The sequence below is a fragment of the Pan troglodytes genome, chromosome 4 (assembly GCF_028858775.2).
Source record: "Pan troglodytes isolate AG18354 chromosome 4, NHGRI_mPanTro3-v2.0_pri, whole genome shotgun sequence".
Taxonomy (NCBI): domain Eukaryota; kingdom Metazoa; phylum Chordata; class Mammalia; order Primates; family Hominidae; genus Pan; species Pan troglodytes.
The window spans coordinates 45465340-45609518 of NC_072402.2; the positions used below are offsets into that span (position 1 = coordinate 45465340).

Consider the following 144179-nt stretch of genomic DNA (forward strand, 5'->3'; position numbering starts at 1 on the left):
CTTGGCACTTTTCCGTCCGCTGCTTTGAAGATGGGTGTGCCCGGCAGGCTGTGAAAGATAAACATTAGAGGGTTGTTTAGAAGACTTTTTTGACCTGAGCCCATGAGGTGCATACCCTTTGTTTGGCGGAGAAACCAGTGGCTTCTGAAGATCAGGGACGGGCCACAAGTGCGAGGCATTGCAGACATTTCGAACCCAGACTTCCAGCCTGGAGACATCCACATGCTTCCAGTTTCTTGCACTGGTACTTCATTCTGTCATTATGATTGCCACCACTCGTAACTGAGAGTTGCGTGCCCTCAAGTTTTGAGTGTCTGCAGGGTACCTTTGAGCTTTCTTAGCTGTGTAGTGAGTGGGGGGAATGGAGAAAATGAAGGACAGATGACTGATTTGTAGTTTTTCATTTGGACACTGTCCTTGCCGCACAAGCACAGCAGCTTGAACCTCTTTGAACAAGAGTCGAGAGTTCTTTTACAGCTAATTACCCACTAGTTAAACTTGATCATACTGTGCTGTTTTCTTCCTCTCCATTGTCAATGTAATACGGCTCCTGATAAAAGTTAAATTCGCCGGGCGTGGTGGCTCACCCCTGTACTCCCAGCACTTTGGGGGCTGAGGCGGGTGGATCACCTGAAGTCAGGAGTTCGAGACCAGCCTGGCCAACATGGTGAAACCCCGTCTCTACTAAAAATACAAAAGTTAGCTGCGTGTGGTGGCGGGCGCCTGTAATCCCAGCTACTCAGGAGGCTGAGGCAGGAGAATCGCTTGAACCCGGGGGGGCGGAGGTTGCAGTGAGCTGAGATCGCGCCACTGCACTCCAGCCTGGGTGACAGAGTGAAACTCTGTCTCAAAAAAAAAAAAAAAAAAAAAGCCGGGCGCTGTGGCTCACACCTATAATCCCAGCACTTTGGGAAGCCGAGGGGGGAGGATCTCGAGGTCGGGAGTTGGAGACCAGCCTGACCAACATGGAGAAACCTCGTCTCTACTAAAAATACAAAATTAGCCAGGCGTGGTGGTGGGCACCTGTAATCCCAGCTACTGGGGAGGCCGAGGCAGGAGAATCCTTTGATCCCAGGAAGCAGAGGTTGCAGTGAGCCGAGATCACACCAGAGATGCACTCCAGCCTGGGCAACAGAGCAAGATTCCTTCTCGAAAAACAAACAAACAAACAAAAAAACAGTTCAAAAGACACAGAATGGACTGGTGGCGATGGCCCACGCCTGTAATCCCAGCACTTTGGGAAGCCAAAGTGGAAGGATCGCATGAAGTCAGGAGAACAGCCTGGGCAGCATAGTGAGACCTCGTTTCTACTTAAAACAAAAACAAACAAACAAACAAAAAAACAACAGGTGTGGTGACTTAGACCTGTGGTCCCAGCTACTCAGGAGGCTGAGATGGGAGGATCACTTGGGCCCCAGCCGCTGAGGACTGCAGTGACCTATGATCGCACCACTGCTCTCCATCCTGGGTGACAGAGTGAGACCCTGTCTCAAAAAAAAAAAAAAAAAGCACAGGATGTAAAATCAGGCATTAGGTTTGCTATTCCTACATGTAAACTTATGGAACATTTTCTTGTTTCCTTTCATTTTGTTTTACAAAAAGGATGATCCCATTGTTAACTTTTTCTCTTTACCACTTAGTGGATGCCTTCCACTGTCTCACCACAATCTTATCCTTTTAAGCAGTTGCCTATCAGGTGTCTCCACTGCTCACATTTGGGACAAAAATAATGCAATGTGCAGTCGCTCACGCCTGTAATCCCACCACTTTGGGAGGCCAAAGTGAGCAGATCACCTGAGGTCAGTAGTTTGAGACCAGCCTGGCCAACATGGTAAAACCCCATCTCTACTAAAAATACAAAAAAGACTGTCTCAAAAATTTTTTTTATAAAAATAATAATGCAATGGTTATCCAACGTGAGAATTCGGAGGAGACCTTGTTAAAACACATTTCTGGGTGTCTCTAGGATTGTTTTGCATTTGTAACAAGTTCCCAGGTAAAGTTGCTCTTGCTTATTGAGGAGGACACTTTGAGAACCACCACCATAAAGGGTCATAAAACGCAATTAAAAAAAAAATTCACAGTAAAACAAAAAAGGGTGGGTGTAAGGCCCTGCATGGTGGCTCATGCCTATAATCCTAGCACTTTGGGAAGGCGAGGCAGGCAGATCACTTGAGGCCAGGAGTTTGAGGCCAGCATGGCCAACATCGCGAAACCCCATCTCTACTAAAAATACAAAAATTAATCGGGCACAGGGGCACACGCTTGTAATCCCAGCTACTCGGGAGGCTGAGACAGGAAAATCGCTTGAACCAGGGAGGCTGAGGTTGCAGTGAGCCAAGATAGCACCACTGCATTCCAGCCTGGGTGACAGAGTGAGACCCTGTCTCGGGGTGGGGGGAAAGGGTGGGTGTGGGTAGGGAGCTATCCATTAAAAAGTCAATAATAAAGATAGAAGAGATGATAGAATTAGAAAACTACCATCATACCACTCCCAGGGAGATAAATGTCAGGAAAGTATAATTAATGAGTGCTAAAACTAGAGACCAGCACTTCATAGGAATGTTATAGCTAGTGGTTACCACCTTAACCAGATGGTCAAAATTGGTATCAAAAATGGTATAACAATCTGATGTCTGATTCTAATATAATGCATGAGTTGTACACATCACCTATATTGCCAAATGTGTAACCTGAACTTAACTGTGCTGAAAACATGAGACAAGAAATCCAGACTGAGGAACATTCTACAAGACAATTCATGTCTATGTCCTGAAACACAGAAAACAGGGCAGTTGTTCTATATAGAAAAACAAACCATGATTGAATCTTGGATTGGAAAAGGAAAAAAAATAAAAGCCCTAATACATTTTTGGAACAACTGAGGAAATTTGAATATGTTCTGCATATTAGATATTAAGTTACCAATTTTCTTAGTGTGATAGGATTGTGGCAGGGTTTTTTTTTTTAATTATTTTTAGAGTCATGGTCTCACTCAGGTTGAACCACAGGCCACCATGCCTGGCTAATTTTTGTAGAGACAGTGTCTTGCTCTGTTGCCCAGGCTGGTCTTAAACTCCTGGCCTCAATTGATCCTCCTACCTGGCCTCCCAAAACACTGGGATTACACCGCTGGTGTGGTGGCTCATGCCAGTAATCCCAGCACTTTGGGAGGCTGAGGCAAGAGGATCTGTGGAGCCCAGGAGTTCGAGACCAGCCTGGCCAAGATTTAAAACAAAAACAATCATGGGATTACAGATGTGAGCCACTGTGCTAACAGAAAGATGCCTTTTTAACATGCCACATCTTCTGTAACATTAAAAATCACCAGGCACACTTGGTTTATCAACCCAGGAAAGCACATACCTTTCCTTCTTTTCTTTACTTTCCTTCCTTTCCTTACTGTTCTGAGGCTTTTTAATAAAATTTCACTCCTGCTCTGAAACTTGCCTGGGTTTCTTCTTCTGCCTTATGCCCCTCAGTCAAATCCTTTCTTCTGAGGAGGCAAGAATTGAAAATTCTTAAAAAAACACCCAACATCAAGCTGACAAAAAATAAATAAATAAAATCTCAAAAGATATTGACTGGCCAGGTGCGGTGACTCACGCCTTTAATCCCAGCACTTTAGGAGGCCGCGGTGGGCAGATCACGAGGTCAGGAGTTCGAGACCAGCCTGACCAACATGGTGAAACCGCATCTCTACTAAAAATACAAAAATTAGCCAGGCGTAGTGGCACGCGCCTGTAATCTCAGCTACTCAGGAGGCTGAGGTGGGAGAATCGCTTGAATCTGGGAGGTGGAGGTTGCAGTGAGCCAAGATTGCGCCACTGCACTCCAGCCTGGGTGACAGAGACACCATCTCAAAAAAAAAAAAAAGAAAAGAAAAGAAAGAAAAAGAAAAAGATATTGACTGGCCAGGTGCAGTGGCTTATGCCTGTAATCCCAACAGTTTGGGAGGCCGAGGCTGGCAGATCACTTGAGGTCAGGAGTTCGAGACCAGCCTGGCCAACATGGTGAAACCCCCTCTCTACTAAAAATATGAAAATCAGCTGGGCATGGTGGTGAACACCTGTAATCCCAGCTACTCGGGAGGCTGAGGCAGGAGAATTGCTTGAACCAGGGAGGCAGAGGTTGCAATGAGTCGAAATTGTGCCAGTGCACTACAGCCTGGGCAACAGAGGGAGACTGTCTCAAACAAACAAACAAAAAAAAGTACACTCCATCGGGTGGTAGCAGGCCAAGCATAGGGTCCCAAGAGCCAGGTTACAGAATTTTCTGGGGTTTAAATACCCTCTAGAGGTTTCACATTGGCCACTTGGTATACACCCCATGCAAATAAAGTAGTGTCCCACAATTAGTATGATTGGTTGTAGAAAGCAGCCAATCAGAAGTACTTTCCACTTTCCATCTGCCACACAGAAAAAGGGGGGTGGGGGTTTGCAAAGGGAGTACCCTCAGGTCCATTTGTTACTTAAGTGTGGAAAGTTGGGGTTTTCCTTTTGATTTAGTTCTAGGAAGTCAGCGTGAATCTGCCTTAGGTTCCCTGCCTCCAGACCCTATTCTATTGCCTCACTTTCATGACTAAAATATAGAAAATATTTAAACTAGAAAATAAAGGAGATGGTGGGAATAATGTAAAAGCTACAACCACAAAATAAAAATGGTAGAAATGGTAACACCAAAAACTAGTTCTTTCAAAAGGCCAATGAAATAATCCCATGGGCAAGTCTGATTAGAAAACAAAAGTACTCAACATCAGGACTGAGAAAGAAGATATAACTGTACATTCAGAAGAGATTAATTTTGTCATGGTCCTCTACAACTATAACTTTAAAAATCTAGAATGGATGATTTTTTTTTTCTTTTTCTTTTTTGTAAGAGGCAGGGTCTTGCTGTGTCACCCAGCTCGGAGTGCAGTAGCATGAGCATAGCTCACTATAGCCTCAAACTCCTGGGCTCTAGTGATCCTCCTGCCTCAGCATTCTAAGTAGCTAGGTCTACAGGCACATACCACCATGACTGCCGGGCTAATTTTTTAAATTTTATATATATTTTTTCTAATAGAGACAGGGTCTCACCATGTTGCCCAGGCTGGTCTCAAATTCCTGGGCTCAAGCAATCCTCCTGACTAGGCCTCCTAAAGTGCTAAGATTCGATTTTTTATATTTTTTTAGAGACAGGGTCTCACTATGTTGCCCAGGTCAGTCTTGAACTCCTGGCCTCAAGCAATCCTCCTGCCTCAGCATCCCAAAGTGCTGGTATTATAGGCATGAGCCACCAAACATGGAGATGATTTTCTATTGTTGCAGGGTGGGGGCGGGGGCCGGGGGAACATCTCTAAAAGAGCGATTATATCATACAGAGAGAAAAATTTTTAGAGACCAAAAAAGCATGGAATATCTACCATTTTATTTTTTGAGACAGGGTCTCACTCCCACACCCAGGCTGGAGTGCAGTTGCGCGATCTTGGCTCACTGTAGTCTTGACTTCCCTGGCTCAGGGATTCTCCCACCTCAGCCTCCTGGGTAGCTGGAATCACAGGTGCACTCCAGTACGCCTGGCTAATTTTTGTATAGATGAGATTTCGCTATGTTGCCCAGGCTGGTCTTGAGCTCCTGGTCTCAAGCAGTACACCCGCCTCAGGCTTGAAAAGTGCTGGGATTACAGGTGTGAGCTACTGTGACTGGCCTATTATATTTAATAGCTCCAGGACAAAGGACTTTACTGTTTAATTTAGCTAGTTTCCAACGAATGAATGGGAACTTCAAATGATTTAAGGCTTTAAAAAGATGAAACTGGCCGGGTGTGGTGGCTCACGCCTGAAGTCCTAACACTTTGGGAGGCCCGATCACCTGAGGTCGGGAGTTCAAGACCAGCCTGATCAACATGAAGACACCCTGTCTCTAATAAAAATACAAAATTAACGGGCATGGTGGTGCATGCCTGTAATCCCAGCTACTCGGGAGGCTGAGGCAGGAGAATCCCTTGAACCCAGGAGGCAGGGGTTGCAGTGAGCTGAGATTGTGCCATTGCACTCCAGCCTGGGCAACAAGAGTGAAACTCCATCTCAAAAAAAAAAAAAAAAAAAAAAGGAAGAAACCAGCCAGGCGCGGTGGCTCACACCTGTAATCCCTGCACTTTGGGAGGCCAAGGCAGGCAGAACATGAGGTCAGGAGATAGAGACCATCCTGGCCGACATGGTGAAACCCTGTCTCTACTAAAATAAAAATTTAAAAAATTAGCCGGGCGTGGTGGCATGCGCCTGTAGTCCCAGCTACTCGGGAGGCTGAGGCACGAGGATCACTTGAACCCAGGAGGCAGTGAGCCAAGATCGTGCCACTGCATTCCCGCCTGGCGACAGAGCAAGATTCTGTCTCAAAAAAAAAAAAAAAAAAAAAAAAAAAAAAAAAAAAGATGAAACCCTCTCTAATCTACCTTAAGGCTAGTAAAATAAAACACGAGACAACAGTAGCAACAAAAATCAAGCAAATTTTCCATGAGCTGCAAAAAAAAAAAAATTTTTTTTTTTGAGATGGAGACTCCCTCTGTCGCCCAGGCTGGAGTGCAGTGGCACAATCTCAGCTCACTACAAGCTCCGCCTCCTGGGTTCATACCATTCTCCTGCCTCAGCCTCCCGAGTAGCTGGGACCACAGGTGCCCACCACCATGCCCGGCTAATTTTTTTGTATTTTTAGTAGAGATGGGGTTTCACAGTGTTAGCCAGGATGGTCTCTATCTCCTGACCTCGTGATCTGCCCCTCTCAGCCTCCTAAAGTGCTGGGATTACAGGCGTGAGCCACCACGCCTGGCCCGAGCTGCAACAATTTGTAAGTGAAGTATTAGCAAATTAAATGTATATACCATAAGCAAGAATTCATTCCACCATAGTGAGATATGAAGCCGACTGGGCTTCTCTGTCTAGCTAATCAGGTAACGGACTTGGAGAACTTTTCTGTCTAGCTAAAGGATTGTAAACACACCAATGAGCACTCTGTGTCTAACTAAAGATTTGTAAATGCACCAATCAGCACTCTGTAAAAACGCACCAATCAGTGCTCTGTGTCTAGCTAAAGGTTTGTAAACGCACCAATCAGCACTCTGTAAAAACGGACCAATAAGCACTGTGTAAAATGGACCAATCAGCAGGATGTGGGCAGGGCGAAATAAGGGAATAAAAGCTGGCCACCTGCGCCAGCAGGGGCATGGGTTCTATTCTATGCTGTGGAATGTTTGTTGTTTTGCTCTTTGCAGTAAATCCTGCTGCTGCTCACTCTTTGGGTCTGCACTGCCTTTATGAGCTGTAACACTCGCCGGAAGGTCTGCAGCTTCACTCCTGAAGCCAGCGAGACCATGAACCCACCGGGAGGAGAGAACAGTGCTGTCTTTATGAGCTGTAACACTCTGTAACACTCACTGCAAAGGTCGAAGATCTGCAGCTTCACTCCTGAAGTCAGCGAGAACACAAACCCACCAGAAGGAAGAAACTCCGGATACACCTGAACATCAGAAGGAATAAACTCCGGACACACCATCTTTAAAAACTGTAACACTCACCGCGAGGGTCCGTGGCTTCATTCTTGAAGTCAACGAGACCAAGAACCCACCGGAAGGAACAAATTTCGGACACAATAGGAAATCTCTAAGGTGGAATACTATATCAAAAGAGAGAAGCCAAAATGATATCATACGCTGAAAATGTTAATGGAATTCCACAACCTTGCCTATTAAAAACTCCACAGTTTGAGCACAGCATGGAATCAAAATTTAAAAAGTAAACATGACATAGTATTTTTATCATTTGATATTTTTTGCTATTTAATTGGTCTTTATAGTTTCTCTTACTGTGTGACATCAATTCAGTGACAGGAAACCATTTATTATCACTGATTATTTCAGAGATTCTAATATTATAAAGTAGGTGAAACTTTTGGATTTAAGGACTAGAAAATTCTCCAATAAAAAACACTCAAGAAGGGCTGGGCGCAGTGGCTCACACCTGTAATCTCAGCATTTTGGGGGGCCACTGCCGGGTGGATCATGAGGTCAGGAGATCGAGATCATCGTGGCTGGCACAGTGAAACCCTGTCTCTACTAAAAATACAAAAAATTAGCTGGGCGTGGTGGCGGGCACCCCTAGTCCCAGCTACTCGGGAGGCTGAGGCACGTGAATGGTGTGAACCCGGGGGGGCAGAGTTTGCAGTGAGCCGAGATCGCGCCACTGCACTCCAGCTTGGGCAACAGAGCTAGACTCTGTCTCAACAACAACAAAAATATTGAAGAAGGAAAACTGATGTCAACTGGATAAGATATTAAAAATAGAAGTGGGCGTCAGGCGCGTTGGCTCACGTCTATAATCCCGGTGCTTTAAGAGGCTGAAGTGGGAGAGTCACTTGAGGCCAGGAGTTTGAGACCAGCTTGGACAACATAGTGAGACCCCATCTCTACACAGAAAAGGAAAAAATAAAATATTAGCCAAATGTGGTTGGCCCACCTGTAGTGATAGCTACCTAGAAAGCTGAGGTGGTAGGATAGCTGGAGTTCAGGGCAGCAGTGCACTATGATTGCACCACTGTACTCCATCCTGGGCGACAGAGTGAGACATTGTCTCTATTTAAAACTAAACAGGAGTGGGATACACTACTAGGGAGATGAAGAAAAAAATTTAAAGAAACAGAAGTGGGAAATATATCCCATTCACAATAACAACAAAAGGCAAAAGGCATAAATCCAACCATAAATTTAAGAAAGTTGCAGAATTATACAATTAAATTCCAACGTTATTGAAAGGCATGCAACAAGGATTGATAGTTTCTAGATGGTAAGATAATATGTCAGTCTATCCCAAGCTAGTACATAATGTATAGTCAAAATCTCAAAGGAGGGTCGGGCGCGGTGGGTCACGCCTGTAATCCCAGCACTTTGGGAGGCTGAGGCGGGCGGATCACCTGAGGTCAAAAGTTCGAGACCAAACTGCCAACGTGGTGAAACCCTGTCTCTACTAAAAATACAAAAAAATTAGCCAGGCATGGTGGCCCGTGCCTGTAGTCCCAGCTACTCCGGAGGCTGAGGCAGGAGAATCACTTGAACCAGGGAGGCAGAGGTTGCAGTGAGCTGAGATCGCGCCACTGCACTCCAGCCTGGGCAACAGAACGAGACTCCCTCTCAAAAAACAAAACAACAACAACCAAACTCAAAGGAACTTTTTGGTAACTGTACACAATTTTAAAGTTTTTATAGAAAAGTGTTCAGTAGTACTCCCATATATTTGGTAAGCCTCATCTTAACTGATTAACTGGTAAAAACTATTGTATTATCACAGGAAAAAACAAGATCAAGGAAGAATAGATGGGCATTGAAGATATTTCAAGTTGGACAAGCAGGGTTTCAGTCATGGCACTGGCATAAACGGGTATCCATCTGTAAGAATTCTACTTTATACCACATACAAAAATCGCCTACTGAGGGCCGGGCGCGGTGGCTCACACCTGTAATCCCAGCACTTTGGGAGGCCGAGGTGGGCGATCACGAAGTCTGGAGATTGAGACCATCCTGGCTAACACGGTGAAATCCCGTTTCTACTAAAAATACAAAAAATAAGCCGGGTGTGGTGGCATGCGCCTGTAATCCCAGCTCCTTGGGAGGCTGAGGCAGGAGAATCACTTGAACCTGGGAGGCGGAGGTTGCAAGTGAGCCGAGATCATGCCACTGCACTTCAGCCTGGGTGACAGTGTGAGCCTCCGTCTCAAAAAAAAAAAAAAAAAGTTAACGTGGCAAATATCTTTTGCCAGTTGGAGTCATAGAAATAAAAGACTGATTACCTTCAGTTTTAATAATGCAGAGAAAACTGGCACTTTTTGACTCCGTCTCAAAAAAAAAAAGTTAAAATGGCAAATATTTTTTGCCAGTTGGGAGTCATAGAAATAAAAGACTGATTACCTTCAGTTTTAATAATGCAGAGAAAACAGGCACTTTTGTATGTCATCTGGTTCTATCAAAATTTAAAATGCATGTTTGCTTTAGGGAACCTAGAATACACACAAAAAAGCATGGTATAAAACAGTAAATTGGCCAGGTGTGGTGGCTCACGCCTTTAATCCCAGCACTTTGGGAAGCTGAGGCGGGTGGATCACCTGAGGTCGGGAGTTCAAGACCAGCCTGACCAACATGGTGAAACCGCGTCTCTACTAAAAATACAAAATTAGCCGGGCGTGGTGGCACATGCCTGTAATCTCAGCTACTCAGGAGGCTGAGGCAGGAGAATCGCTTGAACCTGGGAGGCAGAGGTTGCAGTGAGCTGAGATCGCGCCATTGCACTCCAGCCTGGTGACAGAGTGAGACTCTTGTCTCAAAAAAAAAAAAAACAAAACCAAAAGCCCCAAAAAACAGTATTATCAACAAAATTGTAGGGGCAAAAAGAAAAAGCAATCTGAACGAACAGGGGAAATGGTTGAATCCATTAGTCATGTGTTGCTTAAGGATTGGGATATGGTTTGAGAAACCTATCATTAGGTGATTTTATTGTTCAAACATCAGAGTGTACTCACACAAATCTAGATGGCATACCCTCCTGCACTCCTAGGCTATATAGTATAGGTTATAGCTCCTAGGCTACAAACCTATACACCATATTATTGAATACTGCAGGCAATTATAACACAAGTCAGTATTTGTCTATCTAGGCACAAGAAGAGGTACAGTAAAAATATGGCATCATAATCTTATGGGACCACCATTGTATCTGTAATCTATCTTTGACCAAAATGTTCATGGGGCACATGACTATTTATCTGTACCATGTAATATAATGCACAAATACAGGTAGGCTTATGTATGTTGAAAGTAATTGTTATGTATATAGAATGAACCACATTTTTAAAAAACCCATAAAATTCATATGCACATCTGTATTTATATAAGGCATGAAGGATAAACCCATAATTGATGTCCTTCAGGTGGGTGGGATTTAGAAAGAGCCTAAGGAAGCAGTAAACTAACTTTTTAAAAGATACCTTTTGTATTTGAGTATTGTTTTATTAACCAAAACACAAAACCAAAATGAAAACTGGCTTAGAATATAAAGTTCTCATTTTTCAAAGTGAAAGTTTGAAGATACTAGCTAAAGTTGATAACTTAAATAGTGGTAAAAGTAAATAACTTAGAATTATGGCAGCAATCACAAGAAGAAACAGAAAACAGGGGGACTTGGGATTCGGTGGTAGACTTTTACTTTAAAATAGAGCTATGCAGCAGATTCTCCATGACTTGGCTTACATGCAGTATGTCCTATGGAAGTAAAATTTTCAAATACCTCCATCACCTTCAGTAACTCATATTAATAAAGTAAAAGCCAGGTATATAAAACAAGAACCCAGTATATAAACATATACATCAATTGGATCCCCAGGTAAACCAAAAGGAGTTTTTAAAAATATCCCCACCATACCTTTTAAGACAACTTTCCTGCTACCCTACAGTAGGAAGTAACCACATTCAAATTAGTTAAGCTATAAAAAAGTAAAAGGGGCCACAAGCTTTATTAAAAGTAAATGCAACAGTAATATGTACAGATGGCACATGGTGCCAATTTTATTTGTAAATATAGTACTCCAACTCAAGTTTACAAGTTACACCTTTGCCACAGCCTTGGCTAAATCTTGAACTAGTGCAGAATTCAGCTGTGGTAGAGTGCTGATCTTAGCATGCTTCGATGTGGCATACTTGTTCTTGACAGTCTGGAAGACAAAAAGATAGCAATTAAAGAGGCAAAAGAAAAAAAATCACAAGATGCAATGATACAGGTATTCATTTAAAACATTAACTCATTAAAAATAAACCAGGCATTTGCAGGCATTAAGTTTGAATTATTACACTTTTCAACATCTTACAATGCCACTATATTGACTCACCATGTGCTTTGTAAGTCCTTGATTTACCATGACTACATTCTTAGCCAGGTGCTGCATAACTGGAAGAAGAGATTCTTCAGTATATGACAGGTAATGTTGTAGAGTTGGTGTCTAAGGCAACAAGTTAATGTTAAAAATGCTCAATCAATAATGATTTTCATAAAGTTTCTAGATGTTAGATGTTATTCAGGAGTGGAAAAGAGATGGGTACTGTATAATTAATATAATTGAAATTTGAGACAAAGCTAAAGACTCCTTTCCTAGGTGCTCTCATGCTTCCTCTGCTCAAACCTAATTGCACTTTTGTAATTGCTGACTTGCCCACCCTAAAACTAGACTCCACTTCCTTGAGGCCAACTTTGTAATTTTTTTTTTTTTGAGATGGAGTCTCGCTCCAGGCTGGAGTGCATGGTATGATCTCGGCTCACTGCAACCTCCGCCCCCAGGTTCAAGTGATTCTCCTGCCTCAGCCTCCTGAGTAGCTGGGATTACAGGCGCGCACTGCCACACCTGGCTAATTTTTGTATTTTTAGTAGAGATAGGGTTTCACCATGTTGGTCAGGCTGGTCTTGAACTTTTGAGCTCGTGATCTGCCCACCTCTGCCTCCCAAAGTGCTGGGATTACAGATGTAAGCCACTGCACCCAGCTACATAGTTCTATTCTTAAGACCTAGGGTAGGCCGGGCACAATGGCTCACGCCTGTAATCCCAGCACTTTGGGAGGCCAAGGTGGGCGGATCACGAGGTCAGGAGATCAAGACCATCCTGGCTAACACGGTGAAACCCCGTCTCTACTAAAAAAAATATATATATATATAAAAAATTAGCCGGGCGTGGTGGCAGGCACCTGTAGTCCCAGCTACTCGGGAGGCTGAGGCAGGAGAATGGCATGAACCCAGGAGGCGGAGGTTGCAGTGAGCCGAGATCACGCCACTGCTCTCCAGCCTGGGCAACAGAGCGAGACTCTGTCTCAAAAAAACAAAAAAAGACCTAGGGTAGTGCCTGTCACATAGGAGAAGCATTTGTTGAATCAATGAATATGAGTGAACTACTAGTATGTCATTTGACCTTCAAGTTTCTTCATCTGTAAGGAGTAAAAGTTGCTCTACCTTTCTCAAAGGGAATAAAGTTGAAATCAGGCAAAGAAATGGAAACACTCGACTGGTTGCAATGGCTCACGCCTGTAATTCCAACACTTTGGTAAGTGGAGGTGGGTGGATCGCTTGAGCCCAGAGTTTCAAGACCAGCCTGGGTAATATAGAGAGACCCCATGTCTACAAAAAATACAAAGCTCAGCCTCCAGAGTAGCTGTGACTACAGGCGTGTGCCTATATATATATATATATATATATATATAAAATTTTATATATTTTTTGTAAAGATGAGGATTTGCTATGTTGCCCAGGCTGGTGGGCGACTCTTTTGTAGTTCATAAGTGTGATGATTTGGTGTTCATGTGAACGTGTGAAACGTGCCACCCTCAAACCTTGTTACAATGTGGGCATATTACCCGTCTGACATGAAAAATATTTAAAAACTAGACAGACACCTGTAATCCCAGCTACTCTGGAGGCTGATGTTGCAGTGGGCCAAGACTGCACCACTGCACTCCAGCCTGGGCGACAGAGCGAGACCTTGTCTCAAAAACAAAAAGATGTGGAAACATTCTAAGACATCTTTTTAAACTATTCCTTCAGTAGATCCCATATTTATGAACCACTTGAATTGCCTTTTAATAACAAAAGTTCTGTATTTAGTCAAACACTCTTTAAAATTTAAAAGCTTAGGAGTTCTGTGGGACACAGCTTACCCATTCACCATTATCCAGAATTTTCAGTGCTAAGCAAAAAGCTCCTGCTGCAATTTGAGAAGGAGGAAAGTGCACCATGTCATAGTCCAACATAGTTAGTTCCATCAGGTATTTGGCCAAAGTATGTTGCTCGACATCAACCTGAAACAAAACCCATGTTACTTTCTTTCAGAAAATTTTCCTTTGGTACTAACCTGCATGCCCATATGTATCTTTAACTACAAATGTTTGTCTACAAACTCTCAAATGCCCATGCAAAGTCCTAATATTAACATGCAGCCTGACTAGAAATAAAGAACAACTTTATCCCTTCCCCATGTAGTTAGGTATAATACAGGTCAGTTGAATTCAACGTGCTTGGTCAGCAGCAGTGTTCCCCCTAATGTACCCATACGGAGAGGTTTCTCAAGAAACCTGTACCTCTCCAATCTTAGATGCTCTCCGAAGGAAGTGCAAAGGTAGAGGCCGACCCAGACCAAAGTTTAAAGCTCTTAGAATCTTCATTTCCATCTGTCTGATTTGGTGCTTAGTATAAGTGTTGTCAGTCACAAAAGCAAAGTCACCAATTTCTGGAGGGTACATTTCTTCATATTTGCTTGCAATAAACATGGCAGTGACACCAACCAGCTGCAGCATCTTCTTGGGCACACAATTATTCTGCAATGGGAATTTCAATAGGGTGAATAAAATGTTTGAAAAGGAGACACAGAGCTATGATGAAGGAGAGGTAGAAAGACATTCTCCCATAGCAAAATCTTAATTAATGACACCATATCCCCCAAGAAAGATTTTAGTTGAAAAAGTCGGTTTCTTTCTTTCTTTTTTTTTTGAGTCTCGCTCTGTCACCCAGGCTGGAGTGCAATGGCGCGATCTCAGCTCACTGCAACCTCCGCCTCCAGTAGCTGGGACTACAGGTGCCCGCCACCACGCCCGGCCAATTTTTTGTATTTTTAGTAGAGACAGGGTTTTACTGCGTTGGCCAGGATGGTCTCCATCTCCTAACCTTGTGATCCACCCGCCCGCTGGGATTACAGGCATGAGCCACTGCACCCAGACTGGCCTGAAAACGTCAGTTTCTTATGACTCGGCTAGAATCCTGGAAGGGAAAACTCTTGCTGAAATGCTCACCTGCATGAACCGATCAATAATGGAGACAGTCATGTACATGGTCTCCTGCAACAACCTGAATTTCATTTGAACCTGTACTAGCCAGTCAATTAGGATGGCTCTCATGTTTCCAGTGACTTCCCGACCCAGTAGGTATTTTGGTCTGACTGCTTGCTCTTCCTGCAAAAGAAAATGCTGATTATTCTTAGAAACATGACTCCATGTGACACATTTATGTCCAGAAAGATCAGTTAGTTCCTACAGTAGCACTGGGGCATTTATAATCTATATCAGTCCTTAATTCAATTATTCATATGGTCAACCACAAACGACACCATCACCAAGAAATAAAGCAAACATGAAGGCTGGCGTGGTGGGTCACACCTGTAATCCCAGCACTTTGGGAGGCTGAAGTTGGCAGATTGCTTGAAGCCAGGAGTTCGAGACCAGCCTGGCCAACATGGCAAAACCTGTCTTTACTAAAAATACAAAAATTAGCTGGGCATGGTTGCGCACACCTGTAGTTCCAGCTACTTGGGAGGCTGAGGCAGGAGAATTGCTTGAACCTTGGAGGTGGAGGTTGCAGGGAGCCGAGATTGCACTACTGCACTCCAGCCTGGGTGACAGAGTGAGACTGTCTCCCCACCCAAAAAAAAAAGAAAAAAAAAAGAAAAAAAAGGCAAACATTAGATAGGACAGTATGACAGCTTTTTTATATTGTCAGGTCTTATGATATTCTTCACCACAACTGCTGCTGGTCCACTCCCTTCCAAATAAAGATACTATATTATCATCTCAGATCTTTTCACTTAAGCCTCTAAACTTAGAACCTGAGCTTTATGTAGAGAAAATATCAGTAACTCCCAGGGCAGCTGGAACCCATGTACTACAACACTCCTGCCTGCTCCTGGGTTAAACCCCAACAGCAACATAGCTAAGAACTGTGGGGACAACAGTGACTTTATTTTAAATACTAATTCAATGTGACTTCTGCCTATTCACTTTAAGTTTGGCCTTTCCTCCAAAACAGCCCTTGATATTATTGTATACATTATAGGCTGTGATGTCTGCAGCATTCTGTCAGCCACCCACACGTTGATTCTAGAGCATGTATACTTTGCCCAAGAAAATGTATACATACCCAAGCCGTGGGTACGAGGGGTTACAGTGCAGAGATCTACATCTTACGGCCATCAAAGACCATACTTATGTCTGTAAATTCCCCCTCATCAGTCACCCAATACCAGCAAACTCCATTTATCTGCCTAATTCCTTGGTTTCTCAGCTCCTCTGCCACTTGAGGGGTTGCTTTGCATAAATGGCCTTGCACAGAACAAGAACGAAGCATCAAGAAACAGCACATTTACAGGCTGGGCGTGGTGGCTCACACCTGTAATCCCAGCACTTTGGGAGGCCAAGGCGGGTGGATCATGAGGTCAGGAGATTGAGACCATCCTGGCTAACACGGTGAAACCCCGTCTCTACTAAAAATATAAAAAATTAGCCGGGCGTGGTGGCGGATGCCTGTAGTCCCAGCTACTCAGGAGGCTGAGGCAGGAGAATGGCGTGAACCCGGGAGGCAGAGCTTGCAGTAAGCCGAGATTGTGCCACTGCACACCAGCCTGGGTGACACAGCGAGACTCTGTCCCAAAAAAAAAAAAAAAAAAAAAAAGAAACAGCACATTTACTAAATTGAACCCTCCAAAGTTAGAACACAACTTTAAAAAGCACTAGAAAGATGGAAGAAGAAACTAAAAGCAGAAGGCTGCTCCTGGCAAAGAAGTCTTGCAGAAGAATCCTATAGAAAAAGGAGAGGCCAAAAAGGAGCAGGCAAGAGATGAACATGTCAGTGATGACATAAGACAACACATTAGAAACAACTGGGGGCTGGGTGCGGTTGCTCAGGCCTGTAATCCCAGCACTTTGGGAGGCCGGGATGGGTAGATCATCTAAGGTCAGGAGTTCGAGACCAGCCTGGCCAATATGGTGATACCTCATCTCTACTAAAAGTACAAAAATTAGCTGGGTGTTGTGGTGGGCACCTGTAATCCCAGCTGCTCGGGATGCTGAGGCATGAGAATCACTTGACCCGAGGCGGAGGCTGGATTAAGCCGAGATTGCACCACTGCACTCCAGCCCGGGCAACAGAGCAAGACCCTGTCTCAAGAAAACCAAAACCAAATAAAAATACAAAAAATTAGCCAGGCATGGTGGTGTGTGCCTGCAACCCCAACTACTTGGGAGGCTGAGGCAGGAGAATTGCTTGAACCCAGGAGACAGAGACTGCAGTGAGCTGAGACCACACCACTGCCCTCTAGCCTGGGCGACAGTGTGAGACTCCATCTCAAAAAAACAAAACAACAACAACAAAAAAACTACGTAAATGTGGTAACAGTATAATTTATGTTACTATGTTTATGCTGCCATAAAGAGTGCTTGTATTTGTAGGGAAAGGGCAAATGCCATTAATAGAAAGTTTCAAAAGTGGGATCAAATTGAAGTGAACCAAAAAGTAGCTTTTGAGTGTACTCCTTTTGGGCACAAATAATTTCACCAACAACTGGATGCACATCAGCCACACTAACACAAAATGCCTTGTGTTAGGGGTGGCGGTAGTCTTTGAGTATATTCTACATCCTCATCCACTTCCTGACCCGTTATCACCTAAAATGCAGAGTTTGGGACTTAACCATTCCAAACGTGGTGGAGATCGCATATATACATATTAAATTCAATCTGTGGATTTTCCTTTAGAAAGCGATAGTAGTATCCACCCTAACTTCGAACTTTCCTGCAGAAAGTGACAAATAGACTCCATTGGTTTATTTAGTGACTTTTTATTATAGGTATTCCATGAAGGAGAATTTGAAAGTGTGATCTCTTAAGAAATGCTGCCCACGTCCTGCTTGTATTATTATAAACTATTGATGGAAAATACTTTCATAAAGTTAGATGCAGTTTAGAAAAAAAACGAATGATAATACTTACCTCAAGTTGTCTCAGATAAGCATAAATATCTTTCACATATTCACTACAAAGGTTTGGATCAGCTCCATCTTCTGCATCCACATCATTTACTGCAAGAATTACATCAGAGAAAGCCTGACACAGGTCTTCTTCTGCAGGGGCACATCCAGATGTTTCCATTGGGCTTGGAGAGGGAGTATCAACCTTGAAACAAAGAGATATCTTGAAATAGCAAATAGAAGTAAGCACTATAGTTTGGGCATGAAGTTCAGGTTATTGGTACCAACTCAAGCTAGTATTCTGCTGAATCGGCATACAATTCATTTCCTTAAAGGAAAAGTATCTTTTCAGATTTATTCCATTTCTTTTTAGGAAGTGATTAACATCAAAAGTGATCATTTGGGTTGGGCGCGGTGGCTCACACCTTTAATCTCAGCACTTTGAGAGGCTGAGGTTGAGGCTAGGAGTTCAAGACCAGCCTGGGCAACATAGCAAAACCCTGTCTCTGTTAAAAAAGAAAAAAGTGATCATTTAATTCCTCAATTAAGAAGAATGAGGTTGGGCATAACAGCTCAAGCCGGTAATCCCAGTACTTTGGGTGGCTGAGGTGGGAGGATCCTTTGAGACCATGAGTTCCAGACCAGCCTGGGCAATATAGCAATAACTCATCTCTACAAAAAATTAGCTGGGCATGAAGGCAGCTGCCTACAGTCCTAACTACTCAGGAGGCCAAGGCAGGAGGATCACTTGAGCCCAGGAGTTTGAGGATACAGTGAGCTATGATTGCGCCATTCTACTCCAGCCTGGGCAAAAAAAAAAAAAACAGTGAAATGCCAACTTAGAGTGAGTCAGTTTAAAGTTGGAAGCAAATAAATTCACATTCTAGACTTTGCTGCAAAGGAAACTGAGAAGTAATTAATTTTTATCAGCAACACGTGAAGTTAGTCCAAATAAATGACAATTCAGTCTTTAGTCTTTATTTCATAATATAAACTGCTTCTCACTACTCAACACAAATTCTATCCTGACTACTAAGGATTAACTAACTTCATCACCATTAACCATTTCCTTCAAGCTCCCTTTATCCCATTGTTCAAACATTTATTGAGCACCTTCTTGAAGTCAAACTCTACAAGGCATTGACTTCATGGCATCCTCAAGGGACTCTGAATTTAGTAGACAAAGTAAAGAAATAAGGTCGGGCATGGTGGCTCACGCTTGTAATCCCAGCACTTTGGAAGGCCGAGGCAGGCAGATCACGAGGTCAGGAGTTCGAAACCAGCCTGGCCAACATCGTGAAACTCCATCTCTACTAAAAATAAAAAAATAAAAAATAAAAAAATTAGCTGGGTGTGGTGGCTGGCGCCTGTAATCCCAGCTACTCAGGAGGCTGAGGCAAGAGAATTGCTTGAACCCAGGAGGTAGAGGTTGCAGTGAGCAAAGATCGCGCCACTGCGCTCCAGCCTGGGTGACAGAGCAAGACTCCGTCTCGGGAAAAAAAAAATAAACAAAAATAAGACTAAGGCTGGGCATGGTGGCTCACACCTGTAATCCCAGCACTTTGGGAGGCTGAGGCGGGTGGATCACGAGATCAAGAGTTCGAGACCAGCCTGGCCAACATAGTGAAACCCCGTCTCTACTAAAAATACAAAAATTAGCCAGGCATGGTGGCACGTGCCTGTAGCCCCCGCTACTTGGGAGACTGAAGCAGGAGAATCACTGAACTCGGGAGGCAGAGGTTGTGGTGAGCCAAGATGGCACCACTGCACTCCAGTCTGGGCAACAGAGTGAGACTCTGTCTCAAAGGAAAAAAAAAAGACTGATTCTAGGAACAGGGGTGGAGATGGGGGAAGTTTGGGAAAGCTTCAGGAGTTGATGCTTGAGCTGTTTTCAAGGATGAAAAGGTTATTAGCTAAATGAAAGACAGGGTGGGGAAGGCATTCTTACTAAGTGGGAAAGCAAAGGTAAGAATCAGTATGGGCCTTCCAAGAAAGCCTCACGTAGTTTGATATGCCCAAAGACTGTGCTGGCTACATATTTCATGTGCTATACCCTGAAATTCAACACTAAAGCAATAGCTTTCAATCTCTTATCCTTAGATATAAGAAGCTGAACTGGCTGGGTGCCGTGGCTAACGCCTGTAATCCCAGCACTTTCGGAGGCCGAGGCGGGCGGATCATGAGGTCAGGAGTTCACTAACATGGTGAAACCCCATCTATACTAAAAATATGAAAATTAGCTGGGCGTGGTGGCGTGCGTCTGTAATCCCAGCTGCTAGGGAGGCTGAGGCAGGAAAATTGCTTGAATCTGGGAGGCAGAGGTTGCAGTGAGCCGAGATCACGCCACTGCACTCCAGCCTGGGCAACAGAGCCAGACTCTGTCTCAAAAAAATTTTTTCAGATAATTTTCCCAACTGGTTTTAACTAAGTTTAAAAAAACAGAGCTTCAGAATACAGTTCATTGCAATTTCATCAAAGCAGCCTCCTCTACATGACCTACCTTTCCTTCACAGGTAGGTCTATCATAGAATACATTTACATACCTTATATTTAATAAAAAGTTACTGTTTTTGAGGCTAAGTGTTAATTCATCTTCTTAACCACTCCCTGAAAAGTTGCCTTCTTCCTGTTTTACTCCTTTGCATATTCCAATGTTACAGGCTTATTATTTAGTAGCCATATGCAGCAGTAAAGAAATTCAAGAGAACATTCTATGTTTACGCCAATAAATTCTGCAGAGATGGCTTGTACTTGGACAACAAAGCCTTTGGCTCAGACAGCTACTACTTAATATCATTAACGAAGGAATATAAGACAGTTAACAATTAAAAGCATAGATTTTGAAGCCAGACAGCCTAAGCTTGAATCCCATATGGGCCACTTACGTGTGTGACCCTGACATAACTTCTCTAAAGCCATGATTTAAATAGTAGAGGTGACAATACCTCAGAGAGTACGTGTAAAAGATTATGTGAGTTAATGCATGCAAAATGTTAGGCAGAGCCTGCCTCATGCTAAGCACTCAATAAATAGTATTACTATTACTATTCATTTGAATGCTCTTGCATGTATCAGTGAAATAAGGGACAAGAAATAATCAACAGACTCTACAATGGTAAGAATAAGTTTACCAAAATAGGCTCAGGCGAAAGTTTTTCTTCTTTAACAGGCTCAGGTTCTGGCTCAGGTTCTGGCTCTGGCACTGGCTCAGACACTGGCACTGGCACCAGCATAGGTACCTTTTCAAGAGGTTTTGGTAGTTTTTTATCAATGACTTTTCCAGTAGCTGAAGGTTTTGCTTCCTGTAGATGAAACAGAGAGAATGAAATGTTTCTGCATCAAAGGCCACAGTTGGAAGGCGGGCTCTTACAGAAGTTAGGTCAGGAAGAGAGTTACCTTCTTCATAGGCATTTTGGCCTGCAGTTGTTCACTGACTTTGTTACCAATGTCCCCAAGAGCTGTTCTTGGCCTCAGTCCGGGCTTGGAGGTTGCAGCAGGGGCCGTAGGAACGCGCTTTGCGCCTGCCATGTTGATCTTCGCCTTATTTTCAGCATTAATTTTCGAGTTCTGAAAGAAGCAAGACCACTTTAAGAGCTGATCCACGAAGGCTCGATTAAGTCAAGGGTTAATTAAGGTGGGGCACAAGGAGAAGTTCCCAGAAAGAAAGCCGACTAAAAATGGGTTCCGAGGGAAAACATGGGTCCCAGAGTCTACTCTGCGGCCGTGACAAGTCAGTTTCCGCCGACCTCTACATTTACCAATTGAGGGATTCCCTGATTAGTCCTGGCCAGCCCTAAAATACCGGGAATTTACATTTGAAAGGAAACCGAAAAAGCCTCCAATTGCAGACACCTTCTCTCTGGGAAGGGGGTTACAGAGTTGCTGGCGGGCCCACTCAGGGACCCTCTATCACTTTTTCAAAAGGTTCCCAGTCGACTCTCCACCTCCCCAAAACATTTATCCAATATCCGTCCAGTTCTCTTTCTCACCTTCCTCCCTCCATCCATCGTCCCCCACACTCCCTCACCAGGCCTGGGCCCACCTCGGCGCTCTCTTGGTGAGTCCCCTCCCACCTTCCTCCCCAAATCGCTCCTGCGGCCCTCTCCCGCTCGGGAGGCTCCCGCAGGCGAGGCAGGGCGAGCAGGCAGCAGCGAAGAAGGCCGCGTTAGTTCGCAGTCCGAAGCGGCTCACCCTGGTGACTCGGAGCGCCATGGCTTCCTCTTCACCAGGCAGCAGCTCAGCGGGGAGAAGCAGAACACCGGAGACCCGACCAGCCAAGGACCTAGACCCAGCAGAGACCAACAGCCGTTCCGCCGCAGCACGCCGGGAAGAGCCAGCCTAGCCTCAGATTTAAACCCCGCACTGCTCCCTCCTTATTGGCCTGTTCGTGGCACTCACTCCCTTCCCATTGGCGGCTGCCGGTCCCAGAGAGTGCGTTTCCAGGGCGATCGCGCGAAGGCGTTCGAGAGGGGCGGGGCCACAGTGAGGCTAGGCCGGAAGGCCTGGCCAGGCTCTCACGTGGTCTGCCTCTGCGCCTGCGCTCTTGGGCAGCTGCAGCGGCCACCTGGAGAGCAGAGCAGCCAGTGCGCCGCCCACCTGGAAAGGTTAGCCGGGCAAGAGTGTGCGCTGCCAATGCCAGCTCAGGAAAGGCCTAGTGGCCTTTGGAAGGTGACAGAGGCGCGGCCACAGTCTCAGAAGTGTCAAAAGTAGTTTTGGATCTAGTGTTGTACACTTTCCATTTCTACGGTAGCAGCAATAATATAGTTCATGAAAGGCTTTAATAGACATTCTTTCATTTGATCGTTGCAACAACTCTCTGGGGTGGAGGAACTGAAGCTCAGTGACTTAGATGACTTTGCCGGGATCACACATTAGCAACGGGGGAACTGAATTTAGGGTTTTTTTTTTTTTGAGGGGGAGGGAGGGGGTGTATCCGTGTTGTTTTCACAACACTGATTGTCCCTTAACAATATTACTTGATTACTTCAAGATTGGCCAGTTTCCCAAGGCCAATTGTTTTGTTTGTTTTAGCTTTCTATTTGGAAATAATTTCATACTTAGACCAGTTGCCAACAAAAATCTTGTAAGGAATATTTCTATACCCTTTACTCAGATTCAACTATCCTTAACATGTATTTGCCTCTCATGGGAAGATCAGGAAAAACTAAACAAAAAGACATTTTACCCCATTTGCTTTGTCATTTGCTCAGATTCTCTCTAGATCCAAAGAAAAACAAGAGGGTTCTTTTTGCCTTCTACTCCTCAAAACACACCAGCAGCTCAGCAATTGGAGGGGAGCCTGAAGGACAAAAACATTGCTATCTCATAGAGCAACGGTATAAGAGCCAATAGAGACTCCTGGCGCTGGAAGTCACGGATCCGAAAGAAGGCGCCCAATCATTTGGTTTCTTTGGATCGTTATTGAGTCTTCTGTCATCATAGTTCTACCCTCCTACTCGAATGCCTTCCGTGGGGCCCTTACCCTTGCTCTCCTCTGCCTGGAATGCCCGCCTCTTCTTGCACTCAAGCCCCTGGGTTCTATTCAGGTAACTCACATTCATCCTTCAGTTCTGTGTTCAACATCCATTCTCACTCAGTCTTTCTGGGTTTGATCAATCCTGCCTCGCCCCATGCAGAGGCGAGAGGCAAGGGGCGAAGCAGGATTACTTATCCTCTGTGTTCCAGTTAATAAAAAATTTTTTTTTACTTTTTTTTTTTCTTTTTTTGAGACGGAGTCTCGATCTGTCGCCCAGGCTGGAGTGCAGTGGTGCGATCTCGACTCACTGCAACCTCCACCTCCAGGGTTCACTCCATTCTCCTGCCTCAGCCTCCCGAGTAGCTGGGACGACAGGCGCCCGCCACAACGCCCGGCTAATTTTTTGTATTTTTGGTAGAGACGGGGTTTCACCATGTTAGACAGGATGGTCTCGATCTCCTGACTTGGTGATCAGCCCGCCTCGGCCTCCCGAAGTGCTGCGATTACAGGCGTGAGCCACCGCGCCCGGCCAAATTTTTCCTTTTATATGCTTTATTTTTTAGAGCAGTTTTAGGTTTGCAGCAAAACTTAGCAGAAAGTATAGAGCATTTCACCTGCCTTCCCCACTATTGACACCCCACATTAAAGTTGTACTTTTATTATAATCTGTTAACCTACATTGACACCACAGTATTACCCAAAGTCCATAGTTTACATTAAGGTTCACTCTAGGTGTTGTGTCTTCTACGGGTTTTGACAAATATATAATGACGTATAATGTCCACCCGCCTCAACCTCCCAAAGTGCTGGTACTGAAGGCGTGAGCCACTGCACCTGGCGGTCAGAATGGTTTCTTTTACTCAAATATGCATTTAAGGTCCTTCCATGTTTTTTTCATGGGTTGGGATCTCATTTTATTTTAGCCCTGAATAACATTGCATTGTCTGGATGTACTAGTTTATTTATTCAGTCACCTACTAAGTGACATCTTGATTGCGTCCAAGTTTTGGTATGAATATAACTGCTACTAACATCTGTGTGCAGATTTTTGAGTGGACATAAGTTGTTTTTGTTTTTTGTTTGTTCGTTTGTTTTTTGAGACGGAGTCTTGCTCTGTTGCCCAGGCTGGAGTGCGGTGGCGCCATCTGGGCTCACTGCAAGCTCCGCCTCCCGGGTTCACGCCATTCTCCTGCCTCAGCCTCCCAAGTAGCTGGGACTATAGGCGCCCGCCACCAGGCCTGGCTAATTTTTTGTATTTTTAGTACAGACGAGGTTTCACCATGTTAGCCAGGATGGTCTCGATCTCCTGACCTCGTGATCCGCCCTCCTCGGCCTCCCAAAGTGCTGGGATTACAGGCGTGAGCCACTGTGCCCGGCCGAGTGGACCTAAGTTTTAAACTCATTTGGGTGAATACCAAGGAGCAAGACTGTTGGATCATATAGTAAGAGTATGTTTACTTTTGTAAGAAACCGCCAAACTGTCTTCCAAAGCTGCTCTACCATTTTGCATTCCCATCAGCAATCCTCACAAGCATTTGGTGTTGTCAGTTTTTAAAAAAATGGTAGCCATCCTATTAGGTATGTAGTGGTAACTCATTGTTTTTTGATTTGCAATTCTCTAATGGCATATGATATTGAGTATCTTTTTCTGTGATTATAATCTGTATAACTTCTCTGGTGAGGTATCTGTTCAGGTATTTTGCCTAGTTTTTGTTTTGTTTTGTTTTTTGAGATAGGGTCTTACTATGTTACCCAGGCTGGAGTGCACTGGTGTGATCATAGCTCACTGTAACCTCAAACTCCTGAGCTCAGGCAATTCTGCCTCAGCTTCCCAAGTAGCTAGGACTGTAGGTGTGAGCCACTGTGCCCAGCTAATTTTTTTATTTTTTATTTTTTGTAGAGATGGGATCTCACTATGTTTCCAAGGCTCATCTTAAACTCTTGGCCTCACAAAGCACTGGGGAAAAAAAAAAAAAAAAAAAAAAAAAAAAATATATATATATATATATATATATATATATATATGTATTTGAGATGGAGTCTTGCTCTGTCGCCCAGGCTAGAGTGCAGTGGCTCGATCTCGGCTCACTGCAACCTCTGCCTCCCGAGTTCAAGTGATTCTCCTGCCTCAGCCTCCCAAGTAGCTGGCACTACAGGCGCCCGCCACCATACCAGCTAATTTTTGTATTTTTAGTAGAGACCGGGTTTCATAATATTGGCCAGGCTGGTCTCAAACTCCTGACCTTGTGATTTGCCCGCCTTGGCCTCCCAAAGTGCTGGGATTACAGGCATGAGCCACCACGCCCGGCCGCACTGGGAATATTATAGGCATGAGCCACTTTGCCCAGCCTTTGCCCAGTTTTATTTTTGTTTTGAGACAGGGTCTCTATTACCCAGCTAGGGTGCAGGGGCGCAAACATGGCTTACTGCAGCCTTAATCTCTGGGTTCACCAGAGCCACCGCACCTGGCCTCAGACTAATATTCTTCTTTTTATTTTTTTTTGTTTATTATTTCTTTTTTTCTTCTTTTGTTGTTTTTATTTGTTTTTTGGACTAATATTCTTAATAGTACATTTTGTCATGTTTATTTTTAATTTTTATGCATACATAATAGTTGTACATATTTATGGGGTACATGTTATATTTTGATACAAGCATGCAATGTGTAATGATCAAATCAGAGTAATTGGGATATTTATCTCCTTAAACATTTATCATTTATTTGTGTTGGAAACGTTCCAACTCCACTCCTTTAGTTATTTTGAAATATACAGACTGGGTATGGTGGCTCATGCCTATAATCCCAGCACTTTGGGAGGCCAAAGCAGGAGTATCATTTGAGCCCGGGGGTCCGAGATCAGCCCGGGCAACCTGGCAAACCCCATCTCTACAAAAAATACAAAAATTAGCTGGGATTGGTGGTGTATACCTGTAGTCCTAGTTACTCAGGAGGCTGAGGTGGGAGGATCGCTTGAGTCTGAGAGGTTGAGGCTGCAGTGAGCTGTGATTGTACTACTGCACGCCAACCGGGGTGACAGAGCAAGACCTTGTCTCAAAAAAAAATTTAAAAAGGCTGAGCATGGTGGCTCATGCCTGTAAGGAGCTCAAGGATTGCTTGAGCTCAGGGATTGCTTGAGCTTAGGAGTTCGAGACCAGCCTGGCCAACATGGCGAAACCCCATCTCTACAAAATATACAAAAATTAGCCAGTCATGGTGGCACAAGCCTGTAATTCCTGCTACTCAGGAGTCTAAGGCAGGAGAATCACTTGAACCTGGGAGGCGGAGGTTGCAGTGATTTGAGATCGCGCCACTGCATTCCAGCCTGGGCGACAGAGCGGACTGTTTCTCAAAAAAAAAAAAAAAAAAAAAGGAAATATATAAATATGTACAATAAATTATTGTTAACTATAGTCACCCTAGGCCAGATCTAGGCTACGGAACACTAGATCTTATTCCTTCTATCTAATAGTACTTTTGTACCCATTCACTGTGATCTTTTTTTAAAATTTAAAAATTTTTGTATTATACTTTAAGTTCTAGGGTTCATGTGCATAATGTGTAGGTTTGTTACATAGGTATGCATGTGCCATGTTGGTTTGCTGCACCCATCAACTCGTCATTTACATTAGGTGTTTCTCCTAATGCTATCCCTCCTTCAGCCCTCCACCCCGCTGACAGGCCCTGGTGTGTGATGTTCCCCACCCTGCGTCCAGGTGTTCTCATGGTTCAATTCCCACCTATGAGTGAGACTGTGTGGTGTTTGGTTTTCTGTCCATGTGATAATTTGCTGAGAATGATAGTTTACAGCTTCATCCATGTCCCTGCAAAGGACATGAACTCATCCTTTTTTATGGCTGCATAATATTCCATAGTGTATATGTGCCACTTTTTTTTTTTTTTAGATGGAGTTTCACTATTGCTGCCCAGACTGGAGTGCAATGGCAAGTGATTCTCCTGCCTCAGCTTCCCAAGTAGCTGGGATTACAGCCATGTGCTACCACCCCTGGCTAGCTTTGTATTTTTTTTTTAGTAGAGACAGGGTTTCTCCATGTTGGTCAGGCTGGTCTCGAACTCCAGAGCTTATGTGATCCACCCACCTCGGCCTCCCAAAGTGCTGGGATTACAGGCGTGAGCCACCGTGCCCGGCGCCACATTTTCTTAATCCAGTCTATCATTGATGGACATTTGGCTTGGTTCCAAGTCTTTCCTATTGTGAATTTCTGTTCTGACAAGTCTTTTTGATATTCCTTTCTTCAAATTCAGGCTATATATTTGGAATTATGAAATAATTAAGATGACTTTTACACCCTTTAAATGCCTTAGGCGTTTCCTGGGTTTCCATTGTATTTCAAGGAAACTACAAAAATTTACTACTTCATCTTATAAGAGATAATGACAATAATTAGATTTGCTTGGCATTTTCTAGATTTTAACTAATCCAAAACTTTTGTCAGAGCTATTTTATCTGCCAAACCCAGAATATTTTTTTAAATGGACAATTCAAGAGCTCTATTTTGCTTTTCTCTTTTATTTATTTAATTTGTTTTTTTTAATGGAGATAGGGGCTCACTATATTGACCAGGCTGGTCTTGAACTGGCCTCAAGTGATCCTTCCATTTTGGCCTACCAAAGTGCCGGGGATTACAGGCATGAACCATCACACCCAGCTCTATTTTGCTATTTTTTTAGTGAAAATATACTTTAAGTTTGAGAGACATATTTATATTCATTTATAAAAGTTGACACATTAACTATAGGCCAGGTGTGGTGGCTCAGGCCTGCAATCCCAGCACTTTGGGAGGCTGAGGTGGGCGGATCACCTGAGGTCAGGAGTTCGAAACCAGCCTGGCCAACATGGCAAGACCCCTGTCTACTAAAAATACAAAAAAATTAGCTGGGCATTCTAGTGCACGCCTGTAGTTCCAGCTACTTGGGAAGCTGAGGCAGAATTGCTTGAACCTGGGAGGCAGAGGTTGTCCAGTGAGTGGAGATCGTGCCACTGCACTCCAGCCTGGGTGACAGAGCCAGGCTCAGTCCCCCCCCCAAAAAAAAAAAAGGCGGACACATTAACTATCAATTTTTTTTTTCGCCTCCTTGTTGCTCGCGGTTAAAAGGACCATCCGCAGGGGGCCAGGCTGCCCCATTTATGCGCAAGCACGTGCTCTGGCGCTGCAACCTGACCCCAGACACCAGGCGGAGGCATGGTGGGGTACAAAGGCAGCGCTTTTTTTTTTTTTTTTTTTTTTCTGAGACGGAGTTTCACTCTGTCGCCCAGGCAGGAGTGAAGTGGCACGATCTCGGCTCACTGCAACCTCCACCTCCCGGGTTCAAGCGATTCTCCTGTCTCAGCCTCCAGAGTAGCTGGGATTATAGTCACACACACCATGCCCGGCTAATTTTTAGTAGAGACGAGGTTTCGCTATGTTGACTAGGCTGGTCTTGATCTCCTGACCTCAAGTGATCCACCCGCCTCGGCCTCCCAAAGTGCTGGGATTACAGGCGTGAGCCTCAATTGGTTTTAAGAAAAATTTTTGTTTTTATGATGAAATAACCTTGTGAATTGATATCATAATATACTTTGTGGTATAAATTAAGGGAACTCGTCTGGGCGCAGTGGTTCACGCCTGTAATCCCAGCACTTTAGGAGGCCGAGGCATGCGGATCTCCTGAGGTCAGGAGTTCAAGACCAGCCTGGCCAACATGGCGAAACCCCATCTCTACTAAAAAATACAAAAATTAGCCGGGCTTGGTGGCGGGCGCCTGTAATCCCAGCTACTAGGGAGGCTGAGGCAGGGAGAATTGCTTGAACCCGGGAGGCAGAGGTTGCAGTGAGTTGAGATGGTGCCACTACGCTCCAGCCTGGGTGCGATAGCTAGACTCAATCTCCATTTTTTTTTTTTTTTTTGAGACGGAGTCCTGTTCTGTCGCCCAGAGTGGAGTGCAATAGTGTGATCTCAGCTCACTGCAACCTCCGACTCCTGGGTTCAAGCGATTCTCTTGCCTCAGCCTCCCGAGTAGCTGGGATTACAGGCGCCCACCACCACGCCCAGCTAATTTTTTTGTATTTTTAGTAGAGATAGGGTTTCACTATGTTGACGAGGCTGGTGTCGAACTCCTGACCTTGTGATCTGCCCGCCTCAGCCTCCCAAAGCGCTGGTATTACAGCTGTGAGCCACCGTGCCCGGCCTTAGACTCCATCTTAAAAAAAAAAAAAAAAATTAAGTAAACTAGCAGTTGTCAATACTCTCACAGTTGATCCATATTGTGTTCCTTTTTTTGTAGAGATGAGGTCTTGCTATGTTGCCCATGCTGGTCTTAAATTCTGGGCCTCAAGCAAGCCTCTTGCCTTGGCCTCCCAAAGTGTTGGGATTACAGGCATGAGCCACTGCACTGGGCCCGTATTATGTTCTTATTGACTAAATACTTATAGATTGATGTGTCGTATACTTTAACAGAGGATTCTAGCTTTTTTCCATTCTATTATTATTATTGTAGTAAATCAACTACAGCCATTAAGTTTTATTAACCACAAGAGACCTCTGACTTTTTTCTCCTTGTATTTGCCTAGATGCTCCAGTTACAAATGACAGATCCAAAATTGTCTTCTGGAAGAAACATCACAAAACTTCAAAGGTATGTTGTCAAACTCTTGAAGAGCAAGAAAAAGGAAAAAAAGAAAGGAAATTAAAAAGCTTCAAAGGGTTAGTTAGTCTTAGTTGTTGCTATTACTGAGAATACAGCTATGGGTGGCCGGGCGCGGTGGCTCACGCCTGTAATCCCAGCACTTTGGGAGGCCGAGGTGGGCGGATCACAAAGTCAGGAGCTCAAGACCATCCTGGCCAACATGATGAAACCCCGTCTCTATTAAAAGTACAAAAATTAGCTGGGCGTAGTGGCGCACGTCTGTAATCCCAGCTACTCGGGAGGCTGAGGCAGGAGAATCGCTTGAACCCGGGAGGCAGAGGTTGCAGTGAGCCGGGATTGTGCCACTGCACTCCAGCCTGGTGACAGAGCGGGACTCCATCTCAAAAAATAAAAAATAATAAAAAAAAAAAGAATACAGCTATGGGTGCAGGCTTCTCAGTTTTAGCTCACGTTGTTACGCATTGTATACACGCATGTCAGAACTCAGGTAATTGAGTCAGGAATCCCAGGAACTTTTTGGTTCTAGGAGTAGATGACTTTGTGGAAGCAGATTGCTTAATTCAAGACATTCCAATCAAGATTGGTGCTTATGAAATTGGGCTACAGGTTTACATTCAGTTTGATTGGATTAACTGCATATTTGGTTTAAATGACTCTTAGACACTTGGAAGCATACCTACAAAATTTACCAAAATTACGGGTTGTGTCCCTTATGCTAATGTAATGTTACTGGTTTTTTGTTTGTTTGTTTGTTTTGAGATGGAGTCTTACTCTATTGCCAGGCTGGAGTGCAATGGTGCAATCTCAGCTCACTGCAACCTCCGCCTCCCGAGTTCAAGCGATTCTCCTGCCTCAGCCTCCTGAGTAGCTGGGACTACAGGCGCACACCACCACGCCCGGCTAATTTTTGTATTTTTAATAGAGACGGGGTTTCACCATGTTGGCCAGGATGGTCTCGATCTCTTGACCTTGTGATCCACCTGCCTCGGCCTCCCGAAGTGATGGGATTACAGGCGTGAGCCACCCAGCCCGGTCAGTAATGTTACTATTAATGTAGGTCTTGACCAGAAGAAGGAATGAGGCCTCTGGAAGTGGTTTATATGCCATTTTGGGAATTTAATCATATTGCTAGTCTTTCAGATGACTGAATGTTCTGTCAACCCTATGCCTGTTGAAATACAAATCTTCAATTAGCAGTCAGACACAATGGTTTCCATTCCTTCATGTACTAGTCTCAGCCTTGCATTGGAGGTGCCTAGTTTAGAATGCTGTGTTAGAAACTGCCCTTTACAGTGGAATTGGCAAATGAAATTGTGTAGACAAGATTGTCTGCTATACTTGCTGAACAAAAAAAAGCTTTAATTCATTTGCTGCCATCATGCTAGACAACAGAATCACTTCAGGTTATTTACTGACTAAACAAAGTGGTGCTTAATACCAACTACTAACAACTGTTGCATTTGGAGAAGTGCTTCAGACTAAATCAAGAGATCGCAGTGTAAAATCCAAGAATAGGCTGGGCGCGGTGCTTCATGCCTGTAATCTCAGCACTTTGGTAGGCCGAGGTGGGAGGATTGCTTGAGCCCAGGAGTTCCAGACCAGCCTGGGCAATGTAGTGAGTCCCTGTCTCTACACAAAATAAAAATTAGCTGGGCATGGTGATACAATGCCTGAGTAGTCTCAGCTAATCAGGAGGCTGAGGTGGGAGGATTAAATTAAATAAGCCAATCCAAGTCAAGGTGGGGAAAACCAATCTGTGGAATTCTTTTTTCTTTTCTTTCTTTTTTCTTTTTTTGAGGCAGAGTCTCTCTCTGTCACCCAGGCTGGAGGGCAGTGGTGCAACCACAGCACACTGCAGCCTGGACCTCCCAGGCTTAAGCAATACTCCTGCCTCAGCCTCCCAAGTAGCCGGCACTGCAGGTGTGCGACACCATGCCCAGCTAATTTTTAAACTTTCTGTGGAGACGGGTTCTCGCCATGTTGCCCAGACTAATCTGTGGAATCTTTTAGCAGGATTTGGGCTTTTGCTGATTTCGGATATACTGTAAACATTATTTAAGTTGTTGCTAATGGTTGCTGTTGTCAAGTTATTGTTAGCAGGTATTTTTTTTTGAGATGAAGTCTCATTCTTGTGGCCCAGGCTGGAGTGCAATGGTGCGATCTCAGCTCACTGCAACCTCCACTTCCCGGTTCAAGCGATTCTCCTGCCTCAGCCTCCCGAGTAGCTGGGATTATAGGCGTCTGCAGCCACAGCCAGCTAATTTTTGTATTTGTAGTAGAGATGGGGTTTCACCATGTTGGGCAGGCTGGTCTCGAACTCCTGACCTCAGGCGATCTGCCCGCCTTGGCCTCCCAAAGTGCTGGGATTACAGGCGTGAGCCACTGTGCCCGGCTGTTAGCAGGTTATTTTATTTTATTTTTTAAATACTTGCCCACCCTTCATCTGCTGAATTTTTTTTTTCTTTGAGACAGAGTCTCATTCTGTTGCCCAGGCTGGAGTGCAGTGGCACAACTTCAGCTCACTGCAACCTCTGCTTCCCAGGTTCAAGTGATTCTCATGCCTCAGCCTCCCCAGCAGCGGGGATTATAGGTATGTGCCACCACGCCTGGCTAATTTATGTATTTTTGGTAGAGATGGGGTTTTGCCATGTTGGCATAGCTGGTCTCGAACTCCTGACCTCAGGTGATCCACCTGCCTCGGCCTCCCAAAGTGCTGGGATTACAGACGTGAGCCATAGCACCCGGCCGTGAAATTTTATTTTACTTATTTGCTTGTTTATTTTTTGTTAGCACGTTGTAGTTTTTAGAATGTATTTTAGTTTATTTTTTTGAGACAGTCTCCCTCTGTTGCCCAGACCAGAGTACAGTAATGTGATCTCAGCTCACTGCAACCTCCGCCTTCCGGGTTCAAGCGATTTTCGTGCCTCAGCCACCTGAGTAACTGGAATTACAGGCGGGCGCCACCACACCCAACTAATTTTTGTGTTTTTAGTAGAGACAGGGTTTCACCATGTTGCCCAGGCTGGTCTCTGACTCCTGGCCTCAAGTGATCCACCCACCTCGGCCTCCCAAAGTGCTGGGATTAAGGCGTGGGCCACCGTGCCCGGCTTGTATACAGGTTTTGAAGTGCCGGTTGTTGTGCAGCCACCATCCTGTTTTATGTATTCAGGAATTCTACAACAAAAAATTAAGATTACTCTGATAAACAAGATGGAATCTTGTGAGCATGGCATCTGAAAGAAACTAAGATGGTAGCTAAGATTTCAGAACCTGATCATGTGTTGACCCTTTGTGAGGTCATCCTATTGTCTCAGGAAGAGGGACTATAAAAATTAATTTTTCACTTACAATAGCATTTGCTTAGGAATTATCGAAACTATTGCTTCATTGCCATAGGATCTAACTACTGAAGCTGATAAAATACCATGAACTTTGAATGATCCTCGGACGCCAGGCTTTTACTAGACCAAAGTGAAGACTCATTTTTGACTAATGCAAAATGGAACATCTTTTATCTTTTATTTTTTATTTTTTATTTTTTTTGAGATGGAGTCTCACTCTGTCGCCTACCCTGGAGTATGGTGGCGCAATCTTGGCTCACTGCAACCACCGCCTCCCAGGTTCAAGTGATTCTGTTGCCTCAGCCTCCCGAGTAGGTGGGATTACAGGTGCCCGCCAGCATGCCCGGCTAATTTTTGTATTTTTAGTAGAGACGGGGTTTCGCCATGTTGGCCAGGCTGGTCTCAAACTCCTGACCTCTGGTGATCTGCCCACCCTGGCCTCCCAAAGTGCTGGGATTACAGACATGAGTCACTGTGCCCAGCCGGAACATCTTTTAATCAAGTAGTTCTCAACTGGGGAATGTTTTGTCCCATGAGGGACATTTGGTTATGTCTAGAGACATTCTGAGTTTTCCCAAATGGGATGGCATCTAGTGGGTAGAAACTAGAGATGCTGCTAAACACCTTGTGATGCACAGGATATCCCTCACGGCCACCCACCATACACAAAGAATTATCCAGCCCAAGATGTCAATAGTGCCAATAGTGCCGAGCTTGAGAAATACCGTCAACTATGTACATACTCATACACAGACTCATTTCTACGCAGAATGCTAATTATCAGTGCTTAATTAGCATAACCACTGTGGATTACCTGCTCTCTTTATAACACTTAAAACTTCTGGCCAGGTGCTGTGCCTCACGCCTGTAATCCCAGCACTTTGAGAGGCCAAGGCAGGTGGATCACTTGAGGTCAAGAGTTTGAGACCAGCCTGGCCAACATAGTTAAATCCCATCTCTACTAAAATACAAAAATAAGCTGGGTGTGGTGGTGCACGCCTGTAATCCTAGCTACTTGGGAGGCTGAGGCAGGAGAATCGCTTGAATCCGGGAGGTGGAGGTTGCAATGAGCCAAGATCGTGCCACTGCACTCCAGCCTGGGCAACAGAGCAAGACTCCGTCTCAAACAACAACAACAACAACAGTGACAACAACCAAACAAACAAACAAAAACTCCTGACTTTTCTCCTCAGGGAACTATTAATATTCAATGTTCCCTCTCCTGACCAAGTTAATAATGTCAACTTCATACCAGTTACTGCTCTAGATGCTAAGGATATTGCTCTGAATATAACAGATCAGATCCCCGCTCTCATGAAGCTTACACTCTAGTCGGAGAGGCTAAACAAATGAATAAATAAGTAGAGGGAACAAACCAGGTAAAACTAAGTGGTAGGCAGAAAATTAAAAGAAAGTGACACAAATAGACTGGTTTGGTAGCTACTTTAGACTTTGGTCAGGAATTGTCTCTCTTGAGGAGGTGACATTTAAACTGAGGCTTAAATGACAATAAGGAGAACATCCCAGATAAAGGAAGTAGTCCGTGAAAAACACAAAGATAGAAATGAGCTTGTCATATTCAGAAAAGCCAGTGTGGCTAGAGTATAGAGGGGAAGTAGTAGAGATGCGGTTGAAGATGTTGGAAAGGGTAGGATTATACAGGTACGGTAAACCAAGGTAAGGAGTCTGGGCTATGATAAGTGCACTGCAAGCCTTTGCAGGGTTTAAGCCAAGGTGGGACATGATCTGGTTTATCTTTCAATCAGAAACTTAAGCATCATGCAATATACCTTTGTAACAAATCTGCACATGTATCCCCAATTCTAAAATAAAAGTTGAAAAAGAAAAAAAAATAGGGTAAATATGAAAAAAAAAAAAGAAAAGAACAGTTAAAAGTAATATAAGAATGATAAAGTAAAGCTGGGTGCAGTGGCTCACGCCTGTAATTACAGCACTTTGGGAGGTTGAGGCAGGTGGATGTCTTGAGCCCAGGAGTTCAAGGTTAGCCTGGGCAACATGGTGAAACCCTGTCTCTACGAAAAATACAAAAATTAGCCAGGTGTGGTAGTGCACACCTGTAATCCCAGCTACTTAGGAGGCTGAAGTGGGAGGATTGCTTGAGCCTGGGAGGTCAAGGCTGCAGTGAGCCATGATCACGCCCCTGCACGCCAATACTCCAGCTTGGGTGACGGAACAAGACCCTGTTTAAAAAAAAAAAAAAACACAAAAGAATGGTAAAGGGCAAATTATATGAAAATAAGGTAAAAATAATAACAAACGAACAAAAAGATTACCTTAGCCACTATGGGGAGAATATATGGGGTAAGGGGAGGATGAAGGAGAGGTGGGAGGAGAAGAGAAGCAAGGGGGCCAGAAAGAGGCTATTGTAAGAGACCAGGAAAGATGATGGCTTGGATGGACTATTAGAGGTGGACAGAAAGGGATGGGCCAGCATATGTTATGGAAGTGGAGTTGCTAGGTCTTAATGGTTTGCATGCTTGAGTGAGAGAAATAGGAATCAAGGATGACTCCTGGGTTTTGGCTTGAGTAACTGAAATAGAAAAGACCAAGAGAGGACCACCTTTTAGAGGGTAGCAGGTTTTGGATAGGATATTATGAATTCTGAGGCCAGGCGTGGTGGCTCACGCCTATAATCCCAGCACTTTGGAAGGGCAAGGTGGGTGGATCACCTGAGGTCAGGGGTTCGAGACCAGCCTGGCCAACATGGTGAAACTCCATCTCTACTAAAAAAAACAAAAATTAGCCAGGCGTGGTGGTGGGCGCCTGTAATCCCAGGTACTTGGGAGGCTGAGGCAAGAGAATCGCTTGAATCTGGGAGGCAGAGGTTGCAGTGAGCTGAGATCGTGCCACTGCATTCCGGCCTGGGTGACAGAGTGAGACTCCCTCTCAAAAAAAAAAAAAAAAAAAAAAAAAAAAGAAAGAAAGAAAGAAAGAATTCTGCTGTATTTGGAATGCTTAGAGATATACAGGACCCAGCCAGGGCAACATAGTGAGACCTCATCTCTACAAAAAATTCTTTAAAAAATTAGCCTGGTGCAGAGGCATGCACCTGTGATGCTAGCTACTTGGGAAGCTGAGGCAGGAGGATCATTTGAGCTAAGGTGGTTGGGGCTGCAGTGAGCCATGATCACACCACTGTACTCCAGCCTGAGCGACAGAGTGAGACCCTGTCTCAAAAAAAAGATATACAAGAGGCGAGGTCTACTAGTCTACTAGACAGAGGTCAGGATGGGAGATATAATCGCTTTTTGCTGTAGAGGGCCTTTTATGCCTGACACAGATGAGATCATCTAGGGAAGGAACATACAGAAGAGTAGATGCCCAGAAGCAAGGTCTGGGCCTTCCATATTTAAAGATGGAGCAGAGGAAGAAAAGCCATCTAAGAATATTGGGCAAGAACACCAGAGAGGCAGGAAAACTGATTGTGGTATCTCAGAAAAGAGAAGTCAGTGTTTCACAGAGGGACTAGTGATTTAACATGACAGACTAATACACAAGTATCTTCGTTACTTCCTCAAGCTCTGCCAAAACAATGGTTTTTAAAAGATGCATGATGGCCAGGCACGGTGGCTCACACCTGTAATCCCAGAACTTTGGGAGGCTGTGGAGGGAGGATCACTTGAACCCAAGAGTTTGAGACCTGGGCAACATAGTGAGACCCTGTTTCTAAAAAAAAAAAAAAAAAATTAGCCGAGCATGGTGGTGGGCGCCTGTAGTCCCAGCTATTCAGGAGGCTGATGCGGGAGGATTACTTGAGCCTGGGAGGTTGAGGCTGCAGTGAGCTATGATCATGCCACTGTACCCCAGCCTGGGTGACAGAGTGAGACCTTGTCTCAAAAAAAACAAAAAAACAAAAACAACAAAAAAGAATTGGTTGTTGATATTTTTAGCTGGATGAAAATATTTTTAAAATATAAAAAAGAATTTAAAAAAGAAAAGAATTGGTTGATTCCATCCTGCTCAGCTGAGTGCAGTAAGAGCACAACCTCTCCTTGGTCCTGGCAGACGACTAGAGGTTTATGTTCTGGAGTGGCTGAACTAAAGGGGTTCTGGATTTCAGGAGACCAGGCAAGCTGAGAGGGGCTTTAAGTAAAATTGTGCATACCAAATGGTAAGACCTCCAGTCGCCTTCTCCCACCCAGTCCCCAAAAGGCTGGCAGCTGGACTTATACCCTTCTAAGTGAAGTAAGAGAATGGTTTCTGGGGAATGGATCAGCCCAACAGAAAAAGTTCTAAAAATATTGATGGTTTGGAAAGGTCCCCATGAAATGACTGGGCCACTGCTTGGTTACCCTTATACTGAAGCTCACTACTTGACATGCTTGCACACTGACACAGAGCTTCTAATACATATATATATATATATATAGAGAGAGAGAGAGAGAGAGAGAGAGAGGATCTTGCTATACTGCCCAGGTTGGTCTTAAACTCCTGGGTTTAAGTGATCCTCCTGTCTTAGCCTCCCAAATAGCTGGGATTACAGGGATGAGTTACCATGCTTGGCCTAATCTATATGTATGTATATCTTAGCTTCTCAAATAGCTGGGATTACAGGCACAAGTCAGTATACCTGGCCTAATCTATATATACAGCTATATATAGATCTACAGCATTACTGGGCTTGGGGTGTCCCCTGGAGACGTAAAGAGAGAGAGGCGGACAGAGTCTCACTCTCTGGCCCAAGCTAGAGTGCAGAGGTGCGAACATGGCTTCTTTGCAGCCTCGACTTGCCGGTCTCAAGCCATCCTCCCACCTCAGCCCCCCAAGTAGCTTGGACTACAGGCAAGCACTACCACACCCCACTCATTTTTGTATTTTTTGTAGAGATGGTGTTTCACCATGTTGCCCAGGCTGGTCTCAAATTCCTGAGCTCAAGTGATCTACCTGCCTTGGCCTCCTAAAGTGCTGAGATTACAGGTGTGAGCCACTATGCCTGGCCAATATGTGTTTTTGTTTTTTTGTTTTTTTTTTGAGATGGAGTCTTGCTCTGTTGCCCAGGCTGGAGTGCAGTGGGCACAATCTCAGCTCACTGCAAGCTCTGCCTTCTGGGTTCATGCCATTCTCCTGCCTCAGCCTCCCAAGTAGCTGGGACTACAGGCTCCCGCCACCACGCCCGGCTAATTTTTTTGTATTTTTAGTGGAGACGGGGTTTCACTGTGTTAGCCAGGATAGTCTCCATCTCCTGACCTCATGATCCCATGATCTGCCCACCTCAGCCTCCCAAAGTGCTGGGATTACAGGTGTGAGCCTGGCCTGTTTTTTTTTTTGTTTTTTTTTTAGACAGGGTCTTACTCTATCACACAGGCTGGAGTGCAGTGGTACAGTCACGGCTCACTGCAGCCTTGACCTCCTGGGCTCAAGCAGTCCTCCCATCTCAGCCTCCCAAGTAGGTGGGACTATAGGCGTGAGTCACCACATCTAACATTTTAATTTTTTGTAGAGATGAGTTCTCAATATGTTGCCCAGGCTGCTTTGGAACTCTTAGGTTCAAGCAATCCTGCCTCAGCTTCCCGATGTGCTGGGGTTACAGGTGTGAACCACCATACCCAGCCTTAATCAATATATTATTATTTTTTGAGACCGAGTCTCACTCTGTTGACCAGGCAATAGTGTGATCTTTGGGCTCACTGCAACCTCTGCCTCCTGGGTTCAAGCAATTCTCCTGCCTCAGCCTCTTGAGTAGCTGGGACTACAGGAGCGTGCCACCACGCCTGGCTGATTTTTATATTTTCGTAGAGATGGGTTTTCACCATGTTGGCCAGGCTGGTCTCGAACTCCTGACCTCGTGATCCACCCGCTTCAGCCTCCGAAAGTGCTGGGATTACAGGTATGAGCCACCGCACCTGGGCTCAATATTTTATTTTATATTATCATTTATTTTATTTTATTTTTGAGACAGAGTCTTGCTGTCGTCTAGGCTGGAGTGCAGTGGCACGATCTCAGCTAACTACAACCTCCGCCTCCTGGGTTCAAGTGATTCTTCTGCCTCAGCCTCCTAAGTAGCTGGGATTACAGGCCTGCGCCATCACGCTTGGCTAATTTTTGTATTTTTAGTAGAGACGGAGTTTTGCTTTGTTGGACAGGCTGGTCTCAAACTCCTGACCTCAGGTGATCCTCCTGCCTAAGCCTCCCAAAGTGTTGGGATTACAGGCGTGAGCCACTGTGCCTGGCCCTAATCAATATTTTAATGCCTTGGGATAGAAGGAGGAACAAGATGACTGAATAGAAGCCTCCACCTATTGTCCTCCCCGAAGGAACGCCAAATTTGACAACTGTCTTACACAAAAAAACACCTTCATAAGAACCAAAAATCAGCTTAGGTACCAGCTTAGCCACAGTGGGGAAGAGCACTGAGTGGGCTTTTGGGGTCCTTGATTCCAGGCCTTGGCTCTTGAACAGCATTTTTGGACCTACCCCGGGCCAGAAGGGAGCCCACTGCCCTAAAGCATGAGTCCCAGGCCTGGCAGCATTCACCACAAGCTGATTGAAGAGTCCTTGGGCCTTAAGTGAACTTCGTCAGTACCCTGGCAGTACTCTCTGTGGGCCTGTGGTGGTGGACATGGGGAGAGACTCCTCTGCCTGGGGAAAGGGAGGGAAGAGTGAGAAGAGCTTTGTTTCGTGGTTTCAGTGCCAGCTTAGCTGTAGTAGAATAGAGAACCAGGTAGATTTAGAAGGTTTCCAACTCCAGGCCCTGCTACCAGACAACATCTCTGGACCTGCCTGGGGTCTGGGGTAACTCATTGCCCTGAAGGGAAGGACACAAGCCTGGCTGGCTTCACCACCTGATGATTGTAGAGGCCTTGGGCCTTGAGCAAACATAGGCAGAAGTCAGGTAGTGGTTGCAGCAGGCTTTGGGCAAGACCTAGTATTGTGCTGGCTTCAGATGTGACCCAGAGCAGTCCTAGTGGTGGTGGCCACAGGGATGCTTGTGTCACCTATTCCCCCAACTCCAGGCAGCTCAGCAGAGAGAGAGAGAGACTCCATTTATTTGGGAGAAAGTAAGGAAAGAGAACAAGAATCTCCTCCTGGTAATGCAGAGAATTCTTCTGGATTTTAACCAAGACCACTAAGGTGGTACCTTCATGAATCTGCAAGATCTACAGCATCACTGGGCTTGGGGTGTCCTCTAATGCAGATACAGTTGCAGTAACCAAAAACTTAGATCACAACACCCAAGGCCCTTTGGGAAGCCTTTCCTAGAAGGGCAGGTACAAACAAGCCCAGACTGTGAAGACTGCAAAAAATACCTAAGTCTTCAATACACAGACACTGACAAACATCCATAAGCTTCTAGACCATTTAGGAAAACATACCCTCACCAAATTAACTAAATAAGGCACTGGGGGCCAGTCCCAGAGAGACAGAGATAAGTGACCTTTCAGACAGAATCCAAAGTAGCTGTTTTGAGGAAATTCAAAGAAACTCAAGATAACACAGGAAAGGAATTCATAATCCTATTAGGTAAATTTATTTATTTATTTTTATTTTTTGGAGACAGAGTCTCTTGCTCTATCCCCCAGGCTGGAGTGCAGTGGCATGATCTCAGTTCATTGCAACCTCCGCCTCCCAGATTCAAGTGAGTCTCATGCCTCAGGCTCCCACCAAGCAGCTGGAATTACAGTCACCTGCCACCACGCCTGGCTAATTCTTGTATTTTTAGTAGAGACAGGGTTTCGCCATGTTGCCCACACTGGTCTCAAACTCCTGACCTCAGGTGATCTGCCACCCGCCTCAGCCTCCCAAATTGCTGGGATTACAGGCGTGAACCACCATGCCTGGCCCTATTAGATAAATTTAACAAAGAGATTGAAATAATTAAAAAGAATCAAGCAGAAATTCTGGAGTTGAAAAATGCAATTGACATACTTAGGAATGTGTCAGAGTTGCTGCAGCAGAATTGATTAAACAGAAGAAAGAATTAGTGAGATTGAAGAAGGTTATTTGAAAATACACAGAGGAGACAAAAGAAAAAGGAATTTTAAAAAGTAAAGCATGCCTACAAGATCTAGAAGACAGGCCGGGCGCGGTGGCTCATGCCTGTAATCCCAGCACTTTGGGAGGCCAAGGCGGGTGGATCACAAGGTCAGGAGATTGAGACCATCCTGGCTAACAAGGTGAAACCCCGTCTCTACTAAAAATACAAAAAATTAGCCGGGCACGGTGGCGGGTGCCTGTAGTCCCAGCTACTCGGGAGGCTGAGGCTGGAGAATGGCGTGAACCCGGGAGGCGGAGCTTTCAGTGAGCTGAGATTGCGCCACTGCACTCCAGCCTGGGTGACAGAGCGAGACTCCATCTCAAAAAAAACAAAAAAAAAACACAAAAAAACAAAAAAGAGATCTAGAAGAAAGTCTCAAAAGGGCAAATCTAAGAGTTTTTGGCCTTAGGAGGTAGAGAGAGAGAGAGATAGGGGTAGAAAGTTTATTCAAAGGGATAATAACAGAGAACTTCCCAAACCTAGAGAGAGATATCAATATTCAAGTATAAGAAGATTGTAAGGCCGGGCGTGGTGGCTCATGCCTGTAATCCCAGCACTTTGGGAGGCCGAGGCGGGCAGATCACCTAAGGTCAGGAGTTCAAGACCAGCCTGGCCAACATGGTGAAACCCTGTCTCTATTAAAAATACAAAGATTAGCTGGGCCTGGTGGCAGGCGCCTGTAATCCCAGCTATTCGGGAGGCTGAGGCAGGAGAATCACTTGAACCTGGGAGGCAGAGGTTGCAGTGAGCTGAGATCGTGCCATTGCACTCCAGCCTGGGGGACAAGAGTGAGATTTCATCTCAAAAAAAAAGAAAGAAGATTGTAGAAAAAAGAAAAAAAAGAAAAAAAAAAAACCCAAAAAACAAACAAACAAAAACGAAGGTTGTAGAACACTAAGAATTTAACCCAAAGACTACCTCAAGGCATTTAATAAACTTTCAAAGGTCAAGGATAAAGAAAGAATCCTAAAAGCAGCAAGAGAAAAGAAACAAATATTAATAACATACAATGGAGCTCCAGTTCATCTGGCAGCAGAATTTTCAGTGGAAAATTTGTAGGTCAGGAGAGAGTGGCATGACATATTTAAGTGCAGAAGGAAAAAAACCTTTTACCCTAGAAATAGTATACCAGCAAAAGACATCCTTCAGACATGAAAGAGAAATAGCCTTTCCCAAATAAACAAAAGCTGAGGGATTTCATCAACACCACACCTGTCCTACAAGAAATGCTAAAGGGAGTTCTTCAGTCTAAAAGAAAAAGATGTTAATGAGCAATAAGAAATCATTTGAAGGAACTGGGTGCAGTGGCTCATGCCTGTAATCCCAGCACTGTGAGAGGCTGAAGAGAGAGGATCACTTGAGCTCAAGAGTTTGAGACCAGCCTGGGCAACATAGTGAGACCTCATCTGTACAAAAAAGTTAAAAGAGTTAGCTGGGCGTGGTGGCGCATACCTGTAGTCCCAGCTACTTGGGAGGCTGAGGTGGGAAGAATGCTTGAACCTGAGAGTTCAAGGCTGCAGTGAGCTATGATTGTGCCACTGCTCTACAGCCTGGCTGACAAAGCAAGACCCTGTCTCAGCAACAGCAACAACAACAAAATAAATCATCTGAAGTTACAAAACTCACTGATAATAGTAAGTACACGGAAAAATACAGAATAATATAACACTGCAATTGTGGTATGTAAACTACTCATTTCTCAAGTAGAAAGATGAAAAGATAGACTGATCAAAAATAATAACTGCAACAAATTTTCAAGACATAGTACAGTAAGATATGACTAGAAATAGCAAAAAGTTAAAAAGTGAGGAGACAAAGCTAAAGTATAGAGTTTTCTTTCTTTCTTTTTTTTTTGAGACACAGTCTTGCTCTGTCGCCCATGCTGGAGTGCAGTGGCGCCATCTCGGCTCACTGCAAGCTCCGCCTCCTGGGTTCATGCCATTCTCCTGCCTCAGCCTCCTGAATAGCTGGGACTACAGGCATGTGCCACCACGCCTGGCTAATTTTTTGTATTTTTAGTAAAGACAGGGTTTCACCGTGTTAGTCAGGATGGTCTCGATCTCCTGACCTCGTGATCTGCCCGCCTTGGCTTCCCAAAGCGTTGGGATTACAGGCGTGAGCCACCGCGCCCGGCCCTAGTTTTCTTTTTGCTTGTTAGTTTGTTTATGTTCTGTGTTATAATAAGTTTAAAATAATGGGTTTTTAAGGTATTATTAGCATGCCTGATGCTAACCTCAAATCTAAAAGCATACAACACAAACATGAAAAGTAAAAAGCAAGAAATTCAACATATGACTAGAGAAAATCACCTTCACTAAGAGGAAGACAGGAAGGAAGAAGGAAGAGAAGACCACAAAAGATTCAGAAAATAACAAAATGGAGGAATAAGTTCTTACTTACAAATAACATTGAATGCAAATGGACTAGACTCTCTAGTCAAGACCCAGAGTGGCTGAATGGATTAAAAAAACAAGACCCAAAGATCTATTGCCTCCAAGAAACACAATTCACCTATAAAGACACCCACAGACCGAAAATAAATGGAGGGAAAAAGATATTCCATGCTAATGGAAACCAAGAAAGGGTAGGAGTAGCTATACTAATATTAGACATAACAGATTTCAAGGCAAAAACTATGAAAAGACAAAGGGCCAGGCACGGTGGCTCATGCCTGTAATCCCAACACTTTTGGAGGCCAAGGTGGGTGGATCACCTGAGATCAGGAGTTTGAGACCAGCCTGGCCAACATGGCAAAACCCCGTCTCTACTAAAAAAAATGCAAAAATTAGCCAGGCTGGTGGTGGGCGCCTGTAATCCCAGTTACTCAGGAGGCTGAGGCAGGAGAATCACTTGAACCTGGGAGGCAGATGTTTCAGTGAGCTGAGATCGCACCACTGCACTCCAGCATGGGCGACATAGTGAGACTCTGTCTCAAAAAAAATAAAATAAAGTAAAATAAAAATAATAAAAAGAGACAAAGAAGGTCATTATATAATGATAAAGGGGTCAATTCAGCAAATGATATAATTGTAAATATATATGTACCCAACACTGGAGCACCCATATATATATATAAAGCAAATTTTATTAGAACTGAAAAGAGAGATAGACCCCAATACAATAGTAGCTGGAGATGTCAGCACCCCACTTTCAGCATTCGACAGATCATCCAGACAAAAATACAACAAAGAAACTTTGGACTGAATCTACACCATAGACAGTGGACGTAATAATATTTACCTAACATTTCATCTAACAGCTGCAGAATATACATTCTTCTCCTCAGCACATGCATCTTTTCAAGGACAGACCATATGTTAGGCCACAAAACAAATCTTAAAACATTCAAAAAACTGACATAATATCAAGTATCTTCTCTGACCACACTGGAGTAAAACTAGAAATCAGTAATAAGGATTTTTGGAAACTATACAAATACATGAAAGTTAAGCAATATTGCCTGGCGTGGTGGCTCATGCCTGTAATCCCAGCAATTTGGGAGGCCAAGGCAGGCGGATCACCTGAGGTCAGGAGTTTGAGACCATTCTGGCCAACATGGTGAAACTCTGTCTCTACTAAAAATACAAAAATTAACCGGGCGTGGTGGCAGGCACCTGTAATCCCAGCTGCTTGGGAGGCTGAGGCATGAGAATTGCTTGAACCCAGGAGGTGGAGGTTGCAGTGAGCTGAGATTGCACCATTGTACCCCAGCCTGGGCAACAAGAGCAAAACTCTGTCTCAAAAAAAAAAAAAAAAAAAAAAAAAAAAGAAAGTTAAGCAATATGCTCCTAAATGACCAGTGGGTCAATGAAGATATTAAGAAAGAAATTGAGAAATTTCTTGAAAGAATTGATAATGGAAACAGAACATACTAAAACCTATTGGATACAGCAAAAGCAGTACTAAGAGGGAAGTTTGTAGCTGTAAGTACCTATATCAAAAAAGAAGAAAAGGCCAGGTGCGGTGGCTCACGCCTGTAATCCCAGCACTTTGGGAGGCTGAGGTGGGCGGATCATGAGGTCAGGAGATCAAGACCATCCTGGCCAACATGATGAAACCCCGTGTCTACTAAAAATACAAAAATTAGCTGGGTGTGGCGGCACGTCCTTGTAATCCCAGCTACTTGGGAGGCTGAGGTGGGAGAATCGCTTGAACCCAGGAGGTGGAGGTTGCAGTGAGACAAGATCGCGCCACTGAACTCCAGCCTGGCAACAGAGCTAGACTCCGTCTCAAAAAAAAAAAAAAAAAAAAAAAGAAGAATGACATACAAATTCGTGAAGCATTACATATTTATATATTTATATATATATATAAAAGAAGAAAAACTTCAAATAAATAACCTAATGATGAAGCTTGAAGAATTAGAAAAGCAAGAGGAAACCAAACCCAAAGTTAGTAGAAGAAAAGAACCAATAAAGATCAGAGCAGAAATAAATGAAGTTGAAAGCAAGAAAATACAAAAGATCAATGAAACGATAATTGTTTTTTAAAAGATAAAGAAAAATGAAAAACCATTAGCCAGACTACAAAAAAAAGACAGAAGACCCAAATAAATAAAATCAGAGATGAAAAGCGAGACATTACAACCAATACTGCAGAAATTCAAAGGACCGTTAGAGCAACTATATGCTGTGAGCAACTATATACCAATAAATTGGAAAATCTAGAAGAAATGGATACATTCCTAGACACTCATGCAACCTAACAAAATTGAACCATGAAGAAATTCAAAACCTGAAGAGACTAATAACAAGTAACGAGATTGAAGCTATAACAAAAAGTCTCCCAGTAAAAAAAGCCTGGGACCCGATGGCTTCACTGCTGAATTTAACCAAACATTTAAAGAAGAGCTAATTTCAATTTTATTCAAACTATTCTGAAAAGTAAGGAAGCAAGGAAACTTCCAAACTCATTCTTCGAGGCCAAGTATTACACTCATACTAAAACCAGGCAAAGACACATCAAAAAAGAAAACTACAGGCCAATATATCTGATGAACATTGATGCAAAAATCCTAAACAAAATACTAGCAAACTGAATTCAACAATACATTAAAAAGATCAATCATCATGACCAAGTAGGATTTATCTCAGGGATGCAAGGATGGCTCAACATATGCAAATCAATGAATGTGCTACATTATATCAACAGAATGAGCCACAAAAACCACATGATTATTTCTATTGATGCTGAAAAAGCATTTGATAAAATTCAGCATCCTGGCTGGGCGCAGTGGCTCATGCCTGTAATCCCAGCACTTTGGGAGGCCGAGGTGGGCGGATCATGAGGTCAGGAGATTGAGATCATCCTGGCTAACGTGCTGAAACCCCGTCTCTACTAAAAATACAAAAAATTAGCTGAGCGTGGTGGCAGGCGCCTGTAGTCCCAGCTACTTGGGAGGCTGAGGCAGGAGAATGGTGTGAACCTGGGAGGCGGAGCTGGCAGTGAGCCGAGATTGCGCCACTGCACTCTAGCCTGGGCAACAAAGCAAGACTCTGTCTCAAAAAAAAAAAAAAAAAAAAAAAAAAAAAAAAATTCAACATCCCTTCATGATAAAAAATCTTAAAAAACTGGGTATAGAAAGAACATACCTCAACATAATAAAAGCCATATATGGGCCTGGTGCAGTGGCTCATGCCTATAATCCCAGCACTTTGGGAGGCCAAGGCAGGCGGATCACATCTGAGGTCAGGAGTTTGAGACCAGCCTGGCCAACATAGTGAAACCCCGTTTCTACTAAAAATACAAAAAATTAGCCAGGCGTGGTGGTGCATACCTGTAATCCCAGCTACTCAGGAGGCTGAGGCAGGAGAATCGCTTGAACCCGGGAGGCCAAGGTTGCAGTGAGCTGAGATCGTGCCATTGTACTCCAGTCTGGGCAACAAGTGTGAAACTCTATCTCAAAAAAAAAAAAAAAGCCATATATGACAGACCGACAGCTAGTATCATACTGAATGGGGAAAAACTGAAAGCCTTTCTTTAGATCTGGAACACACCAAGGATTTCCACTTTCACCACTGTTATTCAACATAGTACTGAGAATCGTAGGCACAACAATCAGACAAGAGAAAGAAATAAAGGGCATTCAAATTGGAAAGGGAGAAGTTGAATTATTGTTGTTTGTAGATGATATGATCTTATATTTGGAAAAACCTAAAGACTCCACCAAAAAACTATTAGAACTGATCAATAAATTAAGTAAAGCTGCAGGATACAAAATTATCATATGAGGCCAGGCATGGTAGCTCACACTTGTAATCCCAGCAATTTGGGAGGCTAAGACTGGAGGATTGCATGAGTCCAGGAGTTTGAGACCAGCCTGGCCAATATGGAGAAACCCCTGTCTTTTATAAATATTAAAAAAAAATTATACAAAAATCAGTAGTTTTTTTTTTTTTTTTGAGACACAGTCTCACTCTATCATCCAGGCTGGAGTGCAGTGGCACAATCTCGGCTCACTGCAACCTCCATCTCCTGGGTTAAAGTGATTCTTGTGCCTCAGCCTCCCGAATAGCTGGGATTACAGATGTGTGCCACCATACCCGGCTAATTTTTGTATTTTTAGTAGAGACTGGGTTTCACCATGTTGGCCAGGCTGGTCTCAAACTCCTGACCTCAGGTAATTCGCCCACCTTGGCCTCCCAAAGTGCTGGAATTACAGGCGTGAGCCACTGCGCCCAGCCTATTTTTTTTTTTTTTTTTTTTTGAGACAGAGTCTTGCTTTGTTCCCCAGGCTGAAGTGCAGTGGCCCAATCTCGGCTCACTGCAGCCGCTGCCTCCTGGGCTCAAGAAATTCTCCTGCCTCAGTCTCCCAAGTAGCTGGGACTACAGATATGCATGGCCAGCTAATTTTTGTATTTTTAGTAGAGACAGGGTTTCACCATGTTAGCTAGTCTGGTCTCGAACTCCTGGCCTCATGTGATCTGCCTGCCTCAGCCTCCCAAAGTGCTAGAAGTACAGGCGTGAGCCACTGCGCCCAGCTGAAAATCAGTAGTATTTTTATATGCCAACAGTGAACTATCTGAAAAAGAAATTGAGAACGTAATTCCATTCACATTAGCTACAAATAAAATTCAAAACCTAGAAATTAACCAAAGAAGTGAAAGCTCTCTACAATGAAAACTATAATCATTGGTGAAAGAAATTAAAGAAGACACCAAAAAAATGGAAAAATATTTCATGTTCATGGATTGCAAGAATCAGTATTGTTAAAATGCCCATACAACCTAAAACAATCTACAGATTCAGTGCAATCCCTATCAATATACCAATGACATTCTTCACAGAGTAGAAAAAAATGAATCCTAAAATTTATGTGGAATCACAAAAGACTCAGAATAGTCAAAGCTATTGTGAGCAAAAAGAACAAAAGTGGAAGAATCACATTACCTGACTTCAAAATATACTACAGAGCTACAATAACCAAAACAGCACGGCACTGGCATAAAAACAGACACATAGACCAATGAACAGAATAGAGAACCCAGAAACAAATCCGTACATCTACAGTGAACTTATATTCAACAGAGGTGCCAATAACATACAATGGGGAAAGGACAGTCTCTGCAATAAATGATGGTAGGAAAACTGGATATCCATATGCATAAGAATGAAACTAGACCCCTATCTCTTGCCATCTATGAAATCAAATAAAAATGTATTAAGGATTTAAATCTAAGACTTCTAAACTATGAAACTACTAAAAGAACACACTGGGGAAACTCTCTAGGATCATTGGACTGGGCAGAGTTCTTGAGTAACATACCATAAACACAGGCAGCCAAAGCCAAAATGTACAAGTAGGATTACATCAAGTTAAAAAGCTTCTGCCGAGCAAAAGAAACAATCAACAAAGTGAAGAGAAACCCACAGAATGGGAGAAAATATTTGCAAACTATCCATTTGACAAAGGATTAATAACCAGAATATGTAAGGAGCTCAAACAACTCTATAGTAAAAAACCTAATAATCCGATTTAAAAATGGGCAAAAGAGCTGAATAGACATTTCTCAAAAGACATACAAATGGCAAACACATTTAGGAAAGGAGCTCAACAGCACTGAGCATCAGAGAAATGCAAATCAAAACTGCAATGAGATATCATCTCACTTCAGTTAAAATGGCTTCTATTGGCCAGGCTCATGCCTGTAATCCCAGCACTTGGGAAGGCTGAGGCAGGCGGATCACTTGAGTTGAGGAGATCAAGACCAGTCTGGCCAACATGTCAAAACCCTGTCTCTACTAATAATACAAAAATTAGCCGGGCGTGGTGGCATGCACCTGTAATCCCAGCTACTTGAGAGGCTGAGGCAGGAGAATTGCTGGAACCCAGGAGGCAGTGGCTGCAGTGAGCTCAGATCGTGCCACTGCACTCCAGCTTGGGTGACAGAGCGAGACCCTGTCTCAAAAAGAAAAGAAAAGAAAAAAAAGGCTTATAGCCAGAAGACAGGCAATAACAAACACTGGCGAGGATGTGGAGAAAAGGGAACCCTTGTCCACTGTAGATGTGAATGTGAATTAGTACAACCACTACGGAGAACAGTTTGGAGGTTCATCAAAAAACTAAAAATAGAGCTCCCATATGATCCAGCAATTCCCCTGCTGGGTATATACCCAAAAGAAAGGCTGTCAGTATATTGAAGAGATATCTTCACTCTCATGTTTATTGTAGCACTATTTACAATAACCAAGATTTGGAAGCAACGTAAGTGTCCATCAACAGACCCAGAGAGCAATCAGTGAAGCCTGAAGTAGAATGACAAGGACGGTAGGCTCTAAGAGGGACGTCGCCAAGCAAAAAATAAATAAATAAAATTGGTAGCTGATGTATTGGAACAGGCTGAGAAGAAATTTATAAAACTAGGCAAATGATAAAAAACAAGGCCATGGCCGGGCGCGGTGGCTCACGCCTGTAATCCCAGCACTTTGGGAGGCCCAGGCGGGCGGATCACGAGGTCAGGAGATCGAGACCATCCTGGCCAACATGGTGAAACCCTGTCTCTACTAAAAATACCAAAATTAGCTGGGCGTGGTGGTGCATGCCTGTATTCCTAGCTACTCGGGAGGCTGAGGCAGGATAATCGCTTGAACCCAGGAGGCTGAGGTTGCAGTGAGCTGGGATCGCGCCACTGCGCTCCAGCCTGGCGACAGAGTGAGACTCTGTCTCAAAAAAACAAAACAAAACAAACAAACAAACAACCAAAACCAAACAAACAAACAAAAAAAACAAGGCAATATTAAACCTGGAACAAACTAGAAGTTAATATGGAAAATGGAAATATAATAATATGGTACATAGGGCATTGTGGCAATTTATAGTCATAATATTGGAAACACTGAATATTGGTTTTACAAAAGGTTATGATTTACATCAGAGAAATGCAAATTAAAACCAAATGGAGATACTATCTCACACTGGTCAGAATGGCTATTATTAAAAAGTCAAAAAATAACAGCTGTTGGCAAGGATGCAGAGAAAATTGAATGCTTATACACTGTTGATAGGAATGTAAATTTGTTAAATCCTGTGGAAAACAGTACGGAGATTTCTCAAATAACTAAAAATAAAACTATCATTCTACCCTGGAATCCTACTACTGGGTATCTACCCAAAGGAACAGAAGTTGTTTTATCAAAAAGATGCCTGGCTTGGCTGGGCGAGGTGGCTCACGCCTATAATCCAAGCACTTTGGGAGGCTGAGGTGGGTGGATCACTTGAGGTCAGGAGTTCGAGACTAGCCTGGCCAACATGGTGAAACCTCGTCTCTACTAAAAATAAAAAAATTAGCTGGATATGGTGGTGCACGCCTGTAATCCCAGCTCTTTGGAAGGCTGAGGCAAAAGAATCGCTTGAACCTGGGAGGCAGAGTTTGCAGTGAGCTGAGATTGCGCCATTGCATTCCAGCCTGGGCAACAGAACGAGACTCTGTCTCCAAAAAAAAAAAAAAAAAAAAAAAGGAAAAAGAAGACACCTGGCTCATGCCTGTAATCCCAGCACTTTGGGAGGGCGAGGTGAGCAGATCATTTGAGGTCAAGAGCTCGAGACCAGCCTGACCAACATGGTGAAACCCCGTCTCTACTAAAAATAAAAACAAAACAAAACAAAACAAAACAAAAAAATTAGCCAGGCATGGTGCCCGTAATTCCAGCTACTTGGGAGGCTGAGGCAGGAGAATCTCTTGAACCCGAGAGGCAGAGGTTGCTGTGAGCCGAGATCATGCCACTGCATTACAGCCTGTGCGACAGAGTGAGACTGTCTCAAAAAAAAAACCAACAAACAAAAAACTTAAAAAAAGAAGACACCTGAACTCATACGTTTATCGCAGCACTGTTTACTATAGCAAAGTCATGGAATCAATCTAGGTGCCCATCAACAGTGGATTGAATAAAGAAAATGTGGTACATATATACCATGAAATACTATGCAGCCATAAAAAAGAAGATTAATATCCTTTGAGCAACATGGATGGAGTTGAAGGCCATTATCCTAAGTGATCTAATGCAAGAATAGAAAACCAAATACTGCATGTTCTCACTTCTAAGTGGGAGCTAAACAATGAGTACACGTGAACGTAAAGAAAAACAGACACCGGGGATCACTAGATGGGGAGGGAGTGGGATGTGGGCTGAAGAACCACCTGTTGGGCACTATGCTTACTGCCGGAGTGATGGGATAGTTGGGACCCCAAGCCTCAGCATCACACAATTTACCCATGTAACCAACCTGCACACGTACCCTTTAATCTATTATAAAAGTTGAAATTTTAAAAAATTTAGGTTTTAGATGCTGTTTATAATGATCGAGGAGGTTGTACAATAAAAAGTCCTCCTCCACAAAGGAAAATATATTAAAAGTTTCTTGGGAGCTGGGCACAGTGGCTCATGCCTGTAATCCCAGCACTTTAGGAGGCTGAGGTAGGAGGATCAGTTGAGGCCAGGAGTTCCAGACCAGCCCGGGCAACATACTGAGACCCTGTCTCTGTTTTAGTCAAAAAAAGAAAAAAGTTTCCTGAGTATCATTTAAGAATATTCTGTGGGCTGGAAGCAGTGGCCCATGCCTGTAATCCTAGCACTTTGGGAGGCCAAGGTGGGAGGATCACTCGAGCTCAGGAGTTTGAGACCAGCCTGGGCAACATAGTGAGACCCCATCTCTATTACAAAAAAAATTAATTTTTAAATAAATAAGAATATTCTAAGAAAATGTGAGAGTACATAGATTCTAAAAGAGTCTTTAAATCATTTTTTTAACTTTAAAAAAAAATTATTTTTGGCCGGGCCCGGTGGCTCATGCTTGTAATTCTAGCACTTTGGGAGGCCGATACCGGCGGATCACCTGAGGTCAGGAGTTCAAGACCAGCCTGGTCAACATAATGAAACCCTGTCTCTACTAAAAATAGAAAAATTAGCCAGACGTGGTGGCACATGCCTGTAATCCCAGCTACTTGGGAGGCTGAGGCAGGAGAATTGCTTGAACCTGGGAGGCAGAGGTTGCAGTGAGCCAAGATTGCGCCACTGCACTCCAGCCTGGGTGACAGAGCAAGACTCTGTCTCAAAAAAAAAAGTATATATATTTTTATTTTTTAATAGAGTTGGAGATCTCAATATGTTGTCCAGGCTGGTCTTGAACTCCTAGAAACAAGGGATCCTCCTTCCTCGGTCTTCCAAAATGTTGGGATTAAAGGCATTAGCCACCAAGCTTGGCCAAGAATCTCTAAATCTTTAGAGAAAAAATCAAGTAACAGAATATTGTATTGAGGCATGAAGTTTCAAGACATATATGACCCTACTGCCATCCCAGTGTACGCGTGTGTGTGGGCATGGAGAATATGCAAATTGGCTTAGAGGTAAGAGTGTTTTGGAATCAGCACTTGAGAAGGTAGTGAAAACTGTTTTTGTTATATTTAGAATGTGGTCTGTATGTATTTAAATTTTTCTTGAATTGATTCTTACGCAAGAAAGCCTCCTTTGCATGGAGGCTCTGTTTATTGTGGTTAATTATAGTGCTCCAGCAAGGGGAACTTGTTTCTCTTTCTACAGAGACTGCTCTGGGACATAAGTTATGTCCCCTGAGGTGAAGTATTTCACAAGTAAATATCTTACATATTTGAGAAATCTTCCATTACAAGGCTTAAGTTTAATCCTTGTAGGGCCTTCAATTTGCTTAGTTAAGTGATGACAAGAAGACAGAGGCAGCTAAAAGGAAATGAAGAGAGAGGGCAAGTAATAAAAGAGAAGGCCTGAAAGAAAAGTGGCGGAGATTGAGGGCCTTTTACTGGACCTGGAAATTGAAGTAAGGGTTCTCTTCCACAGTCCGCTCCTAGTGTATCTGATGCTACTCTGTTCGCACAGAGAGTAGTTAGTCTTCATGGAAGGTACAGTAGTCCGAGGTTCCAAGGCTGGGGCTGAGTCACATGGGATTCAGTAACAGAGGAGACTTGCAAGCACAATTTAATAGCCTTACACTGGTGCTCACCTGTGCTTTACAATCTGCTATTTGGTGGGGTCAAGGGTGGGAAGAGGTGAATGGTGCCATTGATCCAAAAACTAGTGTGCATAGTTGAGGAACTTGAAGCTCTGAGTTTAAGTTGAATTTGCCATGGAGCCAGGATATGGTTGAGTCAATCTTCATAATCGTAGCTGAATCCATTGCTTTTTTCTGATTATCAACAGTGTATGCCGTCTCCTCCATAAAGCTTTTTTCTAATCTCCCAGGAGAAGGGGTTCTTGTCCTCTTCTGAACACAAAACAATATTACTTTTGCCTTTCTTCCAGCATGCATCTCTTCATGCCCTCTATTTTTACATATTTGTATATGCTTAATAAACAGTGCTTTCGTGTGAGGGTCAAACCATATCATACCTCTTTTGCATCATACACACTGCTTTACATATATTAGCCCTTTAACGCATCTGTTGACTAAATGAATACCTTTAACAAAACAGTTCCCATAGATTAATTTGGGACTATTCCCTTGATTTCATGGGACTACAAGGGATCTACCTTATATTTACTGAATCCAAACCCCATGACTTAAAATGAGGGAATAAGGCACTGGCAGGTAGATCACTACTATGGTGGGGAGTCTTACTCCTAGGCCAGCCCATCCCACTGTATCAATTGCAGTCTTTCATATTAGGCAAGCCTATCCTGTTCTTAAGGAAAATCGAGGCAACCAACAACAGGAGAGTCTACTTGAAGTAAGGCATTTGTAAAGTGTAAGTTAGTATAATTTACCTGATGCTTTTTTACAGGGTTAGACAACTAACCCCCTTATGGTTACCTAACATGTCTATGGTTAACTTGTATCAAACAATAAAGAGAGGAAGAATAATAGATCTTATTTTTATTTTATTTTATTTTATTTTTTGAGATGGAGTTTCACTCTTTGCCCAGGCTAGAGTACAGTGGCACAATCTTGGCTCACAGCAACCTCTGTGAGAGTAATAGTTTTTTTTTTTTTGAGACACAAGTCTCGCTTCTCGGCTCACTGCAACCTCCACCTCGCGTGTTCAAGCGATTCTCCTGCCTCAGTCCCCCGCCCCTCTTCCCCCAACCCACCCCGAGTAGCTATCCCCTAGATCCTGTAATCCTGCCATCATGTCTGGCTAATTTTTGTATTTTTAGTGGAGACGGGGTTTCACCATGTTGGCCAGGCTGTTCTTGAACTCCTCACCTCAGGTGATCCGCCCACCTCGGCCTTCCGTAGTGCTGGGATTGCAGGCATGAGTCACCATGCTGGGCCAGAGAGTAATAGATCTTTAACCTGGTATTCAAATACCCTCAAATCCCTGCTCCTAAGCTTCCTAACTGTAGGCCTATTTATCCCATGTCTGAAGGCCAAGATTATGCAAAACTGAACTGCCAATGGGTTTACATGGTTCACTCCAGGTGGAATGAATCCCTTTACCATCATACTTCCATGGTAAGTTTACCAGTCCCCTAGGTCTATCAAATGCCACTTCCTCTTTGAAGCCTTGCCCTCTTCCCTGCAGCTAAAATTAACCTCTGCCTGGCTTAATGGCTCATTCCTGTAATCCTAGCTTTTTGGGAGGCTGAGGTGGGAGGATCACGGGAGGCTGAGGTGGGAGGATCGCTGGAGCCCAGGAGTTTGAGACCAATCTGGACAACATAGAACCTGTTTCAACAAAAAATAAAAAATTAGCCAGGCGTGGTGGCATGCACCTGTAGTCCCAGCTACGATAGGGAGGCTGAGGCAGGAGGATCACTTGAGCCCAAGAGTTCAAGGCTGCAGTGAGCCATAATGATGCCACTGTACTCCAGCCTGGCAACAGAGCAAGACCCAACTCATAAAATAAAAGTAACCTCCACATTCTGAAGTTTGCTATTTGCTTGTGGCATCAAATCTCTCTAATCTCTGAGTTACTTATGTCTTCTCTTCCCTACTGTAACAAGCATATTGAAGGTAGGGTTTGTATCTGATTCGTCTTTCAAGTTTACAAATAAGGGGCCATGAATATGTTACTTAGTTCAAGTCACCATCCTCTCTCATTTCAGCTTCAGCAAAAGCCTTCCAACTGTCCCCTAGATTCCACTCTTGCTCTCCTACCCTGATTCTTTTGAAACACATTGGCTCAAGTCAGTACCTTATTTGGAGCCATCCACAGACTTTCCAAGTTCTCAACATGCTGTCTGTCTAAGTTTGCTGCGATCACCGGCCTCTTGCTTTTTTTTTTTTTAATCATGCTAAGCACCTCCTGTCTCAAATGTCCTTGCATTTCATTTGATGTTCTCTCAGTCTAGAATAGTAGCTGTTAGTAGAAGATGGTTTAGAATCCTAGAGATTGTTTGCCTCCTGACTTCAATGCAGTGCTGAAGTCTTCTTCCACAGAAATCCTCTTCAACCACTCTCTGGCACCTCTATAACTCTGTCCTTGAACCCTGCTTTAGTTGAGTCTCAACCCTGAATCCAGAGTGCCTAGTTGAGAAAATTGGCTTTCCCACTTATAACGTGTATGATTTGGGGCAGGTTAATTAACCTTTTCCTGCCTCAGTTTCTGCATCAGTAAAATGGAAATAATAATTACACATATTTATTGTTTAGAACAGTGTCCATCTGGAACATGGCAAAACTTCAGTAAGTTATTGCTTTTCTTCACAGCACTTACTACATTTTATTACATACTGGTCTTGTCTTCTACATTAGAAGTAAGCTCCATTAGGGCAGGACTTTGTATTACTGATGACTTTATCCCTAGCTCCTAGTGCAGTGTATTTAGTATAAAGGCCTTCAGTATTTGTTATGAGTTAATTTACTGAATGTTTAAAACGCCATAAATTGCTATAACAGAAGAAAAGAATTATAATTGAAAATAAAACACAGGCCGGGCACGGTGGCTGATGCCTGTAATCCCAGCACTTTGGGAGGCCGAGGTGGGCGGATGGATCACAAGGTCGAGGTCGAGACCATCCTGGCCAACATGGTGAAACTCTGTCTCTACTAAAAAAAAAAATACAAAAATTAGCTGGGCGTAGTGGCGTGCACCTGTAGTCCCAGCTACTCAGGAGGCTGAGGCAGGAGAATCGTTTGAACCCAGGAGGTGGAGGTTACAGTGAGCCAGATTGCACCACTGCACTCAAGCCTGGCGACAGAGCGAGACTCTAAAAACTAATAAATAAAAACATAAATAAAACACAAAAAGCCATAAATGATTGTATTATTTTCTTTCTCTTTTTTTTTTTTTTTTTGAGACGGAGTCCTACTCTGTCACCCAGGCTGGAGTGCAGTGGCACGATCTCGGCTCACTGCAACCTCCGCCTCCCGGGTTCACACCATTCTCCTGCCTCAGCCTCCCGAGGAGCTGGGACTACAGGCGCCCGCCACCACGCCCCGCTAATTTTTTGTATTTTTAGTGGAGATGGGGTTTCACCGTGTTAGCCAGGATGGCTATAATCCTCATACTTTGGGAAGAAGAGGTGGGAGGATCACTTGAGCCCAGGAGTTCCGAGACTTGCATGGGCAACATGGTGAGACCCTGTCTCTACAAACAATAAATTAGCTGGGCATGGTAGTGTGCACCTGCAGTCCTACCTACTGGAGAGGCTGAGGTGGGAGGATTGCTTGAGCTCAGGAGTTCAAGGCTGCAGTGAGCAATGATCATGTCATTGCACTCCAGCCTGGGCAACAGAGTGAGACCTTGTCTCTGAAAAAAAAATCCAAACTCCCCTCCCTCAAAACAGGCTTCTATTTTGGGCATTATTTTTAACTTATTTATATGTTAAACATCTAATTAATCTCTTGAGATGCTAATTTATAGAAAAAAAGAGACAAGTTAATGACGGCTACCTTTGAAGTCAGGCTTAAAAAGTAACAATTCTTCGTATTTAGCCTTTTTCTTTTTTTTTTTTTGAGATGGAGTCTTGCTCTGTCACCCAGGCTAGAGTGCGGTGGTGCTATCTTGGCTGCCTGCCAGCTCTGCCTCCCAGGTTAACGCCATTCTCCTGCCTTAGCCTGCCAAGTAGCTGGGACTACAGGCGCCTGCCACCACATCTGGCTAATTTTTTGCATTTTTAGTAGAGACAGGGTTTCACCATGTTAGCCAGGATGGTCTCGATCTCCTGACCTCGTGATCCGCCCACCTCGGCCTCCCAAAGTGCTGGGATTACAGGCGTGAGCCACCGCACCCGGCCTATTTAGCCTTTTTCAACTTCCACTGCATTTTCACATACATTATACCTTTTGTTCCCATATCCTGTGCTGTAAATTTGAGCAGGTTTTATATAGTTTATATATGAGGAAAAAAAAAAGATACCTCAGAAAGGCCGATTTGCCTAAAGTTGCATGAATTTTTTTTTTTTTTGAGATAAAATCTTGCTGTGTCACCCAGGCTGGAGAGCAGTGGTGCCATCATGGCTCACTGCAGCCTTGGCCTCCTAGGTTCAAGCAATCCTCCTGCCTCAGCCTCCCAAGAGGTATGTGCCACCATGCCCCAGCTAATTTTTAAAAATTTTTGTAGAGATGGAATCTTGCTGTGTTGCTCAGGCTGTTCTCAAACTCCTGGGCTCAAGCTATCCTTTCGCTTTAGCCTCCCAAAGTGCCAGGATTTCAGGCAAGAGACACTGCACCTGGCCTAGTTGCATGATTTGCATGAGCTGAAATACAGTACCCTGGTGCTTTCAATATTAGAGTTTCCATACTTTATAATTGTACCTCCCTAACCTTCAGCCCCTGCTCTCTCTCACTCTAATATCTCACAATCACATTAATTTTTTTGCTGTTTATATGTCTTCTAAGGGAAATGACAATTTTAACTTTGGTGTAATATTTATTGCACCTATCTACTTAATTTTTTAATGTATAAAAATTGCATTAAAACATCAATATGCAATTATTTTCCCACCACTCAAAAATTTTAATATGTATTGAAGATTTTGGCCAAAAAATATGCAAAAGACAAGGAATATAAAAATAACTTACAACAAATTTCTAAAACCCCTCATATATTAAAATTGGTAAGACAAAAATATGATTTATAATACATGTTTGCCATTGTGGTATATATAAGAAAATAGTACTCATACTAAATTCAATCTACTTATCAAAATTCTTAATATAAGAATGAAAATATTCAGATGTTATAAATAGAAAGACAGGTATTAAAAAGTTTCTTTTGGACAACATTCTTTGGTGCTGATAAAACTGCATGTTATTGTCTATTTATCGTAAAGTCTTTTCAGACTTTACTACATATCTAGTTACAACTGGAAATGAAAAAATATAAATTAGATATGACTATAGAAAGTAGTTATAGGGTGTTTTGATTTCATGGTGCTCAAATGTTTATGAACAAGTTTTACTTATTAAACTTTGACATAACTACCTATTCTTTGATATTTCTTATATATCTGTATGTTCCAGAAATTAGAAAAAAGTTACCTACATAGGCAGAGAATTCAACTGTGAGTTGACAATTATTTACGATTCTCTTAACTGGCTGTTTCACAACGTTATGGAGCTAAGAAAGGATGAAAGCTTACCACTGCTTGGATACCAGCTGGATAAGCAGCTTGGAATGTCAAATATATAACAAGAAAGGAAATATTCTACTTTAAAGGAACATGGTAAGTAAATGAATAACATGGACACAACTTAGTATAAGTTCTTTACCCTAATAAATTAATTATTCATTTGCAAATATTACCAAAAGTAAAAAAAATTTATTTTATAGAGTGGTTGATTTTTGTAATACATCAAAAACTGTGATGTTATACACTTCCCTATTCTCATTGCTTATCTCATATCAGTGGTTGAAGTTTCTCCCAAATAATTTAGTTTACATTTAAAGTGGCAATACAGATTTTACTTAATGGACTTAAGTTATAATTAGAAACCAGTTTTATATACAGAAAATCCATAAATATAGAACTTTTATTCCTATTTTATCTTTAGGCTATGCAAAAAATGGACTAAAAATTTTTCATTTGGGTCTTTGTAATAAACATGTAAATACATATTTATAATGGAGATGCTTCCTGATAGAAAGTAAACAGAAGTAATTTTGGTCTTCACTAGAATCCATCATATCTATTTTTGAAGATGATGTAATACATCATGTTTACTCAAAATTTGATTCCTTTTATACACATAATTTAAATAATTACTCCACTTTTACCATTAATGTTTCATTCTGTATTTAAATTTCCTTCAAGAAAGATTCCTTGATCCAGTAGTAGGGAACTCTGTTTCTGTACAGTTAATGTGTAATTTTTATCCTTCTGGCAATATTACAAATACTGAGTCATTTAATCTTCATTGTTTATTCTCCAGGGGTAATTCTTGAGTTATCTCACATGATGTAAGTACCGTCTTTGCAGTATTTCATGGATTCCATTTGTTTTGTCATAGCCAGAACATCATGAAATCCAGTACTTAGGCCAGACATATGTTGAAAGTATGCCTCCTTCTCCACTTGAATTGTTAAATTGTTTACTCCAGCATCTTTAAGTATTCCTGTAACCTGTTATAAAAATCCAGATATTTTGAAGCATTTAGAGTAATGCATTTAGTACACACGTCTTAATATGCTGTACATAGTTGATACGGGTTGAGTATCTTTAATCTGAAAATACGAAATCTGAGACGCTCTAAAATCTGAAACTTTTTGAGTGCCAAGATGGTGTTAAAAGGAAATGCTCATTGGAGCATTTTGGATTTGGATTTTCAGGTTAGGGATGCTCAACTGGTAAGCGTAATGCGAGTATTAAAAAAAAATAAAATCGCAAATCGAAAACACTTCTGGTTCCAAGCATTTTAGATAAGGAATATTAAACCTGTGTCACATTTTTAAAATAGTTACAGGCCAGGCACAGTGGCCCAGGGAGGCTGAGGCAGGAGGATTGCTTGAGCCCAGGAGTTTGAGACCAGCCTGGGCAACATAGTGAGATCTTGTCTCCAAAATGAATGAGTAAACAAACAAACAAACAGTTACAGTAGTCCAAGATAAATCTTCGAAGTAATGTTCATCATTTAGTTAGTTAAAATATTAGACTCTTTTAGGTCAGTAAATTACTGATTTGATATTCACAGTAGAAAAGGAAAACAGCCATTGTTTCCAATTTGGCACATCTAGAACAGGGCTTTAATAACTATTCTGACCTCTATCTCCAAACATAGCATATACCCTGCCAAGTTGATTATTACTAATTTAGGAATATATTTATAATAACTTATTTTTTGATAATCTACTGGAAACCAAGATTAATCAAACTCATAAATGAATTTTTTTATATTAATTAAAGCTTATCCTCTAAACACAAAACATCATTTATTTTAGCAATTTTTAGATATAAAACAAATCTAGATGTAAAAAGTAAGTTATATTACCGTTACAGAGTTGGAAGATTAGGCCGGGCATGATGGCTTGCCTATAAACCCAGCACTTTGGGAGGTCGAGGCAGGCGGATCACCTGAGGTCAGGAGTTTGAGACTAGACTGGCCAACATGGCGAAACCCCATCTCTACTAAAAATACAAACAAACAAACAAACAAACAAACAAAAATAGGCGGGCATGGTGACGGGTGCCTATAATCCCAGCGACTTGGGAGGCTGAGGCAGGGAGACTGCTTGAACCCAGGAGGCGGAGGTTGCAGTGGGCCGAGATCACGCCACTGCACTCCAGCCTGGGCAACAGAGTGAGACCCTGTCTCAAAAAAAAAAAAAAAAAAAAGAGTTGGAAGATTGATATTTCTGAATAGTAAATGACTACTGAGCCATATAACTTATGAGGTGTACAATTTTGGGTATGAATGACCTTAATTAAAATTACTTTAAAAACAAAAGATTACCTGCTGTACTATTCTTTGTTCTAGCACATCAGATGTCACCTGTATATGAATTGTTCCTGCCACAATACTAGCAGAATGACGCCAAAAATGAGGGTCTCGGTATGATATTAATCCTTCAATTTTCTGTATCTGTCAAATAAAAGAGGTGATATAAATGGTCATACAGGCTACTTTACACAACACAATGGAGATGCTTTCTGACAGAAAGTAAACACAGATTCCTTGGTCCAGGATCACTATTAAGATCTTTAAAATACAAAACAAAACAAACAAAAAACCAGCCATAATGAGAAGCCAGAAGCAGGAAGGAATAGGAGATGGGAAATTAGCTTAAAGTAAAGGTGCCTAAAATATTCTGATCTATTTCTGGAGGCTACAGATGTGTGGGGGAAAAAAAATCTCACCTAGGAATGATGCTAGTATGGCAGCTCTGAGTAGGAAGGCAAATGGGTGTTACAGGTATCTTTATTTTGTTCGTTTTTGTTTTTTTTGAGACAGTCTTGCTCTGTCGCAGGCTGGAGTGCAGTGGCACCATCTTGGCTCACTGCAACCTCTGCCTCCCAGGTTCAAGCGATTCTCCTGCCTCAGCCTCCCAAGTAGCTGGGACTACAGGTGCACGCCACCACGCCTGGCTAAATTTTTTTTTTTTTTTGTATTTTAGTAGAGATGGGGTTTCACCATGTTGCCCAGGCTGGTCTCGAACTCCTGAGTTCAGGCAATCCGCCCACCTCAGCCTCCCGAAGTGCTAGGATTATAGGTGTGAGCCACCGTGCCCAGCTGTTAGAGTTATCTTTATACCTAAAATGGGCTCTTATCAATAGCAGTACCCTTATTTTCCCTGATACAGCACAACTCTGCCTATTCTAACCATGACCTAGACACATTCAATGAACTATAAGTTCTCCTTTACACGGACACATTCATATGCACATTATTTGTTATATAGAGATAACACATTAAAAAGATATCCTCAATGTTCAACAACAGAGGATTGGTTAAATAAATGATTGACTGCCCATACAATGTAATAATGCAGTCATTAACAATGTATTAGAATATTAATCAACATGACATTATTAAGTGGGAAGAAAATTTATAAAATATTATGAAAGTTTTTTGCCATTTTTATTTTCAAAATTTTAATATGGAAACAACTTGTAAAAATGTTTCTTTACATGGCTTTTTATAGAATGGGAAGGAAACAAAAAGTATTTCTTTCCAGGTGGTAAAATTATGTGATTTTTTTTTTCTTTTTTGCACTTTTCTATATTTTGAAGTTTTCTGCAATGGATATGTGTATATATATACATATATATATTTGTTTGTTTGTTTGTTTGTTATTTTAAAGACAGAGTCTCACTCTGTCGCCCAGGCTGGAGTGCAGTGGTGTGATCTCGGCTCACTGCAACCTCTGCCTCCTGGGTTCAAGCGATTCTTCTGCCTCAGCCTCCCGAATAGCTGGGACTACAGGCACGTGCCACCACGCCCAGCTAATTTTTGTATTTTTTGTAGTTTTAGTGGAGATGGGGTTTCACCATATTGACTAGGCTGGTCTCAAACTCCTGACCTTGTGATCCGCCCGCCTCGGCCTCCCAAAGTTCTGGGATTACAGGTGTGAGCCACCGCGCCCGGCCTACAACGGACATATATTATTATTGAAATAAAAAATACTTTAGGCCAGGCGCGGTGGCTCACGCCCATAATCCCTCACTTTGGAAGGCCGAAGCTTGAGCTCGGGATTTCAAGACCAGCCTGGGCAACATTGAGAAACCCCAGCTCTATTTAAAAACAAAACAAACAAACAAAAACTTAAAAAAACCCCATGATGTACTACTATCCACTAACAATGAGGTGAGAGAATTTTACTAATTTTATTTATGAAAACAATGAGTTAAGATGATAGAACTTAAATATTCAAGATGCCATCTTTTCATCAGTAGATCCCAATTACTTTAATATGATGTAGTAAACCACGAGGTGAAAGAGAGTCTATTTTATATTTGTTTATTTCTAGGAATTGCTGCTTTATATTCTCATCTTATTTTTCTACATGACTGTTTTTCCTTTGAGACAGTCTCGCTCTGTTGCCCAGGCTGGAGTACAGTGGTGTGATTTTTGGCTCACTGCAACCTCTGCCTCCTGGGTTGAAGTGATTTTCATGCTTCAGCCACTCAGGTAGCTGGGATTACAGGTATGCGCTACTACTACACCCAGCTAATTTTTTTTTTTTTTTTTTTTTTTTCTGAGACGGAGTCTCGCTCTGTGGCCGGGGCTGGAGTGCAGTGGCGTGATCTCGGCTCACTGCAAGCTCCGCCTCCCAGGTTCATGGCTCACTGCAAGCTCCGCCTCCCAGGTTCATGCCATTCTCCTGCCTCAGCCTCCCGAGGAGCTGGGACTACAGGTGCCCACCACCGTGCCTGGCTAATTTTTTGTATTTTTTTTTTTAGTAGAGATGGGGTTTCACCATGTTAGCCAGGATGGTCTCAATCTCCTGACCTTGTGATCCGCCAGCCTTGGCCTCCCAAAGTGCTGGGATTACAGGCCTGAGCCACCGTGCCAGGCCTAATTTTTTTTTTTTTTTTTGTGGGGAAGGACGGAGTCTCGCTCTGTTGCCCAGGCTGAAGTGCCACGGCGTGATCTCAGCTCACTGCAACCTCCACCTCCTGGGTTCAAGCGATTCTACTGACTCAGCCTCCTCAGTAGCTTGGATTACAGGTGCCCGCCACCATGCCCGGCTATTTTTTTATATTTTTAGTAGAGATGGGGTTTCACCATGTTAGCCAGGATGGTCTCAATCGCCTGACCTCGTGATCTGCCTGCCTCAGCCTCCCAAAGTGCTGGGATTACAGGCGTGAGCCACCGCGCCCGACCCTAATTTTTGTATTTTTAGTAGAGATGGGCTTTCACCATGTTGGCCAGGCTGACCTTGAACTCCTGGCCTCAGGTGATCTGCTCACCTCAGCCTCCCAAAGTGCTGGATTACAGGCATGAGCCACCATGCACAGCTAAGATTGTCTTTTTCTTGACTTAAAGAATTATGGACAGTAAGCCTTTGCCTGTTTATATGTGCTGCAAATGTTTTTTCCTGGTCTGCCTTTTATGTTTTATACTTATTAATGAAATCTTCCACCAACTGGCAATTTTCAACTGGTCAAATTTGTAAATTTTATCCTCCCTTTTTGGCCTCTGGTTTCAAGTATATTAAAAAGTCTTTCCCTATCTTTGTGATTATAAACATATTTTTCTGGCCGGGTGCAGTGGCTCACACCTGTAATCACAGCACTTTGGGAGGCCAAGGTGGGTGGATAGCTTGAGGTCAGGAGTTCAAGACCAGCCTGGCCAACATGGCGAAACCCCATCTCTACTAAAATATAAAAATTAGCTGGGTGTGGTAGGCCTGTAATCCCAGCAACTTGGGAGGCTGAGGCAGGAGAATCGCTTGAACCCGGGAGGTGGAGGTTGCAGTGAGCTGGGATTGCGCCCCTCCACTCCAGCCTGGCAACAGAGCAAGACTGTCTCAAAAAACAAACAAACAAAAATATTTCTCTATTTAGTAGTTTCATAATTTTTTTGTCATTTACATATTGAATCCACTGGAAATGTATTTTTATATAATATGGTATAGAGATATAGCTTTTTTTCCCCCACAAAGTAAAGAAGTAATTAACCAAAAGCTGGTTATTTAGGTCAACTATTTCTCCCCAGTGATCTAAAATACCATCTTTGCTATATACTGAATTTCGTAAACTCCTGGGTCTGTTTCTGGACAACCTATTCTTATTTCTTCTTTTACATTACATACCATAATTCTTCATTTATTTTCATTTTTTATTATTTCTTCTTTTACAGACAACCTATTATTATTGTTACTATTTTTTTTTTTTTTGTGCTGTCTAGGAAACAATCCCAGGTCACAAGAATGAGAACTTATTATTTTTTTAAAAGTTGATTTATGTCTTTATTCTTGTGCAAGGACCAAACTGTTAGTTTTTTTTTTTTTTTTTTGAGGTGGAGTCTCGCTCTGTCACCCAGGCTGGAGTGTAGTGGTGTGGTCTTGGCTCACTGCAAGCTCCGCCTCCCGGGTTCACGCCATTCTCCTGCCTCAGCCTCCTGAGTAGCTGGGACTACAGGTGCCCGCCACCACGCCCGGCTAATTTTTTGTATTTTTAGTAGAGACGGGGTTTCACCTTGTTAGCCAGGATGGTCTCGATCTAAACTGTTAGTTTTATCACTTAATTCTGCTACTTTATAATTGCAAAGTAGGATCCTATTAATTAATTCTGTTAAGTTTATGTATGTTTTCTTATTCTCAAGCACTAACTGTTCCAAGTAAGTTCCAAATAATTTTAGAACATCACAAACCATAAACAAAAATATCCAATGAAGGCAACTAAATTGAAATCTAAATAAAATAAAATCAACATCATTATAATAAAGAGTCTTCTCATCCAAGAAAATCTCATCCATCTACTTGGTCCCTGTTTTATGTCCTTTAAGTAAAACTGTATTTTTCTCATTTATATCTTGCATATTTCTTGTTAGATCAACTTATTAAATTTTAAATGCTACTTTATATTTCTTTTTTGGCCTCGTTTTGTTTTATTATTTATTTGGTTGTCTGTTTTACTTCCAGCAAAGACTTCAAAAATGTGATTTTCAAGGAAGAAAGTAGTGAAGAAATTACATACAGTACCTTTTCTAAAGCAATATGTAGTTCTTTTTCATATTCTGGTGGCAATCTCAGGAGTAGAACCTGGCAGGCATCTTTAATCAGTGGAACAACACTGAGAAATATTAATATAGCAATAAAAAGAGAACAGAGTGGGTCAGCGATGAACCATCCAAACTGCTCTATAAGAACTGTGGATACAATCACACCAATGCTGCCAAGTGTATCTGCCAAAACATGTAGAAATACACCTACAAATAAAATATATAAGGACATTAAAAATTAAGGCACATCTAATTTAGTTTTTAAATACATTCTACCAATATTACTGGATACCTACTGTGCACCACATACTCTGCTACTGGCTAGTACTTCAAAATGCCTAAAACATGGTCACTGCCCTCAAGGAATTCAGAATACAGTGGTAAAAATATAAGGACATAGGCACTCATGACACAGCGTGCCAAATTTTATGGTGTACTTTGTCTGGGAAGGCTTCCCAAAAATCATACTTGAGGCAAGTTTTGACATTACCCACATTACTTATATTAAGCAATCAGAATAAACAATTCAGCATAATAAATGATTAGTACTTCCTCCATTTTTTTTTATAGTGCAATAAAAATTTCTAAAAAAGGAGTAAGAATTTCCTTTTTGTAAATGAAGGTTCATAATAGCACACTGTGTTTACCTTGCAACTAATATCTATTCAGCTGTCACTATGAAAAGGACTGTATAATTATAATCATTTAAAAACTAACATTTAAGAACAAATATATTTTCATTTTCTTTTTGTTTTGGATAGAGTCTCACTCTGTTGCCCAGGCTGGAGTAAAGTGGCGTAATCTTGGCTCACTGCAACCTCCATCTCCCAGGTTCAAGTGATTCTCGTGTCTCAGCCTCCTGAGTAGCTGAGACTACAGGTGCCTGCCACCACACCTGGCTAAGTTATGTATTTTTAGTAGAGACAGGGTTTCACCATGTTGGAGAGACTGGTCTCGAACTCCTGACCTCAGGTGATCCACCCACCTTGGCCTCCCAAAGTGCTAGGATTACAGATGTGAGCCACTGTTCCCAGCCTCATTTTCTTTTTAAAAAATTTTCTGTGATGGCCAGGCATGGTGGCTCACACCTGTAAGTGATTCTCCTGCCTCGGCCTCCTGAGTAGCTGGGATTACAAGCACCTGCCACCAAGTCCGGCTAATTTTTGTATTTTTAGTAGGCACAGGGTTTCACCATATTGGCCAGGCTGGTCTTGAACTCCTGTCCTCAGGTGGTACTCCCACCTCAGCCTCCCAAATTGCTGGGATTAACAGGCGTGAACCACCATGCTCCCAGCCAGAATGTCCCTCTTTTTAAAGGCTGAATAATATTTAATTTTATGTGTATTCAGGTAAGAATATTTTCTATAGTGATAGCTTCAGACCTTTCTTTTAGTCACAGATTGCTTTTTAAAAATCATATCATACCAGAAGCCCAAAACTTAATACAAATAAACACAGAGGGTTGATTTAGAACACAGTTGAAAAGTAGGATAATATTTTGCAAGGACTCACCCCTCATGTTAGCATTCATGCCTCCACCCGCAGATCCGTGGCTGTGACCATGCCCATGGTCACTGTGTCCATGCATATGATGCGAATGGCTGTGATCAGATGAGTGACAGCTTCCTTGAGAAGCTCCATGGGCATGGCTATGGGCATGGCTAAAGGCACAGATACCAATAAGGTTTACTATCAGCCCTCCAACTGAGACTGGCTGGCAAAAGGGAGAAAAAAAACCTTTAAATTAGTAATTTAAAAATAGACTTGTTATTTAAAAGTTATTATATAGCTATATATGTTTTTCTGTTTACAGTTTTGAAAGTATTCACAGTAAAACCTTACTAAGTTTCAGTAAGTCCAAAATTTTAAAAATGTGAATTTTAGAACATTTTAGAAGAAACATTTTAACTTTCAAATATCAAGCAGAATTGGTAAGTAGAGGAATTTGGACTTATTTCAATTAAGAATGGTATGTACTTGGTTTATGGTTTATGTATAAATAAATGATGCAAAGTTTTGTTTTGTTTATTGAAGAGTTTGAAAGTACTGCTTACTAGGGCAAGCATACACTGTACCTGAAATCTTTATATTGCTAGGTAAATTTGAAAAGTTTATATGTCAACAATTATAATTTATTAATGAGCAGATTCCAAATATGGTCTTATTATGTCTTAAACACAGTAAAATTTTCCAAAGTAAAACAAGTATAATAAAAAGGAAACATACAATAGTAATCTCACATTTATTTAAATTAAAAACAAATTTTTTTCTTTGGTAGAGACAGGGTCTATGTTGCCCAGGCTGTCCTCAAACTCCTGGGCTCAAGTGATCTTCTCGCCTTGGCCTCCAAAAGTGTTGGGATTATGGGATTACAGGCATGAGCCACTATGCCTGGCCCCTCATTTTTTTCTTAACAAAGTGAATGAAATTACTTTAATTTAATGGTGCCACAATAATACTCCAAAGGATAAACAAAGTTACTTATCCTTGATTATCTGCTCTTACAAAATGATCTTGAATAGTAGTAGCTCAGGGTGTTAATTTGCCTACATCTACAATTTAAAGCAATCCATTTGTTTTATAAAAGGAAAATATAAATATGAGAAGGACAATACTTTTAATTACTTTTCAAAAGTAGTAAGAGATTTACTTTATTAAATGTGCAGGGAGGTTATTTACTTCTTCCTGATTCGGACCATTTGACTCCAGATTTTAAAATTTCATTAGGCTTTATAAGCTTGTAGATGGTTAATGACTGAATGAAACCAAGTACTGCTTACAGAGACTCCCTCATCTCATAAGTACTCCTTCTCCCCTACTGAAAAATACTTCATCATTGTGTATTTTATCAGGAAAATAAAAATGTGAAGATGAAAGTCCCCTATAATTCTACCACCAAGGGTTAGTCACGCTTAAAATGGTGTATTTTCCATCTGTGTACTAACATACATACACATAACACCCTTTAAAACCAACAATGTAATCATAATACTATTTTACAATTTTTTTTTTTTTTTCATTTTGAGACAGAGTTTTGCTCTGTCGCCCAGGCTGGAGTGCAGTGGCATGATCTTGGCTTATTGCAACCTCTGCCTCCCAGGTTCAAGCAATTCTCCTACCTCAGCCACCCAAGCAGCTGGGATTACAGGCGCCCGCCACCATGCATGGCCTGCAATTTGTTTTTCACTAGTACATCTCGTAAATATTTTCAGGCCAGTATATACAGATATATCTCATTCTTTTCAATAGCTCCGTAGTATTCTATTATATAGATAACAAATTTATTTAATTACTTTTTTCACTGGTGGACAGTGAATTGTTTCCATTTTTTCACTATTATAAATAAGGGTACAATGAATCATGTACTATATATATATATATATTTTTTTTTTGAGGCAGAGTCTCTCTGTCACCCAGGCTGGAGTACAGTTGGTGCAACCTGGGCTCACTGAAGCCTCTGCCTCGTGGTTGAAGTGATTCTCCTGCCTCAGCCTCCCAACTAGCTGGGATTACAGGTGTGCGCCATCATGCCCGGCTAATTTTTGTATTTTTAGTAGAGATGGGGTTTCACTATGTTGACCAGACTGGTCTCAAACTCCTGACCTCAGGTGATCCAACCACCTCAGCCTCCCAAAGTGCTGGGATTACAGGCGTGAGCCACTGCACCCGGCCAGAGTCATGTACTTCTATATGTTTGTGTGAATGTTTATGTATGATAAATATTAAATGTCAAAGGATACAAGCACTAAAAAATCCAAAAAAGTCTATTTTTCCAAACTGTATTATAGAAACATTTTACTCATGTATGCTTCCACCAGCAAGAGCCAGAGCTGCTTTTTGTCATTTAACAACTGATTTTCTACGACAAGCCAGGTACCAGAACTGAACTTAAGAGTTAATAATACGTAATTCAGGTCCTGAAGATACTTACATATCTTAATTGTGGAAGAATGACAAATTAAACAACTGCAACTCAATGTTGCTAAAAGAAGAATGCACAAAACATAATGAGAATACTGAGAAAAGGAATCTAACAAACTTTGTGGAGAGAAGAGGGGGATTAAAAGAAAGTATTTCCAAAAATTAGGCAGGCGTGGTGGCAGGCACCTGTAGTCCCAGCTACTCGGGAAGCTGAGACAGGAGAATTGCTTGGAAAAAAAGAAAAAAAGAAAAGAAAAAAAGTATTTCACATAAGCAAAATCTTGATGGAGGCTGAAGGGCAGAAGTAAGGAAAGGACATGCCAACTACAAGAAACAGCACATGTAAAGCTTTGGTGGTACAGGGAGAACATTAAAAGTTGCTATAGCTGGCCGGGCACAGTGGCTCGTGCCTGTAATCCCAGCACTTTGGGATGCCAAGGTGGGAGGATTGCTTGAGGTCAGTAGTTCGAGACCAGCCTGGCCAACATGGTGAAACTCTATCTCTACAAAATATACAAAATTTAGCTGGGGGTGGTGGCACATGCCTGTAATCCCAGCTACTCAGGAGGCTGAGGCACGAGAATCACTTGAGCCTGAGAGGTGGAGGCTGCAGTGAGCTGAGATCATGCCACTGCACTCCAGCCTGGAAAACAGAGACTCTGTCTCAAAAAAAAAAAAAAAATTTCTAAGAGGGAGCAGTATAAATGTAAACAGCAAGATAGGAAGTTATGTTGATATAAGTAAAAAATAAAATAAAACCTTCTTAGAGCAATAACTGCAAACAGTTAAACTTTAGGATAGAAAAAACTATGTAAGTATGACTAGAAATCCAAATAGGAAAATAAAAAGACTTACTGTTAACATGTGAGTGTCTAATTCTGGAGGATCAATCAATCTAGCCACTGACTCCATAAACACAAAAAACGCTATTACTATTAGAAAAAGTCCATTAATAAATCCAGACAGAATTTCTATTCGGCCGTACCTAAAAACATAGAACATTTTTCAGAAAAGGAAAATGACAAATATTTTTAAAGTATAAACTTTATAAATGAGGAAACAAGTCCAAATTTTCATACTACTAAGTAATTAATAGAAAATTAGCAATATTTAAAATATCATATTAATATGATAATGGAAGGTCCTTCATATATATATACACACATATATATATACACATATATGTTATGTATGAATATAATGTTATATATGAATATATAACATTTTAACAAATATATACATTTGTTAAAATGTTATATATTCATCAAAGTCCTTCTTTACTCTCTTTTTTTTTTTTTTTTTTTTTGGAGACAGAGTCTCGCTCTGTCACCCAGGCTGGAGTGCAGTGGCACGATCTTGGCTCACTGAAAGCTCCGCCTCCTGGGTTCACACCATTCTCCTGCTTCAGACTCCCGAGTAGCTGGGACTACAGGTGCCTGCCACCACGCCTGGCTAATTTTTTTTTTGTATTTTTAGTAGAGACGGGGTTTCACTGCGTTAGCCAGGATGGTCTCGATCTCCTGACCCCGTGATCCGCCCGCCTCGGCCTCCCAAAGTGCTGGGTTTGCAGGCGTGAGCCACTGCACCCGGCCCTGTCTTTTTTTTTTTTGAGACGTAGTCTCACTCTGTTGCCCAGGCTGGAGTGCAGTGGCGCGATCTTGGCTCACTGCAACCTCTGCCTTCTGGGTTCAAGTGATTCTCCTGCCTCAACCTCCCGAGTAGCTGGGGCTACAGGTGCATGCCACCATACCCGGCTAATTTTTGTATTTTTAGTAGAGACGAGGTTTCACCATGTTGGCCAGGCTGGTCTCGAACTCCTGACCTCAGGTGATCCGCCTGTCTTGGCCTCCCAAAGTGCTAGGATTACAGGCGTGAGCCACTGTGCTCGGCCAAGGGAGCATAATCTTTGAGCTTAATTCCATCCAGTATTTATCAAATGCCCGATTCACATCCCCTTATTTACTTCACATTTTTTAAAAACAAAGATTTGGAAATTATTTGTATTAAAAGTAATATAAGTAATATAATTCTGTTCCTTAAGATGGAATTTGCACTTAAGATATACCACCTCGATAGTCAATGTACCTACCCATAGGAGAAAATCCGAGTGGCTTTCCACCTACTCATCAGGGCAGCAAAAAGTCCCATGACTAAGGCAGAGCAGTCAAAAAGCATGTGGAATCCATCCGAGATCAGGCCCAGACTATTGGTCAGCACGCCGTAGAATAATTCCACAAAGGTAAAAAGCTAAAAATGTCACCAAAAAAAAAGGGAGGAGTATGTTGGGCACTGTTTCAATTAGGAGGATTTTAACCCTTAATTATCCAAATTTACTTGAAGATCTGCTATAATTGTTTAGTTATTTAACTGCCACTTACATTAGAAACCCTATTTCACACAAATTGTAAAAACTAAGATAAACCCATTTTACAAACTATTAAATTGTAAAAAACTAAGATAAATCCATTTTAGAAACTATTTAAAAATGGTTTTGTTTATATGTCTATAAAAATAATAAACTAGGTTATAAAATGTTAGCAATAGGTGATTTATAACACTGATTGCTAATAGTGAGATCCTGTAAGTTATTAGAACTCTTTAAATGCTACTATATTTACTGATTTGAAGGAACATACTAAATCAATGCTTCTAAAATGCCTCACAAATTGTTTGCGTAAGTGGCTGGGCACGGTGGCACATGCCTTAAGGATTGCCTAAGGAATCTGAATATGATCTCGTAATCTTGCTATTATACTTAGAAAAAATTTAAATTTTAGCTCATCTTATTATCAGAAATTTGGGAAGTACTAAACTTATACCAGAACTGTCAAAATTAAAATATTATGCTTTTAGGATATGTCAATTAACGTTTAAAAATCTTACCAGATTCAAGCACAAGAAGTAAAAGATCTGCCTAGAATCACTCTCCTCAAGAATTTGTTTTAGTGATTCCTTAATAAACCTAGGGATCGATTGAGAGCTATGCTGAAAAGCATCACCCATGAAGTTATAAAGAGGTGTTCCTTCAGGAGAATATCCAATAAGGGTACCTTTTTGTCCTCTCTTAGAGGGAGATGATAAGATATTAGCAGCTACAAAGAGAAAAAACAATATTGTTTAAATTTTCGAAGTTTAAGCTACCAAAACCAACACAGTAACTGTCGGCACTAAATGCAAGCACTGAAGAATTTCCCACATTAAGTAAATGATGTGACCATCAAAATCCATAAATAGAAATTTGTTAAAATAAAAACAAGGGGGAAAATGCTTACACAAAATGAAGAATATAGCACTCACTACCACTCCTCCAGACAGGACGTGTTCAGTGCTCTCCTGGTGTGCTGCTTTGTTCATAGCCCGAAGCTGGTCTGTTATTGGATGTGTCCAAAAATTTCCAAAAAGGAGAGCACTAATAAAAATGGGAAAGGATCCATAACGAGCACATTTGGAAACTTCCATTTTGACTGAACAAATGGAATCCACGTAGAAATCCAGGATCATGACAAAAAAGATAACCGTTGCAAAAGGCATAATGAGAGAAAACCAAGACTCGACTTTACTCTAGAAATTAAAAAAAAGAATTGTCAAGACTATACATGTATAAAGTTCACATCTTACAACAAGATGTTTCTGTTAATCTTTTAAAAAAATAAAAGTTGCATGATTCAATATGATTCATAATATGCCAACATATAAAAGCTGTAAGATATTGGTACATTTTCTCAGTATTCTCCAAAGTTTTAAAAAACAAAAGCACTATTGTGTAATCATTCGATAAACACTAGGCGACACACAATCTTTAAGCCTAACACATGGTTAATTGCTACTTCTTCAAATGATTCCTTTGGGCCATAGGAATGTGAGGGATATGTAAATGTAATGGCATTTGATTTGTATTTTCTATAAACAATAAAATTAACTCCAAATTTTTTTTTAAAAACTACAAAGAAAAAGCAAAGACAATTTAAGCCACTTCCAACCTCAAATTAAAATATAATTTATTGAATACAGTGAACTAAAAATTTAATAGCAATTCATTTTACTAGCAATTTAATACCAATAAATTCTTGCTCTTATCTTACCTCAGTTGTCACAGAAAGAACAATGACCCATGGGCACAAGAGAAGCACAGAAACAAGATGAGATAGAGCTTGAAGACGTTTAGCTCCACCAACGTCGATAGAGAGCTTTCTGGAAGCTGTATGAAAACCAACTTTACAACACAAAGCCAGTACTAGCAATAATACTCCACCCTGTGAGTAAAATTAGGTAAGTCTCATTAGAAACACACACAGGTCAATAGTCAATTGTTAAATACATTATCTTTTTTTTTTTTTTTTTCCCCAGAGACAGGGTCTTGCTCTGTCACCCAGGCTGAAGTATAGTGGCATGATCACAGCTCACTGCAGCCTCAAACTCCTGTGATCAAAGAGATCCTCCTGTCTCAGCCTCCCAAATAGCTGGGACTACCGGCACACACCGCCACACCATGCTAACATAATATTTAAGGAAATGGAACTAGTATATTTTTCCCATATACTCAATTACTTAACTACTTAAATGGCCGGCAATGTTATAACTTACTGATAATTATTTTATTTTATTTTTTTTGAGACAGAGTTTCGCTTTTGTTGCCCAGGCTGGAGTGCAATAGCGCGACCTTGGCTCACTGCAACCTCGGCCTCCCGGGTTCAAGTGATTCTCCTGCCTCAGCCTCCTGAGGAGCTGGGATTACAGGCATGTGCCACCATGCCCGGCTAATTTTGTATTTTTAGTAGAGATGGGGTTTTTCTATGTCAGTCAGGCTGGTCTTGAACTCCCGACCTCAGGTGATCCACCTGCCTTGGCCCCCAAAGTGCTGGGATTTCAGGCGTGAGCCACTGGGCCCAGCTGATAATTTATTTTAAACGTACCTTTATAGTTATAGTTGCTACAACTTTTCAGAATCTTTTGATCCTGTTAGGAACAAAGAAATCATACCTTGTGATCTGCCACACCTAAGAAGGCAATGGCTGTGTAAAGCATATGAGTTAGAGCACTGTCATGATGTCCTTCAGCTAAGTGAGTTGAAGTAAAGGAAAAAAATTCCAAAAAGTCACTCTTTGACACCTGAAGTTCTCCTGAAATTTTAGTTACATTATTTTGGATTGCATATAGACTGATCTGGAGGCCCCAAACTTAATTACTTTCATAACATGTTTCACTTAAAAACAAAACAAAATAAAACAATCTAACATTTAATTCCAGGACCTCATTTATAAACTGGAATGCCTGTATTTCTTTTGTTGTCTCCAAAACAATTATAATAGTGCTTAAGATAAACTTGCCAGATTTTAGTAGTTAACCTCTAAAAGACACATTGCATACATACTTTAAGAACGACAAAGGTACAAGAGCAAGGAATCTCCCTGGACCACTCCTGTCCAGTGGAATTAAGGTTGCCCTTTAAGACTGACATGTAAAATGAGTCCTAAATCTGTCTTCTAAGTCACTGACCACATATGTCTTAGCAAAGTAAGTGGCAAGCAAAAGAGGGTGGGGAATAGAGGTTGTATCACAAGCAACCTGGAGCTTTTCCAAAGTCACACTCTTCTCCCTCACTGTAACAAAGAAAATTATTATTAGTTTACTAATAAGTTTTAGGGCAGTGAGTATCAGTAATAGAAGAATAAAAACTGGTGCTTGGAGTTCTGCTGGATGGAGTGGGTAAGGATGTATGAATAGAAAATAGAAAAAAAGGCATGTTTGTAGAGTAAAATGAGTAGATATATTTGACTAGAAAGTTGGGTTTCTGTAAGAGAAGAGTTGGGGCTGAGCTAGAGATAATAATTTAGAGCAAGACAATGAATACTAGGTAAGGGAATTTGAACTTTTTCTTTCAGGCAAGAAGATACTAAAGGTTTTTCATTTATGAGCCTTTTAATTGTTAAATTATAAGGGAGCAAACATTATGTTGAGTGGCAAATCACCTTTTTTTTTTCCAGCACCAGGACATTCCAAAATATTCTTTCAATGTCCCTACATTTCTGAAAATTTAGGGTACTGTAGGTGATACAGAGATGCTATAAAATATTTAACTTATAATGAGTTTGTTCATTATTTGAATACTGATTTAGAATATCTACATTAATCTATGAAAGTTTCATTCATCATTGATCAGTTTAATTCACTTATCCTTTCTTTTTCCATTGTTCCAGCCTTTTAGTTTTCCGCAAGACTTGAAACAACTCTGATCTATTCCAAAAGGATACGGTGTTCAGCCATTTTAGCCATGAGATCATCATTGTCAAAAAGCAATAAACAGATCACAGCAATAATGAAAAAAGCAGCTCCCCTTGTCTGAAAATAAAGAAAATAACATCAAGGATGACTTTTTCAAGGGTTGATTTTTAAGACCGTAACTACATAAATACTAAAGAAAAACATTTTCTCAAGTAAGCATTTACAAAAATGCATTAAAAAACTGAAAAAAATCTGACATTAAAGCTCTTATATATTATAAGCTTACAGTATTGGCAGTAAGATATCAAAGAGATATAAACTAATGATAACATTGATTATCTCTTTGCTAACATGGCTGGGCATATTACTATGTACAAATTGGTACTGTTTACAGAATCAACCTTCCTAAATGCTACTTTACTTCTGGTTGAAAAGCCCATGTAGCTAAAGAATAACTAGTAGGAACTTATTTTACTCTACAATATGCAAGGAATAGAGAATATTCTAGATACTACTCCTCAGAGAAAAATAATCCAGAGGGCACAGTAAAACCAGCAAAGTCATTTCTAAGATCTAGTAAAGTACAAAGTACTTAAAAAGCTGATAAAATTTATGTTCTCATTCCAGGGAAAATTTTTTTTTTTTTTTCAGACAGATCTCGCTGTTGCCCAGGCTGGAGTACAGTGGCGTGAACACAGCTCACTGCAGCCTCCAATTCCTGGGCTCAAGTGATCCTCTTGCCTCAGCCTACCAAATAGCTGGGACCACAGGCATGTGCCACCATGCCTGGTTAATTTTTTATTTGTAGAGACCAGGTCTAGCCATGTTGTTCAGGCTGAGGAAAAAGGTTTTCATAAAAGAAAATTATAGAAAGGACATATTAGCTCAGTTTATGTAAATATTTCAGAATGGTAGCTTCAAGAGCAATCTAAATAGCATTACTATACATTCCTTTTTTTTTTTTTTTTTTTTTTTTTTTGAGGAGAGTCTCACTCTGTTGCCCAGGCTGGAGTGCAATGGCACCATCTCGGCTCACTGCAACTTCCATCTCCCGGGTTCAAGTGATTCTCCTGCCTCAGCCTCCTGAGTAGCTGGGATTACAGGTGCACATCACCACGCTTGGCTAATTTTTGCATTTTTAGTACAGACGGGTTTCACCATGTTGGTCAGGGTGGTCTTGATCTCTTGACCTCGTGATCCACCCGCCTCGGTCTCCCAAAGTCCTAGGATTACAGGCATGAGCCACTGTGCATGGCTAAACAGCATTACTATACATTCTATATTTACAAATTTACAGGTATAACATGTCTTGTATGATACATATACTTGTAGAATACCTATTATATATAGATACATTAAGTGTATTATATATACCTATAATGGAAGTATAATACAATACTTCTATTAAAGTTTACAATGCAAAGTGAGGATACCCTTCTATTCATTCTATGATTACCACTATAATGGATAAATTCTGTTAGTGTGGTATTACAACAAAATTCAGTACACTACACATGAGAAAAACCATGTACTTTTAAATTTCTTAAGTTTTCACTGAGTTAGGATATGGCAACATCAACAACAATCAAATACAGAGAACATAACTTAATCTTTTTGTTAACAAAGAAGGCAACTGAGAATTTTGTAATGCTTCAGTCTCATAATTAAGAAAAAAAGGCTGGGCGCGGTGGCTCACGCCTGTAATCCCAGCACTTTGGGAGGCCGAGATGGGTGGATCATGAGGTCAGGAGTTCAAGACCAGCCTGACCAATATGGTGAAACCCCGTCTCTACTAAAAGTACAAAAATTAGGCCAGGCACGGTGGCAGGTGCCTGTAATTCCAGCTACTCAGGAGGCTGAGGCAGGAGAATTGCTTGAACCTGGGCAGCAGAGGTTGCAGCGAGCTGAGATTGTGCCACTGCACACCAGCCTGGGTGACAGAGTGAAACTCTGTCTCAAAAAAAAAAAAAAAAAGAAAAAGAAAAAAAAGGCCGGGCGTGGTGGTTCACACCTGTAATCTCAGCACTTTGGGAGGCCAAGGCGGGCAGATCACAAGGTCAGGAGTTCAACACCAGCCTGGCCAACATAGTGAAACCTTGTCTCTACTAAAAATACAAAAATTAGCCAAGTGTAGTGGCATGTGCCTGTAATCTCAGCTACTCGGGAGGCTGAAGCAGGAGAACTGCTTGAACCTGGGAGGTGGAGGTTGCAGTGAGCCAAGATGGTGCCACTGCACTCCAGCCTGGGCAACCCAGTGAGACTCCATCTCAAAAAAAAAAAAAAGAAAAAACAATCATCAAGTCCTGGACTGATGCCCCGATCCATTTCTCACACTAATGAGAACACTCTCACTTCTAGTTACTTAAGGAGGAAAACTTTTTTTTAAAATGTTTTCAAGTCATTTTTATTTCTTTTGTGAGTTGTCATTCCCAGTTTTTTGCTGATTTCCTGCCAAGGATCTTAAGCATTTTTTAAACTGAAATGGGTGATTTATACTTTGAAAGGAATGTAAAACTTATTTCTGGCAATTTTTATTGTTAGTTTTTTGTATACACACTGATTTCTGTTATACGTTAAGTTTATAATCATTATGAAGCCAAATATAGTGAGTTTTCCCTTTGTGATTTTTTCCACTGCTTTTGTGCTCAGAATTTTCTCCATCTACGTATTTTATTCTATGTTTTTACAAATGTCTATTTTGTAAACTCACAAAGCTCTTCAATACACTTGAAATTTATTTTGGAGTTCTCTATTAGTGAGGGGGAAGGATTAAATAGTGGCCTATGCTTTAATACTAATGACCCAGTTTGAAATCTACAGGCAGAGTATTCTTTTACTCTGTTCTACTTGGCATGTTACTTTGTTCACTTCATTACTTCATTCATCTCCCTCCATTACTTTGCTTGAAAGTCCCTTTCAGAATAGGGACTATTATACCTTATTTCTCTTTATCTATCCTTTCCTTTATGTCTAGGAAAATGCATCATGCACAGGAAGTGTGGGAGATCAGTCACAGTGGTGGAAGAAATTATAGGAATAGAGGCAAACCTTCTTGGAAGGCTGGGGGTTTTGCAAGTTTTGAAGGATATTTTGGCTGAAGGCAGCCAGATTCTCTTATCAGAAGCCTAAAAGCTTAAGGCGTAGATACAAGGGAATGTAGAGGAGTTTATCTAAATAGCTCGTTTACTCATGTTGTCCTAAAACCGACCTTTGATCATTTGCGCTCAAGACTGCTCTCCATGTAGGGGGTCAGCAATGTTATTTACCCACAAAGCATGTTGATTCAAGGCCTTTGTCATTAAATCTATACTGAATAAATGCCCGCAGTGCCAGCTTGTCAGGGCTGCAGCTGCTGACTCTTTACAGCACCCTGGTTCCCCAGCCCACTCCTTCACTAAATACCTGTGTCTGAGTGCATTTGTCGTTCAGCCAGGGTCTGCAAGTAGGACCCAGCAAGGAAGTGTTTAATTTGGTAAAACAGAAACACTATATAGTTCTAACAGTTTGGAATTGTAGATTGGTAACTCATTTAACAAAAGGATAATACTTGAATCACTTAGGATGAATAGGAGTGCTTAGGTGGCAAAATGTTGGATAAATGTTCATCATAACTTAAATTTAACAAGTTTTTAGTTATTTTTCAAAAATGATTTACAGGGTTAAGAATGAGTAGGGGGTTTGGGGGAAAGGTGCATGAGTACAACATGAAAGAGATTATTGTGGTGATGCATCAGTTCTATATCTTGCTTGTAATGATGGTTACACAAATCTACACATGACAAAATTTCATAGACCTACATGCATACATACATACATACACACACATGATCATATGTAAAATTGGTTAAATCTGAGTAAGGTCTATGGATTGCACCAATGTCAATTTCCTGTTTTTTTTATTTTTTAATTTTTGATTTTAATTTTTGTGGGCACATAGTAGGTGTATGTATTTATGGGGTACACGAGATGTTTTGATATAGGCATGCAATGTATATAATCACATCAGGTAAATTGCGGTATCCATCCCCTCAAGCATTTAGCCTTTGTGTTACAAATAATTCAATTATACTTTTAGTTATTTTAAATGTATGATTAAATTATTATTGATTATAGTCACCCTATTGTGATATGAAATACTAGGTCTAATTGACTGGTTTTGATAGTGTACTTGAATTGGTTAAGAAGTTACCTTTGGGGGAAACTAAATGAAGGGTGAGGGTCCTCTATGTACTATTTTAGCAACTTCCTAGGAATCTATAATCATTTCAAAATCATTTTCCACTGTTTCCATGTTAAGAAATTTCTCCAACTATGGATTATATTTTCACAAATATCTATTTTTGTAAACTTATAGAATTCTTCAAAAACAAAAAAAAATTGTAAGAAAAATGTAAAACTAGCAGAAAAAGCCCCTGGATTTTTTTTTTTTTTTTTTTTTTTGAGGCTGAATCTCACTCTATTGCCCAGGTTGGAGTGCAGTGGCGTGATCTCAGCTCACTGTAACCTCCACCTCCCAGGTTCAAGCAATTCTTATGCCTCAGCCTCCAGAGTAGCTGGGATTACAGGTACCCACCACCATGCCCAGCTAATTTTTGCATTTTTAGTAGAGACGAGATTTCACCACGTTGGCTAGGCTGGTCTCAAGCTCCTGACCTCATGTAATCCGCCCGCCTCAGCCTCCCACAGTGTTGGGATTACAGGCATGAGCCATCGCGCTCAGCCTCCCTGCATTCTTTTAAATGGTGAAAGATAAGATTTTATTCCTTTGGATAATATGTGACATACATACTTTCCATTTCCAAGTAACTGATAATGGAAAATTCTACCTTTGCTGGTCCTCCTCCAGAACTGGTGAACAAAACACTGAGTAGTGAAATGACAACAATATCACTGTGCTCAAATAGCAGCAAAGTCCTACAAAAATAAAACATTATCATTTATGAAATGTAATTTATCTTTATCAAGACGCATGAATTCAACTAGAGTTAGAGAAAGAAAAACATTTCCCCTTGATTTCACAAAACATAAGAAAAATAAATAGGTACAACTGCTTTAGAAAATAGTTTGGCATTATCTACCTTAGAAAGATTGAAGCTACAAATACCTAATCATACCACTCATAGAATTACATCATACAGATTTCTTATTCTTGTATAGGTATGTATCAGGTAACACTTACCAGGTTGCTCATACCAGCACTGTTTGCAGTAAGCCAAAAAAATACAGGCAATGTGGCTGGGTATGGTGGCTCACGCCTATAATCCAGCACTTTGGGAGGCCAAGGCAGACGGATCACGAGGTCAAGAGATCGAGACCACTCTGGCCAACATGGTGAAACCCCGTCTCTACTAAAAATACAAAAATTGGCTGGGCGTGGTGGCACACGCCTGTAATCCCAGCTACTCGGGAGGCTGAGGCAGGAGAATCGCTTGAACTCGGGAGGCGGAGGTTGCAATAAGCCAAGATTGGGCTGCTGCACGCCAGCCTGGCGACACAGTGAGACTCCATCTCAAAAAAAAAAAAAAAAAAAAAAAGTACAGGCAACATATACCCATGTGCTGCATAACATTATTTTGGTCAATGATAGACCACATATATACGATGGTGGTCCCATAAGATTATAATGGAGCGGAGAAATTCCAGTCACCTAGCGTTAATGCATTACTCACGTGTTTCTGGTGATGCTGGTATAAACAAGCCTACTGCACTGCCAGTCATATAATACAGTACATACAATTATATACAGAACATAAGACTTGATAATGATAATAAATGACTATGCTACTGGTTTATGTATTTACTATACTATACTTTTAATTATTTTAGAATGTACTTTTGCTTGTTAAAAATAAAGGTAACTATATCCTTTGACTTCAAATAGTGGTGTCAAAAACAAAAAAAAAGTTAACTGTAAAATAGCTTCAGGCAGGTCCTTCAGGAGGTATCCCAGAAGAAGGCATTGTTATCATAGGAGATGACAATTCCTTGCATGTTACTGCCCCTGAAAACTTTCTAGTGGGACAAGATGTGGAGGTAGAAGACAGTAATATTGATAATCCTGACCCTGTGTAGGTATAGGCTAATGTGTGCATGTCTGAGTTTTTAACAAAAAAGTGCCAGGAGCAGTGGCTCATGCCTGTAATCCCAGCACTTTGGGAGGGCGAGAAGGGTGGATCCTTGAGCCCAGGAGTTTGAGACCAGCCTGGGCCACATGGCAAAACCTGCTATCAAAAAAGATACAAAAGTTAGCCAGGTGTGGTGGTAGGCACCTGTAGTCCCAGCTACTGGTGACGCTGAGGTGGGAGGATCCCTTGAGCCAAGGAGATGGAGGTTGCAGTGAGCCAAGATTGTGCCATATACTCTAGCCTGAATGACAGAGCAAGATCCTGTCTCCAAAAAAAAAAAAAGTTGAAAAAAAATTAAAAACAGAAAAAAGCTTATAGAATAAGGATATAAAGAAAGAAAATATTTTTGTACAGTTGTACAATGTGTTTATGTTTTAAGCTGTTTTTACAAAAGAGTAAAGTATGCTAAGGTTAAGCTTCTACCTCCTGAGGTCAGGTGATCTCTTCCACCTCAGCCTTCTAGGTAGCTGGGATTACAGGCACGCAGCACCATGCCTGGCTAATTTTTTGTAGAGATGGGATTTTGCCATGTTGTCCAGGCTGGTCTCGAACTTCTGGGCTCAAGCTATCTACCCACCTCGGCCTCCCAAAGTGCTGGGATTAAAATTTTTGCAATTGAGAAACTGCATGATGGTTTTAGTAGAAGAATGAGAGGGCAGTGTTGGTAGTGATAAGGTCAGGAGCTAGATGACTAAATAGGGAACCAAGTAAAAATGTAAGTACTTCCTCTTTCCCTCCTTATTGTAACACAAAAGGACAGTGATATAGTAACACAGGAACCAAAACATAATTTCATGAATAACAAATTTAAAATATTGCAGAGGATAAGCAATAGCAGCACTCAATCATATTCAAGCATACGGTGAAAAACCTCTTCCCAAGCTAGGAAATTCAGCTAGCTTTCTCAGCCCTCCAAGCTGCAGCTGCTACTGTGGCTAGAGATATGACATTTCCAATTATACCTACTCTGCATCTGACAAAGTACATGACAAACAAGTCAAAGGGATCCTAATCCAGAAGCTATTCTATTGGCCATGAGAGGGGAAAGGACTTTTCACAAAGCATTTCCACATTTCTCACCGTTCACTTTCCACTCTGTCTACCCCACTATTCTGAGTGAGATCCTTTAGAACAGTGGTCTCCAACCTTTTTGGCACCAGGGTCTGGTTTCCTGGAAGACAATTTTTCCAGACAGCAGTGGTGGGGGGATGTTTTAGGACATAACTGTTCCACCTCAGATCATCAGACATTAGATTCTCCTAAGGAGCATGCAACCTAGATCCCTCTCATGCACAGTTCACAATAGGGTTCGTGCTCCTATGAGAATCTAATGCCATTGCTGATCTGACAGGAGGTAGAGCTCACGCAGTAATGCTTGCTCCCCCGTGGCTCACCTCCTGCTCTGTGGCCTGGTTCCTAATGGGTTACGAACCCATACTGGTCTGTAGCCAGGGGGTGGGGGATCTCTCTGCTTTAGAACATTCTTTTTTTTTTTGAGACGGAGTCTCGCTCTGTTGCCCAGCCTGCAGTGCAGTGGCGTGATCTCGGCTCACTGCAACCTTTGCCTCCTGAGTTCAAGTGATTTCTGGCTAATTTTTGTATATTTTTTAATAAAGGCGGGGTTTTGCTATGTTGGCTAGGGTGGTCTCCAACTCCTAACTTCAAATGATCCACCCCTTGGCCTTCCAACGTGCTAGCATTACAGGCGTGAGCCACAGTGCTGGCCAAGAACATTGTTCATTTCACTCCTTACCTCTCATTCTCACGGCAAGGCATTTTTTCTTACACTTATTCACTAAGTAAAATCCTTTACAGATGGGGAAATGTTAAAAGAATGCTCATACACAGCTGCATGATACAATTCCTATCAATGGTCCCTAAGCATTTCCTCCTTAAACCAGTCCACTTGCAGAAAAAGACTAATCTATATAGATCTAGGGAAATATGAAATGGGAGTAGTTTACTTTATCCACCACGCATTTAATCTGATAATTGATATACTACTTCTGAGACATTTATTTATGAGAGTATTTGCAAAATTGTGCAAAAAATGAGTGCTTTTAGAGATTTTGTTCTCCTTCTTATTGGCTAATTTTATTTACCACTTCAGACCTTTTATTATAGTTTCTAAGCTGTTAACAGGGATCATAAATAAATGATTAAAAAGCCATTTATGCTAAAAATTTTCTGAAACTTGGAATTCTAACTAGTAAAATATCTATGACAAATCATGAATAAATATATTAATGGTATTCACCAAAGAACTAGTCCAGAAACTAAACAGGTTTGTTCTATCTGTTCAATTCTCTCTGATGCTATAAAAGTGCTAGACACATTTGTACAGATAAATATTTGATGTGAAACACAGTGGAACAAAAATAATATTCAAAATGAAGAAATACAAACACACATTCAAAATATGCATTTTTATTTACCTTAGTGGTCCACAAAGAGTGAGGCCAAAAAACCACAAGAGTGAAATAATACACCCAGCAACTGCATGTTTAAATATTTTGATCCACTATAAATGGAAACAAAAAAATTAAAAATTTCAGTCACATATATTTTTCTATATATCCAAATTTTAAATAAAATACAGAAAGATAATAATAACAAATATTTTAAAGGTGAAATCATTACATATTTTGTAAATAGAAAACATAAGATCCCTTGACTAAGTCTAGATTTCCAAGACAGTATTCTTATTCTGGGCCGGGTGCTGTGGCTCATGCCTGAAATCCTAGCATTTTGTGAGGCCGAGGCAGGCAGATCACCTGAGGTCAGGAGTTCAAGACCAGGCTGGCCAATATGGTGAATGAAGCCCCGTCTCTACTAAAAATACAAAAATGAGCTGGGTGTGGTGGTGGGTGCCTGTAATCCCAGCTACTCAGGAGGCTGAGGCAGGAGAATCGCTTGAACCTGGGAGGCAGAGGTTCCAGTGAGACAAGATCGTGTCACTGCACTGCAGCCTGGGCGATGGAGCAAGACTCTTTCTCAAAAAAAGAAAAAAAAAAAAAAAGGACAGTATTCTGTTTTCCATTATCTATATTCTTGTCTGCTGGTAGATTTTGAAATCTTTCTCTTCAGAGTACAATTTTATGATTTCTCAGTTTCCCACTAGTTTCCTAGGATCATTTAACTTTTTGTCTTTAAATTCTTTTCTACCAGGAATTTTTAGTGATCCAATTATCTGAAAGGAGAGAAAAAAGTTAAAATGGGGTTTAGACTATTAATCATATTTTAAAAAATGTTCTTGGTCTCTGAAACAGAAGTACTTAAATTCGTCTTTCTAATAAAAAAATTATGACGCAGGTTTGTAAGTCATGGCTTAAGGCAAACATGTACTATGGTATAACTGCTGCCCAAAGAAGTGATGATGTGAGATGATTATGCAAAATGTAGGACATTTCTAGTTTGAATCACAGCTGCCTAAAGAGAACAGTGACAATGATCATGAGGGTGTCACATTGTCACAATGACGATGAGGCATCATTCTAAGAACTTCATAAGTATTAATTCATTTTTCCTCACAGTTCTGTTAGGAAGTTACTATTATCTCCATTTTACAGTGAGCAAATTAAGGTAGAGAGAAATCAAGTAACTTGCCCAAAGTAAGGGTCAGTAAGGAGGACAGACAGAACATGACTTTGTCTGACTCCAGAAATCACACTCTTAACCCCTATGCTTTGTCAGCTTTCCAGTGACATTTGTACTAGGCTCTTGGGCATGCTTTCATGTCCAATTTGTAAATCTTTCAGAATAAGAAGTGTGTACTGAAGAAAACAATTACATGAATGCTTTATAATTTTTTTTACCCTCTTGTTTTTTTAAAAACATTCCATGATCTTAGTACTTTATGATTTAAAGTCTCCATTCTGAAAAGACAAGAGCAAGTTAACTCTAAAATTGTTCTGTGTTATACTTAAATCATTCATTAAGTACCCATTATAAAAAATAAGCATTGCCTCCTGGCCCACTAAACGAGAAGCTGCTAGGAATAAAAGATTCTGCAAAAATCTTACCTGGTGTTTGGTAATAGTTTTCCCAGAAGAAAATGGCTTTTGAAACAAAACCATAAAAAATGCAGTCCTGTAAATATTGAAACATTAATATATTAATATTAATCCATATTAAACACAAGATACAGTTTTAAGTAAAGACACTTATTTTAAACAAATATGCCAGAACTTGAAGTGTTATCCTCTGAATAAATCATACTGGAGAATTAATTATACTTATTTTAGTAAAACTCCTATTGCAATATTTTGATAACTTTTTTTTTTTTTTTTGAGATGGAGTCTCGCTCTGTCACCAGGCTGGAGTGCAGTGGCACGATCTTGGCTCACTGCAACCTCTGCCTCCCGGGTTCAAGCGATTCTCCTGCCTCAGCCTCCTGAGTAGCAGGGATTACAGGCGCACGCCACCACGCCCAGCCAATTTTTCGTATTTTTAGTAGAGATGGCTTCAACATGTTGGCCAGGCTGGTCTGGAACTCCTGACCTCAGGTGATCCGCCTGCCTCGGCCTCCCAAACTGCTGGGAAAACAGGCATGAGCTATCACACCTGGCCGAGAACTCTTATTTTCTAACTGTCTTCAGAACCAGCTAACAAGCCACAAAAATAAAGGAGTCACAATTTTTTTTATATCTTAAAATATCAAAGAAGATAATTCCTATTTTCTCTAAAATTCAGTAATAAATCTTGAAATAGTATAATGAAAATGAAGAAATTACTAATTATATATCCCTACCTTTCACATTGCCAAAATAGTTATATAAAAATGCACAAAACTTGGCCAGGCACAGTGGCTCAAGCTTGTAATCCCAGCACTTTGGGTGGCCGAGGTGGGCGGATCACCTGAGGTCAGGAGTTGGAGACCAGCCTGGCAAAACCCTGTGTCTACTAAAAAAAATACAAAAATTAGCTGGCCATGGTGGGACACACCTGTAATCCTAGCTACTCAGGAGGCTGAGACAGAATTGCTTGAACCCAGGAGGCAGAGGCTGCAGTGAGTTGAGATTGAGCCACTGCACTCCAGCCTGGGCAACCTAGCCAGACTGTCTCAAAAAAAAAAAAAAAAAAAGCACGTCACTGGTGCTTAATATTTCCTAGTCAATAATCTCTTTCCCAACTTATCAAAATTATACTTCGAAGAGTGTTTTTTTTTGTTTTTTTTTTTAAATGGAGTCTCGCTCTGTTGCCCAGGCTGGAGTGCAGTGGCATGATCTCAGCTCGCTGCAACCTCTGCCTCCCAGGTTCAAGCAATCCTCCTGCCTCAGCCCCCCTTGTAGCTGGGATTACAGGCACATGCCACCACGCTTGGCTAATTTTTGTATCTTTAGTAGAGACAGGGTTTCAATATGTTGGCCAGGCTGGTCTCCAACTCCTGACCTCAGGCGATCCACCTGCCTCCGCCTCCCAAAGTGCTGGGATTACAGGCGTGAGCCACCGTGCCCAGCTGACTCCCAAGAGTCTTTAACAGGTTTTTATTAACACAGAGGGTGGTCACTATCAATCTCAAGGTCCAAGAAATCTTTATTTAGAATTTCTTATATGTAGGCCGGGCATGGTGGCTCATGCCTGTAATCCCAGCACTTTGGGAGGCTGAGGCGGGCAGATCACAAGGTCAAGAGATTGAGACCATCCTGGCCAACATGGTGAAACCCTGTCTCTATTAAAAATACAAAAATTAGCTGGGCATGGTGGTGAGCGCCTGTAGTCCCAGTTACTCGGGAGGCTGAGGCAGGAGAATCGCTTGAACACAGGAGGCAGTGATCTTGCAGTGAGCCAAGATCACGCCACTGCACTCCAGCCTGGTGACAGAGTGAGACTGTGTCTCAAAAAAGAAAAAAAAAAAAGCATTTCTTATAAGTAGAATAAATTAATGTTCACACTACATGAGGACTCTGTACTAAGAAAGGATTATGCAGTGAATAATAATAATAATAAATAGCCCAAAAACTAAATTTGCAAAAATCTCATCAAAGTTTGTGTTTAGGCAAGTGATTAGAGCACAACAATCCGTTTTCTTTTCAGTCTCTTTGTACCTCTAATCTTAAGTATACTCCCAGTTAAAAAAAGTTATCAAATACTTGTCAGGAGGAACAAACAAAATATTGTATGTAAAGTTTCTTAAAGATACTCTGTTAAAACAGGATTTTCAAAGAAATAAAAAATATCAAGAAAACCCCCCCCCCACACTCACCCAAGTTTTAATATAAAAATGAACTGAACAATGTGAACAGCTTTTAGGAGATCATATGATTCGAAAAGTCCCACAGCCTTCAAAAATTTAGCGAAACATAGTAACACAATATATTTTGTTAATCTGAAAAATAAAAGCAGAAACAATTTTTAGTATCACTGAAATTACAAGCAACTCATCAATCTGGTTTTTTAAACAAGAGGTCATTACAGAAACCATAGAAATATACATAAACACAAAATGAAACAAAACAAAGTCCCCAAACAACTCACCATCCACGTGATAACTACTGTTGACTTTTTTTTTTTTTTTTTTTAAACTCATAAAGACGGGGGTCTCAATGTGTTGCCCAGGCTGGTCTCGAACTCCTTCGGTCAAGCGATCCTCCAGCCTTGGTCTCCCAAAGTGCTAGGATTACAGGTGTGAGCCACCACGCCCTACTGTTAACATTTTGAGGCCAGGTGCAGTAGCTTGAGACCAGCCTCGGCAACGTGGCAAAAGCCTATCTCTACAAAAAATACAAAGAATTAGCCAGGCATTATGGTGCGTGGTAGCAGTCTCAGCCACTCGGGAGGCTAAGGTGGGAGGATCACCTGAGCCTGGAAGGTTGAGGTTGCAGTGAGCTGTGTTCGTGTCACTGCACTCCAGCCTGGGCAACAGAGTGAGACCCTGTCTCAAAATCCAAACAGGCTGGGTGCTCATGCCTGTAATCCCAGCACTTTGGGAGGCTGAAGTGGGTGGATCACCTGAAGTCTGGAACTCAAGACTAGCCTGGCCAACATGGCGAAAACTCACCTCTACTAAAATACAAAAATTAGCTGGGCGTGGTGGCGGGTGCCTGTAATTCCAGCCACCTGGGAGGCTGAGGCAAGAGAATCGCTTGAACCCGGGAGGCCGAGGTTGCAGTGAGTCGAAATTGCACCACTGCACTTCAGCCTAGGTAACAGAGCGAGACTCCGTCTCAAAACCAACCAACCAAGCACAACATTTTGGTATACATACTTCTGGTTTCTTTTCAATGTATATGAATGATTATGTATAGATACAGTTTACTTTAACAAAAAATGCCCAATGATAAATGAAAATTTTGTTGATCGAGTTGCTGGACTATTTTGTTATCTGCTTTCTAACTTAATAACTCCTCCAAACAAATGAGAACAAAATAAAAACTAAATTCTGTTATGAAATGAAAAGACCACAATATAGGAAGAAACGGAAGAATGGTAAATGCCTTTGGTTTGCGCCTCCTCGGCCTTGTTAAGTGACTACAGTGAGAGTTGTGGTTGAAAGGTCAATTGACTGGACCTAGAGTCCTAAAAAGGCTCAGGAATTGGAAACACCTCAGGAGGGGAATGAGAAGCTGAAAAGACGAGGATCTCTAGGAAGTCTTCCAAGTAATCAGATCCCCAGGTTCCCACCCAGCAGGCAGGCAACTATCTCTCCTCAACCACTACAGAAGTCACGAGTCTTAGCCTCTGGCGAGGTCACTTAAATTTCCTGAAGTAGACAACTCTGCTGGCTTTATAAGAGAATGTCCATGTTTTTAGGAAAAACAAGGATTTAAGGATAAAGAAGCATGAATTATGTAACTTATTCTCAAATAGTCCAGGGGGAAAAAATACGTGTGTGTGTGCATTCAGAGAGAGAATAATAAATTATACAGGACGATACATTAACAATTACGGAGTCCAGGTAAAGAATATACTACTCTTGTGACTTTTACGTAAACAGGAAATTATTTTTAAATGAGTAGTTTAAAAGTGTTATTTATTCAAGAGTGTATTGTCTCAGGCAGGGAAATATGGTAAACAATCCTTTGCTATTTTATTTGTACTATTTACTTAGCAGAGTTACCCTTCTATTGTAGTTTATTGCAGAATCAATCAAATGCAACTCAGGACTGGTTGAATTTTGATGGATTCCAGGTTGCAAGAGTTTTACTTTATACAGACCAAAAATCAAATACTAGTTATAATCTGCAACAAAAGCTAGTTGACAAGTCCTTTAATTGTGGGTATTTTTATGCCTAAATTCACAAATATGGATTATTTTAAACAAAGGTTTTGGTTTAAGTCCTCTTTGCGGGGAAGGGCAGAGGGTCACAGTTAACATTTGTTGAGCACCTGCTATGTTCCAAGTGCTTTGAATACATCATTTCATTTAATTCTTACAACAGTCCTACAAACTAAGAAGTGGTATCCTTGTTTCACAAAACTGAGTCGTAGAAAATTAATTTGCCCAAGGTCACACAACTAATAAATAAGCTGGTAGTCCGAGTTGTTTAAAACCCCATGTATAGTGCCTTCTACATAGTAGATACTTGAGTATTTATTGAATGAATTGAACTTGAATTACACACTGATTTTTATTTTTTAGCCAGAGAAGTGTTGAGCTACTGCAGTAGGCAAAGCCCAAGAGGCAGGTTTGAACCTAAATCCAGATTTCAGTAATTCCATGTTTAGAGAACCAGGGAATTTTCTTTGATTGAACCCCCGGGTTCAAGCAATTCTCCTGCCTCAGCCTCCTGAGTAGCTGGGATTACAGGTGCCTGCCACCATGTCAGGCTAATTTTTCTATTTTTAGTAGATGGGTTTTTGCCATGCTGGTTGGCCAGGCTGGTCTCATACTTCTGACCTCAGGTGATCCACCCACCTTGGCCTCCCAAACAAAGTGCTAGGATTACAGGCATGAGCCACCGCGCCTGGCGAGAACCAGGGAATTTTCTAAACCTTCACAGAAAAGTCCAGTGATAACCTTTGACAAGACTAGTTAATGGGAAATAATGGTTTATAAATTGGGGGTGTGGGGGGATGGGCCAGGCATGGTGGCTCATGCCTGGGAAGCCTAGGCAGAATGATTACTTGAGTCCAGGAGTTCAAGACCAACCTGGGCAATACAGCGAGACCCCGTCTCTCCAAAAAGTTTTTAAAAATTAGCCTCCCTCTCCTCTCCTCTCCAGTCTCCACTTCCTGATAAATCGACGCCATTGTTTTTCCTTCATAACATGAACTAGGAATGTCTGCTTATCAATATAGGTTACTTAGCCTGGTTTTTCATCTTTAGCCCAACAGTTCATTAATTGGAACTTTAAAAATCAAAGAATCCAGGCCAGGCATGGTAGCTCACGCCTGTAATCCCAGCACTTTGGGAGGCTGAGGTGGGACGACTGCTTGAGCCCAGGAGTTCGAGATCAACCTGGGCAACATAGCAAGACCTCATCTCTACTAAAAATTAAAGAATGAACTGGGCATGATGGTGCACATCTGCAATCTCACATACTGGGGAGGCTGAGGTGGAAGGATTGCTTAAGCCCAGGAGTTTGAGATTGCAGTGAGCCATGATTATTTTACTGCACTCCATCCTGGGCAACAGAGGAACTGAACTTGTCAGAAAGAAAAGAAAGGGAAGGGGAAGAAAGGAAGGAATGAAGGAAGGGAAGGAAAGAAAAAGAGAAGAAAGAGCAGGGCGCAGTGGCTCACGCCTGTAATCCCAGCACTTTGGGAGGCCCAGGCGGGCGGATCACGAGGTCAGGAGATCGAGACCATCCTGGCTAACACGGTGAAACCCCGTCTCTACTAAAAATACAAAAAATTAGCCCGGCGCGGTGGTGGGCGTCTGTAGTCCCAGCTACTCGGGAGGCTGAGGCAGGAGAATGGTGCGAATCCGGGAGGCGGAGCTTGCAGTGAGCCGAGATCGCGCCACTGCACTCCAGCCTGGGCGACATAGCGAGACTCCGCCTCAAAAAAAAAAAAAAAAAAAAAAAAAAAAGAAAAAGAGAGGAAGGGAAGAAACAACTAAAATCTCTAAGGGTGTTTTTTGTGTTCTGTTTTTTTCTAGTACATATACATTTACTTTTTTTTGTTGTTGTTCTTGGTTTTTTGTGGGGTTTTTTTGGGGGGTTTTTTTTGGAGGGGAAAGGTGGGGCAGGGTTTTGCACTGTCACCCAGGCTGCAGTGCACTTATAGGATCATAGCTCACTGCAGCCTTGACCTCCCAGGCTCAAGTGATCCTTCTGCCTTAGCCTCCCAAGTAGCTGGAACTACAGGCACTGCCACTGTGCCTGGCTAATTTTTATATTTTGTAGAGACAGGGGTCTCACTGTGTTACTAGGGCTGGTCTCAAACTCTAGGGCTCAAGTGATCCTCCTGCTTTAGCCTACGTTTACTTTATACCTAGACAATTGCTGGAGATTTGGTAAGTTTTCCAGAAGGGTCCTTCCGGAAGGCTGAAGCCTGGCTTTTGGGATATTGGAGTTAAATGAGAGAATGGTAAGCAGAGTTAAGAGGGGAAACTTCTTTTTAATTTCCACATTTTCCGTCCAGGACCTCATCCATCCTTCCTTTACTCTTGCAACCTGGAATCCATCAAAATTCAACCAGTCATGAGTTGAATTTGATTCTGCAATAAACTACAATAGAAGGGCAACTCTGCTAAGTAAGTAGTACAAATAAAATAGCAAAGGATTGTTTACCACATTTCCCTACCTGAGACAATACACTCTTTACACTCTTGAATAAACAGCACTTTTAAACTACTCATTTAAAAATAATTTCCAGTTTACGTAAAAGTTACAGAGTAGTATATCCTTTACCTGGACTCTGTAATTGTTAATGTATCGTCCCGTGTGATTTACTATTCTCTCTCTCTGAATGCACACACAGAGGTATTTTTTTTCCCTTGGATTATTTGAGAGTAAGTTACATATTTCATGCTTCTTTATCCTTAAAAACTTGTTTTTCCCAAGAACGTGGACATTCTCTTATAAAACTAGCAGAGCTGTCTACTTCAGGAAATTTAAGTGATTTGCTTTTTTTTGAGACGGAGTCTCGCTCTGTCACCCAGGCTAGAGTGCAGTGGTGCGATCTCGGCTCACTGCAACCTCTGCCTCCTGGGTTCAAGCCATTCTCCTGCCTCAGCTTCCTGAGTGGCTGGGATTACAGGCGCATACCACGTCCGACTAATTTTTTTTTTTTTTTTTGGTATTTTTAGTAGAGATGGGGTTTCACCATGTTGGCCAGGCTGGTCTCGAACCCCGACCTCAGGTGATCCACCTGCCTCGGCCTCCCAAAGTGTTGGGATTACAGGTGTGAGCCACTGCGACCGGCCTGATATGACACATTTATCTAATCTACTGTCCATAGTCCAGTTTTGTCAATTGACCCAGTAACATCCTTTAAAGCACTTTTCCCCTACTACCAAATCAGACCAGAATTGCCTATTGCATTTAGTTGTCATGTCTCAAGAATTAACATCTGATACGCTGTTATTTACAAAATGAGATGCTCAAAATAGATTAGAAAATTAAATTTATGCTACAAAAATGCAGTTGGTTTAAGTTCTGTCCTATGTGGTGTTCTTCCCTTTTCATAAAAAATGCTTATGTTGGGCGGGCGCGGTGGCTCATGCCTGTAATCCCGGCACTTTGGAAGGCTGAGGCAGGCCGATCACGAGGTCGGGAGCTCAAGACCAGCCACACCAATATGGAGAAACCTCGTCTCTACTAAAAATACAAAACATTAGCCAGGCGTGGTGGCGTATGTCTGTAATCCCAGCTCCTCGGGAGGCTGAGGCAGGAGAATCTTTTGAAACCGGGAAGCGGAGGTTGTCGTGAGCCGAGATCGCGCCATTGCACTCCAGCCTGGGCAACAAGAGCGAAACTCCGTCTCAAAAAGAAAAAAAAAGTTACGTTATAATGCTATTACTACAGTTCTAAAGAATTTATCACATTTATCACTTTCTTTAAATATCAAAGAAGTATTTATTCCAGAATGGGCAGAACTCGTTAAAAATGGAGGCAATGAACACCAGTTCCAGCCAAATTGCAGGGCTATATTTTGTGCATTTTCGACACTATCTCAGAACTTAAGAAGGACACACTAGAAAGTGGTCGCTGCACCTGTTGGTCCCTTACTTTTCGGGTTGGTGGGAGAATTGGAGAGAGGAAGTGGGAATTTTCACTTTTTACTCTATGAATTGCTTTGCTGTTTAGATTTTTTTTTGACAACGAGGACACATTTCTTATTTAAGAACAAAATAAAAAAAGAAAATGGGGCTGGACCCTCGATGTGCTCAGTTAATCTGAACATCCAAATTCCCCTGAACATCCAAGTTCACGTATGTACTTTGGTTTCCTCGCCTGAAGAGAGCTGATGGTGACACCTTCCCCTAATTTATGCAGGGAAACGTCAGAAAGGTTAAGTAGTCACCAGACTATTTCAGGGAGAAACAGCCAAGAGGAAGGCTTCTCACAGATCAGAAAAACCTCTCACGTGAACTGGCGGGCAGTTCTAAGACTGACTGTCTGCCTTGTAACCCAGAAATTCAAGCAGAATCTTTTTGGCTTTAGCGCCTTCATTCTGCAGCGGGCACCCGAAGAGCCCGGGGAGCCCGGAGGCAGCCTGCGCGCAGGGAGGCAGGCAGAGGGAGAGGGCGCGCCGACCCCGGGACGTCCCGGGCTGTCAGCGGAGACCGGAGGGAGGCCGGAGAAAGTGCATCCTGAGCGACCCGGCCGGTCGCTGCCTTCCGGATCGGTCCCTTACCGAGCGCTGGGTACGTCCACCGGCCCAAGGCCGCCGCCGCCGCCGGGGCCGGCCAGCACGTCCCCGCCGTATTTCTCCTCCATCCCGGGGCTCACGAGCCGCCGCCGCTGCCCCTGTCGCGGGGTCTCCTCATGTCTCGCCGCTGCCGCGGAACAGCGGGTGCAGGCGCGTCACTCCCCCATGGCAGAGACCCCGTCGGGCTCCTGCCGGCCGGGCCGCCACTGCCGCCGTCGCCGGCTCCGGCTCACTAGCACACACGCGTCGGGACTAGGCCGCGATCAGTTCCGGCGGCGCCAGGTTCCCGGGAAGCAGCGGCGGTAGGGACGTTGCCAAGCCACGTCATCAGGCCCAGCAACCCTCACTCCCGGGGGAGTGCCCAGCCTTGCGTCTGCGCAAGCAGAACACTCGCCTTTCCTCATCCCTTAGGCTCCTCCCGCCACGTTGTGTCGCATTGAAGCCCCGCCTCCTATCAGCCTCTCCGGTTGGCGCTCCCGGTGCACTTACCTGTCCCTACAGTGCCACCTATGGGCCGTCAGAAGTACAGCGGATTCCTGTAGGGCAGAGGGAGAGGGCGTGGAAAATGTACAGCGTGTGTGATTAAACAAAGCTCACCAATCTTTTCCTCTGCGTTAGGGATTCTTTTTTTTTTTTTTTTTTTTTTGAGATGGAGTTTCGCTCCTGTTGCCCAGGCTGGAGTGCAATGGCGCGATCTCGGCTCACGGCAACTTCCACCTCCCAGGTTCAAGCGATTCTCCTGCCTCAGTCTCCCAAGTAGCTGGGATTACAGGTATGTGCCACCACACCTGGCTAATTTTGTATTTTTAGTAGAGACGGGGTTTCTCCATGTTGGTCAGGCTGGTCTCGAACTCCTGATCTCAGGTGATCCACCCACCTCGGCCTCCCAAAGTGCTGGGATTACAGGAGTGAGCCACCGCACTCGGCCTAGAGATTCTTAATCTAGGTTAACATACACTCTGCCTCTAAGTTTTTGTGAGTATGGATCATTTTTGTGATGAGAAGGCCCGAAGTCTTAAAAGTTCACATGCCCTTCCCCCAACCAGGGATAACTATTTTTGAAGCTGTAGAGAATCGATTACAAATAGTGGTACGGCCATTTCTTTTGAACAATGCCTTTGATGGACTTTGGAGAGGAGAAACTAGTATTGACCAAAATTTGCCTCCTCAGCAAACTATCCCAGGGCAATTTTCTAGGAGTGACCACGTGCGAAACTTCATGGCCTTCTCTCCTACTCCTAAGGGAACCTAAAGGCAATTTCCAGATTTCTAAAGAAACATTCTTATCCTGGGCAACATGGCAAAACCCTGTCTCTACCAAAAATACAAAAACAATTAGCCAGGCGTGGCATATGCCTGTGGTCCCAGCCACTCAGGAGGGAGAGGCGGAAGGATCGCTTGAACGTGGGAGGTCAAGGTTGCAATAAGGCATGATCATGCTACTGCGCTCCAGCCTGGGCAACAGAGCAAGACCGTCTCTGGAAAAAAAAAAAAAAAAAGAAAAAGAAAGGATTCTTCTTTGCCACTGGGAGCCTGGGGTCATCTATCAAATAAAGTAACGGAGGAAGGTGACTGCTTTTGTGGCTTTTTGTGTGGGGCCTGGAGTACTGGTAACCGTCGTTGCTAGAGGCCCTGGAATCCAAGTGTGTGAGGACAGAACATAGGAGAAGGAAGAGGATTTTGTTAAGTGTCGCTGCAAACTGTTTTGTCTCCTTTTTGAAAAGGAAAGCGTTGATTTTCTTTAAATTCTGCCTGTGAAACTGTGTAATCCAGGCACATCTGTAAAAACAGGTCAGGTAGTGTTACCTGAAAAGGGGGTCCTCATCCAGACCCCAGGAGAGCTTGGATCTCACGCAAGAAAGAATTCGAGGCAAGTCCATACAGTAAAGTGAAAGCAAGTTTATTAAAAAAGTAGAGGAATAAAAGAATGGCTACTCCGTAGGCAGAGGGCGCAGTGGCTCATGCCTGTAATCCCAGCAGTTGGGAGGCTGAGGCGGGTGGATCACCTGAGGTCAGGAGTTTGAGACCAGCCTGACCAACATGGCGAAACCCTGTCTCTACTAAAAATACAAAATTAGTCGGGTGGGGTGGTGCATGCCTGTACTCCCAGCTACTCGGGAGGCTGAGGAGGAGAATCGCTTGAACCCGGAGATGGAGGTTGCAGTGAGCCAAGATCGCGCCATTGCACTCCAGCCTGGGCAACAAGAGTGAAACTCCGTCTCAAAAAAAAAAAAAAAAAAAAAATAGTAATAAGAATGCCCAACCTCCTGGGAATGCAGCCGAGTAAGTCTCCGCCTTGTTTTACCCAGCCCCTATTCAAGATGGAGGCACTCTGGGTCAAAGGCCTCTGACAAGTAGGACTGGGTATTATAAAGGTTATTTTTCTGTTGCTAAAAATTTAGGAATGTGGGTTCCTGTGTCAGTCTTGGTTTGAATCCCAACTCTGCCACTTAGTAATTGTGGGATCTTGGGTCAGTTAGTTGGCCTTTCTGCGCCACAGTTTTTTTTTTATCTGCAAAGTAGGAATAGTAATATTTATATTGTAGGGTTGTTGGGGGGATTATACATGTGTTAATAAGTGAAAAGTCTCTAGAACTTGCTAGGTTTTGAAGGGAACATGAGGGTTAAAGAAAGACACACACACACACACACACACACACAAACACACACAGAAAGAGGGCGGCTCGACAGTAAATGCAGGCTTTATGTCCAGCATAAAACCTACAGAAGTGGGGGACCAGCTTAATGCCAGAGCCCACCACTGCTTATAGGCTGGGGGTATTTATAGGTATGGGCGGTAGGGGTCTGGGCAGTATGGCTTGCTGCCCGGCAGGATATTGATAAGATGTTCCTGTGATGAGGCAGTTCTGGCCCTTGTTCTGGCAGATGTCATCATGGTGTTCCTTGGAACTTTGCCCAGCAAGATATGATAGGGATGTTTCTTTATTTGGGGCTTTGTCTGCCTTGTGGTCAAGTGGTTAGACAGGATGTTTCTTACAGCCCCGAACCCCTGTGAAATGTTTCACTTTGACCAAGGTCTGCAAAATTAGTGGGGAGCTTACAAAATGGTGCAGTTTGGACTAACAGAACTGTTGTCAGAGGCGTTTGAACCGGGGCAACTCCATCTTGAATAGGAGCTGGGTAAAATAAGGCTGAGACCTACTGGGCTGTATTCCCAGACAGTTAAGACATTCTAAGAGATGTCTATGGGGTAGCCATTCTTTATTCTTTATTCCTTTACTTTCCTAATAAACTTGCTTTCACTTTATGGACTTGCCCTGAATTTTTTTTTTATTTTGATACGGAGTTTTGCTCTTGTTGCCCAGGCTGGAGTGCAATGGCATGATCTCGGCTCACTGCAACTTCCACCTCCCAGGTTCAAGTGATTCTCCTGCCTCAGCCTCCCCAGTAGCTGGGACTACAGGCATGCGCCACCACACCCGGCTAATTTTGTATTTTTAGTAGAGACAGGGTTTCTCCATGTTGGTCAGGCTGGTCTCGAACTCCCGATCTTGGGTGATCCACCTGCCTCGGCCTCCCAAAGTGCTGGGATTACAGGCGTGAGCCACCAAGCCTGGCCCTGAATTCTTTCTTTCATGAGCTCCAAGAACCCTGTCTTGAGGTCTGGATCTGGACCCCTTTCCTGTAGCACTATGAATAGTATAAAATGTCACTCAATAGATGTTAAATATTATTATTACTCTGGGAAATTTGGGGATGATTTGGAGATGAAAATCGGGTTTTGAGCAGTATAAATTATAATTAACTTACAATACTCTAATTTGAATACACACAAAGACCTTTAGTAGCATAAAAAAAACGAGGTATCACAGTCTGCCTACTGGAACTTTATTGTTGAAACCACCTTTGCAAAATTATAACAGTGAGAAAATTATGGCAAAAGAGATCTGATCTAATCAAACCCTGTCTTGCCTTTAGCTTTCAAACTGCCCTTAATCATTCTTGGGCTTGGGCCAAGCTAACTTTGGGAGACATTTATAGTTTAAATGATAATGGCCCTTCCCCCAAACTCAATTACCTTTGTAAAGCTATTGAGAGACCATCAGGCTAGGAGAATGAGAGAAGCCTGAATTCTGCTAAGGCGTAGACATCAAGGAGTGCTAGACAGTATTCCAGAGGTCACAACTTACCTAATTACTCCTGCAGATAACATCACTCTTGTAGAACCTAAGATTGGCCTTTTGAGACATCTTTTCAGTTTTTTTTCTGTTTTTTTTTTTTGTGTTCGTGTGTGGCATATCTGAAGACTGATGGGTCCAGATGGACCATAGCTCCACCTGGATCCAACTACCACTTCTGTGGCCCCACCCAGAAGTCGTTAATAGCAATAAGTTAGGAAGGGAATGTGGCTCTTTTAATTGGGAAAAAGGCTATATGACTGAAAATAAGGACATTTGTCATGAATTAGGACTGTGTGGAAATAAATGTGGATACTGGTCTTGTGTCATTTGGGCCACTTGGATAAAAAATAAAAAGGATCCAGTCCACCTTCAAAAAGGAAAAAATGGCCCTTACTTTACTGAGGGACAATGTAACCCCTTAGAGCTAGTAATAACCAATCCCCTTGATCCTTGCTGGAAAAAAGGGGAGCATGTGACCTTAGGAATTGATGGGGTCAGACTGGATCCTCAGGTAAATATCTTAGTTCGAGGAGAAGTTTACGAACGCTCTCTTGAGCCACTGTTTCAAACTTTCTATGATGAACTAAATGTGCCAGTACCAGAAATTCCAGGAAAAACAAGAAATTTGTTTTTGCAATTAGCCGAGCATGTAGCCCAGTCTCTCAATGTCACTTCATGTTATGTATATAGAGAAACTGTAATGGGAGATCAATGGCCATGGGAAGCCCAAGAATTAGTACCTACAGACCCAGTTCCTGATAAATTCCCGGCTCAAAAGAATCGCCCTGATAATTTCTGGGTCCTAAAAACCTCAATTATTGGACAATATTGTAGAGCTAGAAAAGGAAAAGAATTCACTCACCCCGTAGGACGACTTCGTTGTCTGGGACAGAAACTGTATAATGGTACCACAAAAAGTCACTCGGTGGAGTTCAAATCACACAGAAAGGAATCCATTTTGTAAATTCCCAAAGTTACAAACTGTGTGGACCCACCTGGAGTCCCACTGGGACTGGACAGCCCCCACTGGATTATACTGGTTATGTAGGCATAGAGCTTATGCCAAATTACCCGACGAGTGGGCAGGTAGTTGTGTTATTGGCACTATTAAACCATCTTTCTTCCTACTGCCCATAAAGACAGGCAAACTCCTGGGCTTCCCCATCTGTGCTTCCTGCAAAAAGATAAGCATAGCTATAAGAAATTAAAAAGATGATAAATGGCCCCCTGAGAAAATCATACAATATTATGGGCCTGCTACTTGGGCACAAGATGGCTCGTGGGGATACCGGACCCCCATTTACATGCTTAACCGAATCATACGGTTACAAGCTGTCTTAGAAATAATCACTAACAAAACCGGCAGAGCCTTGACTATTCTGGCCCAGCAAGAAACTCAGATGAGAAATGCTATCAAATAGATTGCATTTTGATAGATTGAGAAATCTATCAAAATAGATTGGCTCTCGACTACTTGCTAGCAGCTGAAGGAGGGGTCTGTGGGAAATTTAACCTTACTAATTGCTGTCTACACATAGATGACCAAGAGCAAGTAGTTAAAGACATAGTTAGAGATATGACAAAACTGGCACATGTGCCCATGCAAGTGTGGCATGGATTTGATCCTGGGGCCATGTTTGGAAAATGGTTCCCAGCACTAGGAGGATTTAAAACTCTTATAATGGGAGTTATAATAGTAGTAGGAACCTGCTTACTGCTCCCTTGTTTGCTACCTGTACTTCTTCAAATGATAAAAAGCTTCATCGCTACCTTAGTTCACCAAAACGCTTCAGCACAAGTGTACTATATGAATCACTATCGATCTGTCTTACAAGAAGACATGGGTAGTGAGGATAAAAGTGAAAACTCCCACTAATGAGTGAGGTTCTCAAAGGGAGAAATAAGGGAGGAGACCACCCCTCATATTGTCTTATGCCCAATTTTGCCTCCAAAGAAAGAAGTAAAAACTAAAAGGCAGAAATGAAATCCACAGGCAGACAGCCCGGCGCCCCGCCCTGGGCCTGGTTAAAGATCGACCCCTGACCTAACCAGTTATGTTATCTATAGATTTCAGACATTGTATGGAAAAGCATCATGAAAATCCCTGTCCTGATCTGTTCCATTCTGATTACCAGTGCATGCAGCCCCCAGTCACGTCCCCCCTGCTTGCTCAATCGATCACAACCCTCTCACATGGACCCCTTTAGAGTTGTAAGCCCTTAAAAGGGGCAGGAATTGCTCACTTGGGGAGCTCTTTTTTTTTTTTTTGAGACAGAGTCCTGCTCTGTTGCCGAGGCTGGAGTGCAGTGGCGTGATCTTGGCTCACTGTAAGCTCTGCCTCCCGGGTTCACACCATTCTCCTGCCTCAGCCTCCCGAGTAGCTGGGACTACAGGTGCCCGCCACCACGCCCAGCTAATTTTTTTTGTATTTTTAATAGAGACGGGGTTTCACTGTGTTAGCCAGGATGGTCTCCATTTCCTGACCTCGTGATCTGCACGCCTTGGCCTCCCAAAGTGCTGGGATTACAGGCATGAGCCACCGTGCCTGGCCTGAGCTCGGTTTTTAAGATGTGAGTCTTGCCGACTCTCCCGGCTGAATAAAGCCCTTCCTTCTTTAACTTGGTGTCTGAGGGGTTTTGTCTGTGGCTTGTCCTGCTACACATGCCTGACTAATTTTTGTATTTTTTTTGTAAAGACGGAGTCTTGCAATGTTGGCCAGGCTGGTCTTGAACTCCGGGGTTCAAGCAATCCTCCTGTCTTGGCCTCCCAAAGTCCTGGGATTATAGGCATGAGCCATTGGGCCTGGTACATTTTTCTTTTTTTAAACTTTTTTTTTTTTTTTTTGAGATGGAGTTTTGCTCTTGTTGCCCAGGCTGGAGTGCAATGGTGCAATCTTGGCTCACCACAACCTCCACCTCTCAGGTTCAAGCGATTCTCCTGTCTCAGCCTTCCCAAGTAGCTGGGATTATAGGCATGCACCGCCAAGCCTGGCTAATTTTGTATTTTTAGTAGAGACAGAGTTTCTCCATGTGGGTCAGGCTGGTCTCGAAATCCTGACCTCAGGTGATCCACCTGCCTTGGCCTCCCAAAGTGCTGGGATTACAGGCGTGAGCTACTGCGCCTGGCCGGGCCTGGTACATTTTTCTTTTAGGCCAAATATAAGTACTTTTCTTACAGTTGTTTTTGTGGTAGAAGGAAAAGTGCCTCTCTTTTCTTTCTTCCTGTTCAACTCTGAACCCATTCCAAGCTGGCTTCTATACTCATCACTCCCCTGAAGCAGCAGGACACAGTAGCCCTCACTTATCTGTGGGGCAAATGTTCCAAGCCCCCAGTGGATGTCTGAAACCACGGAGAGTACCAAACCCTATAGATACTATATTTTTTCCTATATGTACATATCTATGATAAAGTTTATAAATTAGGCACAGTAAGAGATTAACAATAAATAATAATGGAATAATTATAATGTTATACCATTCACAATTTCACAGAGAGATTTGTTCTTACTGTAGATCTTAGCAACCTTGGGATACAATTTTTTTCTTTCCTTATTAAGTTGAGAACTTTCAACTTTTCACTTAAAGGAAGCACTTTATGGCTTCTCTTTGGCATTTCCAAATTGCCAGCACCACTACTCTGGTGCAATGGGGTCATTTTTAAGTAAAGTAAGGGTGACTTGAATGTAAGCACTGCAATGCTGTGACAGTCAAACTGATAACGGACAGGGCTAATAAGTGTCTCATGGACAGGAACCGTGTACAGCTATGCTGGACAAATGGAGAATTCATGTCCCAGCTGGGCTGGAGTGGGACAGCGTCAGATTTCATCACGCTACTTGGAATTGTGCTCAATTTAAAACTTATGAATTGCCTGGGCATGGTGGCTTATGCCTATAATCCCAGGACTCTTGGAGGCTGAGGCAGGCAGATCGCTTGAGCCCAGGAGTTCGAGACCAGCCTGGGCAACATGGCAAAACCTTGTCTTTACAAGAAATACAAAAATTAGCCAGGGGTGGTGGTGGTGTGCACCTGTAGTCCCTGTTACGCGGGAGGCTGGCTGAGGTGGGAGGATCACCTGAGTCCAGGAGGCGGAGGTTGCAGAGAGCTGAGATCATAACACTGCACTCCAGCCTGGGTGACAGAACAAGACTCTGTCTTAAAAAAAACAAACAAACAAAAAACAGGCCAGGCACAGTGGCTCACGCCTGTAATCCCAGCACTTTGGGAGGCCAAGAAGGGTGGATCGCCTGAGTTGGGAGTTCAAGACCAGTCTGACCAACATGGAGAAACCCTGTCTCTACTAAAAATACAAAATTAGCTGGGAGTGGTGGTGCATGCCTGTAATCCCAGCTACTCAGGGGGCTGAGGCAGGAGAATTGCTTGAACCCGGGAGGCTGAGGTTGTGGTGAGCCGAGATCGTGCCATTGCAATCCAGCCTGGGCAACAAGGGCAAAACTCCATCTCAAAAAAAAAAAAAAAAAAAAAGAGAGAAAATTAGCCAGGTGTGGTGGCAAGCACCTGTAATCCCAGCTACTTGAGAGGCTGAGGCAGGAGAATTGCTTGAACCCTGGAGGTGGAGGTTGCAGTGAGCCAAGATCTTGCCGTTGTACTCCAGCCTGGGTGACAGAGCAAGACTCTGTCTCAAAAACAAACAAACAAACAGAAACAAAAAAACTCTTATGAATTGTTTATTTCTGGAATTTGTCATTTAATATTTTCAGACTGTGGTTGATCACAGGTAACTGAAATTGTGGAAAGCAAAACCGTAGATAAGGGGCCTACATACTTTCAGCTGTATATTATCTCATTTCTATACGGCTTTCAACATAATTGATCTCTCTGTTCTTCTTGAAACATTCTCTTTCCTTGGCTTCCAGAATACTGCATTTGATTGTCTCAAAGGAAGCTCGAGTTCTTTGTGTCCTAAAATAAACTTAGGATCTTTCCCCCAAACCTAATCCTCTTCTATCTCATTGGATGGTGCCATTTATCCAGTTTAGCAAATCAAAAACTTAGTTATCATCCTTAACACCTCCCTTTTTTGTAATCTATTACCAGGTTGCATCATTTTTTACCTTCTAAATGTTTCTCAAATCAATCCAAAAATTTTCATCTCCATCACTATCAAGTCTAGGCTGCCATCATCTTTACCACTACAGTCATCTCCTAGCTAACCTTCCAAGTTTACACTTTCTTTTATCCAATCTATTTTCCACATTCTGCCATAGTAATAGTAATATTTCCAAATGCAAATCTTACAATGCATTGCCCACCGCATAACACTCCACCCCAGCGTTCCAGTAGCTTTCCATTATCCTTTTGACAAACTCAAATCATTATCATGGCCAATAACATCCTACATGGTTTTGCCCCAACTTACCTTTTCAGTTTCATTTCACATTAAGCTGTTTCCTGCTCTCTGGGTTCCACTAGCCCTTTAGTACTCTCTTCAATTGTGCTATTTTGTCTTCCAATACAAGACATTGCTCAGATAGTTTTCCATGCCCTAGAACACTCCTGTTAAATCAAGTTTAGCCTAAAGCTGCCTCCTTACATATTTTAAGTTCAGCCTAAAGGTTTCTCTGTACATCATGAACTATTACCCAAATGGAGTTAGTTGTAAACAGATTGTAGCCTACTCTTGTGCCAAGTTTTGACCAGTCAAAGGTGGCCAACTGTTCAAATTGTGTTCAAATAAGGCAAACACCGAGCTGTAACCAATTTGGCTTTTTCTGTGCCTCACTTCCATTTTCTGTATGCCACTTTCCGTTTTCTGTCCATAAATCTTCCACCACATGGCTGTGCTGGAGTCTCTGAGCCTACTCTGGCTCGGGAGGCAGCACAATTCATGAATCATTCTTTGCTCAATTAAATTCTTCTGAATTTAATTTGGCTAAAGCCTTTCTTTTAACACTCCCTACCTGAACATTTTCTTATTAACACCCTCCTTATCCTTTTTCTTGCAGGTTGAGTTCTCCAGAAGCAGACTCACATGGAGTTTAGTGCGGAAAAGGGTGCTTTTGGGACCAACAACTGGGAAAGAGAGGGAAAGAAAGCATACTTTGGCAGAGGGAGAAGTCAAGAAGTAGTACAGTCCAACAAAAGCCTCATGGAGACCTTTGGAGCTAAAATGATCTTTCAGGTATCTTACATTCGGTTGAAATGACTGGACCTTTATACTCCCACTTCAGTCATTCATGAGATGTACATCAACCTTGGAAGGATGATTCTTTGCATGTAAGGAATCCCTAAAGGTACCTATAGCTAAAGATCATCTGCTGACCACATTCCCCATAGGGCAAGAGATCTTTCTTTGAAGGAGGATTTGGGTTGTGCACAGTAGTGTTGAAGGACTTCCTTCTTAGTTCAGCTAAAAACAAGATTCTTGTCACCTGACCATGAAAGGTTAGGCTTGCAGACACTCTGAAGGGTGAGAAAAGTAGAATTTATTGGTCACAAAGAAAAAAAAAGGGAAACAGGGACTCTCAGCAGAGGGAGACTCCTGCTAGTACATAGGCTTCCCACCTTACAGATTGAATCCCAGGTTCCACCCAGGAAGAGGAGGGGCCAGGCTCCTCCTGCTGTAAAGGGTGTGAACTTTTGTGGCTCTACTCCAGTGTGCACAGGCTGGTCAGAGTTTCTCCAGGAGCCTCTTTACACTTGGCTGTCTCAGTAGTATGTTGGTAAACATTTAACAACCAGCTCTTTGGGAGAAAAAGCCCCATTTTATAGTGTTTGCCAATTTCCATGGTGTACATACCCCCACCATGGCCACTTTCAAGCTACCGATTGTGATATCGGTGAATGTGGAACTGGGAAAAGATGCACGATAGATAACCTCAAAAGCACAGATAATAGTAAAATGTAGTAAAAAATAATTAGGAAGTGATGAGTTTTGAGTATTATTGATTTGTGTTTTTAATACAACTTTACATAATATTTAATAATGGTTGTTTAAAACCTGTCTCAAAATTCCTAACAATTCAATTATTGGCACCCATGAGGCAGGATGATCCGGCTCCAGCACCACTGCTGGTCACACAACACAGTATCCACCACACTCCTCACCCAGCTCAGTAACCACTTTCTCAGGGAGCCTTTCTAAAACCCTCAATGAAGATAAAATATTACTATTATATGTTATTAAGCTACTGTGTACTTCTTCTTTATCACAGGGTAGTTTTTTATTTATTCTACTGTTAGATTAGTTGATTATGCTCCATGACAGTAGAGACAGAGACTATTTTACTTCTTCCTTCCATCTCCTCTATTAAAAATTGCTGGGCGTGATAGCTCACGCCTGTAATCTCAGCACTTTGGGAGGCTGAGGTGGGCGGATCCCTGGAGGTCAGGAGTTTGAGACCAGGCTGGCCAACATGGTGAAACCCCATCTCTACTAAAAATACAAAATTAGCGCGGCGTGGTGGTGCAGGCCTCTAATCCCAGCTGCTTGGGAGACTGAGGCTGGAGAATCACTTGAACCTGGGAGGTGGAAGTTGCAGTGAGCCGAAATCACACCACTGTATTCCAGCCTGGGCAACAGAGTGAGACTCCATCTAAAAAAAAAAAAAAAAAAAATTGCAGATACAATACTTGTTGAAAGAGTAAATGAATGATGAAAACAGAAAGTGTGTATATCTTTATATATTCAAGAAATCTGTTCCTTCTAAAAAAGAGGTTTTTTCTATTATAAATGAATTATGTACAAAGGAGTCTCATCACATACAAATTTACCATATGCAAACTCAACCATATTAACTCAACCCCACAAAACTAAGAGAGGGAGAAAGTGGCAATGTAAATGGTGCATGATTCTACCTAACATTCCTCTCAGTGAACCATAGGCCGAGCATGAGACGGGATGTGTAAATCTGCTTTTCCTTGGTCCCTAGTTTGTTGGTTCTAGTTCCTGGGTGCCTCTGATAACATCATCTTACCAGAGTTAAGTGTGATTCTAAAAAGAAATACACGTAGATAGTTGATTTTCTGTTGTTCTGTCTGGTGCTCAATCAAACAAATAGCAACAATTCCAATGACAGGGGAAAAAAATAGGCCATGTTGCAAAATTACCCTGAACATTTATTAAATCACTATTGGACTTTCTGAGAGATGGCTCAATTTTTTTTTTTTTTTTTTTTGAGATGGAGTCTGGCTCTGTCACCCAGGCTGGAGTGTAGTAGCACGATCTGGGCTCACTGCAACCTCCGCCTCCTGGGTTCAAGCGATTCTCCTGCCTCAGCCTCCCGAGCAGCTGGGATTACAGGCCTGCACCACTGGCTAATTTTGTATTTTTAGTAGACATGGGGTTTTGCCATTTTGTCCAGGCTGGTCTAGAACTCCTGACCTCAGGTGATCTGCCTGCCTTGGCCTCCCAAAGTGCTGGGATTACAGGCATGAGCCACCGTGCCTGGCTGAGACGGCCCAATTTAAGGGATGTTTGGGGTAATATTGCATACATGATTTTTGTTTTTTGTATTAGCTTGGCACTGAGTCTCCATGGAATATGAAACTGCATTATTTTATAAAAGAACTGAAAATATAGAAAATTGGAAGAAAGTATACACACTTAAAGCCATAAAATAAGAAATCTATCTCTAAACTGCTCATGCAATAATAGTATATTTCCTTTTAGTCTCTTTTCTAAGGATAGTGTTTTGGAATTTTAGTTTGTATATTGTGGTACATGTATAATTTTGTATTCTTTTTTCTCCTACTATAACTGAGAAAGAAAAAAACATCTTTTAATCTGAGGAAGGCAAGCCTTTTTAAATTATCCAGGCCCAGACAGGCATTTAAACTGTAACAGCAGTCACTCCCCTCTTGAAGCCACTTGCTATGCGGGGCGCTAGACTGTAGTTCAACAATGGATAGCCGATCGCTAACCAATGTTATTTCTGTAAACCAAGGAGACTTCCTGACAAACAACTTTAGTAATTGCACCCTCCTGATACGTGGGTTTGAGCCTCTCCTTTGTTTCCCAGAGTACTCTCCAAAGCAAGCTGGAAGTATGTCCCATGCTGCAGTCCTCAACCTTGGCCCAAATTAACTCTCTAAAGTTTGCCTCAGCTTTGCCCTTTTAGGTTAACAGAACACAAAAATTTCTGTATTATAGTAAATTCAGTATAAATGTATATCTTGAATTTTCTGAAAAATGTGCTAGACATGCATTTTCCTCATTATGTTCTTTTTTTCTTTTTTCTTTCTTTTTTTTTTTTTTTTTGAGACAGTCTCTCTCTGAAGCCCAGGCTGGAGTGCAATGGCACAATCTAGGCTCATTGCAACCTCTGCCTCCTGGGTTCAAGCAATCCTCCTGCCTCAGCCTCCCAAGTAGCTGGGATTACAGGCATGTACCACCACGCATGGCTAATTTTTGTATTTTTAGTAAAGACGGGGTTTCACCATGTTGTCCAGGCTGGTCTCGAACTCTTGACCTCAGGTGATCCACACACCTCAGCCTCTCAAAGTGCTGGGATTACAGGTGTGAGTCACTGCACCCAGCCTTTCCTCATTATGTTCTAAAGATGATGGTTTAGTAACTATAACTATATAAGTGTTAAGTAAGGTTTATAGGAGGCCATTGTTTTGGGATAGCCTCCTGCCCTAGGCCCCAGCAGCCCAAACCAGAATGAAGTCACTTATGCTAAATGCCACGTAATCAAACCAAACTTTGAAATGGGCCAGTTTTCTAAAACACGGGGATTCCAGTCAACCTGAGTCAGCATAATAAGGAAGTCCCCTCTGGTTTTTTTTTTTTTTTTTTTTTTTAATTTTTTTTTGAGTCTGAGTCTCGCTCTGTTGCCCAGGCTGGAGTGCAGTGGCAGCAGTGGCATGATCTCAGCTCACTGCAACCTCCACCTTCTGGGTTCAAGCGATTCTCCTGCCTCAGCCTCCCGAGTAGCTGGGACTACAGGCGCGTGCCACCATGCCCAGCTAATTTTTGTATTTTTAGTAGAGACAGAGTTTCACCATGTTGGCCAGTTTGGTCTCGATCTCCTGACATTGTGATCCACCCACCTTGGCCTCCCAAAGTGCTGGGATTACAGGGGTGAGCCACCACACCCGGCCACTCCCCTCTGTTTTTAACCCTAGAAGGAAAGTAACTATGAAATGGCCAATTTACCTATTGGTCTCTGTTTCTGTTTTCTTCGGCCCTTTTTGGCCTACAAAGCCAACCTCCTCTGCTCTGTCTACCAGAACACCCATTCTATTTCATACAGTGAGGTGCTGCCTGATTCTACAATCACGAATAAAAGCCAATTGGATTTTTAAACTAAATTTTTTGTAATTTTTTCTTTTTTTTGGTTTGTTCTGAGATGGAGTTTCACTCTGTCACACAGGCTGGAGTGAAGTAGTGAGATCTCGGCTCACTGTAACCTCTGCTCCTGCCAGGTTCAAGCAATTCTCTTGCCTCAGCCTTCCAAGTAGCTGGGAATATAGGCACCTGCCACCACACTCGGCTAATTTTTGTATTTTTAGTAGATATGGGGTTTCACCAGGTTGGCCAGCCTGGTATCAAACTGACTTCAGGTTACCCACCTGCCTCGGCCTCCCAAAGTGCTAGGATTACAGGCCTGAGCCACTGTGCCCAGCCTGTAATTTTGTCTTTTGAAATAAATTAAAGTCAAACACCCTAATAGCAAATAGGCAAAGGAATGAACAGATAAGAGACAGTATAATTTAGCCTGAATGGCTACAGCCATATGAAAAGATGCTCAATCCCATTAGTAACAGGGAATTTCAAATGGAAACCACAGTGAAATACGATTCCGTATTCTTTGGATTGGCAACACTTTTGAAGTGTTATGACATCAAATGTGGTGTGGACCTTGCCCACTGCCTAGACAGAGCCGATTTCTCAAGACAGGGCAACTGCAATAGAGAAAGAGTAATTTAGGCAGAACTGGTTGTGCGAGAGACTGGAGTTTTATTATTAATTCAAATCTGTCTTCCTGAGCATTTGAGGAGCAGAGTTTTTAAGGACAACTTGGTGGGGGGGGCGGGGCGGGGGAAACCAGTAAGCCAGGAGTGCTGATTGGTCAAGGATGAAATCATAAGGAGTCAAAGCTGTCATCTGGAGCTGAGTCAGTTGCTGGGTGGGGGCCACAAGATCAGGTGAGCCAGTTTATTGATCTGGGTGGTGCCAGCTGATGCATCAAGTGCAGGGTCTGCAAAATATCTCAAGTACTGATCTTAGGAGCAGTTTAGGGAGGGTCAGAATCTTAGAATCTTGTAGCCTCCAGCTGCATGACTCCAAAACCATAATTTCTAATCTTGTGGCTAATGTTAGTCTTACAGAGGTAGTCTAGTCCCCAGGCAAGAAGGAGGTCTGCTTTGGGAAAGGGCTGTTATCGTCCTTGTTCCAAACTATAAACTATAAACTAAGTTTCTCCCAAAGTTAGTTCAGCTTATGCCCAGGAATGAACAAGGACAGCTTGGAGGTTAGAAGCAAGATGAAGTCGATTAAGTTAGATCTCTTTCACTGTCTCAGTCACAATTGTGCAAAGGTGGTTTCAGACATGAGAAAGGGAACTGACTTCTTTGGGAGAGCACATCATTAAAATTCCTTTGCAGAGCAATTTGGCATCATTTAGTAAAGTTGAAGATGCACAATTATTTGATAGCAATTTTACTCCAGGATGAACATCCTAGGGCAGTTGTTCTAAAGTGCGTTCTTCAGGCCAACAGCATCAACATCGCTTAAGGACTTGTTAGAAATGAATTAGAAACTCTGGGGGTGGGATTCAACGGTCTATTGTTTAATAAAACTCTCAGGTGATTCTGATGCTTTCTAAAATTTGAGGGCCACTGGCCTAGAGAAATACTTGCATATCAACACAAGGAGTCAGATTTGGGGTTCATTTTGGCATTGATGGTAATAGAACAGATGGGGTAACAATTTAAATGCTCATCAAGGCCGGGTGTGGTGGCTCACGCCTGTAATCCCAGCACTTTGGGAGGCCGAGTCGGAAGGATCACGAGGTCAGGAGATCGAGACCGTCCAGGCTAACATGGTGAAACTCCGTCTCTACTAAAAATGCAAAAAATTAGCTGGGTGTGGTGGCAGGTGCCTGTAGTCCCAGCTACTTGGGAGGCTGAGGCAGGAGAATGGCGTGAACCCGGGAGGCGGAGCTTGCAGTGAGCTGAGATCTCACTATTGCATTCCAGCCTGGGTGACAGAGCGAGACTCTGTCTCAAAAAAAAAAAAAATGCTCATCAGTATGATACACAATGAAAAATTACATATTCATATCGTGGAACACTATATAGCAGATAAAATGAGTGAATTAAAATTATGTGTATTAAGCTAAATAAATATTAAACTTGAGTGATAAGACTTAGGAATTTTCAGAAAGCAAACACACAAACCCCCCCTTCCCGCCAAAGAAAACTTGAGTGGGAAAAATAAGCTTGGAAGGACATATACAGTATTATACAACTTCTGTAAAGTCAAAAATCATGCCAAACAATATTATCTTTTGTTAAGAAGTAGATACTTGTGTAGTAAAAGTATAAATACATAAAAGAGAATGACAAATGCTAAATTAAAGATATTGTACTGGGAATGTGGTAGGGAGGGGAATCTGTTGTGTTTAGAAATGTTTTATTTTAGACTGAGTGGGTGTTCATTATATTACCTAATGTATTCTCTTTCTTTCTTTCTTTCTTTTTTTTTTTTGAGATGGAGTCTCGCTCTGTCATCCAGGCTGGAGTGCAGTGGCTCAATCTCGGCTCACTGCAAGCTCCGCCTCCCGGGTGCACGCCATTCTCCTGCCTCAGCCTCCCGAGTAGCTGGGACTACAGGTGCCCGCCACCATGCCTGGCTAATTTTTTGTATTTTTAGTAGCGATGGGGTTTCACCATGTTAGCCAGGATGGTCTCGATCTCCTGACCTCGTGATCTGCCCGTCTCGGCCTCCCAAAGTGCTGGGATTGCAGGCGTGAGCCACCGCGCCCGGCCTACCTAATATATTTTCTTTCTTTCTTTTTCTATGAGACGGAGTTTCGCTCTTTTCACCCAGGCTGGAGTGCAATAGAGAGATCTCGGCTCACCGCAACCTCTGTCTCCCAGGTTCAAGTGATTCTCCTGCCTCAGCCTCCCGAGTAGCTGGGATTACAGGCATGCACAACCAAGCCTGGCTAATTTTTTGTATTTTTAGTAAAGATGGGTTTCTCCATTTTGGTCAGGCTGGTCTTGAACTCCTGACCTCAGGTGATCCACCTGTCTCGGCCTCCCAAAGTGCTGGGATTACAGGCATGAGCCACGGTGCCCGGCCCATAATGTCTTTTCTAGACTTTTTTCCTTGATTTGTTTTATAAAGAATTGAAATAAAATGAAACTTACATACATGAACTCCAGAAAAACTCTGATACATAATCCTCTTGGGCTCATAGTACTTTATTCTTTTTTTTTTTTGAGACAGACTCTCTCTTTGTTGCGCAGGCTGGAGTGCAGTGGCACAGTCTCGCCTCACTGCAATCTCTGCCTCCCAGGTTCAGGCGATTCTCCTGCCTCAGCCTCCTGAGTAGTTGGGATTACAGGCGCGTGCCCCTAAGCCTGATTAATTTTTGTATTTTTAGTAGAGACGGAGTTTTGCCATGTTGGCCTGGCTGATCTCAAACTCCTGGCCTCAGGTGATCCGCCTGCCTCAGCCTCCTAAAGTGCTGGGATTACAGGTGTGAGCCACCGCGCCTGGCCCATAGTACTTTATTCTTGATCCTTTTTTCCTCCTTCATAAAGGTGACTTTATTGATTTCTCCAGTGATGTTCTGGGGTCTACCCCCTTCCCCCAGCTCTCTCCAGTTACCCGTCCCCAGCTCAGTCATAGAAGAGACCACATTTTCCACACAGGAAGGAGCTCAGGAACCCTGTCAGTGCATAAAGGAGGGCACAGAGAGATAAGGAGTGTCTGGAGAAGGAAGCAGGGAGTCTGAGATGGGAGGTCTCCAACAGACTGCAGGAAGAGGGGCCTGTGGGCAAGAGAGAGGCAAGAAGCAAGGAGGAGGCTCTCAGTAGAGGCAAAGGGAGAAGAGAGGCGGAGCCTACAGTGTCCTTTTAAATCTGGCCGCACCCCGACTTCGGACCCCACCTGCAGCTTGGTCTCACCACCTCCCCGTCCCTCTTTGCATCCTCTCTTCCAGCCCTGAGGCTGGTCTTGCCACTGCCCAGACATTTCAAGTTGTACATTTTCCTTGCCGCCTCCACAGCCTTTCATCTAGGGTCCCTCCCTCTTTTCTGTCCAAAGTCCTTCCCATTCTTTAAGTAAGTTGGAGCACCAGATAAATCCAGGCACTAGAGATGGTGTGTGTGTGTGTGTGTGTGTGAGAGAGAGAGAGAGAGACAGAGAGAGACAGAGAGGAGAGAGGACAGGTATTTAGGGGGCTGGGGTGAGGCTGCACAGGAAGCCGAGGGGGTCAGAGGAAGGGAGAAGGTGGGGGGTCAGAGGAAGGGAGAGGGCGTAGGAGGAGGAGTGTGTGGTGTGGCCCCAGGAGCACCCTTAGACCACTGTGCTGAGGGTGGAGTCATCCTCCGGGTGCACTGGCAACAGGGGCCGCTTGAGGGTGCGCCAGGTTTCATCTCGGTTCTGCCATACATAATGCACCAGGTCAGCCACCCCTCAACGGCAGGGGCCACCTTGGTGCTCCTCTGGGCCCTGCCCCGACCCACACAGCTCTTCCTCCCCTGCCAGCGGCAGGAGCTCCTGCCCCACCGAGGTCTGGTCGGGTTCTGGGGTCACACACGATGCCTGTCCTGGTGCCCGGCGCCAGCCTCACCAGCCTGAGCACTCCCTGGAGGGCACAGTCCCAGTTTCACGGGTTGGCGGATTGGTTCACTTGGATCTGCAGCCCCACGAAGGCCTCCACGGGCACCCAGGCCAGCTTTTCAGAGAGGTGGAGGTGGTGCACCATGCACGCCAGGGCCGAGAAGGCTGCCCCTAAGAGGCGGGTGAAGATATTACGGGACAGGTGCAGCTCCTCCAGGACAGGCGGGTGCTGGAAGGCACTGCGGGCACTGACGCCAGCTGGTTGGCATCCAGGCCTGCGGGTGTAGCTGGGATGCGGCGGGGCAACAGAGCTTAGGCCTGCCTGGCTGCAGCCAAGCGTCAGTTCACCGGCTTCCTCTGCCACATGGCAGCCCTGTGGAGGTGCCCGGGGGCTGGGCACGGTACCCCGGTGCCTGTCACCAGCGGGAGGGATGGGAGGTGACAGGCTGCTGGTGGGAGCATGGCCACAGATTGGCAGGGTCCCGGAGTGGAGTAGGACCCCTGTAGGCGGCAGGGCCTTCTCCTGTGCTGCTGCCCTCTCCTGGGAAGTAGCCTCCCTGCTGCTGGGCTCTGGAGATCCACTGCCTCCTTCACAAGTCCTGTTTGCTCCTGGCTGCTGGAAGTTGCGGGCTGGGGCCGAACAGTGTTGGGTTTCCTGGCATGTGGTTCCGGGCCCAGGTGTGGAATACCTGAGCCATGGCTTGGCCAGTCAATGCCAAGAGAGGGCAGATCCTGGACCTGGATGAAATCTGCCATGGGGAAACCAGGCCCCAATTCCAATTCCTGCCTCTGGCTCCCTTCCCAAAGCCTTGGCACTGCCATCTTCCTTCACCCTTCTGGAAGGAGTTTGGGACTTCCTCCCAGAACCCCTCTTCCTTGCCCAGAGCCTGGCTGGGCAGAAGGATCCCGGCTTGGCAGGCCTGAGGTGCAAAATAGGGTGGGGCCCATCTCACATCCACTGCCTGGCAGCAACCTGTATCCCCCACCTCCATCCATCCCTCTGCTGTCCTTGGCCTTTCTAGCATGCCCTGTGGCACTTTCTTCCATGGTGAGTGGACTTCCCTTGTCCTTTTCCTTGGAAAACATGTCTCTCTTCACCGGACCTCATTTCCTGGCTTCTCACAGTACTCAGCCCCTTTCTATTCTTCATCCTAATGTAAACATGTATGACGAAAAGACTTTTGAGGAACTAGACTTTTCAAGCTCCTTCTGGCTCTTTAATACTAAAATTTTGTATGTAATTAAAAAATAGAACCCAAGGGCTGGGCGTGGTGACTCACTCCTGTAATCCCAGCACTTTGGGAGGCTGAGGCAGGCGGATCACGAGGACAGGAGTTTGAGACCAGCCTGGCCAAGAGACCAGCCTGGCCAGTGTGGTGAAACCCTGTCTCTACTAAAAATACAAAAATTAGCCGGGCATGGTGGTGTGCGCCTGTAGTCCCAGCTATCCAGGAGGCTGAGGCAGGAGAATCGCTTGAACCCAAGAGGCAGAGGTTGCAGTGAGCTGAGATCTCCCCACTGCACTCCAGCCTGGGCAACAGAGCAAGACTCCATCTCAAAAAAAAAAAAAAAAAGAAAAAAAAATTGAACCTAAGATTCATAGGCCTTAGTATATTTAGTAAATAGCTCTTATTTACCTTTATAAGTTCTCTTTGTGCCTGAGTTATTTCTCATTACCTTCATGCTCTTATTGTATTCTGATCTTGAATTAAATAGATGCCAGGGATTTATAAAATAGAGTTATAAGAAATATTTTACAGCTATTAAAGTGGGCATAATTAAAAACCTTAAGACAGTTTCAAGAATACTGTAGAGAACTCCTGTGTTCCCTCCACCTGATTCCCTAATTGTTAGTAACTTACCATATCTGCCTTATTATTCTTTTTCTCTCTGTATAGATAAAGATTATTTCTTTTTCCAGAACCATCTGAGAATAAGTTACAGACATGATGCCAATCACCCCTAAATACTTTAGTGTCTGTTTCATAAAAATAAGGATACTCTTGTGTGTAATCACAGAATGCCCATGAAAATCAGGAAATTATCATTGATACCATAGCACCTTCTTTTTTTTTTTTTTTAGATGGAGTTTCACTCTTGTTGCCCAGGCTGGAGTGCAATGGCACGATCTCAGCTCACTGCAATCTCCTTCTCCCAGGTTCAAGCAATTCTCCTGCCTCAGCCTCCCAAGTAGCTGGGATTACAGGTGCCTGCCACCATGCCTGGCTAATTTTTTGTATTTTTAGTAGAGACTGGGTTTCACCATGTTGGCCAGGCTGGTCTCAAACTCCTGACCTCAGGTGATCCACCTGCCTCGGCCTGCCAAAGTGCTGGGATTACAGGCGTGAGCCACCGTGCTCAGCCACCATAGCACCTTCTAATCCACAAACTTCATTCAAATTTTACTGATTTTTCCCAATAAAGTTATTTATAGATCCAGGATCCAATACAGGATCACGTGTTGCATTTAATTGCCGTGTCTCATTTGTTTCCTTCTATCTGCAACAGTTCCTAGTCTCTTCTTTCTTTCATGACCTGGAATTTTGAAGAGGACAGGTCGATTATTTTGCAGAATGCCCATCAGATTGTGTTTGATGTTTCCCCATGATTGGATTTAGGATAATCATTTTGGCAGAAATACTGCAGAAGTGATGTCGTGTTCTTTTTTTTTTTTGAGATGGAGTCCCACACTGTTGCCCAGGCTAGAGTGCAGTGGTGCGATCTCAGCTCACTGCAACCTCCGTCTCCTGGGTTCAAGCGATTCTCCTGTCTCAGCCTCCCGAGTAGATGGGATTACAGGCTTGTGCCACCATGCTCAGCTAATTTTTGTATTTTTAGTAGAGACGAGGTTTCACCATGTTGGCCAGGCTGGTCTCTAACTCCTGACCTCAAGTGATCCACCTGCCTCGGCCTCCCGAAGTGCTGGGATTACAGGCATGAGCCACCAAGCCCAGCCAGCTATGTTCTTCTTAATGCATCATCTCAGAAGGCATATGATGTTGATTTGTCTCATCATTGGTGAAATTAACTGTCATCATTTGGTACGATGATGTTTGCCAGATTTTGCAATGTAAAGTTAGTAAGTATTTTTGTCTTGAGATACTTTGAGACTATGTAAAAATATTGTTACTGATAACGCATTTATTTTATTTATTTTTTATTTTTTTGAGATGGAGTTTCACTCTTGTTGCCCAGGCTGGAGTGCAATGGCGAATCTTGGCTCACTGCAACCTCCGTCTCCTGGGTTCAAGCGATTCTCCTGCCTCAGCCTCCCGAGTAGCTGGGATTACAGGCATATGCCACCGTGCCCGGCTAATTTTGTATTTTTTGTAGGGGTTTCTCCATGTTTGTCAGGCTGGTCTTGAACTCCTGACCTCAGGTGATCTGCCCGCCTTGGCCTCCCAGAGTGCTGGGATTACAGGCGTGAGCCACCGTGGCCGGCCTATTTATTTATTTTTTGAGACAGGGTCTTGCTGTGTCACCCAGGCTGGAATTCAGTGGTGAGATCATAGCTCACTACAGCTTCGAACTCCTGGGCTCAAGCGATTCTCTTGCCTCAGTCTCCCAAGTAGCTGGGACTACAGGTGCCAGCCACCACACTACACTCAGCTAATTATTTAAGTTAATTTTTTTTTAGAGATGGGGGTCTCAATGTTGCCTGGACTTTACCTATTTATATAAGTACCATTTTATTTGTTCTTTCACCAAAATGATTATTACTGTAAAGGTTATCAAATGATAATCATTGGCTGGGCATGGTAGCTCACACCTGTAATCCCAGCACTTTGGGAGGCTGAGGAGGGCAGATCACTTGAGCTCAGGAGTTTGAGACAAGCCTGGGCAATATGGCAAAACCCTGTCTCTACAAAAAATACAAAAATTAGCCGGGCGCAGTGGCATGTGCTTGTAGTCCCAGCTACTTGGGAGGCTGAGGTGGGAGGATTGCTTAAGCCCAGGAGTTGGAGGTTGCAGTGAGCTATGATCGTGCCACTGTACTCCAGTTTGGGTGACAGAGTGAGACCCTGCCTCAAAAAAAAAAAAAAAAAAAAAAGATAATCATTCCTTCTATTATTTCTTCCACATTTATTAGTTGACCTTCTATTGTAAGGGAAAGCTTTCCCATCCCTCTGCTCTCATTTATTTGTCTATTAATTTTTTGACTTTAAAAATTTTTTTTGTTTATTTTATTATATTTTTTGAGATGGAGTCTCCCTCTGTCATCCAGGAAAAAAAAATATATTTTGTTTGTAATTTCTATTTTATGTTGTCAATACTTCTGAGGAATATTTATCTATTAATTGATATTAGTATGGGCTCATAGGTTCCTATTTAATGGGTTATAAGAAATTGCTATAATTATGTCATTATTTTGACGCTCAAATTATCCCAGAGTTAGCCAGTGGGAGCCCCTTGGCTGGCTCTTGTGTCATTTTGACACATCCCCATGATCCTTTGAGAATTACCATACTTTATGGTACAATATGTTCTAGGTGTATTATATGCTTTCTCTGCTTTAGACCCGAAGTCAGCCATTTCTTCAAGGAGTTCTGGTTCCTTTTGAGGAGAATAATATTTAAAACCAAAGTCTTAGTGTCTGGTATGCTCATTGCTGCTGGTGTACTCATTGCATCTATGTGTGTGTGTACATGTGTGCATGAACATGTACATATACATATATTTATACATATACATATATAGTCGTCCTTTGGTACCTGTTGGCAGGAGGATTGGTTCCAGGACCTCCCACGCATATCAAAATCCATGGATGCTTAAATCGCTGATATAAAGTAGTATAGTATTTGCATATAATCTATGCACACCCTCCCTTACACTTTAATTCATTTCTGGATGACTTAGAATACCTAATATAATGTAAATGCTCTGTAAATAGTTGTTATACTGTATTGTCTAGGGAATAATGACAAGAAAAAAAGTGTGCGTGTTTAGTACAGAGGCAATTTTTTTCCAAACATTTTTCATCCACGGTTGGTTGAATCCACAGATGTGGAACCCACAGATACAGAGGGCTGACTATGTGTGTATACCTCGAAGATTAGGATTTCAACAAATAAATTTCGGGGGAACATAAACATTCAAACCACACCAACCATAAAACTGTTAGAAGAAAACATAGGTATAAATATTTATGGCCTTAGATTAGGCAATGATTTCTTAGATATAACATCAAAAGTACAAGCAACAAAAGAAAAAATAGGTAAATTAGACTTCATCAAAATTTAAATCTTATGCTTCAAAGGATACCACTAAGAAAATGAAAAGATGCAGACACAAAGAGGGGAACAACAGACACTGGGGCCTACTTAAGGATGGAGGGTGGAAGGAGGGAGAGGATAAGAAAAAATGTCTATTGGGTATTAGACCTAGTACCTGGATGATGAAATAATCTGTACATCAAACTCCCATGACATGAATTTACCTATATAAAAAACCTGCACATGTACCCTTGAACCTAAAATAAAAATGAAAAAGACAAACAAAAATATAACTAGAAAATATCCACTATTGAGACAAAATTATACAAAACCTAAATAAGGCTAGGCATGGTGGCTTACGCCTGTAATTCCATCACATTGGGAGGCTGAGGCAGGCGGATTGCTTGAGGCCAGGAGTTTGAGACCAGCCTGGGCAACATGATGAAAACCCATCTACAGAAAATACAAAAATTAGCTGTGCATGGTGGCATACACCTGTAGTCCCAACTACTCAAAAGGCTGAAGCAGAAGGATTGCTTTTGCCTGGGAGGTAGAGGTTGCAGTGAGTTGAGATCATGCCACTGCACTCCAGCCTGGGTGACAGAGCAAGACCCTGTCTCAAAAACAAACAAACGAAAAAAAAAAAAAAACCCCCCCACACAAAAAACCAAAAAATGAAACTTCAAAACCAACCCTAAATAAATGGAGGGATATGCCATCTTCATGGATTGGAAAGCACAGTTATAAAGATGACAAACCCCTGAATTGACATATGGATTCAATGAAAGCTAAGGTAAAATTCCAGCAGTTTTGTAAGAGAATATGTGTTTGGTGAATGTTGATAAGCTGACTCTAAAATGCATATGGAGCCCTCATCCACCACTGCTGCTTCCTTCTTCTGCTGCTCCTGGGGCTGCTTGTGTGCTCGTTTGGTGTGGACTTGGTGCCTCTTTTGTGAAGCAGCAGCTGAGGAGACTGGTGCTTGCTATGGCCGATGAAAAAAAAGCCCAAGGAAGGAGTCAAGAATGAGAACAAGGAACATATTAATTTGAAGGTGTTGGGGCAGGATGGTTCTGTGGTGCAGTTTAAGATTAAGAGGCATACACCATTTAGTAAACTAATGAAAGCCTATTGTGAATGACAGGTATTGTCAATGAAGCAGATTAGATTCTGATTTGACGGGCAACCAATCAATGAAGTAGACACACCTGCACAGTTGGAAATGTTGGATGAAAATAGAATTGATGCATTCCAACAGCAGACGGGAGGTGTCTACTGAAAAAGGAAACTGATTCTTTACTCCAGAACTCTGTTCTTTATTTTATTTATTTATTTTTGAGACAGAGTTAGTCTTGCTCTGTTGCCCAGGCTGGAGTGCAGTGGCGTGATCTCGGCTCACTGCAACCTCTGTCTCCCGGGTTCAAGCGATTCTCCTGTCTCAGCCTCCCGAGTAGTTGGGATTACAGGTGCCCACCACCATGCCCTGCTAATTTTTGTATTTTGAATAGAGATGGGGTTTCACCATGTTGGTCAGGCTGGTCTCGAACTCCTGACCTCAGGTGATCCGCCCGCCTTGGCCTCCCAAAGTGCTGGGATCACAGGCGTGAGCCACCATGCCCGGCCAGAACTCTGTTCTTTAAAGATCAAGATTACATTCTCAATTAGAAAACTGCAATTTGTTTCCACCACATCCTGACTACTACAGTATAGTTTTCTCTGTTCTTTCATTTCCCCCTTCCCTATTCCTTTATTGTACATAAAGTAGCTGGTATATATGCACAAGCATATCGCTTTTTTTTTTTTTGAGACTGAGTCTCGCTTTGTCACCCAGGCTGGAGGGCAGTGGCGCGATCTCGGCTCACTGCAAACTCCGCCTCCCGGGTTCACGCCATTCTCCTGCCTCAGCGTCCGGAGTAGCTGGGACTACAGGCGCCTGCCACCACGCCCGGCTAATTTTTTGTATTTTTAGTAGAGATGGAGTTTCACCGTGTTAGCCAGGATGGTCTCGATCTCCTGACCTCGTGATCCGCCCTCCTCGGCCTCCCAAAATGTTGAGATTACAGGGATGAGCCACCGCGCCCGGCGAATATCGCATTTTTAAAAACCAAACAGCCAATGGTATGTTTTGGTTGACATCAAGTGGAAATGGGGTGGGAAAAATACTCATTCTGTGAAAATATCCCTTCTCCATTAGTGGCATGCTCATTCAGTTCTTATCTTTATATTCCAGTAAGTTATTTTCCTCTATTTTAACAACAAAAAAAAAACAACAACATAAAAATCCTTTCGCCGGGCTCGGTGACTCATGCTTGTAATCCCAGCACTTTGGGAGGCTGAGGCGGGCGGATTACGAGGTCAAGAGATTGAGACCACCCTGGCCAACATGCTGAAACCCCGTCTTTACTAAAAATACAGAAATTAGCTGGGCATGGTGGCGGGCGCCTGTAAACCCAGCTACTTAGGAGGCTGAGGCAGGAGAATTGCTTGAACCCGGGAGGCGGAGGTTGCAGTGAGCCGAGATCATGCCACTGCACTTCAGCCTGGCGACAGAGCGAGACTCTGTCTCAAAAAAAAAAAAAAAAGAAAAAAGAAAAAAAATCCTGGCATACCTTGTTCAGTTAAAGAATTTTAATGTTTTTCATTTATTATTGTAAAACCAAGGACAATTTTATAACTTTTTTGTGTGTAGTGGTTACATATAAGGCAATCTGTCTTTAAGTAGGGATAAATTACTCTTAAAAAAAAAGAATTCTAGATAGTTTTCTCTTCAAGTGTCTTGTTTAAATAAACTTCTTATTTAAAATGAGCTGTGTTCTTTATTCTGAGAAATATTAAATAGAAAATTGAGACTTAGAAAAAAACACATGAATAGTCCTGCTAGAAGTAACATTTCAAGGAGGAAATAAAGCTATTTGGTGTTTCTGATAGATTGATACTGATGCTAAACAAAGATTAACAAAGTTATATAAATGACTATTAGCGGGAAAAAAATGCGTATGGAAATATAAAGGACAAGCATAGCGAAAACAATCTTGTAGAAGAACAGAGCTATAGGACTGACACTATAAGACACAATGCTTATTATAATGTTAGATTTACAAGTGTGGCATTATTACAAGAATATATGCAGGCCAGGTGTGGTGGCTCACGCCTGTAATCCCAGCACTTTGGGAGGCTGAGGTGGGCAGATCACTTGAGGTCGGGAGTTCAAGACAAGCCTGGCCAAAATGGTAAAACCCCATTTCTACTAAAAATACAAAAAAAACCCCCCCAAAAACCAAAAACAGTTAGCCAGGCATGGTGGTGCATGCTTGTAATTCCAGCTACTCAGGAGCCTGAGGCACAATTGCTTAAACCTGGGAGATGGAGGTTGCAGTGAGCTGAGATCATGCCACTGCACTCCAGCCTGGGCGACAGAGTGAGACTTCATCTCAAAAAAAAAAAAAAAAAAAAAAAAAAATGTGTGTGTGTGTGTGTGTGTGTGTGTATGTATGAACAGACCACAGGCATAAAATTGAGAGTCCAGAAATTGATCACATATGCATGATCACTTAACTTATGACAAAGTGGAAAACAAGTTTTTTAAAAATATAAGCTGCTTTGAAGCAATTATAAATCTTTAAGAAAAAAAAGAATCTTGATCCCTACTCTTACATCGTACCTTAAAAAAGAATTTTAATCATGTTGTACATGATAAAACATAGAATGGCCAGGGGTGGTGGCTCATGCCTGCAATCCTAGCACTTTGGGATGCTATGGCTGGTGGATCAGTTGAGGCCAGGAGTTTGAGAATAGCCTGGCCAACATAGTGAAACTCTGTGTCTACTAAAAATACAAAAATTAGCTGGGTGTGGTGGCATGTGCCTATAATCCCTCAGCTACTTGGGAGGCTGAGAGATGAGAATCGCTTGAACCCTGGAGGCAGAGGTTTCAGTGAGCCAAGATTGTGCCACTGCACTCTAGCCTGGGTGACAGAGCAAAATTCTGTCCCCTAAAAAAAAAAAAAAAAAAAAAATCAACCATAAAATGTTATGTCAATTTAAAAAAATTTAATTATGGCATAAAATTGATGCTTTTATTTTGCTAAGATACTTTAAGTAATAAATCATTTCCTTAAATTAAAACAAATTCTAGAGGATTGCAATCTAAATTGAAATGTAAAACAAAGTAAGTTTTCAGAAGTTAAAAATAGGAGGCCGGGCGTGGTGGCTCACGCCTGTAATCCCAGCACTTTGGGATGCTGAGGCAGGCGGATCACGAGGTCAGGAGTTCGAGACCAGCCTGGGCCACATAGTGAAACCCAGTCTCTACTAAAAATACAAAAAATTAGCCAGGTGGCGGGCACCTGTAATCCCAGCTACTCGGGAGGCTGAGGCAGGAGAATTGCTTGAACCTAGGAGGTGGAGTTTGCAGTGAGCCGAGATCATGCCATTGCATTCCAGGCTAGGCAACAAGGGCAAATCTCTATCTCAAAAAAAAAAAAAAAATGATGATAGACTGGGCTATATTAGAATTAAAAACATTTATTCATTTAAGGGCATGACTAAAAGGGTGAAAAGGCAATTCAAACAGTAGGACAAAATATTTACAACACATAATCCCCCAAAAGGACTCATATTCAAAGTGTATAAATAAACCCTGCAAATCAGTAAGAAAACAAACATATAATTCAATCACTCAATAGAAAAATAGAAAAACGAGCAAAAGAATAGGCATTTTACAGAGAAACTAGCCTAATGGCCAGCAAAAATATTAAAAAATTGTCCAAGTTCATTAGACATTCAAGAAATGCTAACTAAAACTACAATGTGATATCACAACTACAAAAACAAGTAAAATTTAAAAGCCTGACAATACTAAGTGTTGTCTAAGATGTGGAACAAACTGGAACTCCTGTGTATTGCTTATAGCACTGCAAACTGAAAGTATTGATAAAGTTGAACATACATACTCCATAATACAGAAAATTTTACTCCTATGATACCCAACACAAATATATACATATATTCCTCAAAAAACATATTTAAGAATGTAGCCTAATACTAGCTTACATGAAGGAAAAATAAAGACAGGCAAATGAAAGCTGAGGGATTTCATCAACAGCAGACCTGTTCCACAAGAGAGAAATGCTAAAGGGAGTTCTTCAATTAGAAAGGAAAGGATGTTAATGAGCAATAAGAAATCATCTGAAGGGCCTGTAATCCCAGCACTTTGGGAGGCCAAGGCAGGTGGATCACCTGAGGTCATGAGTTCAAGACCAGATTGGGCAACATGGCAAAACCCTATCTCTACTAAGAATACGAAAATTAGCCCAGAGTGGTGGCATGCACCTGTAATCCCAGCTACTTGGGAGGCTAAGGTATGAGAATTGCTTGAACCTGGGAGGCGGAGGTTGCAGTGAGGCCGAGATCCTGCCATTGCATTCCAGCCTGGGCCATGGAGCAAGACTCCGCCTCAAAAATAAATAAATAAATAAATAAATAATCTGAAGGTACAAAATTAACCGGTAATAGTAAGTATGCAGAAAAACACAGAATATTGCAACATTGTAATTGTAGTGTATAAGCTACTCATATCTTAAGTAGAAAGATGAAAAGATGAACCAATCAAAAATAAAAATTACAGCAACTTTTCAAGACACAGACATTACAATAAGATATGAATAGAGGAGGGCCAGATGTGGTGGCTCACGTCTGTAGACCCAGCACTTTGGGAGGCTGAGGCGGGTGGATCACGGGGTCAGGAGTTTGAGACCAGCCTGGCCAACATGATGAAACCCGGTCTCCACTAAAGATACAAAAAATTAGCTGGGCGTGGTGGCAGCGTGCCTGTAATCCTAGCTACTTGGCAGGCTGAGGCAGGAGAATTGCTTAAACCCAGGAGGCAGAGGTTGCAGTGAGCCGAGATCGCATCATTACACTCCAGCCTGGGCGACAGGGCAAGACTCCGTCTCAAAAAAAAAAAAAAAAAAAAAAAAAAAAATGAATAGAGGCTGGGCCCAGTAGCTCACGCCTGTAATTCCAGCACTTTGGGAGACCAAGTCAGCTGGATTGCTTGAGCCCAGGAGTTTGAGACCAGTCTGGACAACATGGCAAAACCTCATCTCTACTAAGAATACAAAAATTAGTTGGGCATGGTGGCATGCACCTGTAATCCCAACTTCATGGGAGGATAAGGCACGAGAATTACTTGAACCTGGTTAGGCAGAGGTTGCAGTGAGCCGAGATTGCACCACTGTACTCTAGCCTGGGCAACAGAACAAGACTGTCTCAAAAAAAAAAAAAAAAAAAAGACACAAAAAAGAAATGAATAGAAATAACAAAAAGTTCCTCTCCCTCTCCCTCTCCCTCTCCCTCTCCCTCTCCCCACGGTCTCCCTCTCCCTCTCCCTCTCTTTCTACGGTCTCCCTCTGATGCCGAGCCAAAGCTGGACTGTACTGCTGCCATCTCGGCTCACTGCAACCTCCCTGCCTGATTCTCCTGCCTCAGCCTGCCGAGTGCCTGTGATTGCAGGCGTGCGCCACCACGCCTGACTGGTTTTCATATTTTTTTTGGTGGAGACGGGGTTTCGCTGTGTTGGCCGGGCTGGTCTCCAGCTCCTAACCGCGAGTGATCCACCAGCCTCGGCCTCCCGAGGTGCCGGGATTGCAGACGGAGTCTCGTTCACTCAGTGCTCAATGGTGCCCAGGCTCGAGTGCAGTGGCGTGATCTCGGCTCGCTACAACCTCCACCTCCCAGCTGCCTGCCTTGGCCTCCCAAAGTGCGGAGATTGCAGCCTCTGCCCGGCCGCCACCCCGTCTGGGAAGTGAGGAGCGTCTCTGCCTGGCCGCCCATCGTCTGGGATGTGAGGAGCCCCTCTGCCTGGCTGCCCAGTATGGAAAGTGAGGAGCATCTCTGCCCGGCCACCATCCCATCTAGGAAGTGAGGAGCGTCTCTGCCCGGCCGCCCCGTCTGAGAAGTGAGGAGACCCTCTGCCTGGCAACCGCCCCGTCTGAGAAGTGAGGAGCCCCTCCGCCCAGCAGCCACCCCGTCTGGGAAGTGAGGAGCGTCTCCGCCCGGCAGCCACCCCGTCCGGGAGGGAGGTGGGGGGTCAGCCCCCGCCAGGCCAGCCGCCCCGTCCGGGAGGTGAGGGGCGCCTCTGCCCGGCCACCCCTACTGGGAAGTGAGGAGCCCCTCTGCCGGGCCACCACCCTGTCTGAGAGGTGTACCCAACAGCTCATTGAGAACGGGCCATGATGACAATGGCGGTTTTGTGGAATAGAAAGGGGGGAAAGGTGGGGAAGAGATTGAGAAATCGGATGGTTGCCGTGTCTGTGTAGAAAGAAGTAGACATGGGAGACTTTTCATTTTGTTCTGTACTAAGAAAAATTCTTCTGCCTTGGGATCCTGTTGATCTGTGACCTTACCCCCAACCCTGTGCTCTCTGAAACATGTGCTGTGTCCACTCAGGGTTAAATGGATTAAGGGCGGTGCAAGATGTGCTTTGTTAAACAGAGGCTTGAAGGCAGCATGCTCGTTAAGAGTCATCACCACTCCCTAATCTCAAGTACCCAGGGACACAAACACTGCGGAAGGCCGCAGGGTCCTCTGCCTAAGAAAACCAGAGACCTTTGTTCACTTGTTTATCTGCTGACCTTCCCTCCACTATTGTCCTATGACCCTGCCAAATCCCCCTCTGCGAGAAACACCCAAGAATGATCAATTAAAAAAAAAAAAAAAAAGTGAATATTGAAAACTGAAATAAAAAAAAAGAAATAACAAAAAGTTAAAAAGTTGGGGGAAGAAGTTAAAAGTGTAGAGGTTTTTATTAGTTTTCTCTTTGCTTGTTGGTTAGTTTATACAATTAGTTTTTTTTTGTTTTTGTTTTTGAGACAGAGTTTTGCTCTTGTTGCCCAGGCTGGAGTCCAATGGCGCAATCTCAGCTCACCGCAAACTCTGCCTTCCAGATTCAAGTGATTCTCCTGCCTCAGCCTCCTGAGTAGCTGGGATTATAGGCATGCGCCACCACACCTTGCTAATTTTGTATTTTTAGTAGAGATGGGGTTTCTCCATGTTGGTCAGGCTGGTCTGGAACTCCCGACCTCAGGTGATCCGCCTGCCTCGGCCTCCCAAAGTGCTGGGATTACAGGCATGAACCATTGCGCCTGGCCACAATTAGTTTTAAGTTGCCATTAGTTTAAAATAATGGGTTATAAGACATTACTTGCAAGCCTCGTGGTAACCTTAAATTAAAAATACATACACACAATGCATACACAAAAAGTAAAAAGAAAAAATTAAGATACATCACCAGAAAAAATCACCTTCACTAAAAAGAGGACAACAAGGAAAGAAAGAAGGGAGAGAAGACCACAAAACAACTAGAAAACAAATAACAAAATGGCAGGAGTAAATCTTTACTCATCAATAATAACATTGAATGTAAGTGGACTAAACTCTCCAATCAAGAGACAGAGAGTGGCTGAATGGATAAAAAAACAAGACTCAATGATTTGTGGTCTACAAGAAACATACTTCACCTAAGAAGACACACATAGACTGAAAATAAAGGGATAGAAAAAGGTATTCCATGCAAATGGAAACCAAAAAAGCAGGAGTAGCTATATTTATATCAGACAAAATAGATTTCCAGACAAAAACTATAAAAAGAGATAAAGAAGGTCATTATATAATGACAAAGGGTCAATTAAGCAGGAGCATATAACAATTACAAATATATAAGCATCCAACACTGGAGCACCCAGACATAAAAAGCAAATATTATAAGAGCTAGAGAGTCAAATAGACCCAAATATAATAATAGTTGGAGACTTCATCACCACACTTTCAGCATTGTACAGATTATCCAGACAGAAAATCAACAAATATCAGACTTAATCTGTGCTATAGACCAAATGGACTTAATAGATATTCACCTAACATTTCATACAATGGCTACAGAATACATATTCTTCTCAGCACGTGGATTGTTCTCAAGGATAAACCATATGTTAGGCCACAAAACAAGTCTTCAAAAAATCAAAAAAATTGAAATCATATCAAGTGTCTTTTCTGACCACAGTGGAATAAAACTAGAAATCAATAACAGGAGGAACTTTGGAAACTGTACAAACACATGAAAGAAAATTAAACAATATGCTCCTGAATGACCAATGGGTCAATGAAGAAATAAAAAATTTCTTGAAACAAATGAAAATGGAAACACAACATAGCAAACCATATGGGGTACAGTCTTAAAAGAAAACTTTATAGCAATGAGCACTTACATAAAAAAGTAGCAAAACTTCAAATAAACAACCTAATAATGCATCTTAAAGCAGGGGTCCCCAACCCCCTGGCCATGGACTGGTACTGGTCTCTGGCCTGTTAGGAACCAGGCTGCACAGCAGGAGGTGAGTAGCGGGTGGGCAAGTGAATACTACCACCTGAGCTCCACCTCCTGTCAGATCAGTGGTGGCATTAGATTCTCATAGGAGCACAAACCCTACTGTTAACTGCGCATGCAAGAGATCTAGGTTGCGTGCTTTTTATGAGAATCTAATGCCTGATGTTCTGAGGTGGAATAGTTTCATCCTAAAACCATCCCCCATCACCCCCTGCTGTCCATGGAAAAATCGTCTTCCATGAAACTGGTCCCTGGTGCCAAAAAGGTTGGGAACCACTGTCGTAAATAATTAGAAAAGCAAGAGCAAACCAAACCCAAAATTTAGAAGAAAATAAATAATATAGATCAGAGCAGAAATAAATGAAATTAAAATGAAGAAAATATAAAAGATCAATGAAACAAAAAGTTGGTTTTTTGAAAAGATCAAGAAAATTGACAAACCATTAGCCAGACTAACTAAGAAAAAAAGAGAGAAGACCCAAATAAAATCGGAGATGAAAAGGAGACATTAGAATGGATTACTGCAGAAATTCAAAGGATCATTAGAGGCTGTTATGTGCAACTATATGCCAGTAAGTTGGAAAACCTAGATGAAATGGATAAATTCCTAGATACATACAACCTACCAAGACTGAACTATGAAGAAATCTCAAACTTGAAGAGACCAATAACAAGTAATGAGATTGAAGCCGTAATAAAAAGTTTCCCAGCAAAGAAAAACCTGGGACCCAATGGCTTGACTGATGAATTTTACCAAACATTTAAAGAAGGACTAATACCAATCTTACTCAAGCTATTCTGAAAAATAGAGGAGGAGAATACAAGTCCATACTCATCCTATGAGGCTGGTATTACCCTGATACCAACATCAGACAAAGATGCATCAAAAAAAGAAAACTACAGTCCAATATCCTTGATGAACATTGATATAAAAACCCTCAACAAAATACCAGTAAATTAAATTCAACAACTCATTTAAAAGATCATTTATCATGACCAAGTGGGATTTATTCTAGAGATGCAAGCATGATCCAACATATGCAAATCAATCGATGTGATATATCATATCAACAGAATTAAAGATAAAAACCATATGATCATTTCCATTGATGCTGAAAAAGCATTTGATAAAATCTAACATCCCTAAGAAAAAGAAAAAACTGGGAATAGAAGGAAGATACCTTAACACAGTAAAAGCCATATATGACAGACCCGTAGCTAGTATCATACGGAACAGGGAAAAACTGAAAGCCTTTCCTCTAAGATCTGGAATAAGACCAATGTACCCACTTTCACTACTGTTATTTAACATAGTACTGGAAGTCCTACCTAGAGCAATCAGATAAGAGAAATAAAAGGCATCCAAATTGGAAAGGAAGAAGTCAAATTATCCTTGTTTGCTGAGACAATCTTACATTTGGAAAAACCTAAAGACTTCACCACTAAACTATTACAACTAATAAATTTAGTAAAATTGTAGGATACAAAATCAACACAAAAATCAGTAGGATTTCTATATGTGAACAATGGACGATCTGAAAAAGAAATAAAGAATTAATCCCATTTACAATAGCTAAAAATAAAATAAGATGCCTACACATAAACTTAATGAAAGCAGAGAAGATGTCTACAATGAAAACTATAATACATTGATGCAAGAAATTGAACAGGACACAAAAAAAATGGAACGACATTCCACGTTCATGAATTGGAAGAATCAATATTGTTAAAACATTCATACTACCCAAAGCAATCCTCAGATTTGATATAATCTCTATCAAAATACCAATGACATTCTTCACAGAAATAGAAAAATTAATCCTAAAATTTATGTGGAACTGCAAAAGACCCAGAATAGCCAAAGCCATCCTGAGCAAAACTGGAAGACTCACATTATCTGACTTCAAATTATACTACAGAGCTACAGTAATAAAAACAGCATGGCAGTTGTATAAAAACAGACACACGACCAATGGAACAGAATAAAGAACTCAGAAACAAATCCCTGCATCTACAGTGAACTCATTTTTGACAAAGGTGCCAAGACCATATGTTGGTGAAAGGACAGTCTTTTTAATAAATGATGCTGGGCAAACTGGATATCCATATGCAGAAGAATGAAACTAGACCCCTATCTCTTACCATAGAAAAAATCAAATCAAAATGGATTAAAGACCTAAATCTAAGACTTCAAATGATGAAACTACTAAAAGAAAACATCAGGGAAACTGCAGGACATTGGTCTGAGCAGAGATTTCTTGAGCAATATCCCAAAGCACAGGCAACTAAAGCCAAACTGGACAAATGGGATCACATCAAGTTAAAAACTTCTGCACAACAAAGGAAACAATCAACAAAGTGAAGAGACAACCCACAGAATGGGAGAAAATATTTGCAAACTATCCATCTGACAAGGCATTAATAACCAGAATATATAAGGAGCTCAAACAACTCTACAGGAAAAAAATCTATTAATCTGATTAAAAAAGGGCAAAAGATCTGAATAGACATTTCTCAAAAGAAGAAATACAAATGGCAAATGGGTATATGAGAAGGTTCTCAACATCACTGAGCATCAGAGAAATGCAAATCAAAACTATGATGAGATATCATCTCACCCCAGTAAAAATTGTATTTAAGCAATACACAGGCAATAATGAATGCTGGTGAGAATGTGAAAAAAAGGAACTCTTGGTGGGAATGTAAATTAGTGCAGCTATTATGGAGAAGAGTTTGGAGGTTCAACAAAAAACTAAAAATAGAGGTACCATATGATTCAAGAATCCCATTACTGGGTATTTATCCAAAGGAAATGAAATCAGCATGTTGAGGAGGTATCTGCACTCCATGTTTATTGCAGCACTGTTTACAATAGCCAAGATTTGGAAGCAACCTGTGTTCATCAATGGATGAATGGATAAAGAAAATGTGGTACACATATACAATGGAATATTATTATTATTATTATTATTTTTGAGACGGAGTCTTGCTCTGTCGCTGAGGCTGGAGTGCAGTGGCATGATCTCGACTCACTGCAACCTCTGCCTCCTGGGTTCAAGCGATTCTCCTGCCTCAGCCTCCCAAGTAGCTGGGACTCCAGGGCACGCCGCCAAGCCCAGCTGATTTTTGGATTTTTAGTAGAGACAGGGTTTCACCTTGTTGACCTCGTGATCTGCCCGCCTTGGCCTCCCAAAGTGCTAGGATTACAGGCGTGAACCACCGCACGCCCTTCTTTTTTTTTTTTTTTTTTTGAGATGGAGTCTCGTTCTGTCACCCAGGGTGGAGTGCAGTGGCATGATCTCGGCTCACTGCAACCTCCGCCTCCCGGGTTCAAGCAAGTCTCTGCCTTAGCCTCCTGAGTAGCTGTGATTACAGGTGCCCACCACCATGCCTGCCTAATTTTTTGTATTTTTAGTGGAGACGGGGTTTCACCATCTTGGCCAGGCTGGTCTTGAACTCCTGACCTCGTGATCCACCTGTCTTGGCCTCCCAAAGTGCTGGGATTACAGGTGTGAGCCACCGCGCCCGGCCACAATGGAGTACTATTTAGCCATAAAAAAGAATGAGATCTAGTCATTTGTAACAACATGGATGGAACTAGAGGACATTATGTTAAGTGAAATAAGCCAGGAATAGACAGACAAACTTTGCAAGTTCTCACTTAATTGTGGGAGCTCAAAATTTAAAAAATTGAACTCATGGAGACTGACAGTAGAAGGATGGTTACTGGAGGGTGGGAAGGATAGTTGGGAGTGGGCAGAAGTGGAGAAGGTTAGTGGGCACAAAAATACAGTTACATAGAATGAATATAATATTTAGTATTTGATACCACAACAGGGTGTCTATAGTCAGCAATAATTTATTGTACTTTTTTTGAGATGGAGTTTCACTCTTGTTGCCCAGGCTGGAGTGCAATGGTGCAATCTCGGCTCACTGCAACCTCCTTCTCCCGGGTTCAGGCGATTCTCCTGCCTCAGCCTCCTGAGTAGCTGGGATTACAGGTGTGTACCACCATACCCGGGTAATTTTGTATTTTTAGTGGAGACGGGGTTTTGCCATGTTGGTCAGGCTGGTCTCGAACTCCTGACCACAGGTGATCCACCTGCCTCAGCCTCCCAAAATGCTGGGATTACAGGCATGAGCCACTGTGCCCAGCCTGTACATTTTAAATAACTAAAAACTGGGCCAGATGTGGTGGCTGAAGCCTGTAATCCCAGCACTTTAGGAGGCTGAGGCGGGTGGATCACCTGAGATCAGGAGTTCGTGACAAGCCTGACCAACATAGTGAAACCCCGTCTCTACTAAAAATACAAAAAAATTAGCTGGGAGTGGTGGCGCATGCCTACACCCCCAGCTACTCGGGAGGCTGAGGCAGGAGAATTGCTTGAACCTGGAAGGTGGAAGTTGCAATGAGCTGAGATCGAGCCATTGCACTCCAGCCTGTGCAAAAAGAGTGAAACTCCGTTTCAAAAAAAAAAACAAAAAGTACATAACGTAAAAATAAAATAAAATAACTAAAAAGCTATAATTGAAATGTTTGTAACATACAGAAATGACAAATGTTCAAGCTGATGGATACTCCATTTACTTTGATGTGATTATTACTCATTGTATGCCTGTATCAAAATATCTTATGCACCCCACAAAAATATATACCTATTATGTACTTATAACAATTAACAACTTTTTTTTTTTTCTTTCTGAGACAGAGTCTTGCTCAGTCGCCCAGGCTGGAGTGCGATGGCACAATCTTGGCTCACTGCAATCTCTGCCTCTTGGGTTCAAGTGATTCTCCGGCCTCAGCCTCCCGAGTAGCTGGGATTACAGGCACCTGCCATCATGCCCAGCTAATTTTTGTATTTTTGTAGAGATGGGGTTTCGCCATGTTGGCCAGGCTGGCCTCAAACTCCTGACCTCAGGTGATCTGCCTGCCTTGGCCTCCCAGAGTGCTGGGATTACAGGCATGAGCCACTGCACTCGGCCTCCTTAGACTCTAATTCCAGCTGTGGGGTTCTTGCCTGGACCATGTTCAGGTATAGCTTCTACACTGTTTTCTTCTTTTTCCTTTTTCTTTCTTTCTTTTCTTTCTTTCTTTCTTCCTTCCTTTCTTTCTCTCTTCTCTTCTCTTCTTTTTTTTTGAGACAGTCTTGCTCTATTGCCCAGGCTTCAGTGCAATGCTGAGATCTTGGTTCACTGCAACTTTTGCCTCCCGGGTTCAAGTGATTCTCCTGCCTCAGCCTCCTGAATAGCTGGGATTATAGGCACCTGCCACCACGCCCAGCTAATTTTTGTATTTTTGGTAGAGACAGGGTTTTGCCATGTTGGCCAGGGTGGTCTGGAACTCCTGACTTCAGGTAATTGGCCTGCCTTGGTCTCCTAAAGTGCTGGGGTTACAGGTGTGGGCCGTCACGCCCGGACATGTCTTATTTATTTTCTGATCCATCGCTTGTTGCTGCTTACCATAATCTTTTTTTTTTTTTTTTTTTTTTTTTTTTTGAGACGGAGTCTCACTCTGTCACCCAGGCTTGAGTGCAATGGCATGATCTCGGCTCACTGCAGGCTTCGCCTCCTGGGTTCAAGTGATTCTCCTGCCTCAGCTTCCTGAGTAGCTGGGATTACAGGTGCCCACCATCACACCCGGCTAATTTTTGTATTTTTATTAGAGATGGGGTTTCACCATGTTGGTGAGGCTGGTCTCGAACTCCTGACCTCGTGATCCGCCCGCCTCAGCCTCCCAAAGTGCTGGGATTTACAAGCGTGAGCCACTGTGCCCAGTGCTGCTTACCATAATCTTTAACCTTAACTTATTCACCATGGTTGGGTGGTTTTCCAGTGAGAATTGGATATGGAAGAACTCTGAAAGGTCAAACTCTCAGAAAGTCAGAAAGGTCAAGTCTTGCTCAAGAAGAGTTGTCTGAGTGTTGTTTAAGGCTGGATTGTGGTGCTGACATCTTTTGCTGGAATCACTGTGATAGGCCAGAATTGCATCATGACATCCCCTTATTCGCGACATTAGGTGACTGTCTTATTGCCAGTACATAAAGTTCCAACCTCTCTCCTCAATTGGGTTCTATCCTTCCCTCCCTTTCCAACCTCATCACTATCTTTCCTGCCTAAACTGCACTAGGGCTTGAAGACACTTCAAAGAATGGAATAATTCAGCGGCCCCTTGTTGGGGAAGGGGTTGTACATTAGACTGAAAGTGTTTTAAAGCATGATTCAATATGCATTTTAATCTATAAATATTTTAAAACTTCACTAATAGTGAAAGAAATGCAAATCAAAACAAAATATGCCGTGGTGGACACAGAGATGTGTGTCATGGATCCCACTTCCAGGGGGAGCTTGTCTGGTTGTTAGCTCACAGCCCCCAACTGTCAGCTTCTTCAGGGCTTGCCTCAGCTTCCTGGGGTAGCCCACAACCAATGACTGATTGAAGCCATGTTACAAGGCCTGGTTATTTTGTCTTAATGCACAGCAATTCTGTTCCATCATACATACTCCGTAGCACATCCTATGGCTGAGACTTCACCAGGCCTGCACTGGCGTTCCACTTTTCCATCTGCCCAATCCTGCTTCCTTCCCCCTTCCTTCTATGGGTGTTGATTTTGAATAAATATATTGCATGCAGATCCCAAATCACTGTGCTCCTGGAGAACCCAACCTGTGTAAGGTATTTTTTTCTAAGAAATTTCATACTAACACATTAAAAAATTGACAAATCAGGCTGGGCACAGTTGCTCACACCTGTAAATCCCAACACTTTGGGAGGTCAAGGCAGGATGATCACTGATGCCAAGAGTTCAAGATCAGCCTGGGCAACAGAGTGAGATCCCTGTCTCTACAAAAAATAAAAAAAGTTAGCCAGGTATGGTGGCACCTAACTGTAGTCCAAACTACTTGGGAAGCTGAGGTGGAAGGATCACCTGAGCCCGGGAGTTCGAGGCTGCAGTGAGCCATTATTGCACCACTGCACTCCAGCCTGGGTGACAGAATGAGACCCTGTCTCAAAAAGAAAAACAAAAATTAAAATGCATCAAAAAATATGTAGCAGTGTGAGTGGGGCTTCTGGGTTAAAAATATATATGATGGAGCCATTAATGGGTAGATGAACAGGTGTGACAAAACAAGTATAATATTATGTTAATAGAATCTAGGTCATGGGTATGTGGATGGATGTTTATTGTAATTCATTCTTTTTTTTTTTTTTTTTCCCCCAAGATGGAGTCTTTCTCTGTCGCCCAGGCTGGAGTGCAGTGGCGCGATCTTGGCTCACTGCAACCTCCACCTCCAGGATTCAAGCGATTCTCGTGCCTCAGCCTCCCGAGTAGCTGGGATTACAGGCGCACGCCACCATGCCTAGCTAATTTTTTTTTTTTTTTTTTTTTGTATTTTCAGTAGAGACAGGGTGCCACCATGTTGGCCAGGCTGGTCTCAAACTCCTGACCTCATGATCCACCCTCCTCGGCCTCCCAAAGTGCTGGGATTACAGGTGTGAGCCACCGCACCTGGCCCCATTGTAATTCATTCTAAAGTTCTTTGAACTTTGCTGTATGTTTGAAAATACATACAGTGGAGTGCAGTGGTGCAATCATGGCTCACTGCAAATCTAATGTAGAAGAGGATACACTGGAATGTTGACAATTATAATCTTTGGGTAGAGTGCTTATGTGTGATTAGTTTTTTTTTGTTTAAACTTTTAAACATTTTCTTATTTTTCTGAATCTTATGTTACTCATCCAATATTATTATTTTTACAATTTGACAAGTAACTCTCTAAAATTATTCATAATGGTTTTATTCCTAACAAAGTAAAAACTACAAATCACCCTTATAAAAGCACCAAGTACAGAGCTGGCAGGGGCTGTAGATTTCTTTTAATCTTGGTACCTCAGTTAACACAGGAGAAGACTGAGGACAGGTGAGATAGAGAACCTGCCCAGCAAGGATCAGACAGAGAGTAACCAGCAGAGCCTGAGATGAGGAGGACCGGAACCCCAACATCTGGCCTCTATTCTAGGGCTTTTCCTCCTGCCTCTGCTATAGTGAACATCTACTGTAGAGGCATAGTTAAGTTGCTTTTGGCATAGTGATATTGGTGTATAACTATGCAGTCATTTAAAAGGATAAATATAAAGACAATGAATAAACATAGAACAGTGTAAAATAATGACAGATTTTTTAAAAAGTAGAATATCATGGTAATAATGCTGACTACAACCATATTTTAAAAATATTTCTGTAGGCTGGGCACGGTGGCTCATGCCTGTAATCCCAGCACTTTGGGAGGCTGAGGCGGGTGGATTACCTGAGGTCAGGAGTTTAAGACTAGCCTGGCCAACATGGTGAAACACCGTCTCTACAAAAAATACAAAAACTAGCCGGACATGGTGTCATGAGCCTGTAATCCCACTTATTCGGGAGGCTGAGGCAGGAGAGTTGCTTGAACCCAGGAGGCGGAGGTTGCAGTGAGCCAAGATCACGCCACTGCACTCCAACCTGGGCCACAGAGCAAGAATCTGTCTCAAAATAAATAAATAAATAAATAAATTTCTGTAGACACACTTATTTCAGTATTTATAACATTATGCTCCACTTTGAAGTCTATTGATTATATATATATTTTCATTTTGTTATAAAAATTTCCAAATATACAGCAAAGTAAAAAGAATTTTACAATTTTATAATGAATTACAATGAACATCCATCTACATACCCACGACACAGATTCTATTAACATAATATCATGCTTGTTTGGTCATGTCTGTTCATCTACTCATTAATTGTTCCATCATGTATATTTTTAACCCACAAGCCCCACTCACACCACTCTGTTATATTTTTTGATATATTTCAAAGTTAATTGTAGATATCAATACACTTTCCCTAAATACTTCAGCATGTATACTAAGTGAAGTTTAATATTTATAGATTTTTCTTTTGATATAAAATTTATGTAAAATGAAATACACTATCTTAGGTGTACATTTATCAAGTTTTGACAAATACATATATATTTGTAACCAAACTCCCAGCAAGACATGGGACATTATCATCAACTCAAAAAGTTCCTTCATGTCCCTTCTCAGTCCATCTCCACCCCCACTGTCCTTGTGTATTCAGGCTGCTATAACAAAATATCACAAACTAGAGGTTTATAAACAACAGAAATTTGTCTCTTATAGTTCTGGAGGCTGGGAAGTCCAAGATCAAGGCTCTGGCAGATTCAGTGACTGGTGAGGGCCTGTTTCCTAGTTCTTAGGATGACTTTTCCTAGTTCTTAGATGACTTCTTGTTGCATCCTCACATGGTGGAAGGGGCAAGGCAGCTCTCTTGGGTCTCTCTTTTTTTTGAGACAGGGTCTCACTTTGTCACCCAGGCTGGAGTGCAGTGGCATGATCTCAGCTCACTGCAGCCTTGACCTCCCAGGTTCAAGCTATCCTCCTGCCCTAGTCCCCAAGTAGCTGGGACTATAGGAGCACACCACCACACCTGGCTAATTTTTGTACTTTTTTGTAGAGATGGGGTTTCGTCATGTTGCCCAGGCTGGTCTCGAACTCCTGAGCTCAAGTGATCCATGTCTCCCAAAGTTTTAGGATTACAGGCGTGAGCCACAATGCCAGGCTGGGTCTCTTTTCTAAAAGCCCAAATCCTATTGATGAGGGCTCCTCTTTCCTATCCTAATCACCTTCCAAAGACCCCATCTCTTAATACTATTGCATTGGTGATTAGGTTTCAACATATGAATTTTGAGGGAACACACACATTCAGGTGACAGCACTCACCCAAAAGAAGAAACAACTGTTTTCATTTTTTCTTCTACCACAGAGTAGATTTGACTGTCCTAGAACTTCATATAAACGGAATCTTATAATGTGTTCTCTTTTGAGTAAGACTCATTTCACTCAACATAATGTTTTTGGGATGTATCAATTTTGCTGCTATATGCTGCTATATCAATAGTTTACTATTTTTTGTTGATGTGTATTTTGTTACTTTTTCTTCACTGTGTAAGTGTAGCACAGTTTATTAATTCCCTTATTGATGAATACAGTTTAGGGGAAAGAGAGGCTTTTTTTTTTTTTAAATAAACAAGGTCTCTTCCAAGGTTATTCATAATTTACAGAAGAAAAAAAAAAGAAAGAAATGAGGTCACTCTCTGTCATCCAGGGGGGAGTGCAGTAGCATAATCATAGCTCACTACGACCTTGAACTCCTGGGCTCAAGCAATCCTCCTGCCTCAGCCACTTGAATAGCTAGGACTGCAGGTGCGCACCACTACATCCAGATAATTAAACATTTTTTTTTTTTGTAGAGACAGGGTCTTGCTAGGTTGCCCAGGCTGCTCTTAAACACCTGGCCTCCAGGGATCCTCCTGCCTCAGCTCCCCAAGTAGCTGGGGTTACAGGCAGGAGCCACCACATTTGGCTAGACAGTATTTTTTTTCCTTTGTTAAATATCTAGGAGTAGAATTGTGACATCACAGGGTAGGTGTCTGTCTAGCTTTATAAGAACATGTCAGGCCTTTTCCCAAAATAGTTGCATCATTTTACAAGCCTACCAACAATGTCTGAGAGTTCTGATTTTCTATATCTGCATCACAGCTGGTGCTATCAATCTTTCTAATTGTAAGCCATTCTGATAGGTGGATAGTGGTATCTCATTTACTTTGCATTTCCCTGATGACTAATAGAAATGGCCAATAAGCACATGAAAACGTGCTCACCTTTTTATGTCTTCTTTTGAGAAACATCTGTTTGAGTATTTCATCTAACTTTTGATTAGGTGGTTTGTCTTTTTATTACTAACTTGTAGGAAAACTTTATATTCTGCCTATACCATTCCTTTATCAACAAACGTTTTGCAAATTTCTTTCCAGCAAAGAAGATAAAACTTTTTTTCTACCTCCGGTTCCAATACTAACGCCTAGATATGTTATAAATTATTTCAATAAACTTTAATAGCTGAGTTTAAATTGGAGAATCATAAGATCTCAGTTCTGATACGTTGCTTAATTACTAATCCTAAGCAACTTTCTCCCACTATATAATAATTTCCTTCATGTCAGAGTCAATATCTTAGCTATTTTTTTTTTCTTTCCTCATGGTAACTGGTAAGGTATTTTAAAGTCAGTAAATACTGAGTGAATATTATTTCTGTGTTGAAATCTAGTAGCATTTTTGTTGCTTGAAGAACAGGAATGGACTCTTGAACTTAGTCACAGCTTAAGTGTAGACTATGACATCAGCTCTGTCATGTTGACATCCTGTGATTTGTTTGCTGTTGAGTGGTCTTCATTTAGGAAAGAGAGACAGGTGTCATATGTCCAGAGATAATTATTTCAGAGGCAACCTCTCCCTTCTCTGAACTTTTAAAACCATTACTCTCTTGGGGCACCCTGAAACATTGCTGGAGTGGAATCTGTGTTTACTCTGGTTTCTTCCTATGCTGTAAGCACTTTGAGGGCAAGGATATATCCCATTTGCACCTCAATTGCTCCCCAAACTCACCATCAGGGTCCCTTGCACATAGTGGAAGCAATAAACACTTGTTGAACAAATACATAAAGTGAAAAAAAAAATCCACACACAAAAAACACCTCAAACCAAAAAGCATAATAAACCAAGCTGGCAACAACAACAACAACAACAACAAAAATTAGCTCACAGAATATATATATATATTTTTTAAGATGGAGTTTCATTCTTGTTGCCCAGGCTGGAGTGCAGTGGCGCAATCTCAGCTCACTGCAACCTCTGCCTTCCAGGTCAAGCAATTCTCCTGCCTTAGCCTCCTGAGTAGCTGGGATTACAGGCACTTGCCACCATGCCCAGATAATTTTTTGTATTTTTAGTAGAGACGGGGTTTCACCATGTTGGTCAGGCTGGTCTTGAACTCCTGACCTCAGGTGATATGCCGGCTTAGGCCTCCCAAAGTGCTGGGATTACTGGTGTGAGTCACTGCACCCAGCCTCGTTGTCTATTTTTAAGGACAATCAATGATGGCATAAGTAGCTTGAGCCTAAAATACTTGTATGCTCATTCTCCTAGTGAAGCTGACATAGGTTGTGTCACCCAGTCTCAGTCATCAAGTAGGATGTAGGACCTATGTCATCCATCAGTCCATTTAACATTCATTCACATCAAGTGTCTGTGTGGCCCTGTGATAGGCACTGCCTGTAGAGAAGGGAGACAAGAAATTTTTGAAACCACTAGAGGACGATATAATACAACACAATCCACCCTGAATTTAGGCAGGGCAAATGCCAAAATTCAGAGATGGGAAGGGTGGGCAATGGAACCTGAATGACTTAGGGATGGAAGCAGGTTTTTAGCCTTTACTAAAAATTCAGTATACATTTTGCTTATTTCCTGCCTCTAGCAGATCTGCTGAATAACTCTTCCTTCTCAGAAATGCTGGCTTTACTTCTTTGCATGAATCTGGATTTTGAGAGCACCGAGGCTAGTTTATTTTCAACATAATATACGTTGGTTTGCTCTGTGTTAAACATTCTGAGTAGTTCATAACTAATTCTTTTAACTGAATTATTTTTTGAATGTGCTTTTCTTACTTATGCACCCCTCACACTTCTGTTTTTATCACAACACGATTTGAGTGGAAACTTTTGAGAATTTCTGTAGTTATCTTTTGATATGTCTTTCTATTTAAAAGCGAACCAAAACATTTATCTTAATTTTTACAAGTCATTAAAATTTATCTAGCTAAGTCCTCTGTGATTACAAGTTAAAATGGCTGAGTTTTATATCTCCAATGCTTAGCACAATGAAAGCTTGGCATGTAGTAGGCACTCAGTGAAAGCCTGGTGGACGTCTCATAGTAAAAGACAGAATAGGGAAAATGTCAGACAACAGCTTGCCTGTCCACAGGCCATATTAAAATGTTTATGTCCAGAGCCTTTTGCTGAGGGAAATGGACACTTCTACAGCCTCTTGCATTTGTTGACTGTATCTCTGGAGAGCCCAGATCTGCTTCCATTACCAATTCCTGCCTCTTGTCTTTTATTGATCACCAGTGCAAATTCTTGACAGAGAAAACCTGATTGAGTTAGCAAGTAACTATAGGCTTCCTCACAGGCCTCCAGCCCAGTGGTTCTCAAATGTGAGCACAGAATCCCCTGGAAGGCTTATTATCCTTATCCATAGGTGGCCACATCCACAACCACATCACATATTCCCCGGCCTCCAGCTGATGGACATCTTACCCAAGGACCGTTCACCTACAGGCTAGAGCAGTGGTTTTCAAAGTGTGGTCTCAAGATCAGAAACATCAGCATCACCTGGAAATGTATAGCAATATGGGTGATCGGACTCTGCTGGAGATCTGCTGAATTAGAACTTTTGAGGGTAGTGCATAGCAATCTGTGTGTTCTTTCTTTCTTTCTTTTTTTTTTTTTTGAGACAGAGAATCACTCTGTCATCCAGGCTGGAGTGCTGCCATGGTGCAATCTTGGCCCACTGCAACCTGTGCCTCCCAGGTTCAAGCAATTCTCCTGATCAGCCTCCCGAGTAGCTGGGATTATAGGTGCACACCACCATGCCTGGCTAATTTTTGTATTTTTAGTAAAGATGGGATTTCACCATCTTGGCCAGGCTGGTCTTGAGACCTCAAGTGATCTGCCTGCCTTGGCCTCCCAAAGTGCTGGAATTACAGGCGTGAGCCACCACTCCCATTGGAAATCTGTGTTTTAAGAAGCCTTCCAGGTGATTCCATGCTCACATTTGAGACCCACTGGGCTGGAGGCCTGTGAGGAAGCCTATAGTTACCTGCTAAACTCAATCAGGTTTTCTCTCTCAAGAATTTGTACTGGTGATCAATAAAGGACAAGAGGCAGACAATTGGTAATGGAAGCAGATCTGGGCTCTCTAGAGATGCAGTACACAAATGCAAGAGGCTGTAAAAGCCATGGACTAGCAGAAGTTATGTTAGTTGTGAGGTAGAGAAAAGATACTCAAAGTTGATATCAAAGAGGTTGGTAGCAGTGGAGCTGGAGGAGCAGAGAAAGAAAGTTGCTGAGTCACCATGATGGTGGTGGGTCAATGAACACAGCAGCTGAAGAGTCAGCATGGTGACCTGGGTTTATTTGTTGCTACGGCAGCATTGCACCTTCCAGTTCTGGGAACGGCGTCCAGAACTGAGAGAGAATAGATTTCCATTGTTTCTCTTCAGCCTATGATATTTTGCTATGGCAGCCTGAGCTAGGGCATACTTTAGGTGGTATAATCTCATAGAAGCCTAGTCAGGTTTTTTTTTTTTTTTTTTTTTTTTTTTTTGTGGTTGTTATTTGTTTTAAATCTGACTGAAAATTTTCTTAAAGCAAGTATAGGCTCAATTTGATTATTATTATTTTGCTTTAGAAACCAAAAACTTGTATGTGTTTTTTTTTTTTTTGAGATAGAGTTTCACTCTTGTTGCCCAGGCTGGAGTGCAGTGTGGCATGATTTTGGCTCACCGAAACCTCTGTCTCCTGGGTCAAGCAACCTCTGTCTCCTGGGTTCAAGTGATTCTCCTGCCTTAGGCCTCCCTGGGATTGCAGGCATGTGCCACTAGGCCTGACTAATTTTGTATTTTTAGTAGAGACGGGGTTTTACCATGTTGGCCAGGCTAGTCTCAAACTCCTGACCTCAAGTGATCTGCTCACCTCGGCTTCCCAAAGTGCTGGGATTACAGGCGTGAGCCAGTGCGCTTGTATGCTCTCTTGAGCAGCTCTTTCATCAGCTTTAGAAAGCTTCTCCTTTGTCCTGGTGGGAGGCAAACCACATCTATGTTTAAGATGCTTGAGTTACAGAGACATTGGTGTGCCTCATCCTTAGGGTTGAAACTGCCTTTGCAAAATTATGACAGACAGTGAAAGAGATCTAACTGGCTCTATCTTGGTTCTAACCTTTAAGCTGTCCTTTCTCCCTCCTGGGCATAGGCTGAACTAACTTTGGGAGGAACTTATAGTTTAAAACAAAGACAATAATAGCCCTTTCCCAAAACAAAACTCTTTCTTGTATGGGGACTAGACTGCCTCTGTAGGAATAAGAAATTAGCCACAAGATTAGAAATTATGGTTTTGGAGTCACGCAGCTGGAGGCTACAAGATTCTGATCCTCCCTCAACTGATCCTAAGATCAGTGCTTGAGACATTTTGCAGACCCTGCACTTGATGGATCAGCTGGAACCACTGAGATCGATAAACTGGCTCATCTGATCTTGTGGCCCCCACCCAGGAACTGACTCAGCGCAAGAGGACAGCTTCAGTTCCCTATGATTTCATCTCCTACCTAACCAATCAGCACTCCTGGCTCACTGGCTTCCCCCAACTCACTAAGTTGTCCTTAAACACTCTGATACCTGAATGCTCAGGGCGACTGATTTGAGTAATAA

At 42.4% G+C, this 144179-nt stretch overlaps 2 protein-coding genes, 1 long non-coding RNA gene, 2 other non-coding genes and 1 pseudogene across 12 annotated transcripts; 3 read left to right on the forward strand and 3 right to left on the reverse strand.

Annotated features, from left to right (window-relative positions):
* Positions 1-11499: 11499 nt before the first annotated feature.
* On the reverse strand, positions 11500-22273 carry CCNB1 (cyclin B1). Its single transcript, XM_517728.7, has 9 exons — positions 21981-22273; positions 21186-21356; positions 20921-21091; positions 17812-17994; positions 14845-15003; positions 14137-14373; positions 13717-13857; positions 11907-12017; positions 11500-11732 (listed from the first exon to the last, which is right to left on the reverse strand). The coding sequence occupies exons 1-9, from the start codon at positions 21999-22001 to the stop codon at positions 11625-11627; spliced, it is 1302 nt and encodes a 433-aa protein (XP_517728.3). The 5' UTR covers positions 22002-22273; the 3' UTR covers positions 11500-11624.
* Positions 13323-13426, forward strand: LOC112207319 (small nucleolar RNA U13). The gene has a single exon (XR_002941750.1). It is a non-coding gene; the product is annotated as a small nucleolar RNA U13 (small nucleolar RNA).
* Positions 22274-22285: 12 nt separating the features above from the next.
* Positions 22286-59326, forward strand: LOC107974713 (uncharacterized). The gene is made up of 4 exons (XR_001717650.4): positions 22286-22393; positions 23000-23335; positions 29835-29899; positions 59124-59326. It is a non-coding gene; the product is annotated as an uncharacterized LOC107974713 (long non-coding RNA).
* LOC112207316 (small nucleolar RNA SNORA76) lies at positions 28359-28490 on the reverse strand. Its single transcript, XR_002941747.1, has one exon. It is a non-coding gene; the product is annotated as a small nucleolar RNA SNORA76 (small nucleolar RNA).
* A 76-nt stretch (positions 59327-59402) lies between the features above and the next one.
* SLC30A5 (solute carrier family 30 member 5) lies at positions 59403-95705 on the reverse strand. 8 transcript variants are annotated; one of them, XM_016953216.4, is made up of 16 exons: positions 95276-95699; positions 88737-88859; positions 86554-86620; positions 84967-85052; positions 81233-81320; positions 76436-76523; positions 75165-75241; positions 74267-74437; positions 73457-73745; positions 73068-73276; positions 72274-72431; positions 71040-71169; positions 67776-67977; positions 66244-66470; positions 61551-61679; positions 59403-60222 (listed from the first exon to the last, which is right to left on the reverse strand). In XM_016953216.4, exons 1-16 carry the CDS (start codon positions 95356-95358, stop codon positions 60052-60054), a joined length of 2298 nt encoding a protein of 765 aa, XP_016808705.1. In that variant the 5' UTR covers positions 95359-95699; the 3' UTR covers positions 59403-60051. The 8 variants fall into 8 exon arrangements, with proteins under 8 accessions (XP_016808705.1, XP_063666453.1, XP_016808706.1 ...); XM_063810383.1 differs by lacking the exon at positions 88737-88859 and having other exon boundaries at positions 95276-95705; XM_016953217.4 differs by lacking the exon at positions 61551-61679 and having other exon boundaries at positions 95276-95682.
* A 24694-nt stretch (positions 95706-120399) lies between these two features.
* Positions 120400-120684, forward strand: LOC100608369 (small ubiquitin-related modifier 2-like; annotated as a pseudogene).
* The last annotated feature ends 23495 nt before the right edge of the window (positions 120685-144179 follow it).

Coding starts and splice junctions, on each gene's coding strand:
- CCNB1 (XM_517728.7), bottom strand. CDS start 22,001: ATGGCGCTCCGAGTCACCAGG. Junction 14,374..14,844: donor TTATTGATCGGTTCATGCAG/GTGAGCATTTCA, acceptor TTCCCATTGCAG/AATAATTGTGTGCCCAAGAA. Junction 12,018..13,716: donor TTCTGGATAATGGTGAATGG/GTAAGCTGTGTC, acceptor TTGTTGCCTTAG/ACACCAACTCTACAACATTA.
- SLC30A5 (XM_016953216.4), bottom strand. CDS start 95,358: ATGGAGGAGAAATACGGCGGGGACGTGCTGGCCGGCCCCGGCGGCGGC. Junction 81,321..84,966: donor ACTCTTTGTGGACCACTAAG/GTAAATAAAAAT, acceptor TTATTTTTGTAG/GACTTTGCTGCTATTTGAGC. Junction 71,170..72,273: donor ACTCGGATTTTCTCCTATGG/GTAGGTACATTG, acceptor CTATGTTTTTAG/GTACGGCCGAATAGAAATTC.